Here is a 144,179-nt window from a genome sequence, read left to right on the forward strand (position 1 = left end):
CAGAGGAAAGGTGTCCTTACCATACATCAAGGGAACCACTGACCACATAGGCAAACTGATGAAGAAACACAACCTATAAACCATCTACAGACCCACAAAGAAAATCCAACAAATGCTACGGTCAGCAAAGGACAAGAGGGATCCTCTCTCCTCTGCAGGAGTCTACCGGATACCATGCAGCTGGGAACAAGTCTGCATAGGGACCACCAAACGCAGCGCCCAAACACGAGTCAAAGAACATGAAAGGCACTGCAGACTAACTCAACCAGAGAAATCAGCCATAGCAGAGCACCTGATGAACCAACCTGGATACAGTATATTATCTGAGAACACAGAAATGCTTGACCACTCCAACAACTATCATGTCAGACTACACAGAGAAGCCACTGAAATTCATAAGCATGTGGACAACTTCAACAGAAAGGAGGAAACCATGAAAATGAACAAAATCTGGCTACCAGTATTTAAAAACTCAAAAATCAGAACAGTAAATAAGAAGCAACACTCTGAAAATAGAGGAGTTCCAGACATGAATCAACCAGGGGCAGCTAACGACTCTGAACAAAGGATGCCCCCAGGCAGGAAGAAGCCAGGAGATGAAGCTATTCAATGCTAATTAAGGTGATTAACTACAACATTCACACTGGCCTCCAACTGACAAGAGTTCTTCCCTCACCCTGGACTTTCCACAGATATATATAAACCTTCCTTACTTAGTTTCTGCATACCTCACAACCTCTGAAGATGCCTGCCATAGATGTGGGTGAAACATCAAGAGAGAATACTTCTGGAACATGGCCATACAGCCCGGAAAACATACAACAACCATTGCCCCACACCCTGCATCGCCCAACTTCTCTCCTACCTCATCCTACTAGGGGGAAGCATCCGCTACCTGGCTTCCCCCAGTTGATCTCAATGCAACATGAGAAGCCTCCCATGTGGTATACATCATTTCCTCTGCAGTTTTGCTATAGAGTCCAACAGAAGTATCTCTATGTCTTAGGATGGGAGCCAGTGTGCTCCATCATAAAACTGCAGAGGAACTGGTGTATGCCACCAAAAACAGTTCTGTCAGATGAGGTTGCAAGTAATGCCAACCCTAGAGACATCAATGTCTTGAGAGAGGTGTAGACATCATCTACCCCATGTTTTTCTATTTAGTTTTATTTAATACTAGACTAGATGACGTTGCTAGTGGGGAGACCAGTTGTAGCTCTGGAATAAAATGTTGGCAATATTCCGATGACAATCAGTTCACTGTCACCTAATACAATGGAAGTAATTAATACACTTGAATGGTTAGCCACCCTGTTCTCATGGACCGTCATGGATACCTTTGTTTATATCACTGTGTAAAAAATCTGCCCCAGACAGAACCCCTCAATGCATTGAACAGCTTATTGGTTTATTCTCCAAGTCACATGGTCAATTTTTTCAATCTGCTGGACAGCTTTTAGATTTCTTTGTTGCTCCATGTAGACTGAAAGTGTGGCCTAACACCCTTCCACACTACATAACTGTATATTCCAACTATGGAACCGTGACCGATTATTACAATGCAATCCGAGGATTTGTAATTTTTGTGAGATACTAAAGCTCTCTGGTTACAAATTACAAACACCCTCCTTAAAGTACAAATGCCAGATTTTCACAGGATGTTATCACAACATAAAGTAAAATCATAGTGGTATAATTATGTAGCTTGAAAGGGTCCCTTGAACACAATCAATATTTCTCTGTGCACCAAAGGGGAAGATAGATAGTGATAAGCAGAGTTTTCTTTTCTGGATGTACGACAGTGATAACTAAAGTTTGTACTAAGGAATTATTGGTAAGCTGTGAAAGCAACCAGCTAACAGAAAGAATGGGCGGGAGAACTTGAGACTCAGACTCAACATTACTGAGAAAGCTATTTCTGCACCTGAAACTGAGAAGCTATCTCACAATGAATTATTCTGCTGATGGCCTTTCTTTAAAGTCTAATCTCTGCTCTGTGGGTATTGCTGTTCCAAGACCACCCTCCAAACAGTTGCCTGTTGATTTTCTGAGGGGAAAATTTTCCTCTTCAGGCAGCCAATATTTATCTGAAAGACCCATAAAAAATAGAACACAAGCCTGAAAAAGAAATAACCAGGGATCTTCTATCTTATTATCAGATCCTCCTACTTTAGAGTTCAATCAAAAATACCAACAATTAAGTTTTGCCTGGCTCATAAATGATTCTTTTTTCTGTCCCAGGCCAATTGCACATTAGAGAAAAAACTGCACTATTCTAGAGTCAAAGGAATTTTATTCAGTTTCATCTTGTTTCGTTTTGTTACCACAATAGGCAATTGTAGAAAACTACACAGTTTTTTTTAAATGGGAAACAAGCTACATTATTGGGTTGTTGTGTGTTTTCCGGGCTGTAGGGCCATGTTCCAAAAGCATACTCTCCTGACATTTTGCCCACATCTATGGCAGGCATCCTCAGAGGTTGCCTGCATAGATGTGGGTGAAACATTACAAGAGAATGCTTCTGGAACATGGCCATACAGCCCGGAAAATACATAACAACCCTGTGATTACGGCCATGAAAGCCTTTGACAATACAAACTACATTATTTATTAAACAATTTATCTGATAAGCTTAGTGAAAATGTTGATGGAGAGGTGAAATGGTATTGGAAAGGTTCCCACTTTCGAAATGAAAAAGATGGAATGATTCGTGCAGCTCCTAAATGGCAAACAGATGCCCTCCGCCTCTTCATTTCAATGTCTTGAGTCACAAACCTGGAAGTTATAATAAACGTAGTAAAGTATACTGAAGCAGACCAAGCCATAACCTATTAATTTAACTTGGTATAAAAAGGTAAAAGTTTCCCCTGAAATTAAGCCTAGTCGTGTCTGACTCTAGGGGTTGGTGCTCATCTCCATTTCTAAGCCCAAGAGCCGGCGTTGTCCATAGACACCTCCAAGGTCATGTGGCCGGCATAACTGCATGGAGGGTTGTTACCTTCCCACTGGAGGGGTACCTTTTCATCTACTCACATTTGCATGTTTTCAAACTGCTAGGTTGGCAGAAGCTGGGGCTAAGAGTGGGAGTTCACCCTGCTCCCCAGATTTGAACTGCCAACCTTTCAGTCAGCAAGTTCAGCAGCTCAGCGGTTTAACCTGCTGTGCCATTGGGGGCTCCTAACTTGTTATAGTGCCTCATTAATAGAACACAATATTTTTGTTTGTTTTCTGCTTTGTCTGCCGAATTTCTTTTTCCCTCTGGCACCTTGAAGAATAACATATTTATTTTACCATGATCTTTTGTAGATGACTGTACTAACAAAATGTCTTCGTCCTAAATATCAGATGCTATAGGCTATATTTCAGAAGAAAGCACTGGCAAATCACCTCTGAGTATTCCTTGCCAAAGAAAACACTATGAAATTTATGGGGAGACTTAAGGTTGCCAGGAAACTTGAAGGCACATATGTTTTTGTCTGCAACTTTAAGTAAAATGTCGACTTATGGTGACTCAATGGGTTTCACATACATACACAGAAAGATGTTGCAAATCCTCTTTTTAAAACCTTCTCCTCATTCTTTTATAATAAAACAGAATAGCGGGACTCTTCCTTTGAAAATGAGACCAGGGTAAGGCCCAAAGGGTCATCTAGCAATCTTCTAAATTAGCCATATGAGTATCTAGCACTTGCTTGTCAATTTCTAATCATGCAGATATGTCAGGCTCACTTCAAAGGACCAGTCTGAACGCAGATCAAAGATAGCTGCTCTCAAATCCAATCTTTATTGAAGAATACATGACTTTGGAAAAGTCGAGAATGACCTAATGTTTACATACATCCATTTTTATCACCTCTGATGCAACGTAACACCACACGCAATTATCATCATCAAACCCCACCCTCTGGATCACATTACTACTATTCCCACACACTATACCAATTATAATTGTTTACACTTTCAACCCTGAGTTCCCAGGCTCATACTATCTTCTCCCGCCAGGTGCTTTCAGGGTTATTTATGTTATGACGCCAGGTCCAGGGCTCGGAAATCCAGCCCTGGGATCTGGCTCCATGACATGGCGCCCTCGTTTTCTTCATCCTCCTCTTCGGGTCTTCTTTCATCACAATCCTGAAATAAATCAAACAATAACTCTATGTGTCCATTTTGTCCAAAGTCCCCATATACTTTTTCAGTAAGTTGCGATGGAATACCGGGTGTATTTTCCCTAAACTCTTTGGCAATGCCAACTGGAAAGTTACTTCATTGATAACACCCTGTATTCTGAATGGTCCAATATATTTGGGGCCCAATTTTCTCGAAGGTAGCCCCAATTTGATGTTTTGGGTACTTAACCACACTAGATCTCCCTTCCCCAATTTATCGCCTTCCACTCTTTTTCTGTCTGCGAACGTTTTATACTTTTTATGTGCCTCCTTTAAGGATGCAGTCACTTGACTCCAGCATTCTAGCATTTGAGCTTTCCATTTCCCTGCCCCTGTTTCTTCATCCTCTGTCCATCTTGGCAACTGGGGCAAAGGCTGTATTTCATACCCGTAAACTACTTCAAAGGGAGTTTTATTTGTTGCTGAATGTATAGTCGAATTAAAAGCTAGTTCCGCAAAAGCCAGCCACCTAGACCAGTCATTTTGTCTCATGTTAGAGTACATTCGAAGGAACTGCCCCAGTGTCTGTTGAGTACGTTCTACTGCCCCGTTTGTCATGGGGTGAAAAGCAGAACTTAGACTCCTTTCTGCTCCTAGCATTTCCAAGAATTTTTCCCAAAATTTTGCTGTGAATTGAACTCCTCTGTCACTGACCACTCTACTGGGACATCCATGAAGTTTGTAAATATGGTTTATGTATAATTCAGCTAGTTTCTCTGCCGATGGTAATTTCGTCAGTGCTATAAAGTGGGCCTGTTTAGAAAACAGGTCTAATACTGTCACGACCCAGGCTACAGAGCACCAATAACCATACGCAGAGGCCAGATTCTATCTAATATCTTTATTAAGGAAATATATAAAGTTAGTAAAAGCAAATGTAAAAGATAGTCCAGAAGCAGACCTTTCAGGAAAGGTCAAAATTAGTCCAAGGAAATAATGTCCAATATGAAATATTAAGGTCCAAAGTTGTAATCCAATAACCGAAACACTCACTTTGCCAAGCAAAGTGAGGGGAGATGACAAGGTCCTTTAGTCCATAAACTTGAGCAAGGCTAGGAAATAACTTGATACTTGAAACAAGGCTTAAAACGTGGAACAAGGTAACTAGGAACAAGAACAAGGTCCGTGGAATAACTTGGTAAAATCCGTGGTACAAGGCAAGGATTGGTCCTGGGAAACAAGGCAAAGTCCGTAGGTAAACAAAGGCTGGGAAGCAAGGCGTAGGCTGGATAGCAAGGCAAGGCTTGAGCGAGAGCGAGGCTTGAATCGGAGCGCGCTGTCCAGACACAACCCGCTCCGTAGGCTGACGAATTGACTCCGCGAAGTTACTACGCGGGTAAAACACCTAAATAGAGACTAACTTTCCCGCCGAAGCAGTTCTCTGGGAATCAGAACCGAAAGCTAAACTCTGAGACCAGATGTGAGACTCCCCAAAGATTCTCACGAGAAGCAGTCTTAATTGGCCACATTCTTAGCTGCAATCCTCGCACTCCTGCGCGAAGCTGATTCCAAACTTCTCTGTTGTTTACAAAACTCCCGGCGCAAGAACACGGGAGAAGTAGGCTCTGGGGTTGTTTGACATACTTCTGGGAGACAACTTTCTTGCAGGTGCAAGGTTCCCAGATCTGCCTGGGAAAGATCTGGCTGAGAGGAATCCAGTTCAGACTGGGAAGGTAAAAAACCCAAGTTTTCATCTTCATCAGGAATTACAATGTCCTGAGCAGGACTACAAGGCCCATGGGTCATCACACTATCCCCCTCCTCAAGGCCCCTCCCAAACTGGGGCCCTCTCCCCGAGGCGCGAGGTCGCGGTTTGGTGGGATAGGTCTGATGAAAGCGACGGGTTAGATCAGGAGCATGGACTGTGGAGGCGTCTTCCCAAGAGCGTTCCTCAGGGCCAAAACCCACCCAGTCAATGAGATATTGTAGGCGGCGGCGGTGAAAGCGAGAATCCAAAATGTCCTCAACCTCGAACTCCTCCTCCCCATTCATCAAAACAGGAGGGGGGGCCGGTTGGTCTGTATCAGGTCGCACACCATCCGCCGGAAGGAGCAGGGAACGGTGAAACACTGGGTGAATGCGCATTGAACGCGGAAGTTGGAGTTTGAAAGTCACGGGGTTTAATTGCGCCACCACTGGATAGGGGCCAATGAAACGGGCATCTAACTTCCGGCAAGGGCGGTGGGAGGGCAGAAAGCGAGTGGACAGGAAAACCCGATCTCCTACCTTGATTTCGAGGCCCGGCTGGCGATGTTTGTCAGCGTGGCGTTTATAGTCCTCCTTGGCTTGGTCCAGTTGCTGGAGCAAAAGTTGTTGCACCGCTGTGAGTTCCTGCAGCCAATCCTCTGCTGCGGGAACTTCTGAAGTTTCAATGACAGGGGGGAAGAAACGTGGATGGAAGCCGTAGTTTGCAAAGAACGGCGTTTCTTTTGTAGAAGCTTGAACTCCATTGTTGTAGGCAAACTCAGACAGTGGTAACAGAGAAGCCCAATTGTCCTGTTGGTAGTTTACATAACAGCGAAGATACTGCTCCAAAGTGGCATTGGTGCGCTCCGTTTGCCCATCTGTTTGGGGATGATGAGCTGAAGATAAGCGAGAGTCTATGCCCAATAGTTTTTGTAGTGCCTTCCAAAAACGAGAGGTGAATTGAGATCCACGGTCTGTGACTAAACTCTTGGGCAATCCATGTAGTCTGAAAACATGTTGAAGAAATAGATCCGCAGTTTCTTTGGCCGTGGGGAGGCCTTCGCAGGGAATGAAATGGGCTAACTTGGTGAAAAGGTCCACCACCACTAAGATCGTGGTGAATCCACAGGAAGGTGGTAGGTCAGTGATGAAATCCGCGGAAATTATTTCCCATGGGCGAGATGGGGTAGGAAGGGGGTGTAAAAGCCCTGAGGGCTTCTCCCTTCGTATCTTGGAGCGCTGGCATACTGGGCAGGTGTTGACATATTTTTCCACATCCTTGCGGATCTTGGGCCACCAAAAATCCCTTAGGATCAAATGCATAGTTTTAAATAGTCCGAAGTGTCCTGCTGGTTTGCAGTCATGACACAGACGAAGCGCTTTTTCCCTGCCCGGTCCGGGTGGGATATAAACATGATTTCTATAGCAGAGCAGCCCATCTTTAAGCGAAAAGGGAAAATGCAGACCTTGGCGAAGTTGGTCCTGCGCCCAGGCATCTGCTTGCTGACTAGCCCTGATTTCTTGAGCACAGATGGGTCCTGGAGTAGGGGAAGTTGAACCAATGGGAATGGATTTGGTGTTCCCCACCGTGAGCGTGGCAAAGTTCTCGGGTTGTAGCAGTTGGGATTCAAAGGTCTCCTTGCGTCCTGCAGCGTATTCCGGTTTACGTGACAGGGCGTCTGCTTGCTTGGTTTGGGCTGGGGTCACATAATGGATCTGGAAGTTGAAACGTTCAAAGAATAAAGCCCAACGTTGCTGCCTCTGATTTAGTTTGCGGGCAGTTCTTAGATGTTCTAGATTACGATGATCAGTGTGGACTTCAATGGGAAATTTGGCCCCTTCTAGCCAATGTCTCCAAGTTTCAAAGGCTGCCTTTATGGCCAGTAGTTCTTTTTCCCAAATGGTGTAATTCCTCTCTGGTGTGGTTAGTTGACGAGAGTAAAAGGCACAGGGATGGAGGTGATCTCCCACCGGTTGTAAGAGTACAGCCCCAATTGCCACATCAGAGGCGTCCGCTTGCACCACAAAAGGGGTTCCAGGATTTGGGTGCTGTAGAATTGGCTGGGAGGTGAATAGTTTCTTTAGTTGCTGGAACCCTTTCTCTGCTTGATCAGTCCAGCGGAAAGGCTGCTTTCCACGGATGCAGCTAGTGATGGGGTCGGACCAGCGGGCAAAATCTGGAATGAACTTGCGGTAATAGTTCGCGAACCCCAAGAAACGCTGCACCTCTTTCTTGTTAGTTGGCGCCCGCCATTCCAATACTGCTGAAACCTTGGCTGGATCCATGGAAAGCCCTAGAGGCGAGATGCGGTAACCAAGGAAATCTACCTCTTGTAGATCAAAGGCGCATTTTTCCAGCTTGGCATAAAGTCCATGATCCCGCAATCGTTGTAACACCATTTTGACGTGGTTCTCATGTTCTGATTGTGATCTAGAAAACACCAAAAAATCGTCCAGGTAGATTATCAAGAACCTGTCTAGATAGTCCTGAAAAATGTCATTGACAAAATGCTGGAACGTTGCGGGGGCTCCGCATAAACCGAAATTCATAACTCGGGACTCGAATAATCCGAATTTGGTCTGGAAGGCGGTCTTCCACTCGTCCCCTTCCCTGATGCGAACTAAGTTGTAAGCCCCCCTAAGATCCAGCTTGGTGTAAACCTTGGCTCCTCGAAGCCGATCCAGTAGATCCGAGATTAAGGGCAGGGGATAGCTGTTCCGCTTGGTGATATTGTTCAATGCTCTGTAGTCCACCACCAAGCGTAGTTCCCCTGACTTCTTCTTCACAAACATCACTGGGGAGGCGGCTGGGGATTGAGAGGGTCTGATGAATCCCTTGCGAAGGTTTGTCTCTAGGAATTCCCTGAGAGCTTCTTGCTCTGGTTCAGTCAGGGAGTAGAGATGCCCTCGCGGGATCGGGGCCCCCTCCACCAAGTCAATGGCACAGTCATAAGGTCTATGTGGGGGTAATTTTTCGGCTTCTTTCTCATTGAATACATCCCAATACTCGGAGTACTTCTTTGGCAAGGTGATGATGGGCTCGGTGTCTGTGGCATGGCATACCTTGGCTACGAGGCAATGGTTTTGGCAGTACGGTGAAGCAAACTGCAGTTCTCTGTTGGACCAGGAGATGTTAGGGTCGTGGAGAGTCAGCCATGGAATTCCCAAAATCACAGGGAAATGGGGGACCTCGGTAACAAAGAAGGAAATCTCTTCCATATGTTCCCTTATCCACATCCTGGTGGGTTCCGACCACTGACTTACGGGGCCCGTCTTGAGGGGGCGGCCGTCTATGGCTTGCACCACACGGGCATTCTTGAAATCATGATATTGTAATCCCAGAGAGTCGGCATACTCTCTATCGATGAAATTGTTGGTAGCTCCAGAGTCTATCATGGCGTGGATCATGACGGGTCCCCTTTTTGCTGACCATAATGTGACCACGAGAAGGAACAGGACCCCGGTTGGCGGCTCTTGGATGGATTTTTTGACCGGGTTGGCGAGCCTCTCTACACCCGGTCGTTGGCTTCCCCCGCCGGCTGTGTGCCAGTCGGCTCAGACGCCTTCGTCTCCGTGGAGGACGCCGCCGCAAGACGGGCGGCAGGCTTCCCTTTGGCTGGGCACTCTCTGGCGAAGTGGCCCCCGTTCCCGCAGTACCAGCAGAGGTTTAAGCGTTGACGACGGGCCTTCTCGGCGGCATCTAGTCTGGGACGCACATTGCCCAACTGCATCGGCACCTCCTCGCTCCCTCTGGGGTATGGGGTTGGCGGTGGGGGTCTCCACACCGGACGTGGCTGAACGCTGGCGGGAGCGGGGGGTTTTGCCCCGGCTCTACTGCCCTGGCCTCGAACCCACTGTTTCCTGTTGGCAATCATGACTTCAGCCCGTAAACATTGATCAATGAGTGCCTCGAGGGTCTGGGGAGGATCCACCTTGGAGATTTCTTCCAGCATTTCAATGTTGAGACCCTCCCGGAATTGTCCCCTGAGGGCTACATCGTTCCAGCCGGTATTGTGGGCCAGCACTCGGAACTCGGCTATATACTGAGACATAGGTCTGTCTCCTTGGAAAAGGCGACGGAGTTTGTGACCGGCTGCCTCCAAATTGTCCTCGATTCCCCAAGTCTCCTTGAGGTGGTCCAAGAAGTGTTGCGCTGATCTTAGGTGTGGAGAGGTTTGGTCGAACAGTGCCGTCGCCCAGCTGGCCGCTGGCCCGTCTAGAAGACTGTAAACCCATGCCACTTTGATGTCTTCTTGGGGAAACTCGGCAGCACGGGCCTCTAGATAAGCTTGACATTGGCGACGGAAGACATGAACCTTAGAAGCTTCTCCAGTAAACTTGGTTGGCAACGCCATGGCCGGAAGACGAATTCCGCGTTCCTTCAAACCCCTTATTTCTCCATCCTGTGCATTGAGCTTATCACGGATTCGGTCCACCTCATCCTTGTCGATGGTGTAGGTAATCGGCTGGCCGCTCGGCCCAGGTACGACTCCGGTAGACATTCTGGCCGAGGTTAATTGGTGCTTAGGGTGGCGGAGTCAAACTGTCACGACCCAGGCTACAGAGCACCAATAACCATACGCAGAGGCCAGATTCTATCTAATATCTTTATTAAGGAAATATATAAAGTTAGTAAAAGCAAATGTAAAAGATAGTCCAGAAGCAGACCTTTCAGGAAAGGTCAAAATTAGTCCAAGGAAATAATGTCCAATATGAAATATTAAGGTCCAAAGTTGTAATCCAATAACCGAAACACTCACTTTGCCAAGCAAAGTGAGGGGAGATGACAAGGTCCTTTAGTCCATAAACTTGAGCAAGGCTAGGAAATAACTTGATACTTGAAACAAGGCTTAAAACGTGGAACAAGGTAACTAGGAACAAGAACAAGGTCCGTGGAATAACTTGGTAAAATCCGTGGTACAAGGCAAGGATTGGTCCTGGGAAACAAGGCAAAGTCCGTAGGTAAACAAAGGCTGGGAAGCAAGGCGTAGGCTGGATAGCAAGGCAAGGCTTGAGCGAGAGCGAGGCTTGAATCGGAGCGCGCTGTCCAGACACAACCCGCTCCGTAGGCTGACGAATTGACTCCGCGAAGTTACTACGCGGGTAAAACACCTAAATAGAGACTAACTTTCCCGCCGAAGCAGTTCTCTGGGAATCAGAACCGAAAGCTAAACTCTGAGACCAGATGTGAGACTCCCCAAAGATTCTCACGAGAAGCAGTCTTAATTGGCCACATTCTTAGCTGCAATCCTCGCACTCCTGCGCGAAGCTGATTCCAAACTTCTCTGTTGTTTACAAAACTCCCGGCGCAAGAACACGGGAGAAGTAGGCTCTGGGGTTGTTTGACATACTTCTGGGAGACAACTTTCTTGCAGGTGCAAGGTTCCCAGATCTGCCTGGGAAAGATCTGGCTGAGAGGAATCCAGTTCAGACTGGGAAGGTAAAAAACCCAAGTTTTCATCTTCATCAGGAATTACAATGTCCTGAGCAGGACTACAAGGCCCATGGGTCATCACAAATACTGTCCAGATATAACGATGTCCTTTGCTAACCGGTAGTTCCCCCACAAAATCCATAGCTACACATTCCCAAGGTCTGGTAGGTTCCGCTACTGTTTGTAATAATCCCATTGGCTTCCCTCCTCTCGATTTATTTCTGGCACAATCGTCACATTGAACAACATGATTCTTTATGTCCTTCCTCATTCCTGGCCACCAACAATGTTTTGCTATTGCCTTTGTTGTTTTGGTAATTCCTGTATGACCAGCGCTCTGGTTATTGTGAAAACGATGCAAAATCTTAATCCTTAATATTGCTGGGATATACAGTTTCTTGTTCACAAACCAAAATCCCCCCTTCTGCTCCCCCTTTTCTGCGTTGGATTTGATCCACTGATCTCCTTCATAAGACTGTTTCAGTTCGTTTCCCCAACTATTTTCTCCGTCGATTTCAACAATAGCAGTGTTCTCTTTTTGGGTTTGCGCTCTTGTCCTGACAACTAAGCCCCATTGTTTATCAGAGAATATTGTTCCCTCTTTGGCTGTGGTTACGCCTTCGTGTTGAGGCATGCGTGAAAGAGCATCTGCCAAGACATTCTGCTTCCCTTGGAAAAATTTTAATTGGAAATCGAACCTGCTGAAGTATTGAGCCCATCTAATTTGTTTGGGGGACAATTTCCGAGGCGATTTTAAATACTGGAGGTTCTTATGGTCAGACCAAATTTCAAATGGGATTCCGCTTCCTTCGAGGAAGTGTCGCCAGCATTCTAAGGCTTTTAATATGGCTAATGCCTCCTTTTCCCATATGGGCCAACATTTTTCAGTTTCACTGAACTTCCGGGACAAATATCCACAAGGTTTTAAGTTCCCGTTTTGATCCTTTTGCAACAGTACTGCCCCGTATGCACAGTCTGAAGCATCGCAATGAATTACGAAAGGGCTCCTTATATCGGGGTGTTTTAGGATGGGTTCTTTTGTGAAGCATCCTTTTAGGGTTTCAAATGCCTTTTGGCATTCTGGCGTCCAACTCAGTTTGGCGCCAGGAGCTTTCACTTTTGCTGTCTCCCCTTTCCCTTTTGTTTTTAAAAGTTCAGTAAGGGGTGCGGTTATTTGCGCGAAGCCTTTTATGAAGGATCTATAAAAATTTGCAAACCCCAGAAATGATTGCAATTGCCTCCTCGTTTGAGGTACTCCCCATTCTTTTACGTCTGATACTTTAGACGGATCCATAGCTAACCCTTCTGGAGATATCCGATACCCCAGAAAGTCGATTTGAGTTTTATTAAATTCACATTTGGACAGTTTTGCGTACAGCTTTGCTTCCCTTAGTCTCTGCAAAACTTCCCGGACCAATTGCACGTGCTTTTCTTTATCTTCGCTCACAATCAAGATATCATCAAGGAATATGAATACCCCTCGGTACAACAATGGGTGTAGTATTTCATTTATAAGCTGCATAAAGCAACCCCCGCCATTTTTTAATCCAAAAGGCAAAATTTTATATTCAAAATGGCCGAATGCGCAGGAAAATGCAGTTTTCCAAGTATCCTCAGGTTTGATTCTTAATTTATGATATGCTTCAATTAAATCAAGTTTAGTAAATATGCTCCCTTTCTTCAATACGGTGATTAAATCCTTTACTAAGGGCATAGGGTATTTATTGTCCTTAGTAATTGCATTTAAATTTCGATAATCAATGCACAATCTTAGGGAGTTGTCTTTCTTTCTCCTAAATAATACTGGGGCTCCGAGAGGAGAATTGGATGGCTTAATGAAGCCTCGCGCCAGGTTCTTATCGATATATTTCCTCAATTCCTCCTTCTCCTGAACAGACATGGGATACACTTTTGGTTTTGGTAAGTTTGCTCCTGGGGTTATTTCAATTTCTACTTCTATATTCCTCTTGGGAGGTAATTTACTTGCCTCTTTCTGATTGAAGACATCCACAAAGTCTCTGTATTCAGGAGGCAATAGCTGTGGGTCTATTTCACCTGCTTCATCTCCCTCGTCCTCCTCTCCTGCAATTTTGCTTATCTCCCATTGCGTCTGTTGTTCTTTAAATGCTAGGCTCTTTCCTCTCCAATCTACTTCAGGATTTGCCTGTTCGAGCCACGGTATCCCTAATATTACGTGGTATGTGGCGATAGGGGCTATCACAAAGGATATTCTTCCTTCCCATTTGCCTATTTTACATGGGACCCCCCGTATTTCCTTTGTAGATACTTCCCCAGCCGCAACTGATCCATCTAACTGTGAAAATGCAATTGGGGAGTCAAGCAACATCTGCTGGCATTTCAGCGCTCCTGCTAGTTCCGGAGTTATAATGTTCCTAGAGCAACCACAATCCACGAATGCCCTGCAGGTGGCCCGGTTCTCTAGCCCCGATAGGCAAATTGGCACTACTAGCATGCGTTTGTCTCGACTCACCAGCCTTTCCGGAGATTTTGGGGCTTGCACCTCCTCCTCCGCGCGCCTCCCGGTTGCTGGCTTGGGCTTTGAGGGTTTTGGCGGCTCCCCCTTCCGGGCCCAACATTCTGCTGCTCGATGGCCCGTCTTCCCACATACAAAGCATCCCGGTTTGGGTTTGTTGTCATCTCCTCTGACGGGGATCCCCGGCCTCCCTCCGGGCTTTTCTTGCTTCCTCATTTCTCCTCGACCTCTCGCCACCGGTCTTTGCTGGCTGCCGCTGCCCCTGAAGCGCTTTACTTGGGCCAGGGTGGATTCAACGCGCCCCGCTAGTTGGATCCAGCCCTGGAGTGTTTCGGGGTCATCTCTGTGCGCTGCCCAGCTAAAAACCTCGGGGCGTAGTCCCTCTTTAAATATCTCCACTTTGGTCACTTCAGACCACTCTGGTACCCTTTCCGCGAGGTGGAGGAATTCCTCTGCGTACTCGGGCACCGTTTTGTCCCTCTGCTTTATTCCTTTAAGCTGGTCTCGAGCCCTCAGTTGCTCTAGCCGGTCTCTGAACCGGTTTTCTAGTGCGGCGAGGAAGCGGGGCACTGACCTCAGGCATGGGTCGCGTCTGGCATGTAGTTGTACATACCAGCTGGCAGCTCCTCTCTTTAGTGTGTTGCCGATGGCTCGAACCATGCTTGCTTCGGAGGGGAATGTGTGTGCATTATCTTCCATGTATCCTCTGATGCTAATGAGAAAAAAGTTCAATTCAGATGATTCCCCTCCGTATTCTAGTTTGAGATCTTCCCTCCTTTGCATCCACTCTGCGGCCCGTTGATGCTGTCTGGGGGGCATGGGGAAGGGTTGCATCGGGTTTCCTTGGGCGGCCCCTTTGAACACGCCGCGCCCCACTCCGGTAGTCGTTCTGCGCGGCTCCCGACATTCTGCCGCTGCTGTCGGCCCTTCCACCCATCCGAATGCGGGCCCCGCTGTAGTCCCCGCACCTCGCCTTTCCTCGTCGTACGGCACATCCTCCTCCTCTTCCTGGATCTCCGGCTCCTCTCCGCCTTCGTCTGCTAATCCACTGGACCCGATCCCTGGCCCCAGTGGCCTTTCCACCCCGACACCCATTCGGGGGGTTGGAAGTTCTGTTGGAGTTGGCGGCCTCAGAGTTCCCAGAGCTCGCTGGCGCTCCATTTCGCGGGCCATTCTGTCTCGGAACTCCAGCTCCCGCCAGTATTCCTCATCTCCCTCGTCCCTCGCCGCCACGGGACTCTGCGTTGATGCGCGCTGGCCCCTCTGGCTCCAATCTCCTTCTTTACTTGGCTCTCTCTCGGCGCCATATCGGGTGGGCTCTCTTTGGAGATTCTCTTCCAATAGTGGGACCAACCTCCCCACGGTTTCCGACAGCCTGGATAAATTAGTTTCCAGGATGGATAACCGCAGGGCTACGGTCTCAGGCATGCTTCCTCCAGATCCCCAACTGGTTTCTGCAGCCGCAGAGACGCCTCTTCCTCCTCTGGGAATCCTCTGAGTCACGCCGTTCGGCCTGGGGTACCCCGTAGAGGAAGCTACGGCTTGCAACGTCTCTTCTCCCAACGGCCGGGCCCCTGCTCCATTTGGGCTTTGATCTCCTTCTCCACTCATTATCACTTCACTGCGAATCCGCAGGAAGGTGAGAACGGGATTCTCGACTTAAATGTCAGGCTCACTTCAAAGGACCAGTCTGAACGCAGATCAAAGATAGCTGCTCTCAAATCCAATCTTTATTGAAGAATACATGACTTTGGAAAAGTCGAGAATGACCTAATGTTTACATACATCCATTTTTATCACCTCTGATGCAACGTAACACCACACGCAATTATCATCATCAAACCCCACCCTCTGGATCACATTACTACTATTCCCACACACTATACCAATTATAATTGTTTACACTTTCAACCCTGAGTTCCCAGGCTCATACTATCTTCTCCCGCCAGGTGCTTTCAGGGTTATTTATGTTATGACGCCAGGTCCAGGGCTCGGAAATCCAGCCCTGGGATCTGGCTCCATGACACAGATAGGTGTGAGGAAAATGAAAGGAATCAGCTGAATGCATGCACACGCACATTCACACGCACATTCACACACACACACACTTAACCAATCTATTTCCTTTCTCCCCTCTCCATGGTTTCCTTTACTCTCTTCTCAGTCCACTGCTCTATAATGATTCACAGAAACAGGTTTCCCTTGCTTCTGTGCTTGCTTTACTCATCTCTGCCAAACTTGTTAAATTCTGCATGTAGAGGAAACACCAATTCTCCTGTTTGGAAACCGAAAGTTCCTGTTGTAATGCTTTGGGTGCAGTTTTGATTTTCTAGTTGGAAAAAAGCAGGCTTGGACTGGGGAAAGTTATTCTCCTGAGACAGATTTTCATTCCATCTTATTTCTTGTCATTTTCCCCTCTAGGGCTGTTATAATTCAGTATTAGTTCAAACCCACTTTCTTACCGGGTTTTTTTTCCCTTCCTGTTTTCTATTTCTGCACCATCACATTCTCTCCCTCCTCAATGGCATGATTCTATGTAGCAAAAAAGATATGGTTTCCTGATGCACATGAAATACACTAGAAAGGCATTTCAAGCACATGAAATTAACCATATCGGTGTTAACATGGGGGTACGAGAGTGTTTAGCATTGCTCTTCCATCATTATTCATCATGTAGAAAGTAGCATGGGAGACATGGAAAATTTCAGTGTAAAGATGAACCCTGGAGAATCAAGTACCTTTCTCGTGGTTTTTCCCTTGAGGAAAATAATGATAGAGGAAAGGGCATGACACAGAAAAATATGGGAAGCCCTGAGCAGGCCTGTGGCCCTTGTTTCCTTACAGCTGTTTCTACTTTCTACTCTAGAGGAGACTAACTGGTAGTACTTTTCAGGGAATTGGGGTTTTCTTTTTGTTTGCTGGGGGATTAATAAAAATGATTAAACTGTGATGCCGAAAAGCAGAGGCAGAGCCAAGATTAGCTCCCGCTTGTTTTCGTTGTGGGTGAGTTTTCATACCGGGAGGGCCTTTCCGGTTTCGTGCCCCAAAGTACCGAAGGTACCAAAGAAAACAGAGGAAATGGAAGAAACGAAGCCTACTTGTTTGCCCTAAATCCAGCACTGCTCCTAACAGAGATCACTCAGAGAAAAGTCAACTTTCTATGTCCTAAAGGACAGGAGAACAGCATCCTGTTGTTTGCAGCAGCTGCTACTCAGGCCCCTTCTATACTGCCATATAATCCAGATTATCAAATCAGATAATCTGCATTATCTGCTTTTAAACTAGAGTAATTGAGTCTTGTTTATTCATTCAGTCGCTTCCAACTTTTTGTGACCTCATGGACCAGTCCACACCAAAGTTCCCTGTCAGCTGTCACCACCCCCAGCTCCTTCAAGGTCAAGCCAGTCACTTCAAGGATACCATCCATCCATCTTGCCCTTGGTCGGCCCCTCTTCCTTTTTCCCATTTTCCAAGCTTTCCTCTCTTCTCATTATGTGGCCAAAGTACTTCATCTTTACCTCTAATATCCTTCCTTCCAGTGAGCAGCTGGGCATTATTTCCTGGAGGATGGACTGGTTGGATCTTCTTGCGGTCCAAGGCACTCGCAGAATATTCCTCTAACACCACAGTTCAAAAGCATCTATCTTCTTTCACTCAGCCTTCCTTATGGTACTGCTCTCACATCCATAAGTTACTACAGGGAATACCATTGTTTTAACTATGCAGACTTTAGTTGCCAGTGTGATGTCTCTCTTCACTATTTTATCAAGGTTGGCCATTGCTCTCCTCCCAAGAAGCAAACATCTTTTGATTTCCTTGCTGCAGTCTGTGTGTGCAGTAATCTTGGCACCTAGAAATACAAAGTCTGTCACTGCCTCCACATTTTCTCCCTCTATTTGCCAGTTATCAATCAGTCTGGTTGCCATAATCTTAGTTTTCTTGATATTTAGCTGCAACCCAGCTTTTGCACTTTCTTCTTTCACCTTAGTTATAAGGCTTCTCGGCTCCTCCTCGCTTTCTACAATGCCATATAGTCCAGTTCAGAGCAGACAATCTGGATTTTATATGGCAGTGTAGAAGGGGCTCCCAGTAACTCAGGATCAAGGATTGTGGCCAGGAGATGCTACTTAACTGGATAAATAAGGTAGACATGTAACTGAGTAGCTGATCTAGAATCTCAGCCAATAATAATAAAGTATTCCTTGCCAATATGTGACGAATCACCCATATAACTATCATAAGATCTCAGGCCCAGCCCTGCAATAGAAGCAAAAGTCTGAGTTGTATTATTGTTTCATAAGATCAAGCAAAGTCAACTGGGAAAGACCAAAAGACACAATCAAAGCTGGGAGAGACCACAAACGCCATCCAGTTCAATCCGCTGCCATCCAGACAATGAAAAATAATATGCAAAAAATTTTTTCAAGCAATACTGAAACCTCATTGAAAACAAGCCGTGTTTTCTGACACTGCCAAAAATGTTCTCAAAATGCAATGACTGTTTTGGGCTCCAGCGTAGTTACTGTCAAACCCGTGGTGCCTGAAAATTATAATATATGAGCATGAAGCAAAAGAAAATAATTAGCAACTTCTAAACTCCACTTACTGAGCCAGTCAAATTTCTTTCAACAATAAGAACTTATTATTATCAGTAACAACTTTTATAATCAAGCTTAACGGGGAGTAGGATGATTAAAATTAAAAAGTGAAACCTCATCAGCATATCTGCATGAATGAATTCTAGCTGTATTTTTTTAAAACCCAACAGTTTCAGCTATGTAATATCTTGCCAGAAAACCTATTCAGCTTCTGTTAATATGGTCAAAACCTCTGATGATTATGGATTATAAAGCCTGAAAACACTATCATAGGATTATTTGTAGCACGAACTGAGGTTTCTGGGACTGCTGACTTCAAAGTCTTCCATTAATTTTAAACACACACACACATCACATTCCTTATCTCTTTTCTGAAGAAAAACCAATACCATGTTACCTTCGAGCTCTGGATTTACCTCAATTATTCTGTAATTTAAGCCTTCCTTGAAAATAGAAGTTTCACTTGCCTAAATTATTCCCCTAATCAGTTCACTATGTGCAAGTTTTGTATGCAAAGATTACTTGCTCTCCCTGCTCTTAGACAGAAATATAATTCATCAGTGAGAGAAAATGCCATGGAGGCTGGAGGAGCAGATGTAGAAAAATATAAGATGCCCTCCCTTCGAGGGGGAAGCAGGATGTTATGACCTTTAAAGCCCTATGTGGCTCAGATCCAGGCTATTTGGCTGACTGCATCCCCTTGTACGAACCTTCCTGGGCCCTGAGATCTTCAGGAGAGACCCTTATCTTGGTTAATTAAAAAAGAAACTAAAAACTTGCATTTATACTATGAAAGCAGTGCAATTCTCCTGAATTAAAATTAAAATGTGATTTTAATATACTCTTGCGAGTTATAAAAGAAGTTTTTTTTTCAGTGTCAGCAGCAACTTGAGAAACTGCAAGTCGCTTCTGGTGTGAGAGAACTGACCGTCTGCAAGGACGTTGCCCAGGGGACACCTGGATGTTTTGATGTTTTTACTATGCTTTTGGGAGGCTTCTCTCATGTCCCCGCATGGAGCTGGAGCTGATAGAGGGAGCTCATCCATGCTCTCCCTGGATTGAATTTGAACTGGCAACCTTCAGGTCAGCAACCCAGCCTTCAAGTCAGCAGTCCTGTCGGCACAAGGGTTTAACCCACTGCACCACCAGTGGCTCCTATAAAAAAAGATGAGTGTGAGTAAGTTATTAGCAATAGTTACTGTAAGTAAGTCCCCAAATTATGAACAAGATAGAATCTGTAGGTTTGTTCTCAAATTGAATTTGTTTGTAAATCAGAACAGATACGTTTTTAAAGTGTAACTCCAGCCAGTGTGTGTGTGTGTAGTGTATGTATGTGTGTGTGTAGATATAGATAGATAGATAGATAGATAGATAGATAGATAGATAGATAGATAGATAGATAGATAGATGATACATGGTTTGGATAGCATAGGGGAGGGTAAACACCCTTGTGGTGTATCTTTTGCTCTCTGTGCTCCTCACTTTCTGTCCCTGTAATATTTGGGTTTTGAAAAATTTGGCTTGTGGTAACAAGCATTGCTAAAATGGTGGTGGAAAATTGTATCATTCAAATATTGCTTTGCACTGCTGCAGATATATTTAAAACAAATAAAACATAGCTTGCTATGTTGGGAAAACGGGAAAGGTTGTTTTTGTTTTAAAACTCAGCAGCCGTTTGAGGCATCAACGAGAAGAGTCTTGAGGTACTCTAAAGACTCAGCCTTTTGTGGATTGCTGCTTGCATCACTGAATACATGTTTGGTTTTTTTTCGTGTCAGGAGCGACTTGAGAAACTGCAAGTCGCTTCTGGAGTGAGAGAATTGGCCGTCTGCAAGGACGTTGCCCAGGGGATGCCCGGATGTTTTTTTTTTATGTTTAACCATCCTTGTGGGAGGCTTCTCTCATGTCCCCGCATGGAGCTGGAGCTGATAGAGGGAGCTCATCCATGCTCTCCCCGGGTGGGATTCGAACCTGGCAGCTTGCAGTTCAGCAGCCCAACCTTCAAGTCACAAGGCTTTAACCCACTACTCTCCCGGGGGCTCCAACACATGTTTATGGTTATCTTAAAGGCTGACATTATTTATGTCTCATAAACATGTGTAATACATGTTTATGAGACATAAATAATGTCAGCCTTTAAGATAACTGTAGTTACTTTAGAATTATAACTGTAACACATTCCTTTTAAAGAAAGAATATCAAATGCTCTGAATTTCATACAAGAGGATAACAACTTGGCCCCATCCAATCTATCCACTGAAGAAGAGTCAGGCAGCTTCCCATCACTACCAGAAAGAACAGTCTATTCTAGCTCATAATTTTTATTGCTGAGCAATCATGGGATAATGATATCAGAAGGCAGAGAATTTGATTAAAAAGGGGTAATTTTATTTGACCTAAAATCACTTTAAGCTGCATTGCACTCAGAAAGGAACAAGAGTAGAGAACAATCTAGTGTGGGATCGGCCTGGGGCCATCCTAGACTTTCTCCTTAGCCTTCCCATGGCTGAAGAACCTAAATCCCTAGGGCAGGCCTGCACAACTTGTGAGTATTAAGGGGCCAAAACTAGATAAGCTAAGCCTCTTGGGGCCACAAATAGGTTTTTAGTACCTCATGTTCCAAGTCTGGTGTAATTAATGATGGATTGTTGGTGTTGTGTGCCTCTCAAATCTACATACTTCTAGCAACTCTAACACAGAGTTTTATTGTCAATATTTATTCAAAGGGGATTTGCCTTTGTCTTTCTCTGAGGCCTTGAGAGTGTGATTGGCCCAAAATCACCTAGTGGGTTCAGAGCCATAGTTCAAGGTTCAAACCACTACACCACACTTTACAGAAGGTAAAGTTCAAAAGCAATGCAGCAGATGTAAAACAAAAGTCTTTGGCAACAAGTCTTCACAACAGACAGGAGCAAGAATCTCTGGCAAAAAAAGGCTTACAGTATACATGAACATGCGCCGTTCCGCAAACTTCGAGGTTCGAGTGTGTCTTCCTGAGGGTGGGAGCCCGAGACAGCGTGGGGATTCTGCTGGTGTACCGTCCACCCCGCGACCCAGCAGTCTCCCTGTCCGAGCTAGCAGATGTGGTCTCTAATGTGGCCCTGGCCTCCCAACAACTTATAGTTTTGGGAGACTTTAACATTCATGCCAAGACCACATTGACAGGTGCAGCTCAGGATTTCATGGTTGCCATGACGACCATGGGGTTGTCTCAAGTTATATCTGGGCCCACACATCAGGCGGGACACACGTTGGACCTTGTTTTTATTGTGGAAGGTGGGACAGTCAGAGTGGAAGAGCAAAATATTCTTCCATTGTCATGGTCTGACCATCATCTGATCTGTGTAAGTTTCACTGTGTCTTCTAACCTCCGCAGGGGTGGTGGACCCACTAAGATGGTCCGACCCAGGAGGCTGATGGATCCGGATGGACTCCTGAGGTCTCTTGGGGATCTTCCTGTTCTGGAGACTGGCGATCCTGTCGATGTCCTGGCTGATCGCTATAATAGTGAGCTGACAAGGGCATTGGACATGATCGCTCCCGAACGTCCCCTCTCGCTGTGTAGAGCCACGTCGACCCCTTGGTTCACTGAGGAGCTGGCTGTGATGAAGCGTGCGAGGAGGGGACTAGAGTGCATCTGGAGGAAATCTCAGGACGTGTCCGACCAAGCACGGGCTAAAGCCGCTATTAAGGCTTACTCCATGGCTTTGCGAGCAGCCAGGAAAGCTTTCACGACTGCTCGCATAGCGTCTGCGGCCAATAGGCCATCTGAGCTGTTCCGAGTTGTGGGAGAGTTCCTGCGGCCTCCTGAGGCCCAGGGGCTCCCCGATGACTTGGCAGCCAGGTGCAGCGATTTCGCGCACCATTTTGCAGGCAAAGTTGCTCAGATACGCCGTGAGTTGGACTCCAGTTTAATTGTAGTTCCAGCGGAGGTAACCGAGGTACCTGTCTGTTCGATCTTGTGGGATTCTTTCCGGCTTGTTCTTCCTGATGACGTGGAGGGGATTCTTGGGTCTGTGAGGGCGACCACTTGCGCTCTGGATCCTTGTCCCTCTTGGCTGGTTAAGCTGGCCAAAGAGGGGTTGTTGGATTGGTTTGTGGCTGTAAAGATGTCATGATCATTGTGTTTTATTCATGATTGCTATGTTAGGGTTGACTGTTTAAGGTTATATATTTCAGCTATTCTTTTACAGAAGCTGGGAGCCTCTAAGGCATGGCCAGGAAAAGGGGCGTGGCTTCACCTTGCTGGTGGAAGCCTTAGAATTCAAAATTTAGCAGTTGGAGTTGGGCAGTTGGAGTTTGTCGGTTGAGCAGAGCAGTTGGTTCTGTTCAGTGAGAAAGGAGGGTGATCGAAAAAAAGAGATTGTGGGAGGAAGTTGAGCAGCTAGAGAGTTTTAGCGGAGAAGGGCTAAAATTAAAGTTGCTGAGCCTTTAGTAGAGATAACTAAAGAGCTGAGGCTGCATCCCTAAGTCAAGGAGGACTAGGGTTAACCAGTTAAACTCCCCAGTCCAAGTTTGATCGGGTACAGATCAACTAAGTTCAAGAAGGACAGTATTCCTAACTGAAAGAAACAAGTAATATAAAGCTGATACCATACTAAGCTCAGTGAAACTATTGAGAAATCTTGCAACACTTACTGTACAGAAGTAACATCGTTCACCTCAAGTTATAACATTCTTGCAACCATCAAGCTTTGTGCTATAAATAAACAAGTTACTGTTTCTTCAAATGTTGCTTATTATTTGAGCAAAGCATCTTTCAAAGGTGGTGGCAGCGACAACATTGAAAAGTAGGATACATAGAGGTAGAAGTTGAATCCTTCGCAATTTGGTGTCAGAGGTGGGATCCAAAAAGATTCCATCCCTGTCATCACATCAAGTCTTCACAGTGGCTATAATAAATGCCTCTTTGAGCCAGGGGTCAGTTCCATCCTGCTTTAAGCAGGCGGTAGTAAAACCGCTACTTAAAAAGTCCTCGTTAGACCCATCCGTATGTAACAACTACAGACCAATTTCCAACCTCCCATTTTTGGGCAAGGTTCTGGAGCAGGTGGTTGCCACGCAGCTCCAGGAGTTCCTCGATGACACTGATTTTCTGGACCGCTCGCAGTCTGGCTTCAGGCCTGGGCACAGTACCGAGACGGCTTTGGTCGCCTTGGTGGATGACCTCCGCAGGGAACTGGACAGGGGGAGTGTGACCCTGCTGGTTCTCTTGGACATCTCAGTGGCTTTCGATACCATCGACCATGGTATCCTTCTGGGACGGCTCTCTGGGATGGGGCTTGGTGGCACTGTTCTGCAGTGGCTCCGGTCCTTCCTGGAGGGCCGTTCCCAGATGGTGAAGCTGGGGGACACCTGCTCGGACCCCTGGCCTTTGACCTGTGGGGTCCCGCAAGGGTCTATTTTATCCCCCATGCTTTTCAACATCTACATGAAACCGCTGGGAGAGGTCATCAGGAGTTTTGGAGGGCGTTGCCATCTCTACGCAGATGCCACGCAAATCCACTACTCGTTCCCATCTGACTCCAAGGAAGCCCCTCGGATGCTGAACCAGTGCCTGGCCGCTGTGGCGGACTGGATGAGGTGGACAAGCTGAGGATCAATCCTGACAAGACAGAGGCCCTCCTGGTCAGTCGCTCGTCGGATCGGGGTATTGGGTGGCAACCTGTGCTGGACGGGGTTGCACTCCCCCTGAAATCACAGGTCCGCAGTTTGGGGGTCCTCCTGGATTCAGCGTTGACGCTTGAGGCTCAGGTGTCGGCGGTGGCCGGGAGGGCTTTCGCACAACTCAAACTTGTGCGCCAACTGCGACCATACCTCGTGAAGTCTGACTTGACCACGGTGGTGCATGCCTTAGTTACCTCTAGACTGGACTACTGTAATGCGCTCTACGTGGGGCTTCCCTTGAAGACGGCCCGGAAACTACAATTGGTCCAACGCTTGGCTGCCAGATTAATAACGGGAGCAAGTTACAGGGAGAGATCTACTCCCTTGTTTAAGGAGTTCCACTGGCTGCCGTTCATTTTCCGGTCCCAATTCAAGGTGCAGACCATCATTTATAAAGCCCTAAACGGTTTGGGACCCACCTACCTTCGTGACCGTATCTCCTACCATAAACCTGCCCGAACCCTTCGATCATCTGGGGAGGCCCTCCTGTCGCCACTGCCTTTATCTCAGGCCCGCCTTGTGGGAACAAGGGAGAGGGCCTTTTCTGCTGTGGCCCCCCATTTATGGAACTCACTGCCCATTTAGATCAGGCAAGCCCCCACTCTTTTAGCCTTTAGGAAAGATTTAAAAACATGGCTCTTCCGGTGTGCTTTCGGAGAGTAACTGTATATACCTCCTTTGTTACTCCTCCCAACATCTATCCTTTAGACCCCTGTTCCCCATGGTTTTATTCTTATCTCTTCTTACCCCGAGTTTTAACTTTGTGTCCATGTGGCCCGCCCTTGTTATGTTATGCTGCTTTTGCTTTGATTTTGTTCTGTACTGTGTAGTGTTATTCTTGTATTGTTTAATTGTATTTTGATATGTTGTTTTTATATTTTGTTTATTGTATTGTCTTGGGCATGGCCCCATGTAAGCCGCCCCGAGTCCCCGTTGGCGAGATGGTGGCGGGGTATAAATAAAGTTTTATTATTATATTATTATTATGAATATGAGTCTATGGCAAGAAATCTTTTGCAAAGCCAATGCTGTAGCTGTAGCACAGAGACTGAAACACAAAAACAAACACAAATAGGTCGGTTGCTGCCAGCACTAGCTACTGGCTTTGCTTCTAATTTATAGCCCTGTGCTCCCAACACAGATGTTCCTAGGGCAAAGTCTGGTTGTTCAGCATTTTTGCTGTGAGTCTAGCTGACCTTCTCCTTTCTTCTTTTGGCCTTCTCTGTTCTAAAAATATAGGGACTTGTAGTATGTTTTCCTCGCCTTCTCCTTCTTCCTCAACACTTCAACCAAATCCAAAGTGCTACCACTTCAGCCTCCTGTTCTACCTTATCCTCAGAAGCAGAAGAGTAATTTACAACAGACCTACCCTAAACGAGTTGTTCCCCAGCCAGCCTTCTACTGGAAGATAGAACCAAGACACCTCTCCCTAAAGTCATAGAACTTAAAGTGAAGGGCGTAACCAAATAAGGCCAGGGTTGTTGTGTGTTTTCCGGGCAGTATGGCCATGTTCCAGAAATATTCTCACAACCTCTGAGAATGCCTGCCAGAGATGTGGGTGAAACGTCAGAAGAGAATACTTCTGGAATCTGGCCATACTGCCCGGAAAACACACAACAACGCTGTGATCCCGGCCATGAAAGCCTTCGACAACACAAATAAGGCCATGTTCTAAATTTACAGAGATATGGATGGAAGGTACAACTTCCTGCTCTTACCAAGTAGGTGAATTTTGTTCTGCTTCCACTAGTCAACCAAAGAGGAAACCTGCAAATAACACCATAAAGTTAGTGAGAGTTCTTGGATGTAGCCTTTCCCATTGCAGACTATTGCTTCTGCTATATCATTGCTTCATATTTTTGACTGAGCAAGAGGCTTGCAATGAATGGAAGAAAAGGCAATGCCAAGAAAAAGTAGAAGGGGATGGGAAGAAAATTGGATGACATGGAAGTATGAAGTCCTTGAACATTCAAGATTTGGAGACATTGCCTTTGTTGCAGGAAGTCAAAATTAGCATGTAGTTCTTTCTGAGTGTTTTTAGACCAGATAGAATAGAAAGACTAGGAAAACAAGAACCTGGCATTGAGCTCTCAAACTTGGACCAGCTCTTGCTTGGGAAAGAAAGATGTTGGATGTCTATTCAGCTAAGTGAAACACTGCATAGGAAAAACAGCATAGTTCTGAGGCAGCTTAAAGACACATGAATTTACACGAGAAAAGCAGTGTCTTCTTGGAGAGGAGCCCATCCCCTTGCAACAAATTGAGAGGAGCTCTGGCTAAAGCAGCAGCTCATGCAGACATAACACGTACCATCATCCAAGGGCAGTTATTTCTGCTATTTCTCTGCCTTTGATTTCACAATCCAATCACACCCAATTCAGAGATGCAGAAAAATGCTCTGCTATAACAATCAAAAGAATGCAAAGATGAAGCAGTTAATCATAAAGTGGTTCAGTGGGCACCTTTGGCTGAGAGCAGGCTTTAAAAATATTTATTTCTTTATTGTAGTGCTTATTTAAACTGAGAATTATGCTGCTACAGGAACACAGTCTTTCCATGATTGTGTGTTTGTACCAATCTGCCATTGCTATTGAAAACATTTTCTTGAATCTTAAGTATGCCCACTAAAGCAATTGTAAAATGATAAAACAGAGGCAGAGTACTTTGAAACCAGGGCTGGGAAGTCAACACACACACATACAATTTTGTGTGCTGGTCATCCCAATTGTGCCCTTTAACCTCTAACTATTTTAATTGGATGTCACATGAAGTAGGGCATATGGCACCAGAAATGTTCAATCCAAATGATATTTTCAGTTACATTCCTTAGGAAGATAGGATCAGCAGTCAGCTGAACAATCTGCATATTTATGAACCAGATGGGAATCTGCTGTGTTAATGTTTGGGCTTTTTCAAAATCCACACAAAAAGAATTCATTAATCTTATTGTCTATAAGTCATGTGTTGTTATATTCTCATACCTCAGTTTTTGGGGGATATTGATGTTCTTAAGGTTAGCAGAGCTTCTGCTCCTTATTCTCTTTGTGAATCTTATGCATGTTGTTCTTTAACAAAGTGAATCTTGGGGGTCTTTACTGCCCCATAGACAACAATAGCCTGCACTGAAGCCAGGCACAAAATATTTCACTCTTGCAACTTCTCCAGCCATTTCAGCAGGTCATGCACATCAGGAGTGCTCAGAGGATTCAACCTACAGAGATCTCAGTAGAATGTGGGATGCTCAATAATCATCAGCACACAGAAGAAACAATTGGATTTTGCTTTTTCCAAGCTCCTCGACAGATGATGCACTCTAGATAATTAATCATTACAGTTCTCTATAGGCATAATTAAATTCACTCTCTCGTTTACCCCCACATACACACCTCTACATACAGGCAAAGAATTCTTATGCATGTTTTAAAAGACTAATTAGCATCCCAAAGATGCTATGATTAAAGGCAACATAAACAGATTTACTCTAATTAAAATAAGCAAAGAAACAAACCAACAAAGCTTTGGGTGAAAGATGGACAGAAACTCGTTCAACTAGGTCCAAAAGAGCTTTTTTTTTCCTCTTGTCTGTGTTTTGAACACTCAAGTGGGTTAGTGCTTTCTGAGTTGGCAAAAAAAACAACTTTCCAGTATGTGAATGAGCACTGTTCCAGTGGGTCTCAAGGCAGTAAATAATTGAAAACAGAGGACATAAATCAGAAAAGAACATTACTCATGACAGACAGGAAGATGAAAGTAAACAGCTAGAGAACTGAAACATGCTCTACATTTTGAGACCCTGGGGCCTCATGACAGAATTCAGAAGAATTCCCAAGGTCTTCACTTCAATAGCAAATGATGTGGATCTTACAGGAGGAAAGCAAGTTCCCCATCATCCCTTGCCTCTGTGCCCTTCTCTTTTGTGTCTTGGAGCTGACTCATGACTAGCCATGTAGGACTGATACATCTATTAAGGATGAGTCAGTGGAACCAGCAATGTGGAGATGAGGCAACAACACTTTGCACAAAAGAATATGTGATAAACCACTGAACTCATTTTCAGGTCCATGTTTATAATATTTTGATAAAGGTTGTTGAGTTTCCTCAACAGTTAGCTTTGCTTTACAGCAGGAATGATGCCATCATGTGGTAGGTGGCAGACGAATCTTTCCTGCACATTTCTCATCAAGGAACGAGCCTAGAAAAAAGATGGAGAAGCAGGACCAAGAGATTGTACTATGAACCCACTCTTCTCTGAGCTAGAGACACACAATGAGAAGTAAACAAGGAAACTTTTACTGGATCAGTTCAATCTCCTTAAGCAAAGATAATAGGTCTCATCTTAGTTCAGGAGATGCCGATTTTTATTTCTATTTTAAAAACCATTTTATTAAACAACAATTTATATATAATACAAAACAACATATAAGGAGAAACTACAAGAAGAAAAATAAGAATGCACGACTAACCAGAATTAAACACTACAACTACAATTAATATAACATGTTAGACAATGCAAAATAAGACAGTGATTTCCATCTCTCCTGTTAATGGTTCTAGTTATCCAATTGTCCTCTTCTTTTTAGCCTTTGTTCCCCTTGATGGCAGGGTCCGTTTTACTGGTTTTTGGTGCCATTTCACCCAGCCATGTACCTGATCAGAGTGTATGCCGGCAGTCTTCAGATTGTTACACAATGTATTCAGCCAACATTGTTTCCGTCGTCCCTTTGGCTTCTTGCAAGGCATGTCTAAATCAAGAGCAATCGTGTGAATGGACTTTATTTAACCTCAAAGACTATAACCATACTATCTGAGGTGTGATTCTCGTAGTTTCTCAGCAATTGGAGCAATGCCTAAGTGTTGCCTGATGTCATTATTGCAGATGTGGTCAAGGCGTGTGACGCCAGCTGTAAGCTGTAAGACAATTATTTAATTGGGGTTGTTGTGTGTTTTCCGGACTGTATGGCCATGTTTCAGAAGTATTATTCCCTCCTGACAATTATCCAATTGTCCTACTTCTTCTAATTATAAACATTAAAGGAACTTCTAAATGTCCTTCAATCCTACTAATCTCACAAAAACGTAGAGAGGCCTTCCCTACCACTAGGTAGATGGAAACAATTTGCTCAAGTTGCAAAATATTAATATAATTTTATCAGTAAGGCTATATCTCCTGCACCCCCTCAGCTAGTCTCTTATTATTGTGTACCTTCAAGTTTTATATAAATTATAGTGAACCTAGGGCAAAACTACAGGGGTGGATCTTGGTAAGAGTTGTTCAGAGATGGTTTAGTTTTGCCTTCCTCTGAGACTGAGAGAGTATGGCTTGCCCAAGGTAGCTTTCCATGACTGCGTGTGGATTAAAGTTAGAGTTATAGTCCAATGCTCAAAACATTATACCATGTCCCCGCTTGCTCTTTATATATTTAATCCATTACACAACCCAATAAAAAATCTTGGTTTTTAGGCCTGTTCCTGGGGTTATTTCAGGTGTCGATTCAGAAAATTGTACTGGATAGACTGCATCACCTTTAGTTTCTTAGATATGGTTACCATGGTTTTCTATGGACCCGCATATGGCAACTGGTAGATGGCATACATTTTGTATCTCAGAAAAAAATGATGGGAAAACTGGTGCCATTTTTGGAATCAACAGGACAAATGTACCCAGAAACAGGGCTAACATTTGAGGCACCAAATGGTATGTTAGCCAGTGTTTTAACTATAATGAGCATTTAACTATTGAAACCTATAATATTACAGAAAACACACAATTCTCTTTTCCCATTTACCAAAATTGGCTATTTTTCAGCCAAAAATCTGCATGGGAGGCTGACACTTGTCAGCCTACCTTTTGTCTCTCAAGAGTTCATTTTATAGTATTTTCAACATCTATCAGAAACTAGGGAGAAAGAAATGAACTTTGATACATTGCATTAAAGCCTAGAAGAAATGCTTTCACAGCTAAAAGGATCATATAATATATATCAGAATGAAGTCAGCTATGAGATGAGTATGGGTTTTTTAAATCAGTGTAGACAGGCCCTCTGTCTCAGCTCATGATCTGGTCCTCATCATTTGTCAAGAGAAAGGGGAGGGACCACTATGGCCAACAGATACAAGTCAGTCCCTGCAAAACCCAGACAGTATACTGAGGAACCAAGCAAGATGAAATGGTTTCTGGATTTAATTATGCCAGGCTCATTGAAAAATTGTTTTCTTATCCACAGTTAACACAATTGGAATCCAGTCACCACCATGGATAACACATGTTCTTGAGACATCTCATCTGAGATTAAAGATATGGTTTTCAAATCACTGGAAGGCCTGGAACTCAGCCTTTAATTTTTAGAAATTAAACATTGCCTTACTTCACACTTACCAGGCTGTCCAGCCTAATCCAATTTTCCCAATTCCTACTTCTTCCTCAGACTCAAGAACATATCATACAGAGCCTCAGGTGCTGTTATTTCAAGGAAATAGCAAAATGTAGTTTAAGCCTGAAAGGAATGAAATGAAAGGCAACCAGAGCAAAGGAAATAAGCAAAGAAATTCCCAGGAGAACCTTTTTTCGGTAAAAGAGTATACCTACCAATGAACTCTGCTTCCCAGAAGGACTAACATAACTCCTGAGAAATTATTATCATCCACTCCAATTTATTGAAAAACTCCTAAGAGTAATGCACATACATTTCTCCCTGCCCTAGAGTATGAAATCTCACTTTGAAACATGCCAACCATAAGAACATACATGAAGATGAATGATAGTAAGACTTGACCAATCAAGCAAACTCACTCAATTTGCTTGTCCTTCTCATTACATGCTCTCTTGTCAGCAGTTATAAATCTGGATTAAGAGTTTAGGCTGGGATAGCCTTGTTTAGGATTAATGTGTGCATTTACAGAAGAAAATATGGTCTTGAAGAGAAGCACATTTCATGTAATTTGTGTTAAACCATCCAATGTCTTACAGGTGAAAACCAGATCACATGAAGCCAAAACATGTCACAGTGTAATTAATAGCATGAGGCCCAGAAGCAAGAGGCATCACCAAAACATGGTATAATGTGTCACATGATTTGAATGAAAAAATAGGATATAGTCTATTCCAAAGAAATAATCCTAACAGAAAAGGAAGAGGAGTGCACTATACCTTAAGAACATATACACCTGTGATAAGATCTCTGCCTTTATGCATGGAAAGTGGTCTGAGAGCATTTAGGTAACGGGGAGAAAAACAACAGTGACATCATGATTATCATCTGTTATAAACCCCCAGATGCAAACACACGCACACCTCACAAGGTCAGTTGATGATTTAGAACAGTGGTTCTCAACCTGGGGTCCCCAGATATTTTTGGCCTACATAAATCCCAGCCAGTTTACCAGCTGATTTCTGGGAGTTGAAATCAGGTCAAAAGGTCAAAAACAACTGAGGACCCCTGGTTGAGAACGACTGATTTAGATGATGCTCTCTAGGAAAGAATGGCCAAACATTGAAAAATGAAAGATACAGTACTAATCTGATACTTCAACCACCCTGATAAGATCCAATCAATGGTTCACTTGCCTTGCTCATAATTTTATTGCCCAGAAGTTGGGGAGGCACAAAGAGATTAACAATTTTGGTTTTGGTTCTAACAATAGGGCTATGGTTGTTAACAGAGCAGAAGTAAATGTCAGACTGCATTCTTCTGGAATGTATTGTACAGAGGAAAGTGAAAGGCTTAGAGAAATGCTCGATGAAATAAACTCCCATATCTCATTAGCAGCAAAATAAAACAGGAAGGATGACAACTAGAGTGAAGATGGTGGAAAACTCAATTTTTATGCAACACGACATGGTATAGAGGGCACCTTCTCCTATGAGATGACAATATGTGCAGCGAAGAAAGCTTTCTTCTCTGCATGCGTTGTGCCTTGCAGACTCACATCCAACTTAGCTGTTCAGAGTGGTGGGAGGCTTAACTCAGGTGTCTTCCACGCCAAACCCATTCTTAGAACCTTTAGTAGTTCACTGTGCTTTTAACAACTATTTCACAGATAGAATTTCTTTCATAAGAGATTACTTAGATTCCATCATTGGAGCAGAGGCCAACAGCGAGGTGTTCAGCAACTCTGTGAGTGGGATTACACTGGATCAGTTTCAGTTAGTGAATACTGTTGATGTGGAGATGCTGCTGGGGCAAGTAAGAAGGCCAACCTGCTTTCTTGATCTCTGTCCCTCTTGGCTGGTCATCTAGGGAGGAGATACAGTTCCATCTCAAATATATTAAATTATTAATGCATCCCACAGAGGAAGAGAAATTTTCCATCCTATTTATAAGAAGCAAGAGTTAGACCTTTGCTGAAAAGATCCTCCCTGGATCCCCTAGTGTCTAACCTTCCTTTTTTGGACAAAGTAATTGAAAAGGCAGTTGCCCTCCAACTGCAGACAGTCTTGGATGACACATATTTCCTTGACCCATTTCAAACAGGATATGATGTTGGGACTACTATGGTCACTTTAGTGGATGATCTCCATCTTAACATTGACAAGGGGTATATGGCCCTGTTGGTGCTTTTAGATCTCTCAGCTGCTTTCGACCATGGTATCCTTCTGGAACACCTGGTGGGGTTGGGAATTGGAGGCACTGTGCTGCAGTGCTTCTGGCCATACCTCTAAGCATGTTCCAGATGGTGGTGTTTGGAGATAGCTGCTGCTCAAAAAGGGAATTATTATTGTTATTATTATTCTTCAGAATGGCTAATTGTTCCATTCAGGGCTTCTATCTGGTTGAGCCTCTTTCTTGTGGGAAATCCCTGTATGTGCTGAACATTTTCCCAAATAAAGGTTTTTCTCCTTGTTAAAAAAAAACATGTAAAATGCTTTTCACTTATCATTTTCTTGATATCTCCCAACTCCAGAAACCAGTTGTTGAGGATTAAATGCATAATTCTTTTTACAGCCATCTGAACTAGCAGTAAAAAAAAATGCACAGATTGTTTCGTCCCCAACAAGAAAAAATGTTGACACATAATGAGAGCTTTTGTGCATTTTTTCACATTCTATACTTTTGCAAAAAATACAAATTTTTGCAAAATAATGTGCATTTAGCACAAAGTACAGTAGAATTCCAGTTATCTGAGATAAAGGGATGGACCCAATCTCAGATAACTGAACTGCCCGGATAACAGGGAGGCCCGGTTTAGAAAAGCCCTGGTGTGTGCTTGCTGTCTAGCAACACGCACCAGGGCCTCTCCAAACTGGCGCTGGGTGCTAGGCGAAGGGAAGGAGCACTCTTTCCTCTGCCCAGCGCCCTGTTCAGGGAGGCCCTGGGGCCCAGCCTGGCAAAGGAGTGATTGAGCGAGGGAGGGCCTTTGCCGACCTCCTTCACTCGCCCACCCTCCACTCACTCACCCGGCTGGGTTCCGACAGCACCGGGACCTGGCGGGGTGAGTGAGTGAGAGAGAGAGTGAGGGGGGAGGACATTTGCCTCGGATAATACGGACGCTTGGATTAGCGGGGCTCAGATTAGTGGGGCTCTACTGCACAACATTTTTAACCAAAGGTGTAGGATATTTTCACAAAACACATTTTATATAATATATATATATATTATAGAAACAATTTTTTTCAGGAAAGAAAAAATCCTCTAATGTAAATCCCCCAAATTAAAAATGTGCAAAAAATATGTGCTGGAAATATCAGGGAGAAAAAATGGCAACTTTTCATTTTTATGGGCAAGAAGAAAATGAGTATAGACTCATACCCCTGCTTAGCAACTTCAATTGTCACAGACCTTCTCGTTTCAAATGGTTATCTGAAGAAAATATGACAGTTCCATGTCAGTTGTACCTAGTTGAAAAGGAAAGGTCAGCAAGTGGTTATAAGGTCAAAGTAAGGTCTAGCTATGTGGAAGAACAGAAAGTATTGCACACTTTTAGCGATTTCAAGTGCAGTAAAACATGTACAGATGCAGACTGCAACCAGGAAAGAAAAAGGCTTCACAGACAGAAGATATTGTCCACCTTTTCTTAGCACTGCTGCATCAAGAAGGAAGAAATGCAACCACTGGAAGCTCAGTTAGGTGCTGGAGCCCCCAGTGGCACAGTGGGTTAAACCCTTGTGCTGGCAGGACTGATGACTTGTTGACTTGAAGGTTGCCACTTCGAATCCAACCCGGGAGAGCACGGATGAGCTCCCTTTATCTCAGTAGTTCTCAACCTGGGGTCCCCAGATGTTTTTGGCCTACAACTCCCAGAAATCCCAGCCAGTTTACCAGCTGTTAGAACTTCTGGGAGTTGAAGGTCAAAAACAGCTGGGGACCCCAGGTTGAGAATCACTGCTCTATCAGTTCCAGCTCTATCAGTTCCAGCAGGGACATGTGAGAAGCCTCCCAGAAGGATGGTAAAACATCAAAAATATTTGCCCAGAAACGGGTCAAGGCGCTTATTTACATGTGGGATGGGAACTGTCAGATTCCCCCATGTTAGATTGTTTTGGTGATGTTAAAGAGTGGGCATTTCTGTGAGTGGTCTTGAAATGAGCTTCGATGCTCCTTTTCTTGCCAGTAATCTTCTTTCATGAAACTTTTATGGTAATGTTTTAAATATATTTTATTCTTCGGGAATTGTACAATTTTGATATATCACCACTTTGCTTTAGCTAGATTTCTCCCCACCCCCTTTAGAACTAGATTTTGGATTTCCACAATTGTGAAGTTTTCCTTTTTTAAAAGAAAAAAGAAAAAGAAAAGAACATGGAATGGATGGGGACTACCCTTGCCTGTATAATAACTCAGAACACAGGATTACAGTAGAATTGGACAAAAGTACATTATGTGTGATGGGGTGAATATATTATCCATTTTCCTTTTAAACAGAGCGGAACAAACCACTATGGTAGGAGGAGGATTTTCCCTGCTTTCCCCCCTAATATTATGAGGTTTTAGTTTTTTTTCGTGTCAGGAATAACTTGAGAAGTTGGAAGAGGGCCATCAATCCAACTCTCAGTCAAGAAGCAGGAAAATCTCATTCAAAGCACCCCCGACAGATGGCTATCCAGCCTCTGCTTAAAAGCCTCCAAAGAAGCAGGATCTGCCACACTCCAGGGCAGAGAGTTCCACTGCTGAACAGCTCTCACAGTGAGGAAGCTCTTCCTAAAGTTCAGGTGGAATGTCCTATCTTTCCTGTAGATTGAAGCCATTGTTCTGCGTCCTAGTCTCCAGGGCAGCAGAAAACAAGCTTGCTCCCTCCTCCCTATGACTTCCCCTCACATATTTATATATGTTCCTCATCATGTCTCCTCTCAGTCTTCTCTTCTGCAAGCTAAACATGCCCAGCTCTTTAAGCCACTCCTCCTAGGGCTTGTTCTCCAGACCCTTGATTGTTTTAGTCTCCCTCCTCTGGACACATTCCAACTTGTCAGCATCTCCTTTCAACTGCGGTGCCCAGAATTGGACACAGTATTCCAGGTGTGGTCTGACCACGGGAGAATAGAGGGGTAGCAAGATTTCCCTGGATCTAGATACTATACTCTTATTTATGCAGGCCAAAATCCCATCGGCTTTTTTAGCTGCCGCATCACATTGTTGGCTCATATATAACTTGTTGTCCCCAAGGACTCCAAGATCTTTTTCACACGTACTGCTGTCGAGCCAGGCATCCCCCATTCTGTATCTTCGCATTTCATTTTTTTCTGCCTAAGTGGGGTATCTTGCATTTGTCTCTATTGAAGTTCATTTCATTAGTTTCGGCCAATCATCTCTGTAATCTGTTAAAATCTTTTGGACTCCGCTCCTGTCTTCTTGAATATTAGTTATAATTCAGTGAAGTTTATCTGCATTCTGGAAATGGCAGTGTAGGTGGGGCCCAGGTTGCTTTAATTCACTGAGAGTGTACACTAAGTTTCTCCAGCATAAAATTCCAAATACTTCATTGAATCACAAAATCCAGAGTTTCCTAGGTTGGTATCTAATGGTTCCAATGGTATGGATACTCACTATTTTGGACTTAGAGGCCAGAACAGATAAGATGTTTAGGAAGACCTGGCTACTTCAGAGAGGCATTGGCACATCTCCAGAATCAGATCAATTTTATTTTAACATGCTAGAGCAACATACAGTCATTATATGATAGCTGCTGTGTGTAATCTTTGAACATTGCTGGAGAGCAGGTGTAGCGTCAGAAGACTGGAGGTGGGAAATAACTATATTCATCTGCAAGAAGGAGAAACGATGAATTCAGGTATTTACAAACCAGTCAATTTGGCATCAATAGCAGGTAAGTCTGTTGTGCTTTGTTCAACTCACACTTAGCATAAATGCAAATGCAGGCTGCAACCCATTATGTTTTATTTGAGCAAAGTCATGGAAATGAATGAAAGGGGAATTGCTGTAAATTAAATGTTGCTGTCTTTTCAGGCATGAGGTGGAAGCTCTGATTTATTTCAGCAAAGGCTGAAAATAGCAGCAACAGCAAAACAAAACATTTGTTTGGTGAAGATATTTACTAGAAGCTGACAGTTGAAAATTAATGGTTTCATTTTTTTTCTTTAAAAATTGTGGGTGCTGCTGGTTTGTGGAAGACAAAATGTGATTACCTGCAATGCTTCCAAGACTTACAACACAATCTTATGCATATTTACTTGAAAATAAATGCCACTGTAGAGGTTTTACTCTAAATAAAATTTTCAGTCATTGTATAATTGGCTCCTGCTGGATCTACACTGCCAAGTAATCCAGATTATCAAAGGAGATGATCCATATTCATAGAATCATAGAATCATAAAATCATAGAATTGGAATAGGCCTCATGGGCCATCCAGTCCAATGCCCTGCCAAGAAGCAGGAAAATTGCATTCAAAGCACCCCCGACAGATAGCCATCCAGCCACTGTTTAAAAGCCTCCAAAAGAGGAGCCTCTACCACACTCCGGGGCAGAGAGTTCCACTGCTGAACAGCTCTCACAGTGAGGAATTTCTTCCTAATTTTCATGTGGAATCTCCTTTCCTGTAGTTTGAAGCCCTTGCTCTGTGTCCTAGTCTCCAGGGCCGCAGAAAACAAGCTTGCTCCCTCCTCCCAATGACTTCCCCTCATATATTTATACATGGTCATCATGTCTCTTCTCAGCCTTCTCTATTCTACTCTTCTTCTCTTATCTCTTTTGAACTGGATTATAAGAGGCCCCAGCTACACTACCATATAAAATCCAGATTATCTGCTTTGAATTGGATTATATGGCAGTGTAGACTCATATCATCCAGTTTAAAACAGATAAACTGGATAATCTGCTATGATAATTTAGTTTACAGGGCAATGTAGATCCAGCCTGAGTCTATACTGCCATATAATCCAGTTCAGAGCAGATAATCTGGATTTTATCTGGCAGTGTAAAAGGGGTCCTGTTGACACTAACCCTTTCCTAACTGTTGGTCATACTAAGGCATTTTCAAAAGAGGTGCCACCTGAAAGGGTGGAATTTATCTATCTGTCATAGGATGCAGTTTTCTTCACCTTAATATTTTGCTTTTATGTGTTCTGAATTTTTTCTGGTACTACATGTCTTTCTCATGTTCCACATGTGTGACATTCCTCAAAAAATGGAGTTAGGATGCTGCAAAGGCTGCGGCAGAGGATGCTGGCACCGAGTTTTAGGAATGTAGGACTTTATTGCACTAAATCCACTATTTCACAGCAGTCACACTATCACTGATAGTGATTCATACCAGCATGAGCATTCTCATTATCACACCTCTCTCCATTCCCATATTAGGACCATTCCCATATTTGCTGATCCATGGTCCTTCATCCGTACTTCCACATGCCCTCTTAACTGTGCCTTCCTGCACTTCCTACAGTGTTGTTGTTGGCAACTTTGTAGTTGATTTGCTTGATTTTTTTAAAAGTCAAATATTGCTGTAAATTAAAAAATAAACAGCTTGGAGATAGTGGGGAAGCATGGGAGTGGAGGAGAATCCCATCTCCTGACATCACTTCAGTGGTGGTACAAGCAAAACAGCCCCACTGCACTAAAAAGGTGACAGGAACATTGCAGGATTGGCAGCAACGAACAGATCAGCAAAGGTAAATTTCATGTTTGCATATTTTGCAAAGGCGATGGTCCTGTTTCAATGCTGGTTTGCCTACCTTGTGTGAGAAAAGTCCTTAATCTCAAACTTTGCAAACATAGGATTTACTGAAGCATCCTTGATGCCTAATGTAGGAAATCTGCCAAATCCGAAGGACAGCAAGGGCCCTAAAATACATTTTAAAGGCCAGATCTCAAGAACACTTGGTATTGACTTGGTTTTGTTTCCACTTGTTTGTTTTTGAAAGAAGAAGGGTCTCAGACATGAATGCAGCAATTCTAATGTACTTTCATAAGGATCGGTAAGAGAAGTTATTGTAAGTTCACCTCTTGGCAGGAAAATTTAAACTGTCTTTCATAGAAACATTACTTTACTATAGAAGGAGAGTCAATACATGCATACAGTGAATGAGGCAGAGTCAGCGGTGTATTTTCAAGGGAGGCTGACGGAATTTCCCTCCCAAGAATATATATGATAGAATATTTCTTTTCTTTTTTCATTTCAGGAGTGACTTGGAAAACTGCAAGTCACTTCTGGTGTGAGAGAATTGACCATCTGCAAGGACATTGCCCAGAGGATGCCCAGATGTTTTGATGTGTTTACCATCCTTGTGGGAGGCTTCTCTCATGTCCCCACATGGAGCTGAAGCTGATAGAGGGAGCTCATCCGCACTCTCCCCGGGTTGGAGTCAAACCGGCAACCTTCAAGTCAGCAACCCAACCTTCAAGTCAGCAGTCCTGCCGGCACAAGGGTTTAATCAACTGTGCATTTGTTTGTGACCCCCAATTCATGGAGTTCAGTGATCCCTGAAATAACTTTACTAATATGTAACAAGATGTTTCATACCATAGATTTTTATATTGGTTGCATAGTGGTCAATAGGTTACAGTGGGATTAATAAAAAAAGTAATGTAATGCCTCCACAATCAATAGCATTTCTCTTATCCATTCTGATCAATGGAAGAATCCAGGAATAAGATATGTTGCACTTTTTTGGGAAGGAGTGGGAGGGTATACTTTTTCCATCGCTATCTCAAGAAAGTATATTTGGGGCTTTCCAGAAACATCTGACTTTTACCCACTGATCTATGTCCCTGTAACTTAGTCTTGAAAGTTTTGATTATAGCAATGATTTTTATGTGGGGCTATCCTTGAAGGTGACTTTGTTCTTCCTGAGGACAATTTGACCCATACAAATCATTCTGTAGGCCCACTAACAAGTATTGGAAGACACATCCTTATTAAACCACTCTGCATTGGTTAGTCAACAGTCAGATCATGAGACCACTTTCTAATGGTTTAAAGCTTTTTGTAAACTGGGACTTCCAACCCTCAAGAATTTTCTCTTCTTTTGTGGACCCAGTTCGTAAGTAAGAACAATATAAAGTGTCAGACTACACATAAGTTAGACAAAACTCCTTCAAATACACTACATGAAATAGTGCTGTACAATTCCGTACCTGCAAATATTTGGAACTTATATCCCTGAGCATTAATCCTACTGATAAGGATTTTGGGAGGCTGAAGTTCAAAATACCTGGTGGATCATACTTTGAGAATCACTCCAGAACAAGAAGGCATCCTGCTTTCCATTCCACTTGCAGATATAAGAAAGATTTGGACACACTACTTGTTTAAAAAACAATTATAACGATGCTGGCTGGGGATTCTGGGAGTTATAGTCCAAACAAGTAATATTTCTGAGGTCCAAGCATAGGTTCACATGGGCATTTGAGTGCAAATGAAACTATGCAATGAAATTGTGCACATAATTGCTGCTTTATAACAAAAAATACTCTTGCAGCAGGCGGAAAACAATTTGGTCCTTGCTTACGTGCCTACCAGGAAAAGTAAAATCCATTATTTAATGTGCATCCTTTAGAAATGATAAGAGGCACCTGTATTTTGTGCTTAGGTATTAAAAAGTCAAGCATAAAATGCCACTTGAGAATAATCCCATACTAATCCTGATTTCCTCCTAACATGGATGCCATTTCTAATTTATACAGAAGCTAACGGTGCACTTGCTAGCAAGCCCAGAATTTTAACTCCACATCTACTTATTGAGCCTTCATTTTTAATTTACAACAAAGGCTCTTATCGCATCAGAGTTGATCCAGAATTAGTTTGTGTAGAGATATGCTACCAATTGAATGAAGAATGAATCTATTTAAGATTCATTTAAATGTATTAACAAGGGTGGCTTTTAAAAAATTCCTGCTATGTGTTTACTTTATACCATTTTGTGATAATGGATTAAAATGGAAATTAATAGAATGCGGTTAAGAAAAAGAAGCACACATAGCCCAAGATCCAGTGTAATACTGGCAGAGCAAAAAAGTTCCATAGGTTGATTTACACAAACTGGAGTTCAGGCAGAGAGAGTAAGGAAGGGGACTCACTCCCACACATTGTGCAACAGGAGATGGCAGTATCCACTGCTCCTGAAGGGCCAACCCAGAGCTTCCAGTAGTCTATGGGCAGACAGTGGCCATCTTGGGTCATGGCGGGCAAAGCGGTGCCCCATAGTACAGATAAACATGTAAGCTCAGTCCATTGTCAAAAATGAAATAAATGACCAGAACTGCTAGCACAAAGAGGAACAGGATCTCTCTTTGCATACCCTTTTAAACTGGACAACTACCTGTCCAGTGAAGAACTGGAACAGTAAAGTGCCATCTATGTAGATTTCAAAGTCTTCAGAAACATGGGTCGGAAACTTACTGGTTAGTGCCAGCTGGAGTAGATCCACTAAATCCACAGGAGTGGGATATAGAGAAAGAACCAATCCGTTCCTGAAGCAGCTATGCTGGCTTTCGGTTTGTTTCCAGGCACAATTCAAGGTGCTGGCTTTAACCTACAAAGCCCTACAAGGTTCGGGCCCAGCCTACTTGAGGGACCATATCTCCTTCTACTAACCCACTTGAGCCCTGAGATCCTCAAGAGAGAATCTCTTGGTCCCACCACCATCACAGGCGTGTTTGGTGGGAACGAGATAGAAGGCCTTTTTGGTGGTGGCCCCGCGGCTGCCATCCCACAATGTCAATCTACTTTTGCAGGGCTCTGTAGTGCAAGTGAAATGAAAGCTTGATAAGCCGCCGCTGCAAAAACACAGAAGGCTTCCTGTGTTGCATAGGCAACAACGGGGGGAAGTTGGGCAGTGGATGCTTCTCCCTGTGGGATGGGGTGAGGGCAAGATGGGTGATGCAGAGCGACCAGTTCCCCATGCCCCACACTAGGCGCTGTCAACACTTTGGGCCTCATCAAACTGGCAAAATTGTCCATCGTACGACACTTTCACTTCACTTGCGTCATGGTGCGTGTCAAATCCCATCCTTAACATGATGAGGTCCATGCATATATTCTTTGGTTCTATAGATCTACTGTAGTTGGGAATAATAGGGGCCGGGCTGTGGTGCAGCTGGCTAGTAACCAGCTGCTATAAATCACTACTAACCGAGAGGTCATGAGTTCGAAGCCCGGGTCGGGTTAAGCCTCCGACCATTAATAGCCCCTGCTTGCTGTTGACCTATGCAGCCCCGAAAGACAGTTGCATCTGTCAATTAGGGAAATTTAGGGACGCTTTATGCGGGAGGCTAATTTACAACACCATAAAACTGCCAGCAAAACACGAGGAAATGAATGCGGAAGTACAGCCACTACTGGACGGTGAAGCAACAGCTCCCCCTGTGGCCGGAATCGTGAAGCTGGAAAAATGTTAAAAATGCTTCTGAGTCTGTCTAATGTATGTTGTTTGTCTGTTGGCATTGGATGTTTGCCATATATGTGTTCATTGTAATCCGCCCTGAGTCCCCTTCGGGGTGAGAAGGGCGGAATATAAATACTGTAAATAAATAAATAAATAAATAGTAGGATTTAGATTGCAGTAATCCATGAATATCCCCGTAAATTGGATATTAATATTATCTTATTGCAGAAGTAGAAGAGGAGTATGAGGCTGACCAAGGCTGCATCCACACTGCAGAATTAATGCATTTTGATGCCACTTTAACTGCCATAGCTTAATGCTACGGACAGGGCCGGCCCCACTATAGAGGCCACGTGAGGCCTCCGCCTCGGGTGCAGGTCCGGGGGGGCACCGTCAGTCTGAGCGGGAGGCGGGGCACCGCCCTGATGGTGCCCCGCCTCCAGCCCAGTGCGCCCTGGCCTGGCTGGCCTTGCCCAGCCAGCTGCCGGCTGGGTAAGGCCAGCCAGGCCACAAGGCTTGCCCAGCCAGCTGCCACAAGGCCAGGGTGCACTGGGCGCGAGGCGGGGCACCATCAGGGCGGTGCCCCGCCCTCCCGCCCAGCGGGGCCAGGGCAAATAGCGTGGGAGGCGGGGCCAGGGTTGGCCCCGCCTCCCATGCTATTCGCCCTGGCCTGTCTGGCCTTTTCTAGCTGGCCAGACTGCAGCGGAGGTCCCTCCAGGCCGCAATCGCGGCCTGGAGGGACCTCCGCTGCAGTCTGGCCAGCTAGAAAAGGCCAGACGGGCGAGCTGGAGTAGTGCGGGAGGCGGGTCCAACTCTGGCCCCGCCCCCCCGCCCAGCGTGCCCTGGCCCCGCCTCCCACGCAGCGTGGGAGGCGGGGCCAGGGCACGCTGGGCGGGAGGGCAGAGTTGGCCCCGCCTCCCACGCTACACCCGCTCGCCCGTCTGGCCTTTTCTAGCTGGCCAGACTGCAATCGCAATCGCGGCCTGGAGGGACCTCTGCTGCAGTCTGGCCAGCTAGAAAAGGCCAGACAGGCGAGCGGGTGTAGTGTGGGAGGCGGGGCCAACTCTGCCCCCCCCCACCCAGCGTGCCCTGGCCCCGCCTCCCACGCAGCGTGGGAGGCGGGGCCAGGGCACGCTGGGCGGGGGGGGCAACTCTGGCCCCGCCTCCCGCACTATTCACCCTGGCCCTGCCTCCCACGCAGCGTGGGAGGCGGGGCCAGGGCATGCTGGGCGGGGCCAGGGTGCGGGAGGCGGGGCTGGTGGCGGGGGCGCTTTTCAGCACCCCCACTTAACATTGAAAAATATCTCCGGCCGGCCCTGGCTACGGAATCATGGAAGTCACAGATTTACAAAGTCTATAGCCTTCTTTGCCAAAGAGTCCTAGTGCCTAACCATAATAACAAATCCCAGAATCCCATAGCATTGAGCTAAGACGGTTAAAATGGTGTCCAACTGCATTAATTCTACAGTGACTCTTGTCAGATGCAAAGGGTTCGTGCATCTTTGCCATTGAGTCAAATGGTGCTTCTAGATCAGAGGTGGGGAAAAGGCAACCTTTCAGTTGTGGTTGAATTGCAAATCACAGTATCCTTAGCCATCAAAACTAAGGGGGTTTTAGTTGAACTGCATCCAGAGATCCACATGTCCCTGTTCTAACTAAAGAGGTCATATTGCTATCATAATCATAATCAAAATGCATTGATTATTCAGCCTTTTCCATGTTGGTAGATTTGTGTGGAAGCAAACAAGAATGAAAATAAAATGTGACTTTTAGAATGTGACTTTAGTGGCACCTAACAATGGGGAAAGAATTAACTTTTGGAATTATAAGCATAGCAATAACTAAATTACTTTCGAGACCTCGTAAAAGTGACACTATTATTGTAACCATTGAAGCTCATATTTGGATGTTTCCTCCAGTGGAATGAGATAGGATGATTGTACAAAGGGATAAAGAGAAAAAGATCAAAGCACCAGAAGAGGGGATTGTGATCTGCGCAATATGTTGTGCAGAAATGAGAACAGCTGCAAGAAACAAAAAGAAACAATACCTTTATTAAGGATTACTTCGACTGCAGAAGAAAAGTTGTTTCAGGCAGTTAATACAGAAGAATACATGTACAAATAAACATCCCTAGGTAACAAACAGTCTTCCAAAACAATAAACTTGCATGGGGACCTACCATCTGTGCAGTTGCCTTGTTTCTTTTTCTGAAATCAGGATTTGATTCCTTGTTTTATGTCTCCGAAAATAACTGCATCTGCTAGTTTTTTCCCATACTACATAACAGAAACCACAGAACCATCCCTATCAAGGGGCAGGGTTTTTCAGTGTGCCATGAAAGAGCAACAAATTGAATTTTTGTTGAGAAACATGAGTACTTGGATTGACAAGAAAGAAACTCAACAGCTAGTCCCACATCCACCCACCATATATATTCTAGCTGGGGAAAAGAAACAAGATTAGCCTTCTTTATAAAACGTATAACATTTGATTTGATTTGATTAATTTAATTTATGTATAAACCCAGAAACTTTGGTCAAAAAATCAACATCAAAAACTTAGCTTACCAATGTGTGGGAAAATGTGAGTACTGTACCTTAAACTCTTTTATAAAGGGAATCATTTCCTTCTCTGAGTAGCATAGTGAAAGGCAAGAGCTAGCTGCAATTCATTATTCCATAGATTGACTCTCAACTTATCCATGGGTCATATCACAATCGATAATTTTGGCTGCAAAATCTGCACTCAATTTATACATGAGGTCAATTTATACAGGAGTATTTATTAAGCTTTTTTTAGCAAATGGTAGATTTGCATACAGCCCAAAGGAGTGGATCAACGATAAATCGGATAGGAGAGGATTTCATAGCTACTAAGTTTAATAACTTAGTAGAAAGCGGGACAAGCCATGGACGGATGGAAAGGTGTTGGTATCCAAGGCATGTTATTGGGGACATTGGGCCACAGCAACTGAGTCTCCATCCCTGGCACTGCAAAGTGCCGAGGTCTGGAAAGGAGACCTGTCTTATTTGTGGCACTGAGGTCTACTAGACTTCCGTCCTCCACCTCTGGTCTATTGGAGTCATGGGAAAATCTGATTTTTTAAATACAGGATTGGAACAAAGGAGGATCTTTTTGAAATGGGCTTTCCCTCTGTTTCTGCATTTGAACGTATTTAGCACAAATGTCATCTGACCACCCTCCCCTTTTAACCAGTTTTTTCCTGAATTATAGGTACTGTGTGGAAGTGCCATCTGTTATTGAGCTATGGTAACTCCACTCCACCCCCACTCTCTGAAAGATTTATAGTTCATTAAGAGACTACAAGTAAATATATGATTTTTTTCCTTTTTATTAAAAACCTTTTTCGGATACCCGGAGTTACAAAATACTAAGGCTCTAGAACTACTGAGCTAGAGGCTCTGGAATAAACCTAGCAGCAGCTGTACCCTACAAACTCTATCGTGTTTAACCTTTTAATAAAATGTATCCATTTGATTATTTTTGTGTAACTTTTATCTTTTATATACTGTGTACTGTGTCAGTTCATACTAGATGAAGTATATAGACTGTTCCTACTATATGAATCAAAATGTAACTTGAAGGCAGCCACCTCTTCAAGTCCACTGTTTGCATAATCTCCTGGGAAAGGGGACCTTGGCCAAGTTCCCTCTAGCTATTTCCCAAACCAGATAACTTTCAAAAGAACCATTGTGTGTATGTATAAATTATTCTTTTAACCAAATAAATAAGCTTGAAATGTTTGTCCATTTAACCCGAGGCTGAGAGTCTGCCATTCCCGTGGAAGAGAGAGCTTAGTAGATGTGCATTTATTAATCTTCTATGCCAACAGTTAAATCCTTGATTGTCTTCATTTTTGAGCAAGGGGCATCAAATAACTTGTTCTGTGATCTTGGTCTATCCATCACCCAGCTCAGTCATCAGATTATCTTTAACTACATCCCTTCTCCTCCGCCCCTATTTTTGATCGCCCTTATACCTCCTAGGAGCCCTATTCAGAGTTCTACACAATTTTACCCTCTGTTTAGTTATTATTATTGTCCTGGTTTTAATTCTGTTGATGTGTTTTTATTGTTTTATGTAGTTATAATGTTTTAATTGATTGTTCTGTATTTTAACTTGTGTTGTTGGGCTTGTCCCTTGTAAGCCGCCCCGAGTCCCTTCGGGGAGATGGAGGCAGGATACAAAAATAAAGTTGTTATTATTATTATTATTATTTTCTGTGATGCTTCCTGCCTTCTGCTTGCTTTCCACATTTTGCAACTTGCACCTTTGTTTCCAGGAGATTGGCCATTTCTTCTTCTATGGTATCTAACATAGTCTCTTATTCCTATGAGAAATCTAACATAACCTCTTGTTCTTCTGGGAAATCAAGCACAGTTTCTTTCTCATCAAATCTGTTTCATTCATCAAAGTGAACCACATATCTAGCAGTAACTTCACAAGTTTTTAAATTAATTACTTTTGGTTCCAGGAACATAGCCAGTTAAACAACTCTGCATTGTTTTGACATTTAGCTTGCAGTCTCCATTGTTTTGTTATATATTTATATCCAATGCTGCCCCAAATCCTAATATGTTTCATGTCTATTTCTGACATGGTTTTTGTGTGGTACCTTCGGTTGGCAACCTACTCAGGAGATACGTTGCAGCCATGGTGGTATGACCCCAGGATCTGGTATAGATCAAGAGAAGACTGTTCTCTTTCTTCTCTGGGTGACCAAATTTGCTTAATGTGCTGAACATTTTCACTCATCATTTTCAAATCTTTGAGCAAACAGATTTTTTCTTTGTAACTGAATGTCCACCTTGGAAAAACATTCCAAAACCTTTTTTGAAAAAATCTAAATCAGGCTCACTGAACATATTATAATATAAATCAGAAATTAACAAGACTTGTTTAGAATTTTCTTAAGAAGCTTGCAATTCCAAGTACCACATCCAGACCCTTCAGTTTTCATAAAATGTCAATTTCTTTCCTTTCGGCATTGCTATTGATAATATCAGATAAACTATTTCATAATATATTGTTATTGCTTTAGAAGGAATTTATAATCTAAGAAACTGATTTGTGATGGCAATCATCATTTTTTTCAGTTCTTTCTTTAAAAGAAAATATTCATTGAGTTTCCAGTTTGTGAGATCTGCTGTTAAGATTGGCTGAGACATGCTATCATTGCTTAGTAGATGTAAGACTTTGAGAGTTACCATTGTCTGAAGTCCTTCAGAGAATGAAATGCAGTTGATCCTTATCTTTTCTATTGCTGTTATAGCAATGAAGTTTTGATTAGCTCTTTGGTGCAGCTTTTCCCCAGTCCTTCCTGCTGACTAAGCAATTTGAGTCACTTCACTTTTGAATAAGAAGAGAGGTTGAAGCCTTGTTGTTTAGTGCATTCTTTCCTGACCCATTGAAGAGTATGATCAAATTTCAAAGAATTTGTCCCAACTAGCATTGAAATCTATTCTGCCAAAGTTTAATCTAAAATCCTACTTCCTATTCATCAATTAGATTAAATCCGTGCAATCCTAATTTATCAAAGATCATGTCCAGTGTGTGTATAGCCAAATAATTTTTGAATGATCAAATATTTATTTAACTGTGTTACACTCTGTTATGATATGATATGCTATATTGCATTTCTCTTAATCTACAGCACTTTCTCTTCCTGATTTGTTTGCTTCAAGATATTCATAAGTATTTTTATACTTTTAATGCAACTTAATTCTTGTCTTTCCTTAAGGTATCTGAGTGGCATGTCTGGCCAGGAGAGCAATGTTGCTATATTTGGAGTGGGTGTCTGTGTTGCTTTTTTTCTCCCAAAGTTTCCATTTTCAAATTGCCTGCTGATATATGACTTCATCACATGGGCAAAATTGCCTGTCCTAAGACAGTTCAATGTCACTTCAGCCTCAGAGCCCGACGGATCCCATTACACATCATGGATCTAATTCCAGTGGTGCTCTGTGCCTGAAGTGAGGTCAAACTGTCATAAATAGCTGTACCTGCAACATGAGAGGCTTTCCATATTGCATAGAGAATGGGGAGAAGCCAGATGGCAATGCTTCCTGCCGTGAGGTGAGGTGAGGGGCAACGCGGGTGATGCAGGCCGCCCCATGCCGATTTCGCCACAATCCATGGCTAATTCCCCCACTATCAGCCGCAATTGTGACCTCAATGTTATGAGGTACTTAAGGTGATCCCGTGAATGTCATAGAGGTTTCTTAGGCAAGAAATACTCAGAGATGGTTTGCCATTGCCCTCCATTAATATTCCTTGGTGGTATTACGAGGGCTATCCAGAAAGTACATTATGTTTTGGAATTAAAAATGAACAAAGTATAGGAGAAAACATTTACCATATGCAGTTGAAAGCCACACCTAAATACCACATCTCACGGAGTCGCCATTCAAATCTAGGCACTTATCATAGCGATAAATGAGCTTGGAAACTCCTTCCCCACTAAATTCTACCGCCTCCGTCGTCAGCCACTTGTTTCCAACAATGGGGGCATGGCTGGTAACACAGTGTTTTGGTGACACTGCGCAGCTGCTGGAGGGAGAAAGAGGGAAGGGTTGATGACGGAGGCAGCAGAATTTAGTGGGGAAGGAGTTTCCAAGCTCATTTATCACTATGATAAGTGCCTAGATTTGAATGGCGACTACATGAGATGTGGTGTTTGGGTGTGGCTTTCAAGTGCATATGGTAAATGTTTTCTCCTATAATTTGTTCATTTTTAATTCCAAAATGTAATGTACTTTCTGGATAACCCTCGTACATCCAAGCACTAACCAAGGCTGATCTTGTTAGCTTCCAGAATCTGGTGTCTTCAGGGTATTATATCTTTTCATGGGACAATCCAAATGTGGCAAAATTAACCCAAGAAAGAACATGAAAGTAACTACAAAAGCTTTTGAGATCCAATGTAGAGCATACATTGCTTGTCTCTGATCTAGAATGTTTGAAAGCAATGATGCCTAAACATTGATTCTCCTGGTGTTTCGGACTTCATCTCTCAGGATTCCTGAACATTGGCTATGGTGGCTGGATTTTCTGGGAATTGAAGTGCAAAATACCCGAATAACCAAGGTTTAAAGACAACTGTTCTTCCAGAATGAAAGGTGAGAGCCTAGAATTGATTTGATCTTTGTCTATACACCATCTTGCAAGCTAAGTGTCTACTACTCTCACCATTCTTACATTTTACAAGTTTAGACTGCAGGTTTAAATACCTACACCCCAAAGCATATATAATATCAAATATGTGAATATATCTCATGAAATATCCTTGATAACATATTAAAAACATTTAAATACATGCATCCTACATTTTTATATGTGGAAGCTTTCCAATAATTATGCTCTAGGTGTATTTACCTATCAAATGCTAGATAGATGCTGTCCTTTTTATATACATGTTTTCTTCCAGTTTTCTCTGCCAAAGGAGACACAGGCAAGCTCATCATAGTTTAAAGATTTGCTTTTTTAAAAAAAAAATCAGCTGAAAAACAAAGCTGAACCTAGAGCCCCTCAGGTGATTGAAAGGTGGTGCTAGGAAAAACATCTGTTTCTATTTTCACTGGAGTAAGAATGCCATCTGGTGGAGCTGGGCCATATCTCTCCTGAGATAGAGGTGGGCCAGAGTTGTGTTAGAACACAGTTGTGTTCGGTTTCTTTTTCGGAGGGAGAAACCAGCTTGTCTTCCTCCTAGATAAATATTGGATCAATGAAGCACAGCTGACCTTGCCTGCCTTAATAGCTAAATACAGAGCCATGGAATAAATGTTGGCACATCAGTAGATTTGAACCTTGACAGCAAGGAAGCTTTATTTAATTTGATCAGCTCACGCAAGAGGTTTTACATTGCCTACAGCAAAGACGCTCTGCCATTCTCACCTCCCTCTCTTCTTTTTTTAAGATTAATGCTGTTCGGGGATGAGAGGAAGATGTTCAACACGTTTTATGTGTTGAAATGAAATGAAACAGTTTCTGGTGACTGAATAAAGAAGAAAGTGGGGTGGTTTGATTGCCTTATCCTTGAATTAGATCAGTAGTTCCCAGCTTTTGGGCCTCCAGGTGTTTTGGACTTCAACTCCCAGAAATCCCAGCCAGCTTACCAGCTGTTATCAACTGTGGGAGCTGGAGGCCCAAAGGTTGGGAACAACTGAATTAGGTATTTCGGGGTTCTGTTGTTTCGGGTTATTCATTTCTTTAAATACACATGCTCATTATAAGGCATGACATTTTTTCATAGTGGCTGCATCTACATTGCCGAAGTAATGTATCTTGACTCTACTTTAACTGCCATGGCTCAATGCTATGGAATCGTAGGTATTGGGGGATGGAAACGAAAAGTTGCAATGAAATATTGGGAATAGCCAGAAAAGAAATACGAAACATGATTTAGATTTTGTGGGGTGAAAGAAAACTAAAACAATGAATGCCACAATCTCTAACACATTTGCCCCATTTAGAGTGCCTGCAATCTTCATGGGAACACAATGTGATTTGAGACCCCAATTAAGACTTTGTCTTGGATGTGCATGGAGCCCCCGGTAGAGCAGTGGCTTAAACCACTGAACTTGCCAGCCAAAGGGTCAGCAGTTCGAATCCAGAGAGTGGGGTGAGCTCCTGCTATTAGCTCCAGCTTCTGCCAATCTAGCAGTTCAAAAGCATTCAAATGTGAGTAGATCAATAGGTACCACTCAGATGGGAAGGTAATAATACTCTATGCAATCCTGTTGGCCACATGACCTTGAAGATGGCTATGGACAATGCCGGCTCTTCAGCTTAGAAGTGGAGATGAGCATCGACCCCCAGAGTCGGACACAACTGGACTTAATGTCAGGGGGAAATTTTTACTTTTACCTTATTGGATGTGCACTCACTAATTTAGACATTTTCTTCAGATGTGCATTGCAGCACAATGGGATGGTTCATGTTTTATATGCAGGAGATCCCAAAGTCATTTCTGGGTTTCTTGAACTAGAAAGGGACCAGGTAAGGAAAAGGATCAGGTCCTGGAAAAGACTATTGGAAATGCTTGATAATAAATACTACCAGTTTGACACTTTTCTTGAACACAACTTCCTGTGACAGGCTTGTGCAAGATGAACAACCCAGGTGTCCAAATCATAAAAATGTATATTGCACTGCCACTGTAGATGGTACTTTCAACACAATATGACTAGACATTTCTAGAAAGAATATTTTAATCTAATCCATGAATAACCAAATCCACAAAAGTAAAATCCACAAATGTGGAGGCCGACTGTATGCATAAACACATACAGGGGAAGGTGATCTTTACACATGAGCTTTTCTTTTCTTTTTTTCTATAATGGTTTCTTTTTTAATAACTCACAGCCAATAATATGTCACATTCAAAACCAGCAGCCAAATTATGGATGCTTTAAATATGACACTTTTTTTTTCATGTCAGGAGCAACCGGAGTTGCTTCTGGAGTGAGAGAATTGGCCATCTGCAAGGACGTTGCCCAGGGGACGCCCAGATCTTTTGATGTTTTACCATCCTTGTGAGAGGCTTCTCTCATGTCCCCGCATGGAGCTGGAGCTGATAGAGGGAGCTCATCCGTGCTCTCCCCAGGTGGGATTCGAACCTGGCAGCCTTCAGGTCAGCAACCCAATCTTCATGTCACATTATAGCTAGACAAGTGCAACAGGAGGAGAAGGTAATGCGAGAAATTTAGCAGTAGGTGGAGAAGGTGAAGAGGTGGGATCTTGAAACACTTGTTTTATGTCTTGAAGTCATTTTTGACTTCTAGTGACTCTGAAGTGAACCTATCATGGGGTTTTCTTGGTAAGATTTCTTCAGAGTAGGGTTGCCATTTGAGTTTGAGAGTGTGTAGCTTAACTGAGATCACACAGTGAGTCTTCATGGCTGATCAGGAATTTGGACCCTGTTCTCCAGAGCCATAGTCCAATGTTCAAACTACTACACCTTGCTGTCATCTTTAAAATTATGTTTATTTCGGAGGGGGCCTGACATTGTTTTCCTCTAAGGGTGTGAGACTGTGACTTTCCCAATATCATCCATAAAACACTGCTGGCAGTTTTATGGGGTCATAAATTAAGTTAAATTAGCCTCCCCGCATTAAGTATCTAGAATTCTGTAATAACAGACACAGCTTTTTTTAAGCTGCTCAGATGGACAGCGAGCTAGGGTTATTAATGGTTGGGAGCTCAACCCGACCCAGGCTTCGAACCAAGAACCTCTCGGTCAGTGGTGATTCATTGCTGCTGGCTACTATGCGCCATAGCCCGAGCCAGTATGTTCCCATGATGGAATGAGAATTCAAATCCTTGTCTCCCAGGATCTTAGTCTAATATTCATTGAATCATAGATTAATAGAGTCAGAAGAGACTACATAGGCCTTCTAGTCTAACCATCACTGTAGCACAATGATCATGGGCTCAACTACACAGGCCTGAAAACTCAGTAGAAAGATGGATTAAAGGGGGGGGGGGGGGTGGCTACACAATGCACACCCATAATGTGCACTTCATTGTGGGATGGCATTGTAATAAAAAGGTTCACATAAAATCCGATATAAATTGAACTGTATGTCCCAGTGCTCTAAGAAAAAACTAGAGTTCCTTGCAGTATGCTGGTATAGATTGCTCCAACACTTATCCTCATTTTAAAATCCTGAAACAGTTGACAGAGGAGCCACGGACACAGAGGTGGCTAAATGGAAGCATAAGAAGAAAGTAATTCCCATAAGAACTCTCTCCAACAATTTCTTTGTTCTCATTTCCCGTGTATTACTGAAAGGAAACAGAGCTTGAAATTACACAGTAGACAGCAGCATGTCACAAGCAAGTGACACTTAAGGGGAAAAGAGGGCAAACCTGAAGGCATCAGGTGTGAGGGAGAGAAGAAATAACAGAAAATGTTCCTGTGTGCACTATACTATATACGCATCATCACTGCAACTATAGCAAAATGCTTATGAGATGCCATGCATATCAGAGAGTCATTAGAAAAAAAAATAATCAAAATAAAACATTTGATGGATGTACCACCATACTTTTTGCAGTTACCTTCAATCTGCATTAATCAAGCCTTTCTAATCACCATGGGACCATTTCCTGGGATTGAGAGCTCCATGTATGAACTCTCCTTGAGGTCCTAGGATTTTTAATCCCACATCCTTATTCCAAATTAAGCAGCTATCTGGAAGGGCCCTATGTTGAAACACTGCTAATAAAGAACTGAAGAAAAGCCCCTCTTTCTGCGATCAAGCAGGAAGGAGAAGAAAGAGGCACCAAAGACAAAACTAGAATGAGAACAAGGGATTTATTAACAGTTATCATTTCTTTCCAATATTCAAGTCTGCCAGGAACCAGAGAGTTGTGGTATTAAAAGGAAAATGGGTGGGAGGAGATAAGAGGAAAGGAATTTAGTAGCACGTTTAAAACTGACTGTGCTTACATACCTGTGGCTTTAATATTGTGCTGCATCAGAGGATCTGAAAAAGTGGATTAATATCCATGAGGCCCCATGCTAAAATAAATACGTCAGTCTCAAAAGAGCTACTAGATTTCATCTCCCTGTCTACTCTTTCTCTTTTCATGCTGCGACAGACTCTTTGAAAACAACTACTAGAGAGTTGTGTTGTGTGTCAGCCCTGATTGAAGCTGAAAGACTGACTAGGGGATTGTGTTTACTGAGAAGACGCTTCTGCCAGTGGGAATGGGAGAAGCAGAGAGAGACTGTAAAAGAAAAGAGCAGTCATATTAGCTGTTACTAACCAATGAAATGCTATTTGTTTAAATGTTAGAAACAATCATACTTTTACTGTATGTATTGATCTCAGCTTAGGAGTTATCTGAATTCGTTATTAGTCCTTCCTTTATGTACCTTTTGGGTGTGATAGCTATTCATATATCCCCATTCAACTGTAAAGTCAGCTCTCCACATCCACCCTGGGCACAGGACCCCCGTGAAAGTGAAAAACATACAATTGCTATTGTTTTTGCCAGAGATAACACGTTTCTAGGAATCTCTAGGTCTTTCAACATGGCTCTTTGATTAGCCGCCTCGAGTTCCCATAGAAAGAAAGGCAGAGTATATATAAAGTTATAGTAACAACAACAACAACCTGCATTGGAAGCTGACCACAGAATTGCACTGGAGGACCTAGAGATTCTAGAGCAGTGGTTCCCAACCTGTGAATCCCTAGATGTTTTGGCCTTCAACTCCCAGAAATCCTAACAGCTGGTAAACTGGCTGGGATTTCTGGGAGTTGTAGGCCAAAACACCTGGGAACCCACAGGTTGAGAACCACTGCTCTAGAATGACTGGAGAAAGTTGACCATAGAGTCACATTGGAGGACCTAGAGTTCTCTAGAAATAAGATTTTAATCTGTTCCATCAATAATCAAATCCACAAAAGTCAAAACTCCAAATCTTGAGGGATGAATGCAACTACATTTGGGAAAATTGAGTTACACTATGAAGGAAATAGTAGGGAAACTTAATTGGATGTGTAAGCCTTAGCTACCAGATTATGAGCCTGTAACCTTCTAAAAAGAGCTGCCATTGAGTCCATCACAACAGGTAAGGAGGTTAAGTTTCCTATTCTTTTCTATCCCATAACATTCAGACATGCTCAATGGAATCCCTTCCTTCTCCATGTTGAAAATGCTGCACATCTGTACACTCATTATTTCAGCTGTCTTGGAAATGCAAGAGCCCTTATCCATCCCTATTAGGACCTTACCACACAAAGTCCCTGATTCACGTAGAGAACTTGTCATCCCATGCCCCATATCGCCTGCCTTCTCCCTCACCTCATCCCACAGGGGGAAGCATTTCCACCTGGCTTACCCCGCATGGTTTTCAATGCAACATGGGAAGCCTCCCATGTTGCCACCACTGCCACCTATGCTGATTTCACCCTTCTTCAGGTATGGAGCTCCACCTGAAGTTACATCCCGTTTGGACTACTGCAAAACTTCTATGTGGGGTTGCCTTTGAAGATGGCCCAGAAGCTCCAACTAGTACAACGAGCGGCAGCCAGATTAATAACTGGAGCGGCATACAGGGAGTGTACTACGCCGCTGCTTAGCCAGCTCCACTGGCTGCCGATATGCTACCGAGCCTAATTCAAAGTGCTGGTCTTGACCTATAAAGCCCTAAACGGTTCTGGCCCAAACTACTTGTCCTAACGTATCTCCTCCTATGAACCTACTAGATTGTTAAGATCATCTGGAGAGGCCCTGCTCTCGGTCCCACCTGCCTTGCAGGCACGGCTGGTGGGAACAAGGGACAAGGCCTTCTCGGTGGTGGCTCCCTGGCTGTGGAATGCCCTCCCCAGTAGTGTTAAACAAGCTCCGACTCTCCTAGGTTTCAGGAAAGCCGTGAAGACGTGGCTATGTGCTCAAGCATTCGAGGAGTAAATATCTGAGGTCGATATGACGTGAATCAAGGTGCACACAAAAGTGTTAGTGGACAAATTTAACTATACATGCATTTTAAATGTTATAATTCATGGTTTAATAGAGTCTAATTAGAATTTTAATTGATGTGGTACTGTTTTATTGTTTATTGATATGTCGTTGTTTTATTGAATGTACTTTGGGCAATGTAATTTTCCGATTGTTGTAAACCGCCCTGAGTCCCTCCGGGTGAGAAGGGCAGGGTAAACATGATGTAAATAAATAAATAAATAAAATTACTGTCATGCAATGGGAGCTGGTGGGCTGCATACCTGAAGAGGGGTGAAATCAGCATAGGACAGGCAATTTTGCCCATTTTATGAGGTGGTTAGTGCGCATCTACACTGTAGAATTAGTACAGTTTGATCCCACTTTAACTGCCATGGCTCAATGCTATGATATCATGGGAGTAGTAGTTTTACCAGACCATTAGTCTTTGCTACCAAAGCATGATGGTGCCTCAGATTCCATAATATTGAGCCGTGGCAATTAAAGTGGCATCAAACTGTAGATGCACCCTTAGGAGTATAGAATAAAGGAGGAGAAAAGGAATATACTGAAAAACATCAATCATTCATAAAGAAGATGCAATTCAGAATGGAAAGAGGCAAAAAGTTTCCAAACCCTTGTGATCAAAACCACACAGGAGAACAAGAGCCTCAAGATGTTCCAGTCTGTAAAATATTTAAGCCAAGGTGTGCTTAAAAGACCTGAAAGAGTAACAAGGAAAGAGAAATAAACGTAATAATGACTAATGGTGTCATTTATGTTTAGAGACATTTTACTTCATTGTCAGGATTTCTGCTCTCCACTTCATTTAGCCTTTCCCTGTCATTTTAATCATCTCATCTTCAGAATTTGATTGCTGCTCTTCAGAAATTCAGCTTCATCTGGAATGATAATTGCAAGTCACGAGAGAACACAGACAGCGTTTGCAATCCCAAACCTACCTGAGAAATAGGAAGATGAGTTTCGAGGCAGGGCTTTATTTATGTAAGACATTAAAATCACAGACTTGAACACCGTAAAATTTCCATTAATTTGAAGCAACAACTACTTGAGAATAAAGGCTTTAGAGAGGACTTGAATACATGATGCATTTTTTTCTTTTCCTATGGCACCAGCCTATAACTCCTCCCTCACAACGGATGCAATTTTTTTGCGAATTTCATTCTCATAGAAAGCAATAAGCAATTGGCAATGTTAGCAATTCTGTTCCTTCAGTGAGAAAGTCTTCAAAAACTACCAAGTTTTTGGAAAGCGATAGAAGTTGGCAACATGTTCTGGTATTTTTACACAGAAAAACAGATTTTGTGTGCAGAGAATAGTTTTGTGCGGAAAAACTACAGTATATCCCTGGAATCCGGAGATTCCGTATTATCATTATCATATTATTTCTAACATACTCCTTTTTCATATTAAAGAAACTCAAAGTGGTGAAAAGTGGTAAAAACAATACAAATAGTAGCAAAAACAATGAATTACTTCTGATGGAAGTTACCATAGGGTCATCCTGGAGGACCTATACATTTTTTTAGATATGACATATTTGTCAGATGAAAAGAGATAAAATCATAGGTACCAGAGCCATAGGTACAGGGGTTGTAAAATATTTGTATTTGCAAAAAAAAATGTTTTACACAAAATAAATCCCAAAGATTTTCATCAGTCTAGGATTCTCCAGATGAGAGTTTCCTGACACTTGAGAAGCATATGTTTATACTATGGGAGATTCTCAATTATTATTTCTACTGGTGATGCAAATTTATCTAAAGAATTGGTTGAAATTAACTATTTAAACAAATAGCCTATAAGTGTCCATGATCATTTGGATAAGGAATTGTCTATATTTTGTTGTTTTCTGACAAAGTATCTGGAACACACATCTAAAGATTTTGCTTAGATTTTGCACCCACAACATCAGCACAGCTATGTCTGACAATAGCCTTTCAAAACCTTCAATTGCAGCCCAAGAGTGCTGTGATCAAAGCATTCCTGAGGTTCTGGCAATTTGGATACTGGAAAATGATAGCAACAGTACTATCCCAGTAACAAGTCACATTCAAAAGAGGCAGCTGGGGACACACATACCCTTTCAGGTACTGGTACAATAGTTTTTTCCCAAGGTATTTTGCAACCAAGAGAGTTCTGTGGATTTCTTTTCCCAGCACACCAGTCTCCAGTTTCTCATAAATGCCTTGGACCAGAGGACCAAGGGGGCTGCTGGCTTGCAAGGAGGTCTGGCAGAGATCATATTTAGTTGTTTACAATCATAAATATGATACATAACCATTAAGGGGGTTGTAATTCCATTTTACAATCTCATGACAATGGAAAAATGTGTTACATTTCTATTTGAATTATAGTGATTCTTTTCCCATTGGTATTTGCATTGAGAAAGTGGAGAGGTGGGTTTCTGAAGCACTAGTTTTGTGCCTTCAAGACATTTCATAGAATCATAGAGTTGGAAGAGACCTCATGGGCCATCCAGTCCAACCCCCTGTTGAGAAGCAGAAAAAATGCAGTCAAAGCACCCCTGACAAATGGCTGTCCAGCCTCTTTTTAAAAGCCTCCAAAGAAAGAGCTTCCACCACACTGCGTGGAACGCAGAGAGTTCCACTGCTGAACAGCTCTCACTGTTAGGAAGTTCTTCCTTATGTTCAGGTGGAATCTCCTTTTCTGTAGTTTGAAGCCATTGTTTCACCTCCTAGTCTCCAGGGCAGCAGAAAACAAGCTTGCTCCCTCCTCTCTATGACTTCTACATACATGGCCATCATGTCTCCTCTCAATCTTCTCTGCTGCAGGCTAAACATACCCAGCTCTTTAAGCCGCTTGGTTCTCCAGATCCTTGATCATTTTAGTCACCCTCCTCTGGACACATTCCAACTTGTCAACATCTCCCTTCAATTTGTGACATGGTGACCCTAAGGCAGTGCAAAAAATTATGATGGATTTTGCTTATGTGGTGCAATTTTCAATTTGAAAATGTACTGTTTTGGAGTGATTCCAACCATAAAGTTGGTAGTCTATGGAAGTGTGTCACAAATCAGGCAATGTAGATCTACCAGGCCAACTTTCTTCAGGGCCCAAGGAAGTGGCTTCATAACTTGGCCAGCACTGGGCCTCATTTGCCCTAAATTTGGCACTGCCCTAAAATAAACCTATGATTTTTTAATGGCAACATTTTTTCAGAAATGCTTTACCTTTATGTGCATCGGAAGCTGAGAGTGTGACATACCCAAGGCCACCCAAGTGAGTTTCCATGGCTAAATGAAGATGTAATCTCTGATCTCCAGAGTCATACTCTAATGCTACAGTAGAGTCTCACTTATCCAACCTTCGCTTATCCGATATTCCGCATTAACAGATGCCATCATGTGGCCGATTGGAAACATTGCACCCTTTGATAGGTGCTCCTTCATTCAATACAAGGTGAGAGCGGGTGGCTCTCTTTCCTCTGTAAAAAAAACTGGGGGAGGAGGAAAGCGCATCTCCAAAGGGAAGTGAAGGGAGGGGGTGAATCGTCCTGCTGGGGGGGCATTTGTATGCCAAGGGAGGGAGGAGGGGGAAAAGGAAACGCAATGGCTCTCCTCTCTCTCTCTGCAGTTGGTGCATGCAGAGCCTCGCTCTCCTGCTTTGGAAATGTCTCTCCAACCCAGCCTTGTTTCCAAATCAAGGGGGGGGGGGGGAGAGATCATGATTGGAAGGAAGGAATGGGTGGGGGGAGACACCAAGGCAGCAGACCCGGGCTTGGGAAAGGGAGCCGGAGCTGGCGAGTGGGGGGGGGGGGGGCTGCCTGACTTTTGTTGTCTCCTTACCTGGCTGGGTGGGTGGAGAACTCCCCTTTCTTTCTGCACACACACACACACACTTTGCTCCAGATCCTCTCTCTCTCTCTCTCTCTCTCTCTCTCTCTCTCTCTCAATCTCTCTCTCTCTCTCCCTTCCTTTTTCTTCCACACACTCTCTCTTCTTCTTCCTCCTCCTCCTCCCTCTTTTACCTCTGACAGCCTTGCAGCAACTTGCACTTCTGGCCTTCTTCTCCTCCTTCTCTTCTAACCCAAGCAAGGATAATTAGAGGCATAGAATCCTAGAAAAGAAAGAGACCCCTCTCTTAAGAGGCTATCCAGTTCAGCCCCATTCTGCTAGGCTGGAAGGCACAAGCCAAGCCCTCCCAACACAAAGCCACCCAGCTCCAGATGAGATTCTGGAGACAGTTGTCCAATATCAGTGTTTAGCAAACTTTGGTTTTCCAGTGTTGCCATTCCTCTATACTTAATATGGGATTCTAGAGACGGTTAATCTAGAGTATATCAGTGTGTTCCCAACTCTGGTCTTCCAAGTGCTTTGGATTTCAAACATGATGTTTTGGTGCTTAATTTGTAAAACCATAACGTAATTTGACGTTCATTCCACATCTACATTATCATTTGTAAAATCTCTTTTTCTCACTCATTGATCCCTCTCTGGCAACACATGAATGGTCTTCCTCATATTCAGTTATGTTCCCAGAAGCTGTAGTTTGCAGTCTTAAAAACATGCACACAAGATAGCCTATGATTGGTTCATTGTCTGGTGCTGAATCAGATAGGGAACCTTTGGCTCTTCAGAGACATTGACCTACAGCTCACATAGCCCTTTCCCTCTGGCCATGTTGACTGGGGCAGCTGGAAGTTGAAGTCTAAAACATCTGGAGGGCATGTTTCTTCAAGCCTGCCTTTAAAATAAACTAGATGTAGTCCATCTGTTATGAATGCAAAAGACTGTATGCCTGTCAAGTGTGTGTGTGTGTGTGTGTGTGTGTGTATCTGAATCTATGCAAAGTGATCTATCTTTATAGTTCATCTCCAAAGCTACCTTGGGAATCCATCTCTGAGGTCTATCTGACGTTTGGTTCTGTCTTTTAAAAAGCTACTTTCTACAAAGACTGACAACCTCAGCACAAAGTCATTGTTGAAAGTTTGAAATGTGAAAGGAAGGAAGGCACTGAGTACACAAGAGGCTGTATGTGAGTCAAAACAGGTGTCTTGCTCATGCTTCAAAAGGATTTCTTGGAAAATGAATACCGGGCCCAATGCTTTGGAGTTTTAAATGTTTGATCTGCAAATGTCCAACCCTATATTACTGCTACCTGCTTTGCAAGACTAGCGAATTTCTGCTCAAAGTGTATGTGTGTGCATGTGTGTGGGGTAAAGTTATTCTTGGAGAGGGTGTTGTGAGGAGAGGGAGGACAAAGGATGCCAGGGCTCTGATATGGAAAGCAGTACTTTACTACCACAGGCTTACAGGATTACTGTTCCTCCAGGGCCTTCTCACGGAGCTGTGTTTGGCTGCAGAGATAACAGAATTAAGAGAGGGAAATGGCAGGGAGTAACTAGCATATCTTTGCAGAGCTACATCTATAAAGAGGCTGAATTTCCCTATTCTGTAGGAGGATATCCAAGGGTGATTAATTATACTCCCATAATGTTTTAAAGGCTGAATAAATGATTTCACTTTCAAAATGCAGTGAGAATTTTCAGGTAAAAAATCCATTGTGTGTGGCGGATTGGCAGAGTTGTTTTCACTGTCTTTGGAAAAGGGGGTAAGATGCAACAAGTCGTGTGATGGTGAGCATGGGGAGAAATGCTATTCTCTGAATTAGGTAGTTGGTGGTAGTCCATGTAAAGTTGAAGTGTGGGAATAGCCAAATAGTTTCTGCTTTCTGTAGTGGCAAGATTCCTATGTAGGTCTAAACAGAGGTATAGAAAGCAACTTGTTGTTTAAGTTGAAAAGTCTGTTAGAAATCCCTAACCTCCTACACAAAACCTACAAATCTCCCTGACAAAACAGTATTGGAAACTATAGAGTAAGTTGTGTACCCATGAGAAGGTTTCCATAGTTTCTTAACTTATACCAATCAAGGTTTAATAGATGGTCCTTTAGATGTTGCTGGACAGAGGCGGTTCAACCACCAGGCCAACTAGGCAGTTGCCTGTGGCACCATATTGTTGGGGGTGCCATCAAGGCAACTCCTGTCTCCAGCGGCCTGCCTCCGCAAGGTATTGAACTGCTTTATCTGTTGATTTGTTGTAAAACATGATGTTTTAGTGCTTAATTTGTAAAAATCTTAATGTAATTTGATGTTTAATAGGCTTTTCCTTAATCCCTCCTTATTATCAAACATTTTCGCTTATCCAACGCTTTTATTTTTCAGTGATTGGTTTGGTGGGGGGGGCGCCAAAATTCTGTTCGCCTACACTTGAAAAATACCTGGGGCCGGCTCTGTCGCTGGACTACATATCACATTAGCATTAGCTTACATAGTCAGTGGAGAGAAATAAGTTGCAATTCAACAACATCTAGAGGGCTAAAAGTTGTCCACACAAACGTGGTATAGATGAAATTATAGAGAAAGCAATTTTGTCTGTGATGAAAATGCTGAAGGCATAAGGTAGGAACTTTTTACAGGTAGTCTTCGAGTTACATCCAACTTACAAATGACTCATAGTTAAGAATGGGGATGACAGGACAGTAAGTGAGAGAAATCTACCCCTCGGAAGGGAAATTCACTTCTGAAAGAGTTATCATAGGGAAAAGGTGTCTCCATTGAAGCTTTTTCACCAATTCTTGTTTCCACAACAAATCAATTTTTTTTCAAAATCCAGTTATCACAGGGACATAAAGTGAGGCGAAATCTTCTGAATGGGCACAAACAGCAAAACAAACACCACAGGGGTGTTAACCCTTCCCTATGCTATCCAAAGCAGAGTGGGGGGGGGGGGAGGTAAAGGTTTCCCCTTGACATTAAGTCTAGTCATGTCCGACTCTGGGGGTTGGTGCTCATCTCCATTTCTAAACTGAAGAGCCAGCGTTGTCTGTAGATGCCTCTGAGGTCATATGGCTGGCATGACTGCACGGAGTGCCGTTACCTTCCCGCCAAAGCTGTACCTATTGATCTACTCACATTTGCATGTTTTTGAACTGCTAGGTTGGCAGAAGCTGAGGCTAAAAACGGGATCTCACCCTGCTCCCCAGATTCAAACCACCAACCTTTCGGTCAGCAAGTTCAGCAGCTCAGCGGTTTAACCCGCTGTGCCACCGGGTTTTATTTATTAGCCCTCAGGCCACATCACCAAACCAAACCAAACAACAAAGCTTTTGTATATACTGAGGTTACACTTTAAAATGTACCTGTTCTGACTTACAAACAAATTCAACTTAAGAATAAATCTACAGAACCCATCTTGTTCATAACTTTGGGACTGCCTGTATACTATTTTTAAACAATCTTAGTAAAATTATTCCAATTTCCCCCTATATTTCCTGTCGCTTCTTTGTGGAAATTTTTCCATTATAAGGAAACCTTAAAATGTTGTATATATCAATGGTGATAGAGGAGTTGTAGTAACAGCAGCAAAAATAGCCAGTTATTGTTTATAGGTTGAAGCATGCTATATCAAGTATATGTGTGCCTATAAGACTTTCAGTCTTAACCACACCCCGCCTTCCTTTCTCTCTTGTTTACGCCATCCCAAAGAAAACATAAAGCTATTTTGCCCCCTACTTGCAATGGAATATGCCTCTGGCATTCACACTAAGCCCATTATCCTTCTGCATTTGCTTACTGAGCCTTAAATAGCTGCCAGAGACAGATAAATAATGTGCACAGATTATTCTGTTGGGCTTTTACAGAGGATGGAGAAGTGTGAAATACTTGAACACAGTGTGCGTGCATACAGTGTGAGCCAAATGAAGGCTCCCAGAACTATTTTGGTTTCTGTACTTCCTGGGGTTTTTGTGTTCAAATGTGCAACATTCGCATTATCTCAGGGAGGACGTTAATGGCCTTGTCATGCTGGGCGAACGTTTAGGATACAACCTCCTACGCATGTGTTGCTATCAAGTTGTGTTCTACATGAAGCCAGACATCTTGGCTAGGGCATGAATGCCAGCCAAAATCCTTAATCTAGCCAGACCTTTCATTGCTTTGCAGGCTGAATATTGGCATCCACAATTGGAGCAAAGCATAGAACCTGGTGAGGCAACAGAGGAACATAGTCATGTAGCAAGAAGAAATTGCTTATGTGGGTAATTGGAATGCTAAATTTCAAAAAAGGCAGCCTAATGCAGAGGGGCCCTGGAGCCTTGTGGTATGTACAATTCACTCAATGAAAAAGAGTATAAAATGGAGTGACGAAAGGGAAATAATTTTTAGGGGAATCAAGATTCAAATTGTATTATTGGAAAGGTGCAAAACCTGAACACATGCGCGCGCACAGAGTTTTTAAAGATCATGCGTCCACGCATACAACTCCAAGAAGAATGGTTTTTTATTATTGTGGTCACCATGCAAAGTCCACTCAGACGGAGATTAAATTTCGAGGAGAATGAAAAGAAAGTGATAATTAAAATATGACAATGAGAAGGCAACTGTCAAAGAAAACTAGAATGTTAGAAATACATGCCATAGGTGGTTTTTATATTCCATCATAACAATAGAAATCCACTCTCAGTATAATAGGGCTGTTCATCTCTGCATATAACACGTAATTATGGAAAATTATGGCATCAGATTCTAAATACACAGACATATAGAATGAGTATCTGAATGAAGGATGAGAAAATATGATCATGTCACACCCTACAATTCCATACTTTGACATTATAAATAGGAGGAAAAAGTCAATGTGTGTGGGAGGGGTGCCATTTTGTTAGTAGTCCCACTTTTCTCACATCTAGTTCTGCTAACCTTTCTTCTGGCTATAATGTTAAGCTTGAAAATCCAATCAAGTGTTGGTGAAAGCTTGGCAGTCAGTGAAATGTATGGCATTGGTTGGGGATGGGAATCACGTAACTGTTGAGATGTGGTTGGATTGCAGTTTCCACCATTGCTAGCCAGCAAACCAAATAATTTAAAAAAAAACTGGGTGCTGCTGTCCAATAACATCTGAAGTCTTGCATGATTCCCACACTTGGCCTAAGGTATCAAATAATTGATGCCTTTGGCCAAGTGTACCTCATACCTCACATCTCTGAGGATGCCTGCCACAGATGTGGGCGAAACGTCAGGGGAGAAAGCTTCTGGAACATGGCCATACAGCCCGAAAGACTCACAGCAACCCATCAAATAATTCCTGTCTTAGCATGAGTTGGCTGCATACGTTCCTTGAGATGCGGTTGGACTTCAATTCTCACCAGTCCTAAGCAAACAAAGGGAGGGATGATGGAAGTTGAAATCCAACAACAGTTAAAAGGCTCCACATTCAACATCCTTTTTGTTGTGCAGTTGCCCAAAAATTGATAGTCTTGTGTCACCATTAGAGCTCTTGCTTTAAGATGGGTGAGAATTTTATTTAGTTCTCATTTCAAGCCATTCCCATGTTGTTGATCAAGAATATGATACCAGAGCTGCATCATATTCCCAGTTAGGTACAACCGATTGCTGAGCAAAATTGCTGTTATATTTCTCTTCACTAGAACACTTTCTAGTTTTCTGTGCTTCCATCCTACCTATTTCAGTTATTGCACTGCCATCTGTTTACTTGGTTTCCATGTGACTTTTGCCTGTGACAAGGTCCTGAGATCTTTCCATGTCTCTTTGCTGTAATCAAAACTATCTGTCATGGTATATATTTTCAAGTTGCTTGTTGAAGAACATCCAGAGTTGGCTTCCCATTGCCTTATACACTATAATACCTGATATTCTTTTGGTGGCCTCCCATTCAAGTCCTAATCAGGGCTGACACTCCTTATCTCTCAAAGTCAGATGAGCTCTGGTGACTTAAGCATATTTGATTCTAGCCCTATCATTAGGCAGGGATAAAACTTAGCAAAATCAAGTTTAGTACCTTGGAGAATGCTTTTAAACTTCAGTGTTCCACCAGCCTCCAAGAACTGAGCAGAGTGAAGAGTCTGTTTCTGATAGTTGATTGGGGTAATAAAAAGGAACCAGATTGATAGTTATTTACTATAAATGTATTTGCTAAGAGCCAGTGTGGTAAGGTGGTTTGAGAATTGGACTCCAACTCTAGAGATTAGTATGCGGAACCCTCAGTGGCACAATGGGTTAAACCCTTGTGCCAGCAGGACTGCTGACCAAAAGGTTGGCAGTTCGAATCTAGGGAGCGGAGTGAGCTCCCTCTATCAGCTCCAGTTCCATGCGGGGACATGAGAGAAGCCTTCCACAGGATGGTAAAACATCAAAACATCCGGGCATTCCTTGGGCAACGTCCTTGCAGATGGCCAGTTCTCTCACACCAGAAGCAACTTGCAGTTTCTCAAGTCACTCCTGACACACACACACAAAAGTATTTTAATCCTGGTTTGGCCATGGAAACCCACTGGGTGACCTTGAGCAATCATATTCCCTCAACCTCAAAGAAAGGCAAAAGTAGACTCACCTGGATAAATCTTGTCAAGAAAATGTCATGACATGTTCACCTTAGGGTCACCATAATTTAGAAATGACTTGAAGTCACACAATATTATTTGTCATATCAGGGAAAGGAAGAGGTATGTGTGGAATGTTCTGCCTCATGGGCCAAAACTTTGCTGGAATTGGATAATATGCACTTTGACTCATGGTGGGAATGGGAAGATTCGCTATTCTGTCGCAGACAACAAAAATTTCTTTGTCCAAACCTCTTGACTGAATGTGACAATCTCATTCTACATCTCCTTTCTAATAGAATTTCTCACTAGATTAAAACGTGGTGATAAAGGAGAAGATTCTGTTTTCGCGTCCTATGACTTTTGACCTTCTAGGCTGGTGCCTGTGTCTCCAAGTGCTGTTTGGTCTTGGCTGGTTGTTTTCTAGTTCCACCATGGTTTATTTAGGAATATCACAAAATATCTGATGCTCTGTAGCCAGCAAATTAAGAAAAGAGTATTTCACTGCTCTGCTGTTAGGCAAGGTCAGCCTAAGAAAACCAAATGGATGCCTTGTGATGCTGCTTTCCAAACAAAAATGCCTCATCTGTATTCGCCTTTTGCATCAGAAGGAAATGTGAATAGCATTGCAATAAATTTATAAAGAACAGTTTTAGAGGCATCAGTAATCGAGTTTGCAAAATAAAGCTGGGGAAAATATGATGGGGAAAATGCAAAACCATCCCTCCTGCTCAGGATAAACCTCAAGACTGTCCAATGCTCAATTAATTATAGAGCAGAGGCATTGCAGATATTGTTTGTTGGACTTTGCTTCTTGAAGGAATGACGGAAAGGACAGACCCTTCATTAGCTGCATTTCCCCCTCAAAAACCAACACTCCAAAGGTCATTAGAATAAAATTGATGGATCAAGCATCACGGGTAGACCTCCGAGACCAAGGTTCAAATCTTCATTTCCTCCTGGACTGACTGGGTGGCCTTGTTTAAATCACTCTCTTGTCTTTAATTCCCAAATCTGTATGACAGGAATGTTAATAACCTGCCTCGTAGGATTGCTTGTGCGGATGAAATGAAGGTTGGAAAGCATGGTGCATACAAAAAAGCAAAGTAATGTTCAGTCCAACTTATGAGATGATAATATTTTTTCGCTTCAGACATATATTTTCTTTTTATATTAATTTTTTATGCCAGAAAATAAACCAACAAATCTACAAACAAAGCCAAGTACACGAACGTAAAAAGTGATCCCTCCACCCACAAAAAGAAAACAATAAGGATGTTTTTTCTCAATATAAAAATACTACCACAGCTAACAAAGCACAATCTAAAGCAATCATCCTCACTGCAACTATCCCACCACTAAACATATATTAAACATACAAGACAATGCCTAATCTATGAGCCGCACATTCTCTGCCTGGTGGTTTTAACTTCTCAATTTTCTATGCCCATAAAATGTCAATCGTCCCCTGATATTGGCACTTTTCTAACTCTGAAAACTAATAAAAGTTCATCCCCATCTTTGATGTAGAAAGGTAATAAATAAGCCCTAGTCTTTCCTAAAATTGATCAAGGATTTCTTCTTGATCAGCATTGTCAGTTTGTCCATTTCAGCTAGTTCACTCATCTTCATATGCACATCTTTTTTGTATCAGGGTCGCTAAGTCTTTCCATCTCTGGGTCTAAATAATTCTTGCTTCCGTATATATTCTGAAGTAGCCTTAGCACAACATTTTCCTCTTTTTCTAATGGATATTTCAATGCATTCTAATTATAGTTATTGCTCCCTCTCAAAGTGATACAAATCATTCAGTATCCCTGAGAGCTAGTAGCACCTGCAGCTCTCCAACAATTCTTTTTAATACAATAGAGTCTCACTTATCCAACATAAGTGGGCCAGCAGAACATTGGATAAGCAAAAATGTTGGATAATAAGATGGGATTAAGGTATGTGGATGATACCACTCTGATGGCTGAAAGTGAGGAGGGGCTGAGGAGCCTTATCACCAGGGTGAAAGAAGAAAGTGCAAAAGCCGGGCTGCAGTTAAACATCAAGAAAACCAAGATTATGGCAACCAGACCGACTGATAACTGGCAAATAGAAGGAGAAAGCGTGGAGGCAGTGACAGACTTTATATTTCTAGGTGCAAAGATCACTGCAGATGCAAACTGCAGCCAGGAAATCAGAAGACGTTTACTTCTTGGGAGGAGCGCAATGGCCAACCTTGACAAAATAGTGAAAAGCAGAGACATCACACTGGCAACGAAGGTCCACATAGTCAAATCAATGGTATTCCCCATAGTAACCTATGGATACGAGAGCTGGACCATAAGGAAGGCTGAGAGAAGGAAGATAGATGCTTTTGAACTTTGGTGCTGGAGGAAAATCCTGAAAGTGCCTTGGACCGCAAGAAGATCCAACCAGTCCATCCTCCAGGAAATAATGCCTGGCTGCTTACTGGAGGGAAGGATATTGGAGGCAAAGTTGAAATATTTTGGCCACATCATGAGAAGACAGGAAAGTTTGGAAAAGATCATAATGCTGGGGAAAATGGAAGGAAAAAAGGAAGACAGGCCGACCAAGGGCAAGATGGATGGATGGTATCCTTGAAGTTACTGGAATGAACTTGAAGGAACTGGGGGCGGCGAAGGACTACAGGGAGCTCTGGTGCAGACTGGTCCATGAGGTCACGAAGAGTTGGAAACGACTGACTGAATAAAGAAGAAGAAGGAAAAGCCTATTAAACGTCAAATTACGTTGTGATTTTACAAATTAAGCACCAAAACATCATGTTTTACAACAAATCAACAGAAAAAGCAGTTCAGTATACAGTAACATTATGTAGTAATTACTGCATTTACAAATTTAGCACCAAAACATCGCAATGTATTGAAAACATTGACTACAATAATATTGACTACTAAAAATAAATATATAAGTGCATAAAATGAACTTACAGTAACAACATTGTTGGAAATTAAATCTGTAAAAAGTTCAGTCCTTGCTGCCTAGAGAAAGAGCTGTGGATCTGGATGGGAGTCAGACTGTGTTGGATAATCCAGAATGTTGGATAAGCGAAACTCTACTGTATGTACAAAATGTGAAGGGTGTTAAAAACAAGGAAGTCTAAATGTTATAAAAATAGATAAGTCTAAGGAAACAATTTGTCCTTTAAAATCAACAGTTCAGCTTTAATGGAGTTGTATAAGACGCTTCCCAAAAATCCCAGTGTGTAGCAGAAATGTATCCTTTGGGTTTCTGAACCCTATTTGCAGCTCCATAAATGACCAGATTGTTCACATGCTGTCTGAGGAAATGTAAAAAACATCATGGCAGGAAGTTGGACTGAATGGCCCTTGTGGTCTCTTCCAATGCTATGATTCTAACTGGACAACATAGGGGTAGACAACCCGTGCTCCTCTAGATATTAGGTTGCACTTTTCATCAGTCTTCACTATTAGGTCCGTAGCTTGGGTTGACAGGTATTGCAATCTGCCAACATATTAAGGATCACAAATTATTGACTCTCATCAAATGCTTGCAGATTTCCTTCTTGCCTTATCCCCTAAACCAGCTGAGGGAAGAATTAAGAGATGTCCCTGCTTTCCTTTGGGAATGTTATGGGAATTTAAATAGGGAATTGTTCTCCATATATAGACTAACACCATGATAGAGGTCTTTGTTCTTGAAGGGTTTCTAATCAAAGAGACGCAGAAGTGGTCACACATTCAAAACAGACTTTTTCATTCATGACTTTTCTCCCCAAAAATGAGCCAATTGTACCATAAGGCATAGTTAGACAGCTGATGCTAGGTGGTGGGACAGAATGGCATCCACCTGTCATCTTCTCTCTGTTTGAGTGCTGAATTCTGTGCAGAACTCCTTGCTACCTTCAGGTATATCAGTGTTCAGGGGCACACTATGAAATCCTTCACCATTTTGAAGAGAACTTCTACAACCCTTCACCCCCCTCCCCCAAACAAACCAAAAGCAAACCCATGTGAAATATATTGTCTGGTTTGATCCTGAACCATAGCTGTGACTTAGTAAGAAGATGAGATGAAGCCACAGTATTTCTTCAGAAGAAATGAAGAAAGATAGTCTACTTTCACACCCTCAATAAACATATTTTCATGCCTGGAAGAGAACAGGATCATAAACTTTGTCTTGTCATCTTCTCACTCCCATTGGACAGGAAAGGGATTCTGTGTTCAGGAATGCTGATTTCCTGATCACTTTTAAAGGACATTAGGAGCCATACTTCTTGCATTTCAATGAATCTTCAACTTTTATGTACATAAATATCTGAGGTTTGCAAGCCAAGTTCTGAGGAGGCTGAAATGCACACAAAAGAATATGGAGCTCTCAGCTTGCATGAATACAAGTGAGAACACTTGGAATATTAACACATAAATAGTAATCAAATTTGAATTTGAAAGAAAGCAAAAGGGTGTGCATATTTAAGGGACAGGAAGGCAATATTCAATTGAAGATTACATGGAATTTCTTGATCATAAGAGCGGTTTTGACAATTCCTAAAGAGGCAGCAGAGTCTCTGTGTTGGAAATGCTTTTGCTCAGTAGGGTCCAACCTTTGATTCTTCAGGTGTTTTGGAGTTCACTTTCAGAATTCCTGACTATTGGATATGCTGGCCAAAGCTTCTGGAAATTGGAGTCTGAAACACCTGGAGAACCAAAGATTGGACACTACTGCTCTAGCTGGAGTTCTTACAGTGCAGGGTGGAGGTGGACTTCATGTCCTACCCCTTTTCAACTCATGCCCCTTTTCAACTCAATGTCCATGGTTCTATGTTTCTAAGAAATAAAGGAGATGTATTCACAAATACATTAGAGTGGATGATAAAGGAAATTCCCATAAGTGAGAACTCCCAAAATCCCACCGCCAGCATAGAGCAGTAGTGCTATCCTCTCATATGATTATCTCACATGAGGAGAGAGACCAGGACTATGCTTGCTGTCCATCTCAGTCTTGCCATTTACTTTTGTTGAGATTAAAGTGTTGATCTAAGATACTATTCTTCCTGGGATGAAGGATTTCATAGTGTGCCCCCATCCAATACTCCAAAGAAGCGAACACTGACATGTCCCTCAATATCCCCCACACCCTCATTTTTCTTTAAAAATAGGCACACTGCATTCCGTTATTGCCATTTAATGTTATCAAACATCCGGTAATCTTAGCCTATCTGCCTGACCATGCTGGGTTTTTAATGGAATCTCATCCATATAAATACAAATTGGACAGGGTCCAGAACATTAAATTCACACTGCAAAGCTACTTACACCAACATGCTCTAAGGTCTTGCCACCCCTCCGGCTGAAATAACAGTGTTCTGGTAATAGCTCTCATTTGCTTACTTAGTTTAGGAGATATGATTTGTTCACATTGTGGTCAACCTCATTCTTTTAATGGAGTTTTTTGTCAATACTATTATCATTCCCTGTGGTCTTTATTGGAGTAAATAACATTCTGGACTAGGATAATCAAAATCTTTCTTTGGGAAGTTGCCCACGTTAATCCTGTTGGCATTATCCAAGGTCATCAGTCATTCTCAAATACAAAGCCAAACAACTTTTACCTGAGATCTAATTCAAGTTCCAATTAGAATGTGGCAATATTATATATATTTTTGGGCTACAGGTCCAAGAGCCTTCCAACTAGTATGGCTAAGATACAACATGTCACCTTCCCAAATTCTGGCTCCATCCCTCCCATAACTTCTAATTTTCTTCCTCATCCTTAACTGAAGGTACCAGCAATCAGACAGTTTCCAAAATCCAGGCGTTCATATTTTTATATTACCCAACTTATTTGCTGTTTATATAAACTGAGTAGCAGATATTTGGCCAAGATGCCTATATGTTCACATATGTGTCCAGGTTCAGGATGCATACACATGAAGAATTTCTGAACTACTGGAACTCCTGATCTTACCCCACAAGGCCTATCTCCAAATAGAAACAGTTAAACTAGACAGTGGTTCTCAACCTGTGGGTCCTTAGATGTTTTGGCCTTCAACTCCCAAAAATCCTAACAGCTGGTAAACTGGCTGGAATTTCTGGGAGTAGTAGGCCAAAACACCTGGGGACCCACAGGTTGAAAACCACTGAACTAGAACAATGTCACAGTTGTTTCTTTTCATCTATTAGTCATGGTCTACAATCCCAGAGAAATTTGTGTATAGACAGATAGAGGGATGCCTGATGGGAAGTTACAATCCAGAAATAATGTTTTGTGCATGCTTTCATGCTTGCTGACTTACTCATTCACTCATTCACATGGAATCAAGAAACTGGACAGCAGCAACACTGGAGAGACCAGAATTTGAGAAGTTAAGTTTCATAGTCCAATTCTAGACCATCTTTCCAGCTCTACTGTTAAGGAACTCTCTTAAGTTGAGCCTGGTGTCTGTTACTTGGTGAAGGTTCCATTTGGTTACAGAGAGTTTTAATGAATTACAATTCATTAATCTATTTAAAAAACAAAATAATCCTGAGAAATGTATCCTCTTGGTAACCGTGTCATGTCTCAGATGTCTTGGTTTAATTGTTTTGGTTGTAATAGACACAAACAGATACCCATTTGGGTTTCTGTGAGTCTTTCGGGCTGTATGGCCATATTCCAGAAGCTTTCTCTCCTGACGTTTCACCCACATCCCAAAAGACTCACAGCAACCCAGTAATTCCAGCCATGAAAGCCTCCGACAATGCATTGATACCCATTTACTCTCTTATTATAGATATTGACTGAGAACTTCTAACATCAGACAGAGCTACAATTGTGGAGTCCCATTGTTTTGCCTACTTCAAACAATGCCCTGCCCCTAAAGTCTACCTATTAAACTAGAGTACCGTAACTGTAGAGTTTCTGGTGTACTGTAGACTAGGGAGCTGGGAAGGGGAACTTCAGCACTCTGCCAGATGGGTGTTTTGAGACAGCCAGCTGGAGAGACAAATGCTTTTCTCAATGCATTTGGAGGATGTTACACTTGTCGTTTCCCCAGTGCAATGCCTAGGAAACATTGTGTTTAGAGTGTTGCCTGGCTTAAGAGGTAGGTTTTGGGGATCTGGTAATGAATGATCATAAGAGATTGTAAATCTAGTTGTTTATTATTATTATTATTATTATTATTATTATTATTATTATTATTATTATTATTCCAATAAATACTAAACAGGATGCCACCTATAGATTCATTTCTATATTGCCAGTGTGATAAAAATGCTAACCTTCAGTCTTTAGTTGTGTTAGGCAACAACTTCAATCATTCTCAGTCAGGATTATAATTGCTGTATTGGCCAAGACTGATGGGAATTCAAGTACAGTAGAGTCTCACTTATCCAACATAAATGGGCCAGCAGAACGTTGGATAAGTGAATATGTTGGATAATAAGGAGAGATTAAGGAGAAGCCTATTCAACATCAAATTAGGTTATGATTTTACAAATTAAGCACCAAAACATCATGTTATACAACAAATTTGACAGAAAAAGTAGTTCAATATGCAGTAATGCTACGTAGTTTTTACTGTATTTATGAATTTAGCACCAAAAAATCACAATATATTGAAAACATTGACTACAAAAATGCGTTGGATAATCCAGAACGTTGGATAAGCGAATGTTGGATAAGTGAGACTCTACTGTATAACAAATATAAAGGACATTAAGTTAGGAAGCTTGTCTAAATCTTTTGCCATAGCATGGTTTCAGGCGTGTCTTAGAAAGGAAAGGTGTGTTCTGGTGACAGTTGATATTTCTGGAGGGAAGGCCAACCAAATTGTTAAACACATGCGCACACGAGCCCTCTTGCCCTTCCCTCTTCTCCTTGCCCTTCTCATCTGCTCCTTGCTGCTTCCTGACCTCCATCTCTGAGCAAAGCGCTGATTAAGCCGCTCCTTTGATGGGTTTTTAGCCACGTGGAAGAGAAAGCCGGCAAGCAAGTATCGATCCTTGCCAGCCTCTCTGACCCAGATGCAGGCAGGCTGAGCAGAATATAATTGTGCCATCAACTAATATTGGGCTGATTTATGCTCCTAGAAAGCCTATTCATTTGAGTCATCTTTTAAAGATCTGTCTTAAAAGGTACTTAAGGAGGCAAAGGAAATATTTCCCCAGCAACATCCTGGAAAATGCATGCAGTGGTAATTTTCCCATTTCATCGTGTTCAAACAATTACACTCTAAAAATACCTAAAGTAGAATTAATAGGCTTTGCCTGGGAGGGGGGACCGAAACACTAAACATTTTGAGATAACCAATCAGCCTTCCATTAGCTGGTGTTTTGGAAACAAAGTGGAGGCTATATTTGACTAAGGTTCTCAGTACATACATATAACTTCAGGGCTGTTGCTCAGGGGCAGAAAGTAGATATGATGTTACCCTTTCTCAGTTTATGACAGTGGTTCTCAACTTGGGGTCCCCATATGTTTTTGGTCTACAACTCCCAGAAATCCCAGTCAGTTTGAAGTACAAAAAAATTTGGGGACCCCAGACTGAGAACCACTGGTTTATGAGACTCACTAGGATTCTTGCTACCATGTTCTCATTCTCTTCTTTTCTTCCTTCTATTGCAGAAAATGTGGATGAGGTAGAGTGGTATAAGCAAGACTGGACTAGTGTCAGGAACCCTAATTGGCAGGGACTGATAAAAACAAACTGATAGCAAGCAAAGCTGTTTCAATATGGAAGTTATTATGTTCCTTGTAACCAGATCTCCAAGTGGTATGAAACTGATACAACAATATAATGAGGACACACTCATGGACACCTGCTATGATGAACTATGATCTCCATTCCCTCTTCCAACACTGCTTTGAGAAAAATATTTAACGTTAACATCAGCTACAGACTGATTACAGAGTAAGGCCACTAGGAAGAGAAAATTACTTTGGTAGGGATAGATCACTGATCATACTAGTTGAAGCTGTCACTCTGAAAATGTATTCATTTGAGTCTGCCCTTGGATACCTGGATTTAATATCTGAGGCACAATAGGGAAAGAGCGCTCACTGGTGTTTTCAAGGAATTTCTTACATTTGTCTTCACTTTAGTGACACCAAATAACAGCTGTAAAACTGTGGAACCACACCTTAATGATTCTTCGGTAGTCAATGATCTAGCATTTGAGGAAAGGCAAAAGGTCTGCTAAATAGGTTCAAAGAGAATGGATAGCTGGTCTATAAAGTAGGAAGGATTCTCATTGCGGATCATTTCTAATTTCCAAGTTTAAAGGATGTGTAATGAAGACATCCACTAGGTTAGCCTTGGTCCACACAAATAGCATATGGTATCTCATAGGAGCCTGAGAAAGCTTCTAATCTGGGTGCAGAAAATGAAGAGGAAAAAATAAAATGAGCAAAGATAGGTGACAGGAAGCATAAGTTTCACATTGCAGGTTTGGAATTAATAGTGGGTTGAGATAAAACCATACAGATAATATTGTAAAACCAGAAGAAAGAAAATAAAAAGTTCCTAATGTGTGTGTGATTGCTAACTGATATTCCCACCCCAGACAAAATGGCAAAAAATGATGTGCTTTTATTGATGTCCTTTGGGCAGAAACTATGGATTGGTTCTTTTCAAACTTTGGTCCTTTGGTAGTTTGGGGCTTCATTTCTCAGAATCTCTAGCTAACTTGATCAATAGTCAGGAATTCTGGGAGCTGAAGTCTGAAACCTCTGGAGAAACAAAAAGTGGAAACTACTGATCTCCATACTAGACTTGTGCAATTTGGCCAAAAGGCATGCCGTTTCAGGGTCCATTTTCAGCAAACCCCTCATTCTGTTTACTGGAAAGTTATTCAAATTGGGAGGAGTGTTGCCGTTTTCATTTGGTGAAGATTTGGCCCATTGGCTACAATGTGAAACCTTAAAGGATAAATCCTCAATCATTTTAAGGCCTACCTGCATGAAACCTACCTCTGTTTTAGACCCCGTTCACAACTGCAAGCCTGCCAAGTTTCAAAGCAATTCGCCAATCTACTGATTTTTTAGAATTATTTTAAGTTTTAAACATAACAATGTTTAAAATAAGACAAACTGCAAGAAAGGGTTCTGGGAATTAGAGTTGCCGGTTGTGCCTATTCTCAGTCAATCAGAGCATGGACACAACCAGGCCTTTTATTGGCTGAGAAACAGAGAGAGAAACTTCAGCTCCCATCCTGCTCCAAGAGGAACTCAGAGACTTTTCAATGCCCGCCCTATACAAGTGCTGCTGGGAAAGCGAGTTCCCAGCAGGGCCCTCTCTGGAGGAGCAGCCTAGGGAAACTTTCCGCTGCTGGGGAGGAAGAAAAGATGCTACAGGATCTTCTCCAGGAGCCCTGTGGCAGACCCCTGCCTTAGGCATAACTCCATCCTCTCCAGTAGCCAATAAATCCAGCTCTCTTGATTCGTTTTGCCCAGCTTTTTGGTTCTCTCCTCCCTGTTCTGTTTTTGGGGATTAAATCACTTTGAGTCAAACAGATCCAGACACAAGCCTACTACATACAGTAGAGTCTCACTTATCCAACACTCGCTTATCCAACGTTCTGGATTACCCAACGCATTTTTGTAGTGAGTATTTTCAATACATCGTGATATTTTGGTACTAAATTCATAAATACAGTAATTACTACTTAGCATTACTGCATATTGAACTTCTTTTTCTTTCAAATTTGTTGTATAACACGATGTTTTGGTGCTTAATTTGTAAAATCATAACCTAATTTGATGTTTAATAGGCTTTTCCTTAATCTCTCCTTATTATCCAACATATTCGCTTATCCAACATTCTGCCGGCCCATTTACGTTCGATAAGCGAGACTCTACTGTATTTCTATCCAAAAAAGAGAGTGAGAGGTTCAGTGTTGTGCATTGATGTGACTGGAGACTAGAGTTTGAATCTGCACTCAGCCATAAAAGCACTCTGGATGCCAAACCTCCTGTATATAAATCTGGCTAAGTAAATCCCATATTAGGGTCATCATAAATCAGAATCATTTTGGATGCACATGAAGGAAATGTACACAAATTAGCAAGTGAACCTTGATTATTGTGATAATCAAGATTTTTTTAAGGGGAGGGGGGAACAAATGCATAGGATGTTTGGAAAATCTGACAACTCTACCTTGTAGAAAAATACAATTTTTGGCATGTGTAGCTTTTCTCAGATCGAGTTGCTTCCAAGAGCAACTTGATCTGAGAAACTCGTTCTGAGAAAATTGAGAAGCCCCTCAATTTTCCCCATTGACGATAGTATTTTCCTTCATGCACATGCACATCTGCCATTAATGAGGTACATATAAAGAATTGGAAGTTTCAGAAAGTTTTGAATTTTTTGCTTCAAAATTCAGAAATGACTTTAGAAACGAAGTGCCAGCGCCCCCTACTTTCGAAGTGAGTATTGAACCTGAACCATTTTTTTCATGGATCACACATGCCTAGTATTTATTGTTCATTGTTTACATCAAACAATCAAACAGAGACCAGCAAGTAGAGTGAATGTGATTTATGAATGCTATCAATCAATCAGGATAGGGATCGCCATGGGTAGCAAAAGGTTAAAAGCCCATCTTCATGTCTGAGGGTTTAATGCAGGTAAGAGCCTCTATGTCCATTTATTTGCTTTTCATAAGCTATTCTCACAATGGCAGACAGCAGAACGGATGTCACATTTCCTTTAGCCTGGTAAGAACACTGTTCCCTTGAGTTCCTGAATCCTCTTAGATTTAACTCTCTGTGAAATACCATCACATCAGCAAGATAATACATAGAAAATATCTTTGTGTTTTGCTGCAAGTTCTGTCCCAGCGGTGATCACTCAAACTGTTCCTGAGAAGACCTCAGTTACAGAGGGAAGGATTTGATTCCCTGTCAGTACCTTTGGTGGGAAAACAAGTCTCTTGAGTCGCCCTTGTCATTTAGGTCACACGAAGAGGTGGCTTTTCAAGGCAAGGTTTATTGACCCCGGTATACCAGGTTGTCAAATCCAAATATTGACTGAGACAGCTGTTGAACTGCTGATTCATTTTTTTCTTCCTGTCAAATAGGTAAGGCTTGCATGAGCCCTTAGAAGCAAAGGTCTTCTATATTTTTGTGATGATTTTGCCTCCTTTGGATCTCCTAACAGAAATATTCACTACAGAAAGGGTGAGAATGCAACCTTATAGGTGTTGTTGAACTACAGCTGCCATCATCGCTACATTCTGATGTAGTCAGTATGGAGGAAAGTTGCAAGTTGCTATGAGCATTATACCTATCACAAAGGCCACAATTTGTTTGTTGATTATAGTTGATAGCACAAGGTTGGCAGCCACACATGGGTCCTGGATTCAGCATCAGCCAGTTTGAGTGCTATACTGATGGCCAGAGCTTTACACCTGGGGGTCGGGACTCCTGGGGGGGGGGTCGTGAGGAGAATTTCAGAGGGGTTGCCAGAAAACACATATTTCTGATGGTCTTAGGAACCCCTTTGGCACAGAAGGCTGAAGATCTCTACACGTGTGATGTCTCATGGGCCTTGTAGTCCCGTTCCTAGTGCTATTGTGGCAGATGAGGAGGAAAACATGGGATTTCCACCAGTTCAGCTTGAATCGGAGCCTCTCCACCTGGAGGATGTTTGTCCTCAGGAAGTTAACCAAACAAGTCTTGGGCAGAATTCTCCCCCATTTTCCCGAAAGGACAATTATAATAGAGATAGAGGAGTCAGGGAGGCTAATCGCCGGAGTCTCAGAATCGCTGCCAAACAACTAGCTGATTAGGGCTGCTTCCCTTGGGAAATTCTAAGGAGTCATGCATCTGGACATGCTTCTTGTTCTCCAGGGAAAGTGTTCTGTTGGCGGGAAAACAAGACCCTATATAGGGGTTTTGCCGCAAGGGGAACCTTGCGGAGTCAATTGATCAGCTTGAGAGAGAGATCATGTGTGGACTTCGTACTCCTTGTTCCCTGCTTCCCGGATCTAGTTTCAAGTCTTGCCTTGTCTCACGTTTTGCCACGGACCTTGTTTCATGCTTCAAGTTGCCACGTTTCAAGTCTTTGATCCAGCCAAGAATCAAGCTTATGATCCAGCCTTGTTGTCAAGCTTCAATGGACTATAAGACCTTGTCATCTCCCCACACTATTGCTTGGCAAAGTGTGTGTTTCGGTTAATGGATTATAACTTTGAACTCTAATATCTTATATTGGACAATATTTTCCTGGACTATATTTGGCCTTTCCTGAAAGGTCTGCTTCTGAACTATATTCTTCACTTGTTTTTATTGACTTTATATAATTCTTTAATAAAGATATTAGATAGAATCTGGTCTCTGCGCATGGTTATTGGTGCTCTGCAGCCTGGGTCCTGACAACACCTATTCCAAATGCTCTTTGTCTGTAGGTGAACTATAAATCCCAGCAACAACAACTCCCAAATGTTAAGGTCTATTTTCCCCAAAGCTCTGCTAGTGTTCACATTTGGGCATATCAAGTATTCGTGACAAGTTTGGTCCAGATCCATCATTGTTTGAATCCACAGTGCTCTCTGGATGTAGGTGAACTACAACTCCAAAACTCAAAGTCAAATCCCACCAAACCCTTCCAGTATCTTCTGTTGGTCGTGGGAGTTCTGTGTGCCAAGTTGGGTTCAATTCCATTGTTGGTGGAGTTCAGAATGCTCTTTGATTGTAGGTTAACTATATATCCCAGCAACTACAACTCCCAAATAACAAAACAAATCTCCCCCACATGCCACAGGTATTCAAAGTTGGACGTATTGGGTATTTGTGCCAAATTTGGTCCAGTGAATGAAAATACAACCTGCATATCAGATATTTACATTACGATTCATAACAGTAGCAAAATTACAGTTATGAAGGAGCAATAAAAATAATTTTATGGTTGGGGGTCACCACAACATGAGGAACTGTATTTAGGGGTTCTGGCATTAGGAAGGTTGAGAACCACTGCTTTACACGAACAAGTAAAGACGGTCAAACCACGTTGTATGGCCTCTACCATACAACAGGAGGGATGAAACTGCACATGAGTGAAGATGGATTCAATGGCCTTTCCAACCCAAATTTTGACAAAGCAAACCACAAGAACAAGAAAAAACAGAGTTGAAATACAGGGACGGGTGGATGGGGTAAGAGCTCAAAGGCAACTGAGCTCAGGAGCAGGCAGGCATTAATAAATACCCAAGAGATAGACCAGAAAGAAAAGGTTCTTCCTCAGATCCACCTTTGGCCAACGAATCCATGCAAACAAGGCTGTTTAAACTGATTAGCTGGCCATTTTCCTACCTTCCAGGACAAGTGTTCACTGTAAAGCCAGCTGGGAATGGGGTGGCATACCAGTCAGGGGCAAGGTGGTGGGTGACAGCAGTGCCGAGCTGCAACGTGCCCCACTGGGGGAGTTGGGTAGGGCATTTGTATCCTGCCTTTCACACAAATGGAACTGAAAGAGGCATACAGTGCAAGCAGTCCCTGAGTTACATACATCCAACTTACAAATGACTCATAGTTCAGAACAGGGTGAGACAACAAGAAGTGAGAGAAATTGAACCCTAGGAAGGGAAATTCACTCCTGGAAGAGTTATCATGGGGAAAAGGTTTCTCCACTGAAGCTTTCTCACCAATGCCTGCTTCCACAACAAGCCATTTTTTTCAAAATCCAATTGTCACAAGGAAAGAAAGTGAGGTGTACTCTTCTGAACAGAGGCACAGACAGCAAAACAAACTCCACAGGGGTGTTAAACCTCCCCTATTCAAAATGTATGTGTGTGTGTGTGTGTGTGTGTGTGGCTGGAGTTACACTGGAGTTAAGAACAAACCTACAGAACCTATCTTGGTCGCAACTTGGGGACTGCCTGTATGAGTAAAAATAAAATAGCTAAACTGTATTAGCCAAAATGTTAAAAGTTTTCAACTTTTCAATTCAATTAAAATATTGCTTAAAGCACAATTAAAAACATATTTTGATTTAAAGTGGTTCTATGATTCCATGCATTTTAGGAAAAGATGTTTAGAATTTAAGCCTATATGCCCCACCTGCGGCCAAGCAAGTTTAAGGCGCAGGAGGGCAGTTTGAAAGACCCCATGAAGGAGCCAAACTTGCTGAAGCCGGGAGGTCTGCCAGCCCATCCATGTGAGGGGGCGGAGCAACAATTTGGAGGTGGCTGCTCTGTTCCTCTCTTTCAGTTTCCTCCATACCTCTATCTGTTGCAATTGTTATAATTGCTGTTGAATATTTGCCATATATGTCTTCTGTGATGTGCCCTGAGTCCCCTTTGGGTGAGTGGAGTGGAATATAAATACTGTAAATAAATAAATAAAATAAAACTCAGCTCCAAGATCTCACAAAACTACTAGAGCCACTATGGTATATGATGCAGTAACGGCAAATGACATGGAATCATACTCCTATGTATGTATGTAGTGCATAGAGCCTTGGTATCTCCTGAGGTTTGTTTCCAGGACTCTTGTGGATACTAAAATCCATGGATGCTCAAGTCTCATTATATACAAGGGCATAGTACAATTGTGTCCCTGATATGAAATGGCATAATAATAATAATAATAATAATAATAATAATAATAATAATAATAATAATAATAATTTATTTACATACTACCCTATCTCCCCAAGAGGACTCAGGGCAGTTTCCAACATAAGGCAAAACATTCAACTGCAAAAAAGTAGACCATACAACAAAATTAAATATCATAAAACAAAAACTTACAATCCTGCTAAAGCATCCAGTTTCAGTTTACTCCAATAGACAGGTTCAAAATACCAGTGACCAGAATTTCAGAATGGACATGACCAAATATGAAGGGCTAGGCAAAGGCTAGTGCGACAGAGTATCATAGGGCCGGGGAAGTGATAAAGTATAGAGCAGGATCCTAGTTGGCAACCAAAAGAGGGGCCTAGGGACTTGCATTTGGAATACAGTAGAGTCACACTTATCCAAGATAAATGGGCCGGCAGAACCTTGGATAAGTGAAAATCTTGGATAATAAGGAGGGATTAAGAAAAAAGCCTATTAAACATAAAATTACATTATGATTTTACAAATTAAGCACCAAAACATCATGTTTTACAAGAAATTGGCAGGAAAAAGCAGTTCAATACACAGTAATGTTATGAATTTAGCACCAGAGCATTGCAACATTTACTACAAAAACAATGACTACTAAAAGGCAGACTGCCTTGGATAATACAGTACCTTGGATAAGTGAAGCTTGGATAAGTGAGACTATACTGTGTATATATGTGTGTGTGTGTGTGTGTGTGTGTGTGTGTGTGTGTGTGTGTGTGTATATATATATATATATATATATATATATATATATATTCATGCAGTGGATGCTGGATTTGTTGATACAGAATCCTTGGACATGCAATGTTGTTTGTCGCATGAAATGGCCCAAAGTAATGTACAGGCGCAGAAGGCTTGGATAGTGATGGTGAGCAGATTCCATTTTTGCCAATTCAACAGTGGAGAATACTGTGTTTGACCTATCCTACCCTTTCTGAAGCTGGCGTTATCAGTGAAATGAAAGAAAGAGATTTCAAGCAGCTTTGGGGAAATTCAATCAGCCAAAGGTGCCAATAACCTGACCGGAAAACACTGGGGTGCTGAGAAAGTCTTCTATTTTGTGCTGGACTCCTGCCCCTGTGCCTTCATCCTGGATTTAGGGGGAGGCTTAACTTCCCGCCTTCGAGAATTGATCATGCTGTAACTCTGATGAGGAAACGTAAAAGGTGCCTGCATCTATCTTGTAGGGGCGGGAGAGGGGGGAGTCTAGCAAAGTCTTCTAACTTTGCTAGTCACCCCAGTGCATGATAGTCTCAGATGTAGGTAAAGGGCTGGTTATTGGAGAGCATTTTGAAAGCCCTTCTGGCAAAACTCATTTTGAATATATGAACAAAATACCCTTTACTCTTTGACAGCACCCAAGAAATCTCCAGATAATGTGACCACAGCTAGTGGACTCTGTGAGTAGTAATCCAAAAATAAATGCTTTCTATCACTGGACTCTGCTAGACCCTTTAATAGTCTGAGCTGCTTGTTTAATTTTTCCCCTTTTCTCATTCTTCAAAATCTTACCAAAACCCCAGGGTCTGCTCCTAGGTGAAACTACCTCACACTATTTTACAGGTTTTTTTTAAAGAAAAGTTTATTTTTTACGAAAGCAGACAACGGCAATAAAACAAACAAACTGGGACCATATCCATGTGTAACCCACATCCATATGATTCTATTATTTTCTGGTTTAAATTGTGAAGTCTTGGCTCTGCCTTTTCCTCTCCTCTGCTTTAGTTCCCTCTGTTTAGGCTTTCCCTATAGTGTAGGTTCCTCCATTTGTATTAGTTTTTGGGTGGAGCATAATATCCCCCAGAGGACAGCCTTGGTTTGTTTAGTCCTTTTGCCTGTATAGAGCCTTTTTTGTTAAAGGTAAGGGTAAAGGTTTCCCCTGACGTTAAGTCCAGTTGTGTTCGACTCTGGGGGGTTGGTGCTCATCTCCATTTCTAAGCTGAAGAGTCGGCGTTATCCGTAGACATCTCCAAGGTCATGTGGCCAGCATGACAGCATGGAGCACCGTTACCTTCCCACCAGAGCAGTACCTATTGATCTACTCACATGTTTTCAAACTGCTAGGTTGGCAGAAACCCTTTTGTTAGAATCCTCCTTTTCTGCAATAGAGCTATAGAGACTACAAGCCTGGTTTGTGTCTGGAAATCCTAGGTCCAGCAATCCTTAGCACTATAAACACTGCATTCCGCACTATTCGTATACCACCATCCCAGAGACAACAGAAGCCTTTGACCGCCTTAGGCTTCACAAAGAAAGTAAACTATTGCTTCACACCAGAGACAGAGGACTTTCAAAGACTCCAGAGAGATGACTGCAATCAGCAAAATCTCCCTTTGTAATGTATTGTTTTAAGCTATCTTTCAGTAGCCCCGGGTGGAGTTTTTCACCTTGCCTAAAATGTCTCTGTATGTTAAAGGTCTTAACCTTAATCTTAGTAGAAGGTGTATAAATAACCCCAAGTAAAGCCAGACACTATCGTTTCCCCAAAAGCTCGGGTGTCCCATCACATAAATGTTGCTCTACTCAGCATAATGTGCAAGGGCTGTTAAGCAACAGTGTTGGTTTTTTGCATTCTCATGTGAAGTATAGGAATGATGGGACCCTAAGAATTATGAACTAAAGCTCCTACCATTCATTGGTTAGGGATGCTGGGAGTTGCAGTCAGAACACCACTTGATCATCACATCAAAGTAAAGTATTATACCATGTCACATCAGACCTCCAGCCCTGTAAAACTATTTAGCCCAGAATGTAAAATCACCCAAATCTACCACTGTGTGTAACATATACAAATCAATGGTATATAATATCCATCACTTATAGTTTGCTCAGAAACCTCATCACATTCAGTGGAATCTACTCCCAGGAAAATGCATAACAGATAACAGTTTTTATTTTGTTCAGTCTTTCCGAAAGTCAGAGCTGGCACAAGTCGTTTTTTTTCTAGATGCAGGAAGGATGAAAACCCCTTTCAGAGTTACATCAGGGGCTGCTTTTCTGGATTTGTCTTTGATATTATTCGGTATGATGCATGAGCACCTACTTTGGAAACCTTTGGTCTTAAAGGGTGTACAAAAAAAGCCTCAAATGCAGGGGTGGGGATGTTGTTAGACTGCAATTCCCAACAATCCAAGCCAGCATTAGTAAGGCATGATAAGAGATGCAATTTAGCAACATCTGTAGAACTATTTTTTGGACATCCTGACCAGATAAATACAAATAGTAGTACATTTTTTGCACCACGCATTCATTCCAAATGGTTAGTCAGGGACAGTGGGGTTTTATACTGTCAGTTATACCTATTTGCTCTTGGTAGGAGCCAGTGTATAACTGATCTTTATCTCAAGTCTCAGTGCTACTCAGTACTTGTAAAACATCCCTATTTAGAAGCATATAAAGCAGGAACAGCTTCTGCTAATGGAAGATCTCAGCTAACATAACTATAAAAAGATATGACTGAAAAAGGAGTCCTATTCAAGCACACTCTTACAAACACAAAAAGGGCAGGGCTTTTCAAGAGCATTTTTCATCTAATGCCTCTAACTATAGCAGCGTTAACAGGGCATGCCAGCCCATGATTTCCTTCTCAAATCAAAGGATTAAGGTACCTTTTCTCGTGGTTGCCAGTTTTCACAACCATGCATAGAGATAAGAAATACAATGCCATGGAAGATCCTGACCCTAATATTCAATAAAAAGTCTTTACATTTCAGATTCTTTTCTAATTACCAGTTTTTATTCTTATTTTTTGGATTGTATGTTATGCATTTTTTGTTTTCCATTTGTTCAATTTTATTTTATATTGTTGTATGGTTTTATTTATTATTTATATTGTATTGTATTGTTTTTATCACGTTGGAAACTGCCCTGAGCCCCTTGAGGAGATAGGTTGGTATATAAATAAAGTTTATTATTATTATTATTATTGACACAACAACATAGTATGACACAGCAAACAAGATAGATATGCTGGATTTCGTATCACAAAATCACAAGTCGAACACTTCCCAAGCGTTTAGGAGTGTGTGATGTATTTTCGGATGATGCATGCAGATCCCAGTAAGGTGGCCTTTTGCAGTTGGCAGATCATAATTTTGTCAATGTTTATTGTTTCCAAATGCTGGCTGAGATCTTTTGGAATGGCACCCAGTGTGCCCATCACCACCAGGACCACCTGTACTGGTTTCTGCCAGAGTCTTTGAAGTTCAATCTTGAGGTCCTGATAGCGGCTGAGTTTTTCCTGTTGTTTTTCATCAATGCGACTGTCACCTGGTATGGCGACATCAATAATCCAAACCTTTTCCTTTTCCAAGACTGTGAGGTCTGGTGTGTTGTGTTCCAGAACTTTGTCAGTCTGGATTCGAAAGTCCCACAGTATCTTTGTGTGTTCATTTTCCATTACCTTTGCAGGTTTGTGATCCCACCAGTTCTTTACTGCTGGGAGATGGTACTTGTGGCATAAATTCCAATGAATCATTTGGGCCACATAGTTGTGCCTCTGTTTGTAGTCTGTCTGTGCAATTTTCTTACAGCAGCTGAGGATATGATCAATGGTTTCGTCAGCTTCCTTGCACAGTCTGCATTTTGGGTCATCAGCTGATTTTTCGATCTTGGCCTTAATTACATTTGTTCTGATGATTTGCTCCTGGGCTGCAGGAATCAGGCCTTCTGTCTCCTTCTTCCCATTTGTGAGCCATAGCCAGGTCTTCTCCTTATCAGGTTTTCCTTCAATTTTGTCAAGGAACTTTCCATGCAAAGCTTTGTTGTGCCAGCTGTCAGCTCTAGTTTGTAATGTAGTTTTCTTGTACTGATTCTTTGTCTGTTGTGCTTTGAGGAGTTTCTGATTTTTTACTTCAATCAAAGCAGGTTCTTCACTTTGCTTTACATATCCTGCCAGGGCATGTTCTTCTTCTTTGACTGCTTGTTTTACTTGTAAGAGTCCTCTGCCACCAGATCTTCTAGGCAGATATAGCCGATCAACATCACTGCGAGGATGAAGTGAATGATGAATGGTCACAAGTTTTCTTGTTTTTCTGTCCAAATTGTCCAGTTCCACCTGTGTCCAGTTTATGATGCCAGCAGTATATCTTATTATTATTATTATTATTATTATTATTATTATTATTATTATTACTACTACTACTACTACTACTACTATTCCTTCATAGGTAAAGGTAAAGGTTTTCCCCTGACGTTAAGTCCAGTCGTGAACGACTCTGGGGGTTGGTGCTCATCTCCATTTCTAAGCCGAAGAGCCAGCGTTGTCCATAGACACCTCCAAGGTCATGTGGCCAGCATGACTGCATGGAACGCTGTTACCTTCCCGCCGGAGCGGTACCTATTGATCTACTCACATTTGCATGTTTTCGAACTGCTAGGTTGGCAGGAGCTGAGGCTAAGAGCAGGCGCTCATTCCACTCCCGGGATTTGAACCTGGGACGTTTCGGTCTGCAAGTTCAGCAGCTCAGTGCTTTAACACACTGCGCCACCACCAGGAACCTTCATAGGTTCCCATATTCTCATGGTTTAGTTGTTGACAAAATTTTGATTTATGACTAAGCCAATGTACAGAAAACCTTTGACCATGTCAATGTCTTCATCATCCACTTTAAAGTTATGTTCGTTATTTTTGTTTTCCTAATGTTAGGTTGTAAACCTGCCTTTGCACTTGTTTCCTTGGCTTTTCTTAATAGTTGTTCCAAGCTATTTTCTGCTAGCAATGCAGTATCATTTACATATATTACATTGTTGATATTTCTTCTTCCAAATTTCACACCAGCTCCTTCAGTGTACTCCAGCTTTCCATAAAGCTTATTCTGCATACATATTAAACAGGCATTATCCTAAAATGCAGCCTTGTCTGATTGCCTTACCAGTTGGAAGCCATTCACTTTCAAACCAGTGTCTCAATTGTCCCATTATGCTAAACTTCTTGGCTGATTATGCTAATCATATTGGCCTGTTTCTCCTAGAAACCTCTGCAGTTTCAGAAGATGCTAAGATTAGGCCTTCCTCTATATTAAACTTGTATAACCTTGGCATCCGATTATGCTTATCCTCACCACATACTCAGCACAGCCTTGGAAGGAACTTGTATCAGCCTCTTAGGCATAAATATAAGTGAGTAGCCAGAATTACCCTTATTAATCCATTTGTTCAGATGTACACATTAGTCAAAGGGGGGTGTTGATCAGAGGTGCTTATCTAGCAGTGAACAGGAGTTATGGATGGAGAATGCAAAAGTGAATATAGTCCAGGGGATGTTTTCTTTATAAACCCTCTCACAGCATTGCTCTGTGGGAGTTTGATGCAGACTAGAAGAGGCAGCAAGATGTGACACATCATCAGCTTGGGTTATCTCAGCTGCTGTTTCTTTGGGCTCCCAACAGCTGATTGGAGACTGGAATTGTTCTGGGAACTTGCATTAGAGACTTTAACATTTATAATAATAAAGCTGCTATGTTTTTCACCCACTTGCATGTTTATTACTTCTGTATCCTAAAACAGTGGTTCTAAACCTTCCTAATGCCGTGACCCTTTAATACAGTTCCTCATGTTGTGGTGACCCCCACATTAAATTATTTTCATTGCTACCTCATAACTATCATTTTGTTACTGCTATGAATCATAATGTAAATATCTGATATGCAGGATGTGTTTTCATTCACTGGACCAAATTTGATATGTCCAAATTTGAATACTGGTGGGGTTGGGGGGGATTGAATTTGTCATTTGGGAACTGTAGTTGCTGGAATTTATAGTTAAGCTACAATCAAAGAGCACTCTGAACTCCATCAATGATGGAATTGAACAAAACCTGGCACAAAGAACTCCCATGATCAACAGAAAATACTGGAAGGGTTTGGTGGGCATTGACCATGAGTTTTGAAGTTGTAGTTCACCTACATCCAGAGAGCACTGTGGATTTCAAACAATGATGGATCTGGACCATCATGAATACCCAAAATGCCCAAATTTGAACACTGGTGGAGTTTGGGGAAAATAGACCTTGACATTTGGGAGTTTTAGTTGCTGGGATTTGTAGTTCACCTACAATCAAAGAGCCCCTTGAACCCCACCAACATAGAATTGGGCCAAACTTCCTACACAGAACCCCCATGACCAACAGAAAATACTGGTGGGATTTGGATTCCTAAGACCAGCAGAAATATGTGTTTTCTGGTGGTTTCTGGCGACTCCTCTGAAAATCCCCTCATGACCCTCAGGGGTCCCGACCCCCAGGTTGAGAAAAGCTATCCTAAAAGAAACAGTCCCCCTGAGTATAATAGCCACTTTAATTGTCATAGACCCATTTGTACTTTGGTGGAAGTGCCAAGGCACCCCGAGAAGAGATGATTAAATCAGTTTAATTGCTGTGGTGAAGGTAGGCATTCAGGGTTACAGGTGAAAATGTTCATTAATTTAGTTATCATGGTCAACAGTCAATTACTGAATCACTGCAGAATTGCAGCCAGACACTGACTGGGCATCTCTCCTGGCCAGCAAATGGTACACTTTGGCCCTTTAGAACTTCCTTGTGGGAGAGGGAAGGGTGTGTAACTATGAGGCCAAAGTGTTCAATTCTGTGTTGCGATGTGAGATATCACTTACGGTGTGCAACTGAATAAGAATAAATTTGGGGAAAGCGATCAAACAGCAAAAGGATGCTTTTAGGCAATGAAAAGACTAAGCAATGTTTCTGAGAACAGTTTTCATGCCACTTCACCTGGACCTTTACCTTTTGTTTAAAGCATCTACCCTTAGCGCCCTGAACTCTGAACCAACTCCCCTCTTGTTGATGATCATATAACACCCTTTGGCAGCTACACCAATTGCCGACATCCAAAAGGCATGTTGGGAAATTAGCTGGCCCATTTAAAGACTATTCTTTTAATGGAATTGTTCCATGTGTAGCTCATTTATCCCATTATGGGCCCTCTGATGAATGCTTACTATTCACCTCGGAGGCTACAGCTCATTGCTCTATTGATGTTTCCTGTGTTTTAATACATGCGAGCAGCCGAGCATGCAAACGCTTTCAGGCGGCAATGAGACAATCCTCCATGGGTTTCTCATTCTTTCTGTGAATCCATGGAAGTAGACTCCCTCCTGTGTTTTGACTCATCCTCTAAAGGCACAGAATAGGCAGAGTAAAGAATAAATAATTGGGAACACCATTCTGAAAGCAGGATACAGAAAGCAGTCTGACTTTACACACCATTGACACCACTAATCCTGTAGGAGGGGCTGAGTGCAAGAAATCCACTCTGGATTTGAGCCAAACGTTTAAAGGAGCGCTCCATGGTTTAAACCCTTAACCCTAAAATATTTCCAGCACCTTGGAGAGCTCTAAAGTCTAGAACAAAGTCCAGACTAAAGGTAAGTAGGTAAAAGTTTTCCCCTGACAAGAAGTCCACTCGTGATCAACTCTGGGGATCAGTGCTCATCTCCATTTCTAAGCTGAAGAGCTAGCATTGTCCATAGACACCTCCAAGGTCACGTGGCCGACATGACTGCATGGAGCACAGTTACCTTCTCACTGGAGTGGTACCTATTGATCTACTAATATTTGCATGTTTTTGAACTGCTAGGTTGGCAGAATCTGGGGCCAACAGCAGAAGCTCACCCTGCTACCCGGATTGGAACCTGCAACCTTTGGGTCCGCAAGTTCAGCAGCTCAGTGCTTTAACACACTGCACCACCGGGTATAGAATTAATACAATTTGACACCACTTTATCTATCATGGCTCAATACTATGGAATCCTGAGAGTTGTATTTTAGTGAAGCACCAACACATGAACCATAACATTGAGCCATGGCAGTTAAGATGGTGAAAAACTGCATTAATTCTACAGTATAGATGCACCCTAGATTCATCATATTCTGTCATGGAAGCCACTGGTCATCACTGGAACTGCCACCAAAAGAAGTCATGTACGCTAATCTCCATAACGGCTCGAGATCATTTCCTTGTGGTCTGGGGCCCATTCACCCTACACAGTTATAGCACTTTGTTTCCACTTTTACTGCCATTGCTACATCCCATGGAATCCTTAGTGTTGCAGTTGGTTGTAGCACTGGACCTCTCTGGCAATATTCTATTGAACGTTGCCATGGCAGGTGAAGTGAAATCATAGTACTATAATTGTGAGGAACTAGAGTTTTCTGGGTGATAATTCTAAATATCTCATGAAACTATAAATCATAGGATTTCATAGGATATAGCCATAGCAGTTAATGTGGAATCATAGTGCTATCGTTGTATCGTATGAAAAGGCTTTTTAATTTTCATGCCAAAATCTTTATTGCTGGAATGGGATTAAAATCTTACAGCCAGCCAGGTGCTGATGGACAACATCTCCCAACTTTTCCTTCTTGGTATCATTGTGCTTGCTGGGATTTTTCCTATGGTAACAAAGCAGTTCCTTAAACAGGAGCCCCTGGTGGCGCAGTGGATTAAACCCTTGTGCCAGCAGGACTGATGACTTGAAGGTTGGGTTGCTGACCTGAAGGTTGCCGGTTCGAATCCAACCCAGGGCGAGTGCAGATGAACTCCCTTTTATTAGCTCCAGCTCCATGAGGGGACATGAGAGAAGCCTCCCACAAGGATGATAAAAACATCAAAACATCCAGGCATCCCCTGGGCAACATCACAGCAGAAGCAACTTACAGTTTCTTAAGTCGCTCTTGACACAAAAAAAGTTCTTTAAATCCCTCATTCATTGTGGGAAAACTTGACTCATTGTGAACTTTCTGGATTCTTCCTGGCTAATATTCCATTGTTGACCAACAAAGAAGGGGTATATAAAAGTAGATCATGTTGATAATATTACTTTATTTTTTAACTTTATTTCTCTTTTGCCCAAAACTGGGACTCAAGATATCACCTGGGCATTGGGCAGAGGCTGCTCACATAGACTTTCTATCAGACTGTTTATAATATTGTGCTTTGGCCCTCTCTTATGTGCATGATGGCCATTGTTATAAACCAGCCTGAGGCTAAAATCAGAACTCTTTTAGAAAGAATCATCAAATTTCATAGCATTTTCCCATTGGTATCTATGAGAATCAAGGCAATGGGATAATTGAACTGTTTCTCAAAATGATGCTAAAGCTTTACGCTCTTGCATGAGTATACATTATTTATTATTGGAATTTTATGATTCCTTACCTCTGAATACATCTCTCGTTTATGAGGTATAAAAATCGCAAGCTTGCCAGTTCAATGGGGGTAAAATTGAGCTCATAAAACACATGAATCACACATTTGGCTTCCTCCGTGGAAGATGTTGTCCTCAAATATCACCCAAAGGACTAGCTGTACTTTTCACTTTGTGTCCAAAGAGTCCAGCTAAGTTTCACTGGATTTGCTCTGGAATCAAAGGATCTACACACTGACCAAATAGTATCATTGCCATAGCTGTTTAAACAAAGGTGTCATTTTCCTATTTGAACATAATATTATTAAATTCATTTCTCATATTCCTTTTTGGAACCATATCCCAAGCTGTTAGCCTCGGGGAAATGTAAATTCTCCTCTGTTATCACTGAAGCTTCTACTTTGACCTCCCTCATTTCCATATATGCTAGTTCTCATTTTCACAGCAGCATGTGGGTAATTAGGTGTGTATGTATATCAATATATTTGTTCCCCCTATAAATATTTTCATATAAAAACAACAGAGAAAATAATTTGCATGGTTAGTGGTACAAGGCAGCAGGAATTTTGTTTTCCCCTTGTATTTATGAATGTGGGTGTACATTATATAGAATATCACCTGTATTTGGTAGCTCTGCCATTAGAAGCATTTTCTAAAATAAGACTTATTTATAAGCCGTCACTTTGGACAGTGATGCTGTTGAAGAAGAGGATGTAATGTACATCACTGATGTTCCTTGAAAGCTTTATGGAGCAATTACCCATTAGCAGAGCTGAGCAAATAATTCAAAAAGGGTTCGTTTATTCAAGAAATTTAGTCTCTTTTTTTCTACAAGAGACCATCATTTATGCACATTCACTCACTCTGGTAGAGTCTCTAAAGCGTTCCTAATTTATCCTGCTGGCCTTGGTCCCTTCCTTGGCTTGGCAGGTCACAAGATTTCTACTGTCTGAGCAAGATGCCAATAAATATGCAAAGGCAGTTATAACTAATTTTTTAACATTTATCTGTCCATAGTCCTGTGTGATTCTGCAATGTAATGCCCTCAAGGCACAGCAATAGGGATAAAACATTTGACTGCTTCATTCCTCCTGATTATCTTTTCTTTTCTTTCTTAATCCAGAGCACAATTGAATCTCCATCTAGGAGGTGAAGGAAACTTGAAAGACTGTTGTCTGTACTTCCAGCTCCTTTCATTCCTTATTGGGCAGTCTTGTGGTGACCAGAACCACTGAGATCAATTCCAGGAAACATGTGGCTCATTTGAGTGGCAAGTGGTCCTGTCAAAGCTTTCGCTGATCTCTGGAATATAGAAATGACCAGAGTAATGAATATGATTGCCCCTAAACATCCTTTCCCATGAAGTGAAGCCAAACAAGCCCCTTTGTTCACTAGGGAGATGGCAGCGATGACATGAATGCAACACAACAAACTAGAGCTAAAGCCCATTGGAAAACCTATGCCATGGTAATGTGGCAATGATGAAATTCTACTCCTGTGTCACTTTGGTAGATCTACTAGTGGTGTGCATTTGGGACGAACCTTGTACCATTTTGTGTCCCAGCTTTTGGTGGGGCCCTGATCCATTTTCATCTGAGCCTCCTGAAATCAGGAGGTCAGACATGTGTTTGTTTGTTTTTGGGGGCCGAAAGATCAGTTTTCTTTCAGCCCATTATTTGGGGGGGAGGGGCCCAAAGCTCCCAGGTCTATGGGTGCAGGCTTTGGGCCTATGTACCCAGGCCTCGCAGGGACTGCAGCCGATTGCCGAGTAAGGAGTGCTTTGCAAACAACATCAGTTGGATTCTCTCTAATTTGGATATGGTAGTTATCGAAAGCCAAGATCTGCGACCAAAAAGAGTCCAACCAGATAGCCACTAAGGATCCCCATTTTTCCCATATACACACTGACACTAGCATATCCAGCAGGAAACATAGGGCTAATCCCATAACTCCACTGGGTGGTTGACACAGTCACCTGATACCCATCCTTTCTATCCAACAATGGATTAATCCCCAGACAGGCTGAAAGTTCACTGAGTTACTTATCACCCTTTCTTTCCCAGGGAACCTATAATGGTGTTTTGGCACCCATTGTTTCCTCAACCAGGACCCATTGTGAGATTCTGGTTGACAGGATTAAAACTATTAAAACTCACCATCCCCAGGCCTTGCCCGCAGTCCTTCCCTTAAATGCCCAAAGGAGGATGATATAGAAAATAGCTACAAGTCTCAAACTTGGCAATGGCAGTTTATTCAATTTCCTGCCATACAAGGGAACCAAGCGAGTAGTGTGCCTCCACCAATCAGTGTGTGGATCGTAACTTGCACTGATCAATGAGGCAAAAGTCCATTCTTTTGAATTGCTGTCAAATCTCTACAGATGTGCTCTCTTCGGCAGCACATACACTAACATTGGAACAATACAGAGAAGATTAGCATGGCCCCTGCGCAAGGATGACACGCAAATTCATGAAGTGTTCCATATTTTTGCCCTGACTGTCCAAACGGCATTGAATGTTTGCCGTGCATGTGTTCCCTTGGGGAGATAGTGTGGAATATAAATAAAGTATTATTATTTGAAACACAACAAGATGAGTTCACAGCAGACATTCTGCTGGCTGTTGTATTGGATCACACGTCAGACACTTCCCAAGTGTCTAGGACTGTGTGATGTATCAGCGAATAATGCGTGCAGATAACAGTAAGGTGGCCTTCTGCAGCTAGTAGATGGTAATTTTGTCAGCGCCGATTGTGTTTAAGTGCAGGCCAAGGTCTTTAGGCACTGCACCCAGCGTGCTGATCACCACTGGGACCACCTTGACTGGCTTGTGCCAGAGTCTTTGTAATTCGATCTTTAAATCCTCATATCGTGCCAGCTTTTCCAGTTGTTTCTCCTCATAGAATCATAGAATCATAGAATAGTAGAGTTGGAAGAGACCACATGGGCCATCTAGTCCAACCCCCTGCTAATAAGCAGGAAATCGCATTCAAAGCACCCCTGACAGATGGCCATCCAGCCTCTGCTTAAAAGCCTCCAAGGAAGGAGCCTCCACCACGGCCCCGGGGAGAGAGTTCCACTGTCGAACAGCTCTCACAGTGAGGAAGTTCTTCCTGATGTTCAGGTGGAATCTCCTTTCCTGTAGTTTGAAGCCATTGTTCCGTGTCCTAGTCTGCAGGGCAGCAGAAAACAAGCTTGCTCCCTCTTCCCTATGACTTCCCTTCACATATTTGTACATGGCTATCATGTCTCCTCTCAGCCTTCTCTTCTGCAGGCTAAACATGCCCAGCTCTTTAAGCCGCTCCTCATAGGGCTTGTTCTCCAGACCCTTAATCATTTTAGTCGCCCTCCTCTGGACGCTTTCCAGCTTGTCAACATCTCCCTTCAACTGTGGTGCCCAAAATTGGACACAGTATTCCAGGTGTGGTCTGACCAAGGCAGAATAGAGGGGGAGCATAACTTCCCTGGATCTAGACGCTATTCCCCTATTGATGCAGGCCAGAATCCCATTGGCTTTTTTAGCAGCCGCATCACATTGTTGGCTCATGTTTAACTTGTTGTCCACGAGGACTCCAAGGTCTTTTTCGCACACACTGCTGTCAAGCCAGGCGTCCCCCATTCTGTATCTTTGATTTCCATTTTTTCTGCCGAAGTGAAGTATCTTGCATTTGTCCCTGTTGAACTTCATTTTGTTAGTTTTGGCCCATCTCTCTAGTCTGTCAAGATCGTTTTGAATTCTGCTCCTGTCTTCTGGAGTGTTAGCTATCCCTCCCAGTTTTGTGTCGTCTGCAAACTTGATGATCGTGCCTTCTAACCCTTCGTCTAAGTCGTTAATAAAGATGTTGAACAGAACCGGGCCCAGGACGGAGCCCTGCGGCACTCCACTTGTCACTTCTTTCCATGATGAAGACGACGCATTGGTGAGCACCCTTTGGGTTCGTTCGCTTAGCCAATTACAGATCCACCTAACCGTAGTTTTGTCTAGCCCACATTTTACTAGTTTGTTTGCCAGAAGGTCGTGGGGGACTTTGTCGAAGGCCTTACTGAAATCCAGGTACCCTACATCCACAGCATTCCCTGTATCAACCCAACTCGTAACTCTATCGAAAAAAGAGATCAGATTAGTCTGGCATGACTTGTTTTTGGTAAATCCGTGTTGACTATTAGCAATGACCGCATTTGTTTCTAAGTGTTCGCAGACCACTTCCTTAATGATCTTTTCCAGAATTTTGCCTGGTATTGATGTGAGGCTGACCGGACGGTAATTGTTTGGGTCGTTCTTTTTTCCCTTCTTGAAGATAGGGACCACATTCGCCCTCCTCCAATCTGCTGGGACTTCTCCCGTTCTCCAAGAACTCTCGAAGATAATTGCCAGTGGTTCTGAAATAACTTCTGCTAGTTCCTTCAGTACTCTTGGGTGTAGCTGATCTGGCCCTGGGGACTTGAATTCGTTTAGAGTGGCCAGGTGTTCCTGGACAACTTGTTTCCCTATTTGGGGTTGGATTTCCCCCAATCCTTCGTCCATTCCATGTTGCTGAGGTTGAAGATGGCTTTCTTTTTCTGAGAAGACCGAGGCAAAGAAGGCATTAAGTAGTTCTGCCTTTTCCCTGTCCCCTGTCGCCATCACCCCATCTTCTCCTTGCAATGGCCCTATCGCCTCCTTTTTCTTCCTTTTTCTACCAACGTAAGCAAAAAAGCCTTTTTTGTTGTTTTTTATGTCCCTGGCAAGCCTGAGCTCATTTTGCGCTTTAGCCTTGCGAACCTTTTCCCTACAGGTGTTGGCTATACGTTTGAATTCTTCTTTGGTGATTTCTCCCCTTTTCCACTTCTTGTGCATGTCACTTTTGAGCTTTAGCTCAGTTAGAAGTTCTTTGGACATCCATTCTGGCTTCTTTGCACTTGTCTTATTTTTCTTCTTTGTTGGCACTGTTTGCATTTGCGCCTTGAGTATTTCACTTTTGAAAAACTCCCATCCATCCTTAACTCCCTTGTTTTTTAATATCGGCGTCCATGGAATGCCGCTCAGTAATTCCTTCATTTTTTGGAAGTCAGCTCTCTTAAAGTCCAGAATGCGTGTTTGACTTGTCTTAGTTTCAGCATTCCTTTGTATTGCAAACTGCAGGAGCACATGGTCACTTGCCCCTAAGGATCCAACCACTTCAACTGTATTGATCAGGTCTTCCACATTTGTTAAGATTAGATCAAGAGTTGCTGATCCCTTTGTTGCCTCTTCTACCTTCTGGACCATAAAATTATCTGCAAGGCAAGTGAGGAATTTGTTGGACTTTGTACTCTTGGCTGAGTTTGTTTTCCAGCAGATATCGGGATAATTGAAATCGCCCATGACTACTATATCTCTTCTTTGTGCCTGTTTGGTCAGCTGTTGACAGAAGGCTTCATCAAGTCCTTCATCCTGACTCGGAGGTCTGTAGTAGACACCCACGACAAGATCTTTTTGAGTCCCGGTTCCCTTGATTCTTATCCAGATGCTTTCAAGCTGGTTTCCCGGATTACAGTCTTGCATTTCTTCTGCAACGTAACTGTTTTTGACATATAAAGCTACTCCCCCTCCTCTCCCCTTTGTTCTATTTCTGTGAAAGAGGTTATAGCCCTCAATGGCTAAATTCCAGTGATGGGAGTCATCCCACCAGGTTTCAGTGATGCCTATGACATCGTATGTGTGGTGCTGTGCTAGGAGTTGGAGTTCGTCTTGCTTATTTCCCATGCTCTGAGCATTAGTGTAAAGACATGTAAGCCCCTGTGACCTCCCCTCGAACTGTTTATTTGGGATTATTGTGCTCTCTGTACTTGGTCCTTGCTGTGTTTGTGCAGCCCTCTGTTTAGCCTTTCGGCGGTTCCCTGTGGTCGTGGGTAATATAGTGTTCGCCAGGCTGTTGTTCCCCTCCCCCAGTGGATCTAGTTTAAAGTGCGCCTGATGAGGTTTGTGAGTCTGTGTGCAAAAATCCTGCCGTCCTCAATCCTGCCGTCACCTGGGATTGCAACATCGACAATCCATACTTTGTTTTTTAACACGATAGTGAGGTCAGGAGTATTGTGTTCTAAAACCCTGTCTGTCTGAATTCGGAAGTCCCAGAGTAGCTTGACATGTTCCTTCTCTGTAACTTTTTCCGGTTTGTGATCCCACCAGTTCTTTGTCACAGGCAGATGGTATTTGTGGCACAAGTTCCAAGGAATCATCTGAGCAATGGTGTTATGCCTCTGCTTGTAGTCTGTCTGTGTGATCTTCTTGCAGCAGCTGAGGATGTGATCTATTGTTTCATCTGCTTCCTTGCAGAGTCTACATTTGGGACCTGTCGTCGACTTTTCAATTTATTATTATTATTATTATTATTATTATTATTATTATTATTATTATTATATTGTATGACACAGCAAACAAGATAGACATGCTGGATTTCATATCACAAAATCACAAGTCGAACACTTCCCAAGCGTTTAGGACTGTGTGATGTATTTTCGGATGATGCGTGCAGATCCCAGTAGGATGGCCTTTTGCAGTTGAAAGATCGTAATTTTGTCTATTATTATTATTATTATTATTATTATTATTATTATTATTATTATTATGTCTCTGTATGTATCCATTGCCTTTATGTCTGATTTGGGAGTATAGTCTCCCCCAACATCCACTTCTGGCTGAAGTGAATAAACCTCTGATCCTTGCCTTCATCCTGTCCATGTCTCATATGAAACTTCAGAGCCTAGGCATACTGAGAACCTGAACCCACAATTCAGCAGAGCTGAAAATACAACAGCTAGAACAGGTCCAGTGGATGCCTTGACCTGTATTGTTGCAGCATACTTTTAATTTTGTGCAACCTGAGGATGTGGACAGGATTCTTTAAAATACAGCCTAAAATGTGGAGTGGATTTATGGCTCTACAATAATTGGATCCCTCAGCTTCCACTGCAAGCCTGCATGTGAGAGACCCCAATGAATGTGGAGGTCCCTGTGCAACACCATGCCTTGAATACTGTAGATGTCAATCTATTATTAACAGAACTATAAAATTAGGCTCTACTTTGATCTCAGACTAGATGGATTCTTTCACAACTATGACTGTGAAATTATATATCTGCCCCAGTGATTTAACCTTATATTAAGGTCTGCAACAGCTGGGCCCTCGACCAAATCCAGCATGGCTCACTGAGAAATCAAGGTCATGATCTGTGTCATCAAAAGACTACTAATATTTCAAAAAAATTTATCCTTGTGTATTTCTACATTATATAGATGAACTCTTATTTCTGCTTCACAGAAAAGGCACATGAAATGGGATTTCTCCTGTTGTTGTTCCTTCACCTACAGCCACAAATTGTAGCTAGGGATTGGCTATTTGGGTCATTATTAAAAATCAAAATGTCCCAAAATTTCATTTTGTATCACACATTGAAGGATTTTTTTTAAATGAATTATAGAGAAAGACTGTCAGATACCCCCATCTTTGAGATCTTTGGAGATTTGGCAAGTAAAAAGATTTTGAATGATTTGACTGTGAAAATCCTGGCTTTGAATCTCTGTGTCTTCAGCCATTTCATTCAAAGGTCTTTGTCTTTAACAGCAACATGACCAGTAGGAATGATACATTTCTCCTGTACCTATTGAACTTGATTCATGCACAGAGAAGAGAATTCTGGTTGCTTTCAAAAAGAAATATATACATGCTGACATCCATTGGGTGGAAAGAACTTGAGATTTTAATGATGATGATGATGATGATGATGATAGATTTTCCCATCCTCAGTTCCACCTGTCAAATGGAAGGCTTTTTGGAGCTATTGCCACCAGAAGAAAACTTGGTGGGAATGAGATATGGAAGGGTGAGGCAATCTCCCAACCGGGTTGTTGTGTGTTTTCCGGGCTGTATGGCCATATTCCAGAAGTTTTCCCTCCTGACGTTTCGCCCACATCTATGGCAGGCATCCTCAGAGGTTGTGAGGTATACCTGCCATAGCTGTAGGCGAAACGTCAGGAGAGAACATGGAACATGGCCATACAGCCCCGAAATCACACAACAAACCTGTGATTCTGGCCGTGGAAGCCTTTCACAACACAATCCCCCAACCCCTTCCCTTTCACCTTTTCTACAACATAATTGTCCCTATTCTTAGCTTGGTACACTGCCAATGTCCCCAAAAGACTGTCTTCTTAAACGTAGAAAGGTGTTAGGGCCATTTTCCAGTAAAATGCTATCCCAAGCTCTCTCCTCTTTGAAAGAGCAAGATTAGATGTCTCAGAAGCTGAGCACAGCTGTAACTTTACCCTGAATATGTTTCGCTTCAGTAATGACATTGCAGCCTCACAGTTGGATATAGATCGTATCCCTTTCTTATTATTCTTTAAAGGATGTGTTATTGGCAAAAAGAAAAAATGCCTGCATTTTGGTGGTGGCTGTTAAATGTTACAAACAACTGCAGTGTGTTCCGCAAGGGTATAGCCTTTGGGCAGTTTAGTTGACAAAAGAATCCTTCTAAAAACCACACAAGTCCAAACAGGAAACCAAATTATAAAGTAATACTATTAAAATGCATTTATTTACACCACTGTACATTCTATTTTGAAAGATCATGGTTTCATGGTCACTTGGGGGAGGGACATCTTGTTGCTTCTATGTAAAAAAACAAAAAAAACAAAAAATGCAGACTTCCTCATTCCCAATGAACTTCAATATAATTATCACCTCTTCTAATGAGGCGTATCATCTCGTGAGATGTTCACATCATGATATCCTCAGTTAATCTTTTGCGGCTTCTAGTGAGAGCTCAGGCTATATTTGCTGTCCATGTGATAGATATATAGATTAGAATCATAGAGCTGAGATATATCCCAAGGACCATCCAAGCCAACTCCCTGCTGTGAAACAATACGCAACCAAAGTATTCCATCCATCCTCTGTTTTAAAAACTTTCAAAGAAGGAGGCTCCACCACACCCTAAGGCAGCATATTACACTGTCAAATAACTCTTACCATCAGGTAGTTCTTCCTAATGTTTATGTGGAATCTTTTTTCCAGAAGGTTAAATTGATCCTAATTTCTGGAGAAAACAAGTGGCATCATCATCATCATCATCATTATTATTATTATTATTATTATTATTATTATTATTATTATTATTATTATTATTATGTTCACATATGATGGATTTACACTGTCTTGGTGCAGAGTGTTAAGGATAGCATTGATCTCAATTGATAGCATTGATCTCAACTGAGTTGAAGGCCTTTTGGTAATCAATGAAAGCAAGACAAACTGGAACTCTCTGCTTTTTTCCAGTAGCTGTTTGACTGTGTGGATATGATCGAGGGTGGGGTAGCCTGTTTGTTCCCTGTTGATTTCCACATCTTGAGAAATTCTTCATAGCAGGATCCTTGTGAACAGTGTATATAGTTGAGAGAGGAGTGTATAGGATGATAGTTGCTAAAGTTTTCTGTGTCTTCTTTCTTCATTAAAAGTATGGTTTCAGACATTGTCCAATCTTTTGGTAAGATGGCACTTTACAAGTATTGTGTAAAACCTTCTGCAATCGCCTTTTGAAGGTTATAACCTCCCGCCTTTAGGTGTTGTATTCTTAATCCATCCTTTTCTAGGCATTTATCTGGCTTCATTTAAATTACAGCTGCATCTACCTCACTCAATAATACTGTAGGGGTTTCTTCCATCTCAGCACATGGTTTGACTTTGACTACCTGCACTTTGGAAATGTATAAGTTGTTATAGGAGTCTTCGCATATCTGTTTCATTTCCAATCTATTTGTTACATGCATTTCGTTTTCATTTTTTAGTGCAATTGGAAGCTTTTCCTCTTTTTAAAGACTTTTCTTGTTCCCTGCAGCTTCCCTTAATCATGTAATCCAATATTTGTCATAGTCCACCTGTAGGCTCTTTCTAATTTCATTGCAAAGTTGTCTGTACCCCTCCTCTTTTGCTTTGCCATCTGCTATTCGCTGAGGTCTGACTGCCATTAAATGTTTTGTGCCTTGTCAAATTTTTCTAATCTTCGTTGGATGAATGGATTCAAAAGATCAATCACCTTTTGAACTTTTCCCACAAACATGTCATAATCTTCATTGACATCAGCACTTCCAATCAAGAAATTGGTTGCTTCCAGGGCTGCCAAAATTAAATCCGAGGAATTAATTTTCTTTTTAAACAGTTTCTTTCTTCTAAGGATTCCCATTTCTCTGCCGGTTAACTATTATCGAAGAACGGATGAGTTGATGATCTGAGCCTGTACATATGATCTTTTCACCAATAACTGAGACATCACTTAATATTCCTTTTGTATCTGATAGTACATAATAGATTTAATTTCTAGTCTTACCATCGAGACTTCTCCAGATCCACTGTTTCTCTGCCTGCTTTTGGTAGTACCTGTTCATAGGCAATCGGTTGCTTGCTACAAATGTTACTAATCTTGTTCCTCTGTCATTTCTGACACCAATTCCAAAGCTTCTGACAAACAATACATTTTCATGTAGTTTTTTCACAACTATGTCATTGAAATCTCCCTGAACTATCGTATATGTCAAGGGGAGCTGTAATGCCGTATCTATTTTTTGGTAGAATTCTTCAAGTTCTTTGTCAGCTTCTTCCTTGCTTTGCTTGTTATTTGTTGCCAGTGCAATGACCTGGGTTATTTTCATACTGCAATGTCCTTCTAACCTTAGAATCAGTATACCTACTCGAGGTGAAATGAGGTCACAACTTTTAATTTGGTCAATTTTTTTTTCACAATGAAGCTGACTCCGCCTTTCCTTGATCCATTGTTGTAGGCTTTCCCAAGAAAATCTTGGTCTCCATTTTTCCATTCAGCAACTAGATCTTCTCTTCTTCTTCTTCTTGTTTCACATATTCCAATGATGTCAGGTTTTATTTTTGCTGTAATGCTGATGTATCAATAAGAGTATCAGAGGACTTAGTTCTTATGTTATGAGAAACAATAAAGAAATGTTTAGATAGTTTTTTAATCTTTCCGTGATCTGTACTCATAGTCCATCTAGTGCCTTGGTCAAATTCCAGTAATTGTTTGGGTAATATTTTGACTTTGGTATTTTCGCAATTAATTTTTGCAGCAGTGTTGTTCAGGTTGCTAGCCCTTGTGAACCTATAGCTGCCTGTCCTTCCATCAATCCCAACTGCTGATAGATGAGACACAATGGAGCTGTGTCTTCCTGGCTGCCCCCTCTTCACTCTGTGACCATAGAGTGGCAGTTGGAGTTGGGTGAAGGGCTCTCAACTGATAGTGAACAAGACATGATACAGGGTGCACAATGGATATAAAACTGTTATCAGAAGTGTGTCACATCAGAATAAACAAAGGAGTGTGTCAAGAAGACACAATACCACCAAAACTGTTTGCGGCAAGTTTAGAAAACCTCTTCCAAAAAATCAAATTTAAAGGCAGGATTTCAATTGATGACAAACAACTTTCTCATCTCCTCTTCGCAGATGATTGCATTCTTTTCACAAAACAATCAGAAGATTTACAACAGGATCTCCAACAACTAGCTTGACTCCCAAAATCAGTAGGATTGGATATGAACTTGAAGAAAACAAAATGGATAAAAAATGAGCAGTATGTCCAGGGCCGCCTCATTATAAATGCCGATGGAATTGAGGAAGTGACTGAATATGTATATCTTGGACAACAAGTACAGTTGAATAAATTGGGAAATGGAGAATGGGCAATAAGATGCAAGGCAGCTTGGACGGCTTTTAACAGATGCTGAACTGCCAATGAAGATCAGAGCAGATATCTTCAACACTACAGTTCTACTGGCAATGTTATACACATCTGAAACATGGGCAACAACAAAGTTAGAGGAGGAAAACCTGGTGGTGACTCAGAGAGCAATGGAAAGAAGGATGTGTAGTGCGCCAAATAAATAAAGTCAGCAACAAAGAGCTGTGCCAAAGTACCGGGGCACGCAACATGGTCAATGAGATCTACGCAGCAAAAATAAAAAGATGGGCCAGGCATTTAGCACAAACAAAAGACAGCCGATGGACATGGCAACCAACAAACTGGTTACCAAGAGACCACAAGCAGCCCTTGGGCAGACCTCGTACTCAATGGGACAAACCAATGATTAAGCTACTTGGCCAGAAATGGAAAAGAAAAGCACAGGATCGTAAATACAGTGTTCCCCCACTACTTCGTGGTTCGCTTATCGTGGACTCACTGTTTCGCGAGGAAACTGGGGTATACATTTAAATATTATTTTAATTATTATGTGGCCTTTCTCCCCCTTGCAAGCCCCAGGGAGCTAGTGAACCCTTCTCTACCAGCTCCGGCTGGGCCCTTGCTCCAGGCCCACCATGTGGCTCTGGCTGCCTCTGTTCCTGTAGCCATCTATGAAGGAATGCTGCTCCTGCCGGAAGAGTAAGCAAGGGAGGGAGGGTGAGAGAGTGAAGGCTGACAGCGGCAGCAAGACCCTGGAAGAGGCGGCCAGGTCCGGCTTCTCTCACTGATCCAGCCAGGCCATTCTGGGGGCCGAGCAGAAGCAGCCAGAGCAGCATGGCATGCCCAGAGCAAGGGCCCAACTGGCGCTAGTACGGTGACAAGATCCCCAGGGCTTGCAAGGAGGAGAAAGACAACATAACAATTAAAATGATATATAAATATTAAAATTAAAATAATGTCCCTACTTCGTGTATTTCCACTTATCACGGGAGGTCCTGGAACTAAACCCCCGCGGTAAGTGAGGGAACACTGTATTGGCAAATGGTAGCCTAAAGAAGTGGATCAACGACAAATCAAATAGACTAGAATATTGTTATACTTATGTTTATTTATACCCTGCATTATCTCTCCCGAAGGAGACCCAAAGTGGCTTGCATTAAATGTAATATGAAGATATAGAACTCTACTTCACCAGTGCATCTCAAAGATGTTATATGCTTAATGATCTGGTTGCACTTGTACTATCTGAGAGAAGCACTTTGGGAGGTTTCTGCATCACATGCCTAAATAACCTGACCATCCTTGGATAATAATTATACACCTTGTGTTTGTTTTGATGGAAGAATGTGTGGGGAGGGATGCTATTTGCTGATCTACCTCAGTCAATAAAAAAGACCAGGGTTTTTTGCCATTGGCTTAAAATGTTTGCAGTCCCCTGCTCTGATTAGCTCTCCTAGCAATGAAGTGTCCAAGAGTCAACATCAGGTTACCCATTCAATACCCTTGATTCCAGACAAAAATCAAATCAGAATGAATTGTAATACAGTTTCATCCCTGAAACCAGCCATCCCCTCTCTCACCTGCATTAGTCCTCTTGGCACCTCAGAAAAAATGTGTGCAGCAAATAATTTAGAAAACCCCTGGGAGAAACTGTTGATGACAAAAGTTCGATTTCCAACATGCTAACCTGCATGTAACCTGCTGGGTTATGGTTTGTAAAAGAAGTGATGAAATATTCATGGAGACCTAACAGCAGCAAATAGGCATGGCGAAGTGGGAATACATGAAGGGCACTGATCAAATTATTCTACAAACCAATAAAAGAGGCACAGCCTTTGGGAAGCTTCTGGATAGTGTGTCAGCCTGAAGTTACACTTCTAACTTAAATTGGCTCTAACTTCCCTTCTTTGTACTACATCAAATTGCATGGCTTGCCTCAGTTAATTCTTCAATGAAGACACCACTCTCATTAAAAGATCCACTACTGTCAGGGGAGAAGAGGAGCAATTATCGGCTCAGCTAAGCCTGCATCCTTGGAGAGTGCCAGAAAGTATATTCACCTGAGGGGAGAAATTGTTTATTTGTGATGAGCTGGGATGGAAAGTTGGTTAGAAGGAAACGATGATATTGTTGTTATGTGCGCCAAGTCATTTCAGACCTAGCATGGGGTTTTACTTGCAAGAAGGTTGCTTTTGCCACTCTCTAAGGCTGAAAGAGTATGACTTGCCCAACATCAACCACTGGGTTTCCATGGCAAAGTGGGGATCCAAACTCTGGTCTCAAGAGTTCTAGGACCTCATCACATGAGAACAAAGTGCCATCCTAGGACGCTGCTGTGACACAGCCAGGAGAGAGCCTGACGGAGCCCATCACATGATGCAGGGTTACTTCTGGCAGGACTCCATCCTGGCTCTATGCATGCTGTGACTTAGCAGCATGCTAAATGGCAGTCCTGAGAACATGGTTGAATATCCATGTTCTCATAGACTAAGCCAGAGACCACTTGGGACAAAGCTGGGGGCAGACGGGAAATGGCATATGATGGTAAGGGGGCGTTGCAGGGATTCACCCCACTGCATATGACATATGTACAACAAGCCAATGCATTTATAGAAAACCAGTATATAATTTGAATCAAATACAATCAAGTTAAAATAACCCTATATTCTGAGTGCTCATTTAATGTAATCTTAGGATTAGCAGTTTTTACAAGAGTCAGCATGGTATAGTGGTTTTAGTGTTGGTCTAGGAACCTCATCACATGGAGTTCCTTAAGATGAGGGATAGTGAGGGAATACGTCAGGCAGCGGGGGGAATCCCTGCCATTTCCCATCTGCCCCCGGCTTTGTCCCAAGCTGTCCCTGGATAGTCAACCATGTTCTCAGGACTGCCATTTAGCATGCTGCTAAGATGCAGCATGCATAAAGCCAGGATGGAGCCCTGCCACAAGCAACCGTCCTGCATTGACCTATGACCGCATCATAGCAAATCCAGCAGTGCCCATCAGGGAGTGTAGAAAACCCATCATCCTACTCTCCACATCGATTGACTCACCTGAGTCCCCATCCCATGGAGGGAAGCATCAGCCACCAGGCTGTCCTCCATTGATTTCTGTTCGACACAGAAAGCCTCCTGTTTTGCATGCACTGGTTTGTCTCTGCTTTTACGATGTAGCCCCACTGGAATTTTTACTACATCATAAGATGGGAGCTGATGGGCTCCACTGTAAAAGTAGAAGTGAAATGGTGCATGCTGCCAAAAAGGACCTCGTGTGATGTCATCCTAAAGTGGGGCAAGATGGCTCATCCAACTCGTCCCACATAGAGGAACTGTATGAACCTGCCAGGAAAAGTCACCACAAAAAACTGATCTAAAGTCTGTGCCTCATTTTTGCACTTGAAAACATAGCATTTTCAACGCCCTGCCTAAGAACATGAAGGGCAAAGTCTCCTCTATTATTGTAACCATCTGAGACTGCTGAGTGGCAGTAGAGGACAAGAGGCATAAAAAAAACCCATATCATTTCCTACAACCTCAAACCTGGAGTTATAGTGAATATTCATGAAATACCCCTAAATCATCTGGCAATTACCACCAAAGTATCCCTTAGCACTACAGTGAAAAGGATTTTTAATGTGTTTTTCTCCTTTATAGAAGCATTATTTCTCAAGAAATACAGCTTATCTAATCAGAATCGGCTCTGCCACATCCATCGTTCTTCCTCATTTTGACTTCAGTGCATACTGTAGTTTTATCACACCTCTTCTTTCATTCACTCAAGAGGTATTTTACTATAAGAATGCCAACACTGAAGCTTGATGTTCCTTAAAAAAGCACATCAACCTAACATTTTTGAAAGGCCAAGTTGTTTCCTATTGTCCCTAAGGAGCCAATATCAGTTTGTCCTATCCTTATTTAAATGTACCTGCTACCTTCTGGCATTGTGCCTGAGCTGGGCTGTCAAGATTGTAAATTCAGGTGATAACCTCTGGAATGCTCACACTCTTAGCTTATCCCACATTGCCTAACATCGAAGAAATATTGAGGACACAACCAGCTTCATGAATCTCTGAAATGTGGAGTTTCAGAGGAGCTGGCAGTGATAGGGAGGGAGGGAAAGAGGGAGGGAGGGTGGCAGGAAAGAAAGGGAAGAGAACAGCTCTTTGAAAGGCTCAATAAACCACAGCCTCTCCTTTTGCCATCAGTTATCATGAGTCCATACGTCTGCGGTTTTGCGGTGTGTGACAGTGAGCAAATAAAGTCACTTTGGAGGTCACTTTTATAAGCAATACTTTGCTCCTTTCACCTAACTGGTAAGTTGATAACACTTCAGAAACTTGATTTCCGCAAATTTTTGTGTTGAGACAACTAGTTCTGCCACTGTGCTGAAACTGTCAGCTCTCGCCATTTGAACAGAGTTTGTGAATTTCCTCAAATACAATGTGCATTGAGTGTGATCCTATGTATAGCCTATTAGCCACACCAAAATATGCCCTATTCCATTGTATGGGGCTTAGACCCACGGATAGAACAGCAGTGAGCCTCATTTCAGAATTTCTTTTGTTTCCTGATTGGACAGGTTCTCTGAATGCAGTAGGATGTATTTTTTAATCTCAAAATTATAAAAACAAGGTTTCCCATTGATAGAAAATTCAAAATGTAGCTTGTTTGTGTATCAGCGTACATACACAAGCTTGTTTAAATGCAAGGTCATATCTACTAAAGCAAGGTGTCAGATTCTCATCTCAGCCAGCCAAATGTATTTTGGGAAGCCTTTTGAATGCATTTCTAAGCAGAATTATGTCTGCTTATACATATGTTGGCATGTTTTAAAATATAAAACAAGCATCCATAAGTGTATTTGGGAAATATTCTTGTCATTTGAAGAAGTGGAAAATCCTAAAAGAAAATTATATATTTTTATCTGCTACGCATTTCCTTGATAGCTTACTGACATGGGACTCAAGGTGGCTCACAATATAGATTGAAAGAAAATGCATTTAGAATCATAGCAGGATGCATCTATACTGTAGAATTAATTCAGCTTGACACCACTTTAACTGCCATGATTCAATGCTATAGAGTCATGCTGATGCCTCATCAAACTACAGAATCCAGGATCTCATAACTGAGTCATAGCAGTTAATGTGGACCCAAACTGCACTAATTTGACAGTGTATATAAAGCTTAAAACACAATTTAAAGGCCATTAAATAAATGGCATTAATGTAACTTAAAACAATTTGAAAATATGTGAAACTTGAAATTCTGGGCTTCCATCTTCATTAAGCACAACATTTCTTTAAAATGTAATAGTTGTTTTTATTCTGCACAGCTCAACAGAAAACAGGAACTCTCATACAGACAATCCCTAGTTGGCACTAGAGTTTAACAATTCCCCAGCTGTTTCTAAAAGAATACTTTCAGGCAATTTCACAACTCACATTGGTTAGTTCCTCTTTCTCACAGAGAGGTCTAATGGCATCAAGGTTGCAGCAATTTCCGTATCTTCTTTTCCTTAATTGCCAAACTTCTCTGTTTCCATGAATTTTCTAGACCAGTGGTTCTCAACTTGGGGTCCCCAGATATTTTTGGCCTTCAACTTCCAGGAATCCTAACAACTGGTAAATGGGCTGGGATTTCTGGGAGTTGTAGGCCAAAAACATCTGAGAACCCCAGGTTGAGAACCACTGTGTTAGGCTTTCTCTGCTGCCTTCTGCTTCTTTCCTTATCAAGGGCTTTGCTATAGCCCCATCCTTTCTTCACACATTCCTCCCAGTTTCCCAGCTACTCTTCATCAAACTGCCTGGCATACTTCAAATCTCTTCAGAAGACAGGTGGACAAACATCTGCATTCTGAAAGAAGCAAAGACTACCAGCATTGAAGCAATGTTCCTCCACCATCAACTTCGTTGGAATGCCCGATGACTGTCTCCCAAAGCAGTTATTTTACTCTCAGCTCAAGAACAGAAAATGGGATATGAATGGACATTCAAAGAGATTTAAATGTGGAATAAACTCTGGGAACTGGGAAGCCCTGATACTTGAGCATTCTAACTGGAGGTCAGCTATTACCAACAGTGCTGTGGATTTTGAGGAGGTATGACTAGAGGGTAAAAGGAAGAAATGTGCCAAGTGGAAAGCATGTCAAGGGACCACCTGGCATCTGAAAATGTTTGCCTTTACTGCGAAAGACCATGCAGATCCAGAATAGGTGTCTACAGTCACTTACAGACCCACTGCCAAGATTCTACTCTTGGAAGTCAATCATACTTGAAAATGACAAGTTCGAAGCCCAAGTCAGATTCAGCACCTGACTGTTAAGCCTAGCTTACTGTCCACCTAAGCAGTTTGAAAACAGCTGAGGTGTGAGTAGAGAAATTAGGCACCGCTTAAAAAGGCGGGATGTATTTTATGACATCATTAAAAAATGCTAGTGATCAAAAAAACAAGGAGGAAATACTACGATCAAAAGGGCTCGGCATCATAGTAGATGAAGCAACAGTATCCCCCTGTGGCTGGAATTGAGCATAACCTCCAGGCACCGACGTTGAAAGATACCAAAGATGTAAGTCTGTCTTGTATGTCTAAAAAATGGCATTGAATGATTGCCGTCTATGTGTCCACTTCAGGGTGAAAAGGGCAGAATATAAATACTGTAAATGAATGAATAAATAAATAAATACCGGTACTTGGACATGGATATGCCTATGATGATGATCTAAGCTCCAACAGCTCTACCTTACTTCAAGAGCTTCTGGCTTTGTTTGCTCTGGGGAGGTTCGCTCCATAGGGAAAATTCTGTTACAATCTCTTTCTACAAAACAAAGGAAACACATTAGAATGTAAATAAGTAAATAAAGTAAAGTAAATCCCAGTAATGAAACCTTTCTGGTAGTCCTTCAAAAAACCTGTGAGATCCAAAGTGCTGAAGCCTTCTTAAACATAGCTCAAGTTCTTATGAGAGTTCCTTCCAAGTACTGACTAGAACCTGGATTGGGTTTACCACCACCTTGATATCAGATCCCTGGACAAAGAAGTCTCAGTCACATTGGGAAGTCAGCAAGGGCTCTGCAGGGGCTTGAACCCCATCCTGGAAGTCAGAAGCATCAACCACAAGTGCCTTTTGCTTTTTTTATGCCAATGCAAGAAGGGGGAAATCAAAACCTTAGAGAATATAAGTATGTTCTCTCAGAAATTGAAAACTTTCAGAGTTGGGATGAAAAAATCTGCTGCCATTTCTAACCAATTCTCTTCTTGTGTCCTGGAAAAGGCTTAGCAAACTACCTCTTCCAAACATGGGCAAATGAAAAATTCCTGCCTAGCCAGGTATCATTACCCTTATTATTTCTCAGAATTGAGACCCAAAACAGCTTCGGCATAAAAGCAATAACATTAAAAATGTACGAAAGCTGAATATTGAAATAGAATTCAAAGTATACAAGTATTACAGCAAACCAGTTTAAACACTATTAAAATAAATTAATAAACAGCTTTTAAAAACAATTTTGAAAACAAGAGCTCCAGCATCCCACATTCAAAATGCATAGATTGTTTATTCTATTTGAGGATATGACAGTTAGATATTGTATATAAAGAAACATATGCCTGTCCTCCTAGCCAAAATAACTAGTTATCAATCAGAATTCAAAAGCATGGCTAATAATATGCCTTGCAAGTGAGAACTTACAAGCAAAAGAAGCTGACTGCAATATATATAGTCAAAAGGTAGTATTTCTAAACATGTTACCTTGAGAAGTGGAGTGATAAGCAGGATATAATCTCAACACCAAGTCAATGCTTTCTCTTTTTTTCTTAAAAGTTAGAAATTAGAGACAAAATCTGCTAGATCCAGTGTTGAAAGTGATATAAAAGTGAGCTGTCACAGATAAATTGGGAATTTAGTGTTATTACCCCTATTGCAAATCACAGCAAACAGGTCTTCTGTTTCTTAAAACCTAAGCCATTCGTGGTATGAAAACAGATTTAAAAATACATTTTCTTCACCAAAGTGCAAACTCACTGGTCTGGGAGTTTCTTGTCTTGATCTGTGAAAAATAATCTCTCAAAAATATCTCAAAACGTCCCAGTCTGTCTCTAGCCCCAAATCAGGAATCCAATAGAAACAAATAGAATAATACATTTCTATGTAGAAGAGGAATGCAATGGTACTGACATTGCTTCTGTGGTCAAGCATATCTGGTTATTAGACCACAACTCTTTAAAACATAGAAAAGGAAATCCCTTCCACAAAAACATTCTCACTTTATAGAAAAAGAGCAAAAAAGTGGCCTGCCTGTATTTTTGTCAATTGAAATGGGTTTCTCCAAAGATCTATGAAAAGCAACCTGAAGATACCAGTTTTTCCCTAGCTCCCAGCTTCGCCAAAGAAAACCAAGAGAAATCCCAAAATTAAGGTAGCACATTCTATCCTAACTGAGCCAACATGTAAACTTCAGAGAAGCTTTTAAATTCAAACATAGTTATCCTTTCAATATTATTAGGAAAAACCTAACAGAACTGGAAACTTCTATCAAAATAGATCCAAATAAACATTGTTGTGTCATGTGTCAAAATAACTCGCTGCGCAGGTCTTCAAAGACAGGCATCCCAAAAGTGGCCAAAGGGGATTTGGTTCAGGACACCTTCACAATTTTGCAGAAAAACCCACCAGAATGACTTTTCTGTTGTGTACCTATATTTGTGTGTTATAATTTACAGTCAATATTTCCCTTGGTTTCAATTTTTAAAATCTGGTTGTTGTTAGATCAAAATCTTGTTATTTCTGACCATGCTTACCTGTGTTATCGGGATTTATTTCCTTACTTTCTATCAGTTTCTTTGCTGTTTAATACAATTATCTTCCTCCATTTAATTAGATATTCTCTAACTAAGGGGCATGTTTGTGTAATTAAATATTTCACCAAAGATTCTTGGTTTGCTTTGAGAAATCTGGGCTATGATTTACTTTGTTTTCACCAGATTTCCCAATTGTTCCTCTCATCGCTTTTTTTGTAATATATTTAATCTTCTTGAATGGCCTGAACCCACCTAGTTCTATAAAGCAGGTACATCAGGGCTAATCTCATCACCTCCTCCAGGCAGGAGACCTAATCCCTTCCACGTACTTAAGAAAGGATCCTGACTGAAAGGTCATGGAAATTACTCAACACCCAGCCTGACCCTCCTCCTGGGAACCCATTCAAATCATGCCAACACCCCTGCCACCCATTATTTAGCCAATCGAGACCCATCATCTTACTCCAAGGAGACAGGAATCGAGCTATTTGCAACCATTAACCTGAAACCTAACCACATTTCTTTTTTCACGCATCCATGAGAGGCAGACCAAGAAATTGCCTTAAGACTTCAAATTGAACAATGACAATATATTAAAACTTCCCACCAGACCTAAGAGCCAAACTGTGGCAGTAACAGATGGCATGTGTCATCTAACCAGCGTGTGTATCCTAGCTACCCCAAGTTGAGCCAATCAGCACATGGATCAGTAAAAATGCTTTGTTTTGAACTGCTGTCAATGTCCTATACATATTTCTGTATGTTTTCATTGCGGCCTGTCAGTTTTGAGATCACATGCTCTCCTGGCATTCACTTTGGCTGAAGAGAATAAAGCCTCTGTTACTTTTGCCTTTAACCTGTTCGTGTCTCATTTGGCTTTTGAAGCTTTTCACGCTGGGCCTCCGAACACACAGTTCTTGCGGTAGCTGAACTCACAAATCAGTAATAATAAAACTTATATTTAATTCTGTTTAAAATATTGTGTGATTAATATTTTTATATTTTCTATTTCAAATGATATGGTAGTAATTTGTTTTAACATGAATTTTTTGCTATCCTTTTTATCATATGTATTTTATGTGTCGCCTAATGGTTTGTTGACTATAATAAAGGTTATAGGTGTTGAAATATAAAGTGTGCTAAGAAACTGCTTTAGGGGTTCAAAGAAATTCATTGAAATTAATGTGGGGTCACCATAACTGGATAGGTAACTTGAAGGCATGCACACATACCCACACACACATCCTAAAGTCATCTTTCATTCATGAAGATTGCAAATGAAAATACAAGCACCACATGCCTGAAGGAACACTTCATAAAATGTAGGGCAATACCTAAGTAAAAACTTAAATTCAGTTTCCAAGATGAATAAAATGTTCCAGAATTGTCAAGGATGGAGACTGAAAAAATGCTAACCCTGTGCTAGAGCATTCACTCCATCTTGGGGCTTGTGTAAGAACTGCAACTGGGAAACACTTGCTTCCTTTTGTTGATGAAGACTGGTGTACCGTTATTATGGATGTTTGGTTACACCTCAAACTGTAGAATTTCCTAAGAAAGGATATACTTGTCTCCTCCCCATTGTGTAGGCATGAGCAGGCAAAAATGTTTTTACTCATGTGTTTGCCTTCTTAATGAACTGCATTTGAATGGTTTCTAAATTCAACCAAATCTTAATAATTAAATCATGTTGTAACATCACTTCTTTGTGTTTTTATCTATCCCTGCTTTTAAACTTCCAGCGATTCTTTTGATTTCCCTTTCTGAGAGATAGTTACTGTTGTGCCTTCATGTCATTTCCAATTTATGGCAATCCTAAAATGATCTTATCATAGGTTTGGGGAGCTGAGAATGTGAGACTCGCCCAGTCACCAAGTAGGTTTCTATGGTCAAGAGGGAAATCAAGCCCTCGTCTCCAGAATCCTAGTCCAATGCTCAAGCCACTGCACCAGACCTTTCCAAAGATTTTGCCTTGGTGACACACTTTTTCGACATGCATCATTTCACGATACAGTAATTCAGTCTTGCTAGCCAACCAGAGGTTAAACAAACGGTTTAAGAATATCTAAACATGAAATTAGCACTCCACTTCCACAGTAATACAATGAAGGAACAATTCCACATGCTCAAGTGCATCACTTCAGGTATGGTCACATCACCAGAAGTGACGCGGAATCTGCCTCTTTGACCCAATTATGCATACAGCACATAAATGGATATAACGGAATGGGACTATACCAGTGCACCATATTAATTGCCACCTTTGCTGCATAAAAATGTATACAATTGTTATTTCTTATTTCATGTAGACACAGAAGTTTCTTGTTATATCCACCTGACAAGTAACACAACACTCTAGTTAGTGCATTGGCTGCTACACTTGGCAGTCAACAAAGCAATGTGGCATTGAACACAATTTAGAAAGCTCTGCACTACACCATTCTGGCACTGTGTGTGTGTGTGTATACATATATAGGAGCCCATGGTGGTGCAGCATGTTAAAGCACTGAGCTGCAGAACTTGCGGACCGAAAGGTCGCAGGTTTGAATCCGGGGAGCGGAGTGAGTGCCTGCTGTTAACCCCAGCTTCTGCCAACCTAGCAGTTCGAAAACATGCAAATGTGAGATCAATAGGTACTGCTACGGCAGGAAGGTAACGGTGCTCCATGCAGTCATGCCAGCCACATGACCTTGGAGGTGTCTACGGACAACGCTGGCTCTTTGGCTTGAAAATGGAGATGAGCACCAACCCCTAGAGTCGGACATGACTGGACATTAATTCAGAGGAAAACCGTTACCATATATATATAGTCATATATAACTAAAACTAAAGTGTGTGTGTGTACATACACACACATAATTCAAACGACTGCACCATACTGGTTCTGTAAATATGTGTACATATGCATATATGTGTGTGAATGAGAATACATAGGAAGTATATAAGAAGTGTACTTATTACCTGAAAGAGCCAGATACTGCATTTACAGAGTTATTTTCTGATTTACAGAGGGAGCTGCATGGTGGACTGATATCACAGGAACTAGGCAGAGGCTAGTTTCATTAATCAGCTCTGGCTGATTCTGTCATATGTTGGAGTAAAACTGGGAGTAGATTCTCTGCCCTACTAATGGGAAAGCCATCAAGCACTCCTCCCGCCACACTGTGTTGGACTCCTGGTAGTTGGAGATTTGTGAGGCATGACCACTTTGGCAGCGAAGGCTAAAGGCCTTGTAAAACTATTTATTTGTTTTATTTATTTACAGCATTTATATTCCGCCCTTCTCACCCCGAAGGGGACTCAGGGTGGATCACATTGCACACATAAAGGCAAACATTCAATGCCATGACACAGAACAGAGACAGAGACAAGACGCAGGCACCGGGCTGGCCTCAAACTCATGACCTCTTGGTCAGAGTGATTTGTTGATATGTTGCAGCTGGCTTGCTTTCCAGCCTGCGCCACAGCCCGGTCCTACAACTACAACTCCCATGATTTTCTAGCATTGGAAGTTAAAGTGCTGTCAAATGGCATTAATTCCGAATCCTAGGATTGGCCCAATTGCTATTATTCTGTTGTCGAAAGCTTTCGTGGCTGGAATCACCAGGTTGCTGTGCTACCATTCTGCTTTCCCCCATCTTATCTGAAAATGTATTCCTGACACACGTTTTTGGAGAAACTGTCTTTCAGGCTCGGAAGCACATCTTTTCAAAAAATATCTTTTAAAAAAATGGCCAGTGTTGATTCCCTTAAGGAATGTCAAGAGGAGTCTCATTACTAGTCACACGAGAGAAGAATTTGGAAATAACCTTGAACATCTTACAAGAGATGGTAGCATGAATAAGAGAAGAGGAGATGAAAAAAAATTGGTGCCTCTCTAGGGTGGGAAAAATATTTCTCTGTATTCACAAATGGAATAAATCAGTTTCTTCTTTCATCTGTGGCTTGTTCTCTCTTCCTGTGCCATAACCAAGAAAAAAAGATCTGCAGTCCCGCAGCCCATTCATCTGTGTTTTAACAGTCTATTCACAGGTTAGTGCTCACTACCCAGTCAGAGCTGAATCATTACTGTAAAATGGACTCACATTTCATAAGGTTTCATTTATATCTCTAAGCCACTCTATACCTCTAAAGCCAAGTGTTGGTAAAACATTGTCTGATCTCATCCCTCAGGTCCTGGCCTGTCACAAGGGAAAGTGAGGCAAGTAGCCAGTTCTGGGAACCATTAAAGGTTGGCAAATGTCAGTGTCTTATTATAGTCTACGGTTCCAGCAAAGTTCAGTGTGCATTTCAGTCCCTTATATCAAAATCTACAGGAGTTAAAAGAGCCTAACAGGACATATATAAATGTAAAGCCGAGAGAGTGGCAGTAGCAATTTCATTATTCTATAAAAAGAGTTGTCAAAAGCAAGTGCTGTTCAAAATACAGCCAACATAGCAGAGTTTGAATCTGATCTGGCAGTGGACAGTAACTACTACCGTGTTTCCCCGAAAATAAGACAGTGTCTTATATTAATTTTTGCTCCCAAAAATGCTCTAGGTCTTATTTTCAGGGGATGTCTTATTTTTCCATGAAGAAGAATTCACATTTATTGTTGAACAAAAAAATGAACGTTTATTATATACTGTACAGTAGTTGTCATCACAAGCCAGCATAGCCAGACAAACTGTGAATCCTATCAAGAATTTCTTGTTACTACCGTTATTTCCATGTACAACACTCTGGTACGTACATTTACCGATCCTGCATGCTCTGGTGTTCTGTTTGGTGGGCATGCTTCCAAACAAAAACTTTGCTAGGTCTTACTTTCGGGGTAGGCCTTATATTTAGCAATTCAGCAAAACCTCTACTAGGTCTTATTTTCTGGAGATGTCTTATTTTAGGTGAAACAGGGTAGTTGACCCTTGAGCAACATCATAGTGGCATCACTAGGTCTGTGGTAATTCATGGTGTCACCGCCATGGACCTCTTTCCCCCAAAGCAGACCATATCACAATGCTGTAACTATAATACCAGGAAATTTGATACACCCAGTTACTATATTAAAAAAAACAACTCAGAAGCAATGAAAACAACAGCATGTGCTTGTAGCACATGAATCCATAACCACATGATTCAAAACAACCTTGTAATTGGATATTGATGCCAGCTCTGACCAGAGTTCATGTACATTAGAAGGTTCAAAATACAGTCATTTTGGAATCACCTCTTCTGATGCCACTGTATTGTCTGCCATGGAATACAGGAACAAGTTATTCTCATCCATGATAGAAAATTTAGAGATTGCCCCTTTAATGGAATAGTCCCTACTTTCTGGATGAATTTCTATCCTTATTTTTCCCATTATCTTTTTATCTATTGGAAATGCCTTTGTAGATTATTTGGTGTGTTCTTCTTAGCTCATTCTTGTTCCACAGGGTCAAATGTAAATTGTTAAGTAGGATGGTAACAGTGAAGATCTTTAAAATATATACATGTAAGTCATTAAAAAGCATGGCGCTGTGTTTAATTAAATACAAAATAGAGTGGAAAGTTTCTAGTTTTTGATACTGCGGTGTGTGGAAATGACGTTTAAGCTTTTTCTCCTAATGCACAGTCAAAATAAATATACACATGGTGGTTAGTATCAGAGAAAAGTCTCAGATTGGCAGCAATAGAAGGGTTTTTCCCTTATTTATTTATTTGCAGTATTTATATTCCACCCTTCTCACCCCGAAGGGGACACCGGGTGGATTACAATTTACATATACATGGCAAACATTCAATGGCATTAGACATACGACAGACAGAGACAGAGACACAGGCAATGTAACATTTTCCGGCTTTTGGCTTCATGAGGGTATGCTCAATTTCAGCCACAGGGGGATCTGCTGCTTCATCAACCACTGTGACACTGAGTCCTTGATGGAGTACTTCCTCATTCTTCCACACGCTGCTGGACATTTTTATGGTGTCGTAAATTAGTTAAATTAGCCTCCCTGCATAAATGGGTACCTAAATTTCCTACTTGACAGATGCAACTGTCTTTCGGCTTGCTTAGGTAAACAACGAGCTAGGCTATTTAATGGTCAGGCACTCAATCCAACCCGGGCTGTCTTCGAACTCATGACCTCTCGGTCAGTTATGGCATGAAGACATTCCTTATCTGTCTACCTCTTCCAGCGATAGTCAATCATGTGCAGTGGTGTCACTTGGGAGGTGTAGGAGGTGAACCACACCAAGACACACCATCAGTGGGGGTGACATCAGAGGGGAGTCAGAGGAGTGACATCAAAATAACTGCCAATAAAAAATTTGTGCAGTAGAAATGTATTATCTTTTATTAAAATATTCCTGTAGTTATATGTAACCACAAAAACATTTTTCATAACACCAGCTTACATGTATCACTATACCTACAAGTCTAAAACTCTATGCTAATTTACTTTTTCAACCTTTTAGTGTGCATATACTCTAGCAGAGTTGTCATTATTACCCAATTACAACGATGTAATTCAAATCACATGGTTTCATCTTCACACACTACAAGCACTCACTGTTGTTTTAGTTGCTGCTGGTTATAGTTGCCAATTTTGTCAAATTTTCTGGTATTCTAGCTACAATATTGTGATCTGCTCTGATATGGAAGAAACTCCATGGTTGTGACGGCATGAGATAACATACTGGGTGTCACCAACCCTAGAAAAGCCACTGAGAATATGCAACCAATGCAGGGAAAACTGATCTGTCATGATAACAAAATGTAGGCAATGCTACTATTATCATGATGAAGAGAAAGGACTCAACACAAGGGGGGATTGCATTTTTATGAAGGAGAGTTTATGCTTTTTTCAACATGTCTCTAAGTCCCAAGCCTAATTTCTGGACTACTTGGATTAAAGATATTTATTCTGAATTTCTTATTTGTGTTGATCAGTTCACAACAGGCAAAGAACTATATTTTACTATGAATCTGAACAGCTTGCAGACAAACAGATTCTTTGATCCTGCTAGGAATTTTGGAGCTGCTGGGTTGGAGCTAAATAATGAATGCCTTCGAAATCAAGGACCTTTTTAATTATAACTAAATCGCTTCAAGAATGTAATGGTTTTTTTTTTCATTTCTTTTTTACACAGATAATGAAATCCTTTAACATACACAACAGGAATTAAACTATAGAAGGAAGCAATCCAGCGAGATGTGTGAATCTCATTTTAAAAACTGCCAAAGGACCATCGCTAGGCTTTCTTCGTGTTTGCTGGTTTTGACAAAAGGGGGCAAAGTCTAGATCTTATTTTATTATTTTCCTTTCACTCACATCTATGAGAAATGTCTAATGCTTGTCTTTGCAATTTTGACTGTATATGTGTTTAGGCATAGCTAAAAATAAGAACAGAATTTCAAATGAAATAACATTAATTGATTGGTATAAATACACAAGACACCAAGTTTTGAATATGAAGGGGAATTTTTCAGCAACTTATTTGATGATATTCTGCTGGATGGATTTGGGGTTAGAAACCCAGATTTCCATCCTGGATTAGCATTATTTATTTATTTATTTATTTACATCACTTTTACCCTGCCCTTCTCATCCGTAGGGACTCAGGGCGGCTTACAACAGTCGGCAATTTACATTGCCCAGAACAGATTCAATAAAACAATAACAAAGTCAATAACCATTACAACAATACCATATCAATTGAAAACTCTATTAAAGGTAAAGGTTTTCCCATGACATTAAGTCTAGTCATGTCTAACTCTGGGGACTGGTGCTTGTAATGGATTTGACTTACCAGAGGAAAAGTTGGTGTGTGGCCTACTTCGAAGGGTTGGTTTGTGAGCAGCCATTTTGTAGAGCCAGGAAGTTTGGCAGACATTTTGTGGCTCCCATTGTACAGCAGAGCCGGGGGAGGAGCCATCTAGCAGCTATTTGCATGGAGCAGCCTGATTGGCCAGATGCAAATGAGCAGGTGCTGGGGCATGAGAGGGGCGGAGCTAAAAGTCAGTTAGTTCAGTTATGCCTGAACATTCTAGTCAGTTGGGAGTTGAGCTGGGACAGCTAAGGAGGTAGCTGATTCCTGGGAGTTCAACCAATGTGATAGCTGAGACAGTTTTTGGTGATAGCTGAGCTTAGGAAGGACAGAGTGTCCTAGTTTGGGTTTTAAAGGGCAGTTTAGCCAGGATTTCAGACTCCAGTATAAGTTTTAAAAGTCAGTTTTTTGAAGTAATTGTATTAAAGCCTTTTGAGGAAGAAAGGCCGAGGAATTCTATAAAGTAAAGTCTCACAGAAACATTTTGAAGTAAAAACATCTTAAGAAAGCATTCGAAAGCCATTTGTAAACCACCAAGCATTTTCTACTAAGAGAGATGTGGGTTAAAAAGAGAATTTTCAGAGATACTTCCAATGACTATAAGTCCCATATGTTCTGATTTACTGCTATTTGAACTAATTTGCAAAAGGCCTTTGTGAGGCCTATGTTTGAGAGAAAACGCTGATGTTTGGAAAAAGTGTTGCTGCAGAAAGGGAGTTACTTTTCAAGGATAACCAGAGGCGGTTCAACCACCAGGCCAACTAGGCAGTTGCCTGTGGCACCATCTTCTTGGGGGCACCATCGAGGCAACTCCTGTCTCCTGCGGCCTGCCTCCGCAAGGTATTGAACTGCTTTTTCTGTTGATTTGTTGTAAAACACGATGTTTTAGTGCTTAATTTGTAAAATCTTAATGTAATTTGATGTTTAATAGGCTTTTCCTTAATCCCTCCTTAATATCAAACATTTTCACTTTTACACAACGCTTTTATTTTTCAGTGATTGGTTTGGGGGGGGGGGTGCCAAAATTCTGTTCGCCTACAATGGAAAAATACCTAGGGCCGGCTCTGAGGATAACAGTACATCAGGACTGAGCTGGTTAGCTAACACTCCCTGTAATGTCTTACTTGTTTTTCTCTCTCCTGCTTATTTCCTGGTTTGCTGCTCTTGGGTGGAATTTTCCATTGGCTCTTGTTTTGGGGGTGGAGCTTGGGACTCCCTGTAGGTTTGGGTGAGATAGTTCAGCCCTGCAGCCTGTGAGCTAATCTCTAGAGGCTTTTTCCCTCCTTTTCATTCCAGAGCAATACCTCTTAGAGATAGGTCTTAGAATTGTCTGGGTTCTTTGGCCTGGCAAATTCAAACAGGCAATCTATATCACGTACTTACCTAGTAATTACCTCAAAGATATCTCAGCCTATAGTACTTACCACCAGAGCTAGTACCTACCTATAGCATAGATAGTATAGATCAGTGATTCCCAAAGTGGGGGCTACCGCCCCCTGGTGGGCACTGCAGTGATCCAGGGGGGTGGTGATGGCCACAAGTGCATTACCTTTCTATTCTGAGTTCAAAAAATAGTTTCATAATTTCAAACTTCAGTGTTTCTAATTTACACCTTTCTTTACTATATTTTACAAAAAAGGTAGAAAAATTAATACATATATATCTTTCTGTTTAATTGCTATTAAAATTTTAAAAAATTAATTTCCAGAGGGCGCTAAGTAATATTTTTTCTGGAAAGGGGGCAGTAGGCCAAATAAGTTTGGGAACCACTGGTATAGATCATAGCTAGTACTTACCACATAGATCATAGCTTTAGGTACTTATAAAAGATATCTCAGCTTATAGGCTCATCATAGCTTTATGTACTTACCAATAGCATAGCTTGTACTTAATACTATAGTTTGTACTTACCTGGTACTTACCTTTAGCTCAGACAGTATATTTCATAGCTTATAGTTACCATCATAGCCTAAAGCATATACCACCACTGCTTGTGCTTACATTATAGAAAGCTTTCACCTCACAGCTGGTACTTACCTCACCTCACAGCCTAGTACCTACCTTACCTTAGTTTCTTCATAGCTTGTGTGCATACCTCATATAGTCTTTATAGCCTTCATTCTCAATCAATATAGTTTTATTTATAATTTCAGTGATTTTACCTCATACTATTTCTAATACAGTAAAAGGTTTATTTTCTGTGTAATTAAACTCAATCTACAATCTTTGTTTTCTATTATAAGTTATTCTGAATTATTATTCAAGATTCCTGCTTGAAATGACCATTCCTGTGTTCAATAAACATATTTTGGTTATCTGTAACCAGCTTCAAGAGTATTTACTTTAAGGTTTGAGGTATAATAAAGGGTAAACTGATCGCCGCTTGGGTAGCCAGACGCATAGCCTTCCTTTCCCCCAGCGTGCTGTCACACTCCCTAAGTTTCCCAGCCATTTTGGACTTATGCTTGCTACAGAAGTAGATAAGCAGGTGCAGTGTTCATGGTCAGAAAACATGAAAAGGCCATTGTTCATGAATCATACGTTGCCCTTTGGGTGTTAGAAACAGAAAACCAATGAAATTGCATGAAAGTAAAAAAAAAAGTTGCAGCAGAAATAGACTCTTCCCTCAGTGCCTCAGTCCCTCAATGCCTCATTTGCGTGCTCGCACATGCTTACATGTTTATTGTTGGCAGTGGCTGGGATCTTGAAATAAAGATCGCCCCCTGCCTTAGTGGGATTTAACGTTACAGTGCTCATCTCAATTTCTAAGCTGAAGAGCTCGCGTTGTCCATAGAGGCCTCCGAATTCATGTGGCCTGCATGACAGCATGGAGCACCGTTACCTTCCCACCGGATCTACTCACATTTGCATGTTTTCAAACTGCTACGTTGGCAGAAGCTGGGGCTAACAGCGGTCGCTCACACCGCTCCCGGGGTTTGAACCTGGGACCTTTTGGTCTGCAAGTTCAGCAGCTCAGCACTTTATCGCACTTCGCCACCGGGGCGAACTATATATACTGGGATAATTCAAGGTAGGACTATAGTATTATGCCCTGGAAGCAAATTTATGCAGCTTGAAGCGGAAGCTCCATAATGCCCTATAGTACCCACATATCCCATAACAATGTGATAAGGATTTTAGGCATTTTCCAGGGTATGTGTAGATGCCTCCTCCATGCAAGCTTAAATCCTGCTTGGCCTAGAATTCATATGGAGTTTCATGGGAACATGTGCCAGCTGAATATGTGGCCAATAAATGAACTATTGTAATTCCATGATCTCTTACAAATCATGTGGGCAGATATCATAAAACAAAAATCCTCCCTAGAGCAGAACCAATGGCCCAGCACCATAAAGCCAATCAGCATACAGCGAAATTTTCTCTATATAACTTCTCCCAGATAAACTTGTTTAAAGAGATTTGATGCCAATCTTTGCAATGATAAATGGGATTTCCACGTTTACACGTCATAAAAGGTAAAGGTTTCCCCTGACGTTAAGTCCAGTCATGCCTGACTCTGGGGGTTGGTGCTCATCTCCATTTCTAAGCCGAAGAGCTGGCATTGTCCGTAGACACCTCCAAGGTCATGTGGCCGGCATGACTGCATGGAGCGCTGTTACCTTCCCACCAGAGCGGTACCTATTGATCTACTCACATTGGCATGTTTTCGAACTGCTAGGTTGGCAGGAGCTGGAGCTAACAGCGGCCGCTCACACCGCTCCTGGGGTTTGAACCTGGGACCTTTTGGTCTGCAAGTTCAGCAGCTCAGCGCTTTATCGCACTTCGCCACCGGGGCGAACTATATATACTGGGATAATTCAAGGTAGGACTATAGTATTATGCCCTGCAAGCAAGTTTATGCAGCAGCACCTACTTAACCATTGTGGGAAACATGGCTGATTTCATGACCTTCTGGAGCAAATTCCCTGTTCTCTCTAGCTGTGGTTAGAATTTCATGGATTCATCATTTTCTTGTAGTTGGATTTGTCATGTGGGCTGGGAGATTCTTGAAGCTGAAGATACAAACCTAGTAACTTTTCTGAGCACGACAGAGAGGGAGAGAGAGTTCAGTGAATTCCTTGTACATCAACCTTCTTCATGTCTGAAAAGCTCAGAAACAATAGTGCTTTCAATTGAAGCAACAGAGCCTTAATCTTAGAGTATCTGTTGGATGCCTATTCCCATCTAAAGCACAGCAATAAAAACACAGAGTGGGAAGCCACTGCACTGTCAGAGCTCATTTCGCTCATACCTGTGTGTTCCCATTATTTTCAAACTTATAAGCCAAATGTAAAAGTCTATTTCTATTTCATCCATCGAAGCACAGATTTTTTTTCTCCATTTCTTGAAAGTACATGATTGGACAAATACCGTCACTTAGTACTTTTTATGAGCAGATGTTTTCCTACAAACACACACACACACACACACCCCTATCCAACATGTTGGAAAAATTACATTCCCAAGTCAGATTGTGCAAAAGGTGAATTCCCATTTGTATTCCAACAACCGTCCCTCTGTCCATGTGCAGGCAATCAAGCCAAGCTTTAAAATGCAAAGAGCCCTTTTTATTCCATTGGCATAAGGGCAAAGGTGATCATCAACTAAAAGGAGCTACTCAAATGCACACTTGAAAGGAAGGTGAGGAGAACTACTTCCCTGCAGGGTTGCACACAATGAAGACTGTTTAGGCTCAGGAGATCTTGTAAGATCAGTTGGAATACTGCAGAAATAGAGGATGTTGTGTGTGTGTGTCCCATTAAACACAATGAATAAAACATGACAGCAGCAATGCAAATGTTGAAACCTGGTGATTTTAGTTTCCCACAGTCCACCCTCCCACCCCACTCAGCTCCAGGCTAGCAGGCCTTCATTGCTAGTCAGCCATTACTCTGATGAATCACTGCAGATAGCTGTCAGTATCCTTGTCAGTATGATAAATGAGGCCACTAGCTACAATGGCTCATAAGCAATGTATTCAGCTCATCTCATGTTGAAGCGTGTAGCACAACTCTCCCGAGGCCTTCCTCTAGCTCGCAACAGCCTCTCTCTTTACTTTACTTTCACTCTCTGGGAATTTCTCTGTGCCCTCCGCCCAATAAAAATGTCAGGATTTGCCACCTCGATTTCAGAAACATAATCAACAGTTGACTGGTACACTGCAAAAAAGAAAGCGGCTCAACCCTTCGGGCCATTGTACCACTTCGGAATGTAAGTGTGGGTGGATATATTTGAATTCTTCCAAATAAAATAACAATCCTTCTTGGACTTTGGAAACTGTTGTGCTGGGAGTAAGGTTAACCAGAAAGAAAGTAGACTGGTGTAGTGGCTGGAGTGTTACCCCTTTTCTCCCCAAAATAAGACATACCCATAAAATAAGATTTTTAAGCATCCATGCAATATAAGCCATACCCCAAAAACAAGACATAGTAATAGGCGTGGGCTATGCAGTGGACTGGCACGGAGTGGTAAAGAAGACAGGCAGCCCTTCTCATCTGCCCCATCATATTTGCTTCATATTTTTCTGCAAACTTATAGAATGACAGAGATGGAAGAGACTACAAGGACCAACCAGTTCAGCCCCCTCCCAAGCAGAGACACACAGTCAAAGCATTCCTGGTATACTTCATTCTTCAGAAAGAGATGGATTATAGTATTATGAAAATACGGCTTCTTAAGTTCAAATCAAATTTCACACCCCATCTAATCAGTAATAATATTTGCATGTTTGCTTAATCTGTCTTTACATCATGCTTGCAGAGGAGCATATCTTCATTTAGAAAAATATTTATGAAAACGCAAGAAGACCCTTGCTTGATCATACCAAAGTCTATAGTTCCTCGAACAGGCAGCTTGCTGCTTATAGGAAGGCTCAGAGGCAGGACATGACTTGTGTTTTCTAGCTTGAGTTTATCAGTAACTGACATTTAAATACTGCATGCGACTAGTGACTATCGATAGTGTCATCATCTCTAAATTGTCTAACTTCCTTTTAATGCCGTCTGAATTAGTGAAGATTTACCATATCCTGTGATAATACATGGCACAGGTTAAGCATGAACTGTGAGTATAAATATTTTCTTCTTTTTTAGTCTTCCCAAGTCCTATTACAATGACGCAGAGAAAGGTCTATCTACTTTCTCTACACCGTACAAAATAACATCTCTGGCACAGCCACAATTATAACTGAAAACATAATCTCTCCAATTATGTTATCTTTTAATACATTTTATTTGGTGTGCATCTACAATGTAGAATTAATGTGGTTTGACACCACTTTAACTGCTGTGGCTCAATGCTATAGAATCTTGGGAGTTGTAGTTTGATGATGCACCAGCACTCTGGCAGATAAAGCTAAAGACCTTATAAAATTACAACCTAATTCCTCTTTGTTTTTGCTTGTGGGAATAAACTCATCACAGCTTAAATACCTAAAAATGAATGCCACCGACTTAAATACTGCATCAGCTCGACAGGATAAGTGACAACCAAAATTCTTCAATAGGATGAGCAAGGTGTCAATCAAGTGACAAGATATGTGATGTACATCATATGCAAACCATTCTAAGGTGACATTGCATTTGACCACACCTTATGCCTCAAAAATGCCTTGACATTTTCTCTTCATGTGGTTCTGATGTTGCTTTTTAGATATGCATATCCAGGCATATCTCAAGGTGCTTTTCATAAAACCTTGACAAAGACACTTCAGATCAGACAGCTACATGTCAGCTTTATGGCAACATCACTTTTAAGACATGTGGAAGTTCATTTGAAGAGATTACGAAATGTGAAATTGACACATGTCTAACAGTTCAAAAGTGACATTACAAAACTAACAAGTTAAACCAAATGATCCTCTAGCAGAAGAAACAAGCCATGTGGGCATTGGCAAGACCATCAGATAAATTTAAGGGAAACATGGTAGACCTGAACGGAAACTATTTTGTGGGGTGATGTTTTGAGCAAAGCCAACCATATGCCCTTCCCCCTGTAGACCTTATGAAAATGTTGCTTGTTTATTCACATCATCTTAACCTGCCATCACTGTCCATTGCCTTCACTGTTATCATATTGATGGTTAATACTACAACTGGCAGCTGCACGCTTTTGTGATGTCATCTGCTCATCGAAACCTAGTTGAGTTCATCCATCTGACTGTTCTGAAGGAGCAGCTGTAGCAAAAGGGTGTCAAAAGCCCCATCTAGAATAACTGCTTCATGAAAATGCATTATATGGCAGTGTAGATGGGGTCAAAGAAGAATTCTGACAAAGAATACAAGAATCACATAAGAGGGGGCACACAAATGACACATACACTCCAAACAGGAGATGGACTTCTATCACTGATATGGCCCATAACTACAACTATTGCACTGGGGCAGAACCAGAAACCCTTCCTTCATGGTGTAGTTTCTGGGAAGAAAAATAAGGGAATGGGTTAAAAATATGCCCAGAAATTTCTAGAGTCTGCCTGTCCCGTTCATGTGTGTTTGTGTGTGCCTTCAAACCATCTCTTGATAAATGGTGAACCTATTTTCTTGGGGTTTTCTCAGCCAAGGGATACTTCAAGCTGGTTTTGTCAGTTCCATCCACTAAAAAATAGCCTACAGCATCTGGGTTTTTAAATGATTATGTTTTATATATGTATGTTTTAGCAATGTTGTAACCCGCCTCGAGCATGGGGAGACGCAGGTAAAAAATAAAATTATTATTATTGTGTTGTCGAAGGCTTTCATGGCCGAAATCACAGGGTTGTTGTGTGTTTTCCAGGATGTATGGCCATGTTCAAGAAGTATTCTTTCCTATTTATGAAACATGGCCATACAGCACAGAAAACACTCAATCCCATTATTATTATTATTATTATTATTATTATTATTATTATTATTTTATTATGACACAGCAAACAAGATAGACATGCTGGATTTCGTATCACAAAATTACAAGTCAAACACTTCCCAAGTGTCTAGGACTGTGTGATGTATTTTCGGATGATGCGTACAGATCCCAGTAGGGTGGCCTTTTGCAGTTGGCAGATCGTGATTTTGTCAATGTCTATTGTTTCCAAATGCCGGCTGAGATCTTTTGGAACGGCACCCAATGTGCCGATCACCACCGGGACCACCTGTACTGGATGATTATTATTATTATTATTATTATTATTATTATTATTATTATTATTATTATTATATGCACAACAAGATTAATACACAATAAACAAGATCACTATACTAGCTTTTGTATTGGATCACATGTCAGACACTTCCCAAGTGTCTAGGACTATGTGATGTAATGTGTACAGATCCAAGTAGGGTGGCCTTTTGCAGCTGATAGATGGTAATTTTGTCGGCAGTAATTATTTTCAAGTGCCAGACAAGGTCTTTAGGTGCTGCACCCAGTGTGCCGATCACCACTGGGACCATCTTTACTGGCTTGTGCTAGAGCCTTTGCAGCTTAATCTTTAAATCCTAGTATCGTAAATTATTATTATTATTATTATTATTATTATTATTATTATTATTATTATTATTCATTTAAGTACTAACCAGGGCTGACCCTACTTAGTTTCCAAGGTCAGATGGGTTCTGATGAATCTGGCATATTTAGAAGATAACACCAAATCAGCATGGCATATTTTTGTAGCTCTTAAGCAAGACTGCTTTATGAAAAAAAAATTGTTAAAAGCTCTGAGTGTGCGTTCTTGCTTTGACAATTTAAAATAGATCAGTAGATCATAAAGATTCCAGTTTTTCCAAAACCTAACTAATTGGTATTTAAGTCAGACAAAGTTACTATTTAACTTATTAATTCCCATTACTCACTGCAGTGTTTGAGAAGTGTTTGACTGCTGTTACTTATTATACTGTTGGAAAGACAACGGTTTTCTTTCTTGTTGCACTGCACTTTGCATTTCTATGACTTCATTCAGATTTAAAAAGAAAGAAACCCTAAAGACTGATAAGAAAATGGCATGAAACGCACACAAAAAACTTCCTGTCAGCATGCCCATAAAATTTCCCTGTTAAATAATACTTGAAAGTAACCAAAACAAAATATATACACTTTCCAATGAAATCGAGGCGGTGAAAGGAAACTGACATCAAAGGTTAAAAGAAAGAGGGAAAGAGAAAGGGAGACCAGCAACATCCAATCCTGGCCATCCTGTTATCCCTGTTAAAGCTGACACTGGGGCTGATAGCTGCCGAGACATAGATAAATTGGTTCATTAATTCTTACACTGCCCTCAGTAACTGGTAGAAAAGATAGGAGGTCCACTCCTCAGGTAATATAAACTGGCCAAGCTTTGTCGGACTTAGCAAAGCAATACAAATTAATAACTGTTGGGAAGCTGGTGACAAACAGAGAGCTTCTTATTTTCCTCGACTTCCTTTTCATTTATTGCATACTATGCCCTCCAACATCTTCAGGTGAAAAATTGGATACAATATACCCTATTGACACCCATTTTGATCACTTTCCGACACCCATATAGCTGTAGATATCTAGATATAGCTGGGGGATTTCTCCCCACTTAATTTCTGAATTAGAGTTGATATGCCATTATGGCTGCCTTCTGCTTTCCATAAGGAGTACAGACTTAAAATCATTTACCATATACAGTAGAGTCTCGATTATCCGACATAAACTGGCGGGCAGATGTCGGATAAGCAAAACTCTTGGATAATAGGGAGGGTGGCAGAAGAAGGAGCCTCTTCCTCTGTTGCTGACTCACTCATTGGGCCGGGTCCTAGCAGCAAGGGCAGAACCAGGACCCAGCCCGGTGAGTGAATGAGTGAGTGAGTGAGCGAGGGCGGTCGGCAAAGACCTTCCCTCCCTTGCTTGCTCACTCACTCACCAGGCTTGTCCCGTCATCAATGGCGGCAGTGGCAGCAGACCCAGGACCCAGCCTGGTGAATGAGCAAGCAAGCAAGCAAGCAAGGGAAAATGGCAAAGGTGGCTGCTGCCGCCATCTTTGCTGCGCTGGCCGGGAGGGGGTGAGCGAGCGAGGGAGGGCAGGCCCGGGCGGTGGATAATACAGTGTGTCGGATAAGTGGAATTTGGATAGGCAGACTCTACTGTATTGTCTAGAAATGTTAGACAAAATAATCAACTGCTAAAACCTGGGTCAACAGATCAATTCAAGTACTATATTTTGACTCTCATGAAAAAGGAGTAGAGTGGTGAAAAGTGATAAGTTAACCTGTTCTAGGAGAACCTTGAAGAAGCACCAACCTCCTTTGCTCTTTCTGTTGCAGTGCTGCTTCTGGCCTTTTTGAATGCCTGGATGAGAAAATGGCAGCAGCTAGCATTTATCCCTCATTGTGGATAGTCTTCAACTTATCCATGGGCCACATCAAAAGCTATAACTTTGGGTCCAAAACTTGCCCTTGACTATTACGACAGGTTAACTCATACATGAACTTATATGGTTTTCTTTTTAAGAGTTTACAGACAACACTTTTCATGTCTTAAAGGCATGGAGGGTGTCATAGATCTGGGTGGAAATATGAGATATAGTGGAAGATCTCAACTGCAGCATTATTCATTTTGCGAGACAGGAGCTGAACAACAACTAGTCCCATACCTGGTCTAGTAGAGAAAATAATAATGTTAAACTTCGTTATAAAACATAGCTAAAGGTAAATGTAAAGGTTTTCCCCAAGATTAAGTCTAATCATGTCTGACTCCGGGGGTTAGTGCTCATCTCCATTTCTAAGCCTAAGAGCTTGCACTGTCCATAGACACATCCAAGGTCAAGTGGCAGGCATGACTGAATGGAGTGCCATTACCTTCCTGCTGGAGTGGTACCGATTGATCTACTCACATTTGCATGTTTTCAAACTGCTAGGCTGGCAGAAACTGGGGCTAACAGCGGGAATTCACCCCACTCCCCAGATTCGAACCGCCGACTTTTCAGTCAGCAAGTTCAGCAGCTCAGTGGTTTAATCCACTGTGCCACCGGGGGCTCCTTTATAAAACATATACAAGTATTTTTACATACAGATCAATTGTTTAAAATCAAAGACATGGTCTACCAAAGGAGAGGAAGGGAAAATAAAATTGCTGCAGGTTATAATGATGTAGAAAGTAAGTGTGCAAAGGTACCTTGTAGCACTTTAGAGACAAATGGAGACAACAAAGTTGGTAGTATAAGCTTTCATAAAGTAATAGTGCCAGATTTGGCCTGCTGGCCTGCTTTGAGTTTGACCTATGTAGTGTAAAGGATTCTGCTGTGCCAAGATGCAACCAGGGTTAAGCTGTGGGGGAGAGCAAAATGAGGGCATGCCACCCATTTGAATTCTACCCAAATGTTTAGCATTGAAGAGGAGGAAATATCCAAAATCATTCACACCTAGATTCTTCTATTTGCTGTGTTCACTTTCCTTGATTAACTTTGCCTTCTCTTTGTGACTGAAAGCCGTATTTCTACATGCCCAGCTGAAGATTTTAGTTACTGTAATGCTAGAAATGTGGAGATGGAACAAAAATATCATTCTTAATTGAAGAGATCACAATTCAAGTTCAGAAACTCCCCATGATTTTAAGAGGTTCAGGAGCTTGAATTTTTTTTAACTATTTATTATTCTTATGTTCTCTGACTCCTAGCTAGGGGTGTGTAATTTGGTTAAACCCCATGCTCTTGTCAGTGTCCGAATTTTACTGTCTCCCCCCCCCCCCCACAATCTGTTTTTGGGAGCCTCCTGAATTTGACCAGGGAAAATCAGTTTTTTGGTTCAGCAGCCAGAAGATCCAGGAAGATCTGACCCATTGGCAGCAATGGGGAATTTACAAGCCTCCCTTTCCTCTAATCTTGTGATGACTCATGGGCCTTGTAGTCCTGTTCCTAGTACTATTGTGGCAGACGAAGAGGAAAACATGGGGTTTTCGCCGGTTCAGCAAGAGCCGGAGTCTCTTCACCTGCAGGATGTTGATGTTTGCCCTCAAGAATTCAGCCAAACAGGCCTTGGGCAGAACTCCCCCCCCGTTTTCCAGGAGGGAAAATTATTCTAAAGATAGGGGAGTCAGGGAGGCTAATCGGAGAAGCCTGAGAATCGCTGCCAAACAAATGGCTGATTAGGTCTGCTTCCCTTGGGAAATTCTAAGGAGTCATGCATCTGGACAGAGTTGGGTTTCGCTCCTCGTTCTCTAGGGAAAGAGTTCTGTTGGCGGGAAAACGAGACCCAATATAGGTGTTTGGCGCGAGGGATTCTTTGCGGAGTCAATTGATCAGCTTGAGGAGAGAGATCGTGTGTGGACTTCGTAATCCCAGTTCCTTGCTTTCCGGATCTAGCTTCAAGCCTTGCCTTGTCTCATGGTTTTACCATGGACTCTGTTCATGCTTCATGTTCGTCTTGCCTCCAGTCACGGATCTAGTCAAGAATCAAGTTTATTTCCAGCCTTGTTGTCAAGCTTCATTGGACTTTAAAGACTCTGTTATTTCCCCACACTATTGCTTGGCAAAGTGTGTGTTTCGGTCAAGTGGATTAAAACTTTGAACTCTAATATCTTATATTGGACAATACATTTCTGGACTATATTTGACCTCATCTGAAAGGTCTGCTTCTGAACTATATTCTTCACTTGTTTTTATTGATTTTATATATTTCTTTAATAAAGATATTAGATAGAGACTGGCCTCTGTGTAAGGTTATTGGTGCTCTGCAGCCAGGGTCCTGACAAATCTCCTTCAGTTAGATTTGAACTAAAGCATCAAGCTTAAGAAACTCTTACTTCGGGCATCCTTTCCTTTGATCTCCTTCAGCTAGATCTGGGTTAAAGCATCAGACTTAAGAAACCCCTACTTCTGGCATCCTTTCCTCTAATGTCCTTCAACTAGACCTAGGAAGAAACTGAATTCTCTCTGTGGGGACTCAGACTATCCCCTCCCTTCAGTAAACCACCCCAATATTTAAACAAACATCCCCCTCCACAAATGCCCTTTCATAGCCCATAAATGAAATTGCCAAAGGAAAAGATTATAACTGAGTCCAAAAGCAAGATCCTAAGAGCAGTGAAGGTACTGAGATAGAAAACAGCTTTCTTCTTCTGATTGGCTCAGGCAGGCAACAGGGCTCATAGCCTCACAGCCTCACAGCGAGACCCATGCATGTGTGGCTGTCTCCCTCTCTGTTCATGGGTGACTCCCTCTCTGCACATGAAGTGTAGCCAGAAGAAAGCAAAGGCAAATGTTTTTAGCAGCCACATTGCGGCCGTAAAAAAATGGTGGCGGTGCCCTTGTCATTGTGGCTGGCCAAAGGAGCTGGAACAGCTGGAGCCCGTTTTGAAAAATGGATCCATGCACAGCCCTACTCTTAACTGAAATCTAGCGATTTCTTCACTTATGAATGCATGCAAGAAATTACAGTAGTATTCATTTCATATAACATTGCAGTTTTTGCATATCTTGAAAAATCGCTTACATTCATCCATTACTTTGAAATTACAGTAGAGTTGCAAGGCCAGTTGCTAGACCACACATGATCACAGTCGTGCTGAGTACAAACCATTGTGTGGCTTCTTTGGCCAGCTATCTGGCAACACAGAATGTGTAACAAACAGAAGATCTCCCAAGCTTTGATCTTTTGAAGTCTAGGGGTGCCATTTTGTGAGGATAAATCACAAGGTTGCACAAGTTATAAACATCACACATTTTGAGTGTCATAAACTATCTGCTGCTACATTCTGATAATGGATCTGTAGTTTTCACCTGGCTGACAAAGGGGTCTCTGGAACAAAAAAGGTTAAGGACCCCTGTTATAACTATATTTGGATATTAAACAAATACATACCTAAACAAAACGGAATCCTATATATGCTTACTTTGCAGTTTATGCAGGAAGACGTGCTTCCAGAAAACTGTGTAGAGAACTAAACTTTATTGCTAAGTATTCCACTGAAGTCAGTAGACAATCCTGTATCTGTCACAACTATATTAGTGAAGGCATTTTAAATCCTATAGGTTATTTACTCTAGAGGGAGGGGAAGAGAGAATAAGAAAGAATGCAGACTGTAAATTTAGCCTACATACTTCTTTCCACTCAGTGAATCTTGATTCACATTTGCCTATTTCCTAATGCACCACTAAGGCTGTCTGCTTGTTTAGCAAAATCTTTCACTCTGACATCTCATGGAGCATCACGCATCATTGCAAATTACTGTTTGTAAATGCAAATGGGAGTAATGTGTAGAGAAAGATTACGCTATATCTTAAGGTATCATCAGGAGTCATATCTGCTTAGATTACTGACAATGGATGGCAGATTTCTCACTGCTATCGTACCGATGCATCCCCACCTTCTGTTTGGAAAATTAAGCTGTACATCATCTTTGCTGAAAATCATTGCCTACAGCAATGAGCCAAGAGCCAGAACACAACGGGATGAATTTATTGACAATTTGAAAAGCACAGTACCTCTGCCTTTGCATTTTTACTTATTTTTTTTACTGAATTATCATTTACTCTTACTATATCTTATATATAACTAGAATTTCTAGTCAAAATAATCAACTCAAAAAAACAGGGGAAAGCAAGAGCTTAGTATTTCCTGCGAGAACCTAAAACAAGCACCAAACCGATCTACTCTCTTTGCCATGGTGCCACTTCCGGAATATGTGAATGTCTGGATGGGAACCTGATGGTGGTGGCCAGTCATCACTGGTGCTTTCCCTTCTCTGCAGAATGACCCTCAACTTATCTACAAGTCATATCAAACTCCATAATTTTGACCTCCAAATCTGTCCTTGACTTATAAATGAGGTCAACTTTGACATGTGCATAGTCTGTTATGTCAGAGTACAACATCCATTAAGTTTTTTAAATGGAGAAATGTCCAAATCTGCAAGCAGTCAAGTCCACAGAAATATATAAATGCATGTATGCTAGTGTATATGTTTGTGTATGTGAAAGGGAATTATTATTATTATTATTATTATTATTATTATTATTATTATTATTATTATTATTATTATTGACAAAAAACAACAGGAAAAACTCAGCCGTTATCAAGACCTCAAGATCGAACTGCAAAGGCTCTGCCATAAACCAGTATAGGTGGGCCCGGTGGTAATCGGCACTCTGGGTGCCATACCAAAAGATTTCAGCCGGCATTTGGAAACAATAAACATTGACAAAATTACGATCTGCCAACTGCAAATGGCCAATTTTACAGTGTAGCTACACCTACAGAAGATTGCCGTGATAAAGTAGGAAGTAGACTAAAGTTGGTGCCCCCAGTGGCGCAGTGGATTAAAATGCTGAGTTGCTGAATTTGCCAACTAAAAGGTCAGCGGTTTGAATCCGGGGAGCGGAGTGAGCTCCCGCTGTTAGTCCTAGCTTCTGCCAACCTAGTAGTTCGAAAACATGCAAATGTGTGTAGATCAATAGGTACCACTCCAGCGGGAAGGTAATGGTGCTCTATGCAGTCATGCCAGCCACATGACTTTGAAGGTGTCTATGGACAACGCCGGCTCATTGGCTTAGAAATGGAGATGAGCACCAACCCCCAGATTCAGACATGACTAGACTTAATTTCAGGGGGAAACCTTTACCTTTACCTATACTAAAGTAGGAAGGGAAACTTGAACTCACTGGAGGAAAAAGATAGCATACAAATATGATTGATGAGTGGAGTGTGTATTTTTTGACCCATGTAAGTTCTAATTTAATTTATTTTTTGCTTATATAAAACCCACATTTTCTCTTTAATATGTGGCTAGTGTCAAGATTTAGACGCCAGGACCCCTGTACCTGCTCTTGATTTGTTTTTGTTTGTTTATTTTGTGGGCAGATATTTTGTTAAATTGCTGGTCCTACACTCTGGATGGCATTGGATGATACACTATGTCATTGTGAGACACTGAGGGAAATTTAAAAGATGGTCAGAGCCAGCCTCCCTTCTTCCACAAGATTGCTCCATCTCTCTAACATCTCCATCTTCAGGGAAGCACACTGATAGAATGATAAAGGAAGGATCCACCATTAGAGAACTTTGCTCTAGGCACAGTTAAATTGAATCTGGCCCAGACTATAAGGGAATGTGCACAGTGTTCCCAAATGGTTTCCATTATATATGGACCAATTTTGCTTCAGCGCTGTTGAAGCATCATGCATCTTCAAAACATCCTCTGGTCCCATTTTCGGGTGCTGGGATATTTATACAGAACTTAGCCTCCTATCAGTCAGGCAAGAACAGAATGTCACCTTCCAGGGATTTAAACCAAGCCTTGCCTATTGAATGTTCCATGCTGACTAATAATCACAGTGATTGATTGAACACGTTCCCTTTCCCTTCCAATAAAAAAATAGATTCAGCATAGGGATGGAAAGAATAATTCTGGACTGAAACAAAACAAATGAAACAAAAAAAAATAACAAAATTTTCAGAACTTTGTATTAGAAATTAAATTGACCCCTTATGAATTTTTCAAAACACTTTAGAAACAAAATGGGGGTCACCTGAATTTTGTAATTAGAAATGAAGCTGATTTTTGGTATTTCGCACACCTCAAATGTTTATATGTGAACCTAACTCTTTACTTCTCCTTTCCAAAGAAACTGTTTACTTTAACTACTTTCCTTTTGTTATTTGGGTATAAACATTCCTAAAACTACATACTAACTTTTGGGCTGTGATACAATACACACAGTCTGGTTGTAAGACTCTGGAAGTTCTTGGAGTTGAAATCAAGTTCAAAACAAGAATACGATGGAGGCAAATGATTTATTCCGCCTTTCCATAATCACTCAATAACAGTTCTAAAGATTTCCTGATCAAACACCATGTAATATAACAGCCCAACTCCCATCCACCCCCTAGTTGCCAAACACTGTGCCCACAGTCTATTAACTGCAATTTCTAATCCCCTCACAATACAGATGTCTTATCTACACTACCCTGTACCCAGCCTCCTTTTCTCCCATCTCCCTTCTTTATGGCAGAAAACTGTAGTAGCCAGTTCCAGGCTGCTATGGTGATCCTAACACTGGTCATCTCAAAACCCATTGCAGACTACAAGGCAACAGCATGATCTGACACTTGAATCATGAGATATTCTTTCTCCTTCTCCATTCAATGAGGTTATATCTTATAACTATAAAAGTATAATGGGTCCTCAACAATCACTAGGAAGCAAGACACCAGCAAAAATGGAAAAACTGTGAATTAAAAACACACCTTTTTAATAAGAGAAAACACTTCTCTATGAATTTCTAGATCCTCCAATGCACCTTGTGACGGCGCGAGTGGCGCCATCTATATGTCAAACTATAAGTTTCAAGATTTGAATTGTTGTATCATGCCTGATTTTGCCCTTACCCTGTAAATGTAGTTGGATTGGTTATTTATATCTGTCAACCAATGTTGTTTGTACCTGTTATATTGCTCACTCAGCAAAACTGTTTGGCTCCACCTCTTCCTGGAGTAGGACTGTGTTTCCTCCTTTTCATTCCATCAGCAAGTTCTCTATCGGATGGACGTGAAAGAGAGGCTTGGCACTAAAAGCCCTTCAAAAGTTACCTCTCAGCACCAATTCTGAGGTTCTTACCCTTGGGACTCACACTTCATGTTCAGGGCCAACCTGAACAACGTTGAGGAGTCTCAAGCGCCTTCACATCAGTCCTTTGGCAACAGAGGAAGACTCTTGTCTTCAGATATAGGTCATTGGACTGAGGCTGAGTTTGCTCCGGCATTCACAGCCAGAGAAAGAGGGATCTGGACAAGCTTCATGGACTTAAACAACCAAAGACTGTAATGTATATTTTCTTTTACCCCCTTTGTGAAGAATAAACCCAGTTTTTGAGTTATCTACAGTGTTTTGGTCCTTGGGAGTTCCAGTTTCCCTAAAGGAGGGCAAGAAGCAATCCCCTGGGGAAAGATGTCACGTCCATGCCTCTTTCACTAAGAGTACAGCCCCAGGCGCGACGGCACACACCTTTATGGTCTTCCACCAGAAATTGACTACACAATCATATTAGAGAACTGACAATGTCCAGAGAAGTGTTGTCTCTTGGAATCTCTTGGTCCTCCAGTGCAATTCTATGGTACATTTCCACCTGACCATATAATTTTACTGGAGAAACAAGAAATTCCTAGAGAGAATATATTCATCAAATCCACCAAAGTCAAACTCGCAAATGTAGAGGGTCAAATGTAATTAAACACTACAATTGCAAAAGAATTAGAAGTTCCTCATTTAGTTACAATTCTCATTATTATTGTTGTCATTCCTTGGTTAAGTGGGGGGGACTAATTACAGGTAATATTTATAACTAATTCCTCTTACACTCTCAGCCAGACAGTGGACTGCTACAGTATATAGCAACTTCAGCACGTTAGTGTGCAGCAGAAACAACTAAGCATAACGTGTTGAGAGGGTAGTATATCTGTGTGAAAAAGAATAACATTCCTGGCTTACAAGTCAGGGTGCCTGGCTTGTTTTAAAATTCTGTTAATGGCACAGCATGCTGTCCAGCTTTATGTTCTGTCATCATGTATCACACCAACCAGATGTTGCTGAAATCAAACAGAACGTAAACAGACATGAACATGTGAATTTGAAGTAGACGTTAAAATAAAGATGTAATCAGAAGGCCTGGTTCCATCCTTCCCCTCTGTGCTTATTGAAAAGGATTGCTCATTACAAGATGCTTTCAGATGCAAAGTTTGCCAGACTGAGTGGCAAAATTCAGCTTGAAATCGCTAGTTTCATCCTGGATAATGGAAAATACTCTCCAGTCCTTTGAAAAGCTTTAACTCATTTCGTTAGGAAGAGTTTTTGAAGATATAGCTGTGTTAGTATAAAAACATGAAAAGGAAGCAAGAAGCCATTGTCTCTCTGTTCATGCCTCTTCTAATGGACTGAAATTTGTGAATTCAGCTGTTTCTCTAACTCAATCTTTCTTTGATTTTTGTTTGAGAAATTCTCCCTCAGTGTCAGAGATTTATGTCTAGGAAGGATGAAGTTTTCTCAACCTACTACATATATGTTTTCATGCACCAAAACAATTCTCCACAATAAAGTTTCTGATTTCACAAGAACTGCCTCTCAGATTTATTGTTTTCACATCTCCAAAATATTTTAATTTCCATCCTGACAAACCATTATCACTTTAGAGAACTGATCATTTATGGTCAGTGTCATAAGCTGTGTCTTTCTATATTCAATTATGCTCTGATTCTAGCCACACAACTATCTAACGGTGAATATATGTGAAGTTTGACATTGACTCCATCAGTATGCCAAAAAGTGGATTGAAATCCACAAAATTTCCAACAAAAATAAGTTGGTTATTCTTAAAAGTACTGCTAGGTTCCCCCTCTCACCACTTTTCTCCGTTCATTTAGTGAGATGATTTATTTATTTATCATATCAGAAGCAAATTGAGACTAAAATTACAGTGTATAGAAAAACCACAAAGTTAAAAATTTAGGATTATACTGAATATCCTTTGACCAGAATCTGACCACTTGGAGTGCCTCTGGTGTTGCTGTGAGAAGGTTCTCCATTGTGCATGTGGCAGGGCTCAGACTGCATTGTAATAAGTGGTCTGCGGTTTGCTCTTCTCCACACTGGCATATCGTGGACTCCACTTTGCAGCCCCATTTCTTAAAGTTAGCTCTGCATCTTGTGGTGCCAGAGTACATTCTGTTCAATGCCTTCTAAGTCGCCCAGTCTTCTTTGTGCCCAGGAGGGAGTCTCTCATCCGGTATCAGCCACTGATTGAGGTTCTGGGTTTTAGCCTGCCACTTTTAGACTTTCGCTTGCTGAGGTGTTCCTATGAGTATTTCTGTAGATCTTAGGTAGCTATTTTAAGGCATTAGCTTGCTGGCTGATATCCGAACAAAGGATGGGCCAGATATGTCAATGCCTTGGTCCTTTCATTACAGGCTTCTACTTCCTGACTGATGTCAGGTGGTGCAATACTGGCTAAACAATATGATTTCTCCAGTAATGTAGGGCGTAGACATCCTGTGATAATGCGGTCTCATAAAGAGCCATATCCACTGTGGTGAGATGTATTCCACACTGGACATGCGTATTCATGACGAGGGAGAGGGCCTTCTCCATTGTGGCCCCCCGGCTCTGGAACTTGCTCCCCAGGGAGATCAGGCAGGCCCCTACCCTCCTCTCCTTTCGGAAGAGCCTGAAAACATGGCTCTTCCAGCAGGCCTTCGATTACTGATCCAGTTACATTTCTAATAATAGTCCCGTATTTACGCCTCTTCCATCACCTTGAAGGCGATGACAATTTGGATAATCCTCCCCTTCCTGATGATTTTGACACTTTGGCCCAGGTTTTTCTAGATTTTATCCAAGATTTTATCTTTTGTCCTTGAATGTGATTTTTATTACTTGTTTTATTGTTATTTGATCTGTTTTATTGCTTTGTTTTATTGTTGTGGACTGGGCTTGGGCCCATGTAAGCCGCCCCGAGTCCCCTCGGGGAGATGGGGCGGGGTATAAAAATAAAATAATAATAATAATAATAATAATTATTATTATTATTATTATTATTATTATTATTATTATTCAGCAGCAGAGTAGCAAAGCGCAAGGGCAGATGTCTTCACTGTGTCTGGTTGTGATCCCCAGGTTGTGCTAGTCAGATTTTGTATGATATTATTTCTCGTACCCACTTTTTGCTTGATATTCAAGCAGTGCTTCATATAAGTCAGAGCACAGTCCAGAGTAATTCCCAGGTATTTTGGTGTGCTGCAATGCTCCAGTGGGATTCATTCCCAGGTAATTTTCAGGGCTTGAGATGCTTGTCTGTTCTTAAGATGAAAAGTGAGTGAGATGATGGTGATGATGATTTGATGCTTATTTGTACACTGCATTTTCTTTCCCCAAGGAGACTCAGTTATGATGTGTCAGAAAGGTGTCAGAAAGAGAAAAGAGTATTTGCAAAAAAACATTTATATTCTGAACTCCCAGAATCGCCACCCACATTTCTAGGGGATACTTGGAAATTGTCATCAAGAAAGTATGTTTTTCTGAGCTTATTTCTCTTCTTCATATTCACTGATGTGGGCATGTTTAGCCTGCAGAAGAGAAGGCTGAGAGGAGACATGATAGCCATGTACAAATACATGAAGGGAGTCATAGGGAGGAGGGAGCAAGCTTGTTTTCTGCTGCCCTGCAGACTAGGACACGGAACAATGGCTTCAAACTACAGGAAAGGAGATTCCACCTGAACATCAGGAAGAACTTCCTCACTGTGAGAGCTGTTCGACAGTGGAACTCTCTCCCCCAGGCTGTGGTGGAGGCTCCTTCTTTGGAGGCTTTTAAGCAGAGGCTGGATGGCTATCTGTCGGGGGTGCTTTGAATGCGATTTCCTGCTTCTTAGCGGGGGGGTTGGACTGGATGGCTCATGAGGTCTCTTCCAACTCTACTATTCTATGATTCTATGATTCTATGTCACCCCAGTGTGTATGCAGGCTGATGAATGAGCAACTAACATTGTTATAGTGTTAAAACTTTTCTCTTTAAACATAAGTATGCACATGCATATGAATCTCCCCACGCACAAGGGTCCAAAATAATGAAATAATATAATGGAATGGCCCTCCTCCTTTCATATCTTTTTGCCATTAAACGGCTTTAAAACCTTAGTTTCCTTCCCACTATTATTTTTATTAGCTAGAACCATTTCACCTTTTCCTATAAACTTGCATTCCTTCAGATCTTACTGTCAGCCTTGGCTGTGTATCATGCACCAAGAGTGCCACCTATGTACCAAAGCAAAGATTGCACATTACCTGATGTGCTCTTTTAATTTTTACTGACCATATCTGAGCAGGTTTTTGACAAGATTTTGTTTTGCATAATTAAGCAAGCCAACTGTGCGGCAAAGGTGGTTCACTGGATGCCTCTGGGAGCCAGCAACAGACTCTCAGGGCTGCCATCCTTTGCGGAAGAATCCTCCTCCTGCCATTCATTCACAGACATTGCTCTGATTAAATGGTGTATGTTTTAACATTTCACATTGCCTGACTTTAACCCTGTCCTAAAATTAAATGGGGATGTGTGGAATAAAATGGAAATCAAACTTCTCCAAGGGTTCAAAATGAAGTCTTTTACAAACCTCTGTGTGGCCGATATTACATTAACTGTGGCACAGAGTAGCTGTTTCTGTTTCTATTCAAATCCATAACATTCTATTTTCTTCATTCTGAATATGAGTTATGGAAGTATTTGGGTTGGTCCACTCTTAAATAATACAATAAATTAATCAATTTAAAGACAACACCAGGATAAAGATAGCCATGTTGACTCGGGAATGTTAGGAAATGAAGTCCTTTACCAAACTCTGAATCGCTTATTCCTAACAAATCATTCTTAATATATTGTTTAAAAAAGTAAAATAGGTATAGATCTAAAAATGGCAGAGGAGGCTAAATGCAATGTAAAACCACAACTCCCATGATTTCACAGCATTGATCCATGGCAGATAAAGTGGTATCAAACTGTAGTCATTCCCTGTTATGACCCTCTGGAGTTGTGCTTTCAGTGTAAACCTTGCCCCATTTCATGTCCCGGCTTTCGTTGTGGACCCTGATCCGTTTTTTGGGAGCCTCCTGAAATTGGAGGGTAGATATTTGTTTTCGGTTTGGGGCCCTGAAAATCAGACCATTATGGGAGGCTTCCCACCCACTGGCTCCCCTTCTCAGTGTGCACTTCTGTTCTTCTTACCTGTTTCTATTCTAGAGTAATAGGCACTCCACTGTAGGCGCTAGCAGGGGTGTGCACTTTCTTGGCCTGCCTGCACACCACGCCACACATGCACTCTCCTTGAGAATGGCGTGGCGTGCAGGCAGGTCCAGAAAGCGCTTGCGCTGCCAGTGCCTACAGCCAAGCACCTCCTACTCTAAAGTAAGAGGTGCTCAGCTGCAGGCACGCTCCAGGTCTGCCTGCACGCCCCACCACAATGCACTCTCTTTCCAAGGCAAGGAGGCAAGTTCGGCTGCAGATGAAAGTAGGCTTTTGTGTAGAGCAGATTTTTGTGTGAGGAGGGGGATTCACATTTCGTGCTCCCAAAGAAATGGAAGACACAAAAGAAATGGTAGAAATGGTAGGAACAAATTCCGCGCACAACTCTAGTATCCTCTGCTTCCACTAGGAACTTCATCACGTGCAGTAACATTAACGGTTCTATACAGTTAAGAAACTGCAACTGACAGTGCCCTTCACCTGACAAATGCTTCAAATGTGGGGAAGAGATATCTTGCCATTTCTAAAGTGTGGGTTTTCCTGACAATTCCTAAGCTGTGTTGTCGAAAGCTTTCATGGCCTGGATCACAGGGTTGTTGCATGTTTTCCGGGCTGTATGGCCATGTTCTAGAAGTATTCTCTCCTGATGTTTCGCCACATCTATGGCAGGCATCCTTAGAGGTTGTGAGGTATGGAGAAACTAAGCAAGGAAGGTTTATATATATCCATGGAAAGTCCAGGGTGAGAGAAGAACTCTTTGTCAGTTGGAGGCCAGTGTGAATGTTGTAGTTAATCACCTCAATTGAATAGCTTCATCCCCTTTGTTCAGAGTCGTTAGCTGCCCTTGGTTCCCATGTCTGGAACTCCTCTGTTTTCAGAGTCTTGCTTCTTATTTACTGTTCTGATTTTTGAGTTTTTTAATACTGGTAGCCAGATTTTGTTCATTTTCATGGTTTCCTCCTTTCTATTGAAGTTGTCCACATGCTTGTGAATTTCAATGGCTTCTCTGTGTAGTCTGACATGATAGTCATTGGAGTGGTCATTCCTAAGCTGGTTGGCAAGTGATTTATTCTTCAATTCCCCATGTGGAGACATGTAAAAATGACCAATTTAACATGAGATGGGAATTTTTTCTTGCCCTCTTGTAAAGATAACAATGATGTCATCATGGAGGGAGTAACTGAGATAGGTAGCATTGATTCCTTTCTTCCACCATTACTGTTGGGAGACCGAGGAGGAAGGAACGGTAATTTTTATCTTTTTTAAACATAAAATAAATAGACTTACCTTTCGAATTGAGAGCTATCTGTACTTATAAAGAGAAATTGTAATATCCAAAAAAATGTGGGAGGAGATAATGAGAAGAAAAATATGTCTCCTGAGAAGGCAAACCAATAATTAGAAAAGAAGGTGGAAAGAGGGAAACCATGTGATGGGGGTAGGAAAATTACCAATTTTGAAATTAAATGAATGATTTTCCTACCCCCATCACATGGTTTCCCTGTTTCCACTTTCTTTCCACTTAAGGTAAAAACTACAACCTCAAATGCTTTACTTATTCCCTGTCATGAAGTTCTAAGTGTCCATCCGAGGTCTGACCACCTTTCTTACCATGGAAGACTTACCAGCAGGATAAGACTCCCTGAAAAGGTTCCCTTTGATTCTAGCATAGTTGCAAGTCCCAGAGCAAATGCTTCCATGCAAGTCCTGGGTAACAACTCTGCTTCTTTCTGACTCTCTTTCATGGACCCACTT

General features: G+C 41.8%; 2 long non-coding RNA genes and 1 other non-coding gene across 4 annotated transcripts; 2 read left to right on the plus strand and 1 right to left on the minus strand.

Annotated features, from left to right (window-relative positions):
- Nucleotides 1-36,070: 36,070 nt before the first annotated feature.
- On the plus strand, nt 36,071-39,029 carry LOC134295848 (uncharacterized). The gene is made up of 2 exons (XR_010002435.1): nt 36,071-36,303; nt 38,616-39,029. It is a non-coding gene; the product is annotated as an uncharacterized LOC134295848 (long non-coding RNA).
- Nucleotides 39,030-55,795: 16,766 nt separating this feature from the next.
- Nucleotides 55,796-120,298, minus strand: LOC134296565 (uncharacterized). Of its 2 annotated transcripts, XR_010003359.1 has the most exons (4): nt 119,694-120,298; nt 109,804-109,934; nt 59,305-59,393; nt 55,796-56,194 (listed from the first exon to the last, which is right to left on the minus strand). It is a non-coding gene; the product is annotated as an uncharacterized LOC134296565 (long non-coding RNA). The 2 variants fall into 2 exon arrangements; XR_010003358.1 differs by lacking the exons at nt 55,796-56,194; nt 59,305-59,393 and adding an exon at nt 92,196-92,715.
- Nucleotides 93,796-93,902, plus strand: LOC134297231 (U6 spliceosomal RNA). The gene has a single exon (XR_010003963.1). It is a non-coding gene; the product is annotated as a U6 spliceosomal RNA (small nuclear RNA).
- Nucleotides 120,299-144,179: the final 23,881 nt, after the last annotated feature.

This window comes from Anolis carolinensis, chromosome 2 (assembly GCF_035594765.1).
Source record: "Anolis carolinensis isolate JA03-04 chromosome 2, rAnoCar3.1.pri, whole genome shotgun sequence".
NCBI classification, from domain to species: Eukaryota; Metazoa; Chordata; class Lepidosauria; order Squamata; family Dactyloidae; genus Anolis; species Anolis carolinensis.